General features: G+C 47.1%; 4 protein-coding genes across 8 annotated transcripts; 3 read left to right on the forward strand and 1 right to left on the reverse strand.

The window, feature by feature from the left end:
• Nucleotides 1-29,283: 29,283 nt before the first annotated feature.
• Nucleotides 29,284-47,184, forward strand: CYP4A5 (cytochrome P450, family 4, subfamily A, polypeptide 5). Of its 3 annotated transcripts, NM_001170977.1 has the most exon segments (12): nt 29,302-29,517; nt 32,567-32,708; nt 34,057-34,101; nt 34,526-34,653; nt 35,477-35,604; nt 36,002-36,156; nt 36,966-37,072; nt 37,165-37,355; nt 37,461-37,594; nt 38,468-38,532; nt 38,669-38,745; nt 46,203-47,182. In NM_001170977.1, coding segments are annotated over 12 exon segments (1,536 nt in total). In that variant the 5' UTR covers nt 29,302-29,322; the 3' UTR covers nt 46,372-47,182.
• Nucleotides 47,185-50,266: 3,082 nt separating this feature from the next.
• Nucleotides 50,267-93,944, forward strand: LOC100341018 (cytochrome P450 4A5-like). The gene is given in 14 exon segments (XM_089299400.1): nt 50,267-50,291; nt 69,851-69,916; nt 81,750-81,907; nt 84,673-84,808; nt 85,500-85,544; nt 86,023-86,150; nt 87,341-87,468; nt 87,860-88,014; nt 88,416-88,522; nt 88,620-88,810; nt 88,915-89,048; nt 89,389-89,453; nt 89,568-89,644; nt 93,440-93,944. Coding segments are annotated over 14 exon segments (1,584 nt in total). The 3' UTR covers nt 93,609-93,944.
• Nucleotides 93,945-101,975: 8,031 nt separating this feature from the next.
• On the forward strand, nt 101,976-120,590 carry CYP4A6 (cytochrome P450 4A6). Of its 3 annotated transcripts, none has more exons than XM_070076709.2 (13): nt 101,976-102,203; nt 104,745-104,886; nt 105,544-105,588; nt 106,061-106,188; nt 107,148-107,272; nt 114,512-114,666; nt 115,068-115,174; nt 115,272-115,462; nt 115,567-115,700; nt 116,938-117,002; nt 117,148-117,224; nt 119,537-119,710; nt 120,071-120,590. In XM_070076709.2, the coding sequence occupies exons 1-12, from the start codon at nt 102,009-102,011 to the stop codon at nt 119,703-119,705; spliced, it is 1,533 nt and encodes a 510-aa protein (XP_069932810.1). In that variant the 5' UTR covers nt 101,976-102,008; the 3' UTR covers nt 119,706-119,710; nt 120,071-120,590.
• A 2,478-nt stretch (nt 120,591-123,068) lies between these two features.
• On the reverse strand, nt 123,069-142,752 carry CYP4B1 (cytochrome P450 family 4 subfamily B member 1). Its single transcript, NM_001082103.1, is given in 12 exon segments — nt 123,069-123,733; nt 124,091-124,173; nt 124,272-124,336; nt 125,077-125,210; nt 127,069-127,259; nt 128,031-128,137; nt 128,260-128,411; nt 128,657-128,781; nt 129,446-129,573; nt 130,957-131,001; nt 131,126-131,267; nt 142,555-142,752. Coding segments are annotated over 12 exon segments (1,521 nt in total). The 5' UTR covers nt 142,720-142,752; the 3' UTR covers nt 123,069-123,549.
• Nucleotides 142,753-143,193: the final 441 nt, after the last annotated feature.

Below are 143,193 nucleotides of genomic sequence, written 5' to 3' on the forward strand. Positions count from 1 at the left end.
TGCTTTTTCTTGTTATACTATGACTCTAGATTAAGTGGACTGTCTGTTTTTGATGGAGCCTTAGAGGCTTGCGATGGGTGTGGCCTGAGAGCTCTGTTTGGTGTGCCAAAGGTGACACTCCCAGGTTAGGCGTGATAGATCTCTCTCTCTCGCTCTCTTTCTTTTTTTGATTCAAAAGGGAAGTAATTCCGCACAGCTGAACGAAGTTGGAGGTAGTTAGCAGGCAAATGATATACCCACAGGAGCCAGAGATCGGAAGCTCTTTCCCAAGGACCACACAGGGAATCTGTTCTGCCCTCAGAGTGGGCTCAGATTCTCCTTCAGTCTCCCACTGTGCCAAAGTTACGGAATTGTAGCGTCTCTGGAGAGTACTCACGTGAATTCCGTGAGTTCTCTCCCCCACCGTCTCTTTTTTTCACAGTCTCAGTTCAGTAGCACCACAAATTTACTAGGTCCTAATCTCCTGTTAATTCGCCCCGCCCAGAGTCAGGTTTTTCTGCTAGGCTCAGGGCTGGTGCAGACCTCAGGTCACTCTGCTTATGACGTATGTCCAAGATGGCGCCTGCTCTTTGTCTTGCTCGTCTTTGAGAGGTGAGCAGAGAGAGAGAAACCCATGTCTGTATCTCTCTCTCTCTCTCTTCTAGTTAGCCTGGTGAACTTTTCCCCCTGGGGTCGTTCCTTCTAGTCTCCTCTTTCCGCTTGCCTGCCGGTGTCTCGGTCTATTGAGGTTCGGCTCACCTCGTGTTCCAGCGCTGGTGTGTTGAGTCTGCCGCTGGTGTCCCAAACTGTGGGCTCCCACGCTCTCCACACAGGTCCACTGTGAATCACTCGTTCCGGAAGAGTTTCTTCTGCTGTTTCTTCCCCTACTCTTCCTTGAACCTGCAGTATCTCCACTTTTATTAAACTGTCTCTCCCCGGACTATCAGTGTGCTCCCTTCCTATTCCGCCATCTTGCCTCCTTTCCCCTTTTCTAATTCTTTTAATCAATGCTTTTCTGTGTTTGGTAATGAACCTAGGTAGTAAGATTCGTATGTGTCTTAGGGGAAGATGCCTTCCATGTAGGGGTTGGGCAATACATCCACAGGAAGCTCTACCCCTGGTCAGGGTGCCCACTTCAGGGAAAAGGAACCACCTGACAGGCATAAGATAGGGGTGTGTGTGTTTGTGTGTGTGCGCACGCGCGCATGTCACTCCAGCCATGCAGCCACACTGGCTGAAGACAAAGGTGGGTGAAAGGGTAAACAGGTGTTTTAACCAAGCCCAAGCTGGCAGGTTTGACAAGTAGGCCAGATTCTTTAAAGGGGGACTAATAAAGGTCCAGGTGAGATTAAATAGCTAAGCACTGTCAGGTCAAATACAGATCAAAAAGGGGAGGTTCAGCCAGATGAGAAAGTCAAAGTTAGGCGCTGGCACAGGCAACTACTCCTGCCAGTTTAACCCACTTGTGAGTGCCAGGTCACACACACACGCACACCCGTGACCTACAGGATCAAGGGACTCAGGGAGAGATGACAGAGGTCAAAGTCAGGTGCAGGTGAGGGTAATCCTCCTGTAGGTTTGGCCTCCCCCAGTTGTGAACACCTGCATGTCACACACTCACAAGCCAGGGGTTCAAGGGGCATTTTGACCCAGACAAAGGAAGAGGAAGGGAACGGAGGGACGCCATCCTCTCTTCCCTCTCATTCTGGAAAAGGCCTCCCAAAATATTTGAGGCACTGGGAAAAGCTGAGTAACGCATCTTAGGTGTGGAGCCTGGGGATTCCTTAGGCCCTCAGACCTTGAAGGGTCAAAATGCTTTCAAATGCCAGTTGGAAAACAGCTAGCTCAAAGACAGCCTAGCTGCAAGCAGGAGAGAAAGACCAGCCCTGGGTGAGGGCGGCCAAAGCTAATCTTGAGAAACACAAGAGGCACTGCGTCAGAGAACCCCTGGCTGGGGTCCCCCGTGATATCTCTCAGGCCAGGACAGCAGCGTCCCTCCACCCAGGACCTCTGGCAGGAGTCTCCCTGGTAATGACCACCCTTCCCCACCTCTAAACATTTGAGTGTAACTTAACAGTCCAAATTAAACGTGGTGCCCTGAACTCTCCCGGAGGCCTGCTTCTACAGTCTTGTGGCGTGTACTTTTGCTCTGTGGCCCTGGCAGGAGGCTCTGAGCTGAGTCTGTCTTAGACTCTAAGCTGAGTTCTTTCTGATGGCCCACTTCCACTCTCCTCGTGACGTGTACTTTGCTTGCTATAGCAAATCTTTGTCATCTATACTTGCTATCTAAGACCATCTTGGGGAGAACTTCAAAATTCCTGATGAGTTTGTCCTTTCCTATGATTATTCTGTTTTGTCCATGACCTCACAGAAGGTACAGGTTAGACAGTTAAGTGTTGTAGGGTTGAGTACCACTGCTAGAAGTGTCCTGTGACAGGGTTACCTGGCTGTGGCCTAGAGGACACCTAGCTTCTACAAGGCACAAGAAAAATCATGTTCTGTGTGGGTTTATGTTGTCACTTGTGGCCATCAACTGTCACCATTGGGGTACACATTGTTTGTCCTCCAAGCTTCTCTTTGATGGCACCTCTGGAAACAGCAAACCAGAGCAAAGGGAAACTGAAGTCCTTTGCCTAGGATGACTCCCTAACAAGACTGGAAGGCCCTCGTGCTTGGAGCACCCAGTACCTGTCTCCCGGGATGGGTTGGGGGACTTATTTCTTTACGTCTCTCTCCTTCTGCTCCTAGACCCTCCTTTGCTACCAAGGTTGAAAGCCATTTCCTTCTCTCTGCTGATTGCCCTGTTTGCAACAATCTTGGGTGGTCAGAATTATTCTGGACAAAAAAATTTTTAAGTAGTAACTCTGCTTCTCTAATATCAATTTCTTAAGTTATCTATATATAATTGCTAAGTATAAATTGGGAAAAAGTAATCACTTAGATCTTAAATTTTATATTAAAAAAGGACTATTTGGATCTGCTAACAAATAGTCAATAAATAAACTAAAATACACCTTCTTTTAGAATGCAACTGTCCACTGTTTCAGGCTTGCTAACTCTGAGAGTTTTCTAGGTCTGAGATTATTATATAGCTCTGTTCATTATATTCTTGTTGGCTTTGCTATATATTTTCCTTTTTGAGCTTTGTGTATATTGCCTGTCGAGTTCTAGGTACAACTCCCAGTGGGATAATGTGGCCTGACTTTTTGAGATAAACAGTAAACTCCAGGTATAATCAACCTAATACTCACTTCTTCTAAAACATCTTTGTTGCTCAAATGTGGCTGAAAGGGTTTCTGATGCTGATCCTGGTTGTCAGTCCCCCCAACCCCCACAACATGGAACCAGGTAAGACCAAACAGCTAAGACAAAGGCTAAATGGCAACATGGAACAAACAGAACTACCTATGGAATGACTGACCAATTGTGCTTTCCTGGAAAAGATGACAACGAGGGGAATATGAGAATTAAGATGAAGTCACGGATGTCAACCCTAAACAGAATTAAAGCTGAGAGATTATGGAGGAAGGGTTCTTACGCATTGTCTGGTAACCATCATCGTAAAACAGTTCTCTAATGTATTCTAAATGTCTTTGTAACTGCTCAAGAGCAAACTTGGCTGGGGCCCCTGAGTGACTGGCTAATAAAACAGCTCTAAGCATTTTAGATCCAAGAGGATCTCCAGAATTTCTGGCAGTTTCATAATGGGTAATGAAATGGTCCTAGACGATCTCTTTGCCTCAGAAAGGGGCACTTGTGCTGTTCTGCATGATCACTTTAACAGGCGTGCGTGAATAGCAGGTGTGCATGCCTATCAATAACGCTGGACAAGTTAAAACTAGGATCAGTCCCATTTTAGAAGCCATGAACCTGATGAGGAAGGTCCAACAGAAGCTTCTACCAAGTCAGCCTGGAAGATAGGAATCTGGGTCATGGTCACTCCTATTCCCTTATCCTCCTTATTGTGTTCCTGATCCTACTCTTTGGCCCATGCATCCCAATTTGCCTTCCTATGCTCATCTACTCTCATTTAGAATCAAGCTTCAGATGAAGACACAAGCGAAGCCTCACCTGCAGACTTTTTCTACAGGAGACCCCTAGAAGGGAGGAGCTGTGACTGCTGTCCCTCAACACCATCCCTCCCCAGCTTAGAGCAGCCGAGCAGTTGTTGCCCCTTTCCTAACAGCAGTCAGGGTCACCTCTTCAGAGGGGAGATTGATAGAGACAGGAGACACACAGGTTCTTAATGCAGGTAGGCAGAGAGGGATGTGGGGCCCCAAGGAAGACTAGTGCAATTGCTGGAATCACTGGGTGAGGCCACATCAGCCAAAGGCCTGGATTCTGTGGACCTGTTTGAGCTATCAGGGTCTCTATGCAAAATCAGTTACTCCAGCTCTGACTTCTGAGTGGCTCACGAGGGTGCTTCAGTTTCACCTCATTAGCATATCTAAGCAAAGATGGTGATTCTGCCAGCTGTTCCCTGAGTGGCTCGTAGGTTTCACCTTGTTAGCGTATATAGCCACCAAGCAGGGATCTTTCCCATTGCAAACATAAAAACCCCTAGACATGACCTCTTCTTTAGTCATCCCTTTGGGGACCCCTTCTGGTGCTACCAGGAGCTTTCTCTTTCTCTTTATCACTTAAAAGGTAAAAATATATATAGACCAAAAATGAAAAGTTAGAAAAAAGATACACCGTACAAATGGAAATCAAAGATGATTTGGAATAGCTATACTCACATGGGATAAAACAGACATTAAAACAAAAACTTAAAAATGAGACAAAGAAGTACATTATATATTGATAAGAGGACTGATTCAGGAAGAACTCCTAACTCTCACAAATACATATTCATCCAACACATGATCATCCAAAAATATAGAGTTAATATTATTAGACTTACAGGGAGACATCAACTCCAATGCAACAATAGCAGGTGACCTCAACATCCTACTGTCATCAATGGATTGTCCAGACAGAAAATCAAGCAATACACATCAGGGTTGAACCATCAGCAAATGGACCTACAGACTTTTACAGAACCATTCCTCCAACAGCTACAGCACACACAAACTTCTTATTAGCATATGGAACATTTTATAGGCTAGACTACATATTGGTCCACAGGTCAAGTCTTAGTAAGTTTTTAAAACTTGAAATCATACCATGTATCTTCTCAGGTCTTAAAGGAATAAAATTAGAAATTAACAACGAGAACAATAGAGAACTTACAGGTACGTGGAAACTGAACAATGTGCTCCTGCATGACTAATGGATCACTGAATAAATTAAAAATGAAATAAAATTTTTTGAGACAAATGAAAATGAAAGCACAATACATCACAATCTGTGATAACCAGCAAAAGTAATAGTAAGAGGAAAATTTATAGCAATAAACACAGACATTAAAGAAAAGAAATATTTCAGATAAACAATTTAACAGTTCATCTCAAGGACTTAGAAAAGCAAGAACAGTTAACCAAATTTCATTGCACATTAATGATGTATATCAGTTCACAAAAAATGTTCATTGTAGATTTTATGTTCAATGCCAATAAGTCTGTAATTTTACAGCCTGTCCAGTTTTGGGAGGATTATGATGTAAAGTTTTCATTTTCTGTAGAAATATAGGTGCAATAATGATCAAAGTTTTGATGTTCTGAGTCTCCATCTTAGGAGATTATCTTATGTTTAATACTTTTTTTTTTTTGACAGGCAGAGTGGACAGTGAGAGAGAGAGACAGAGAGAAAGGTCTTCCTTTGCCGTTGGTTCACCCTCCAATGGCCGCCGCGGCAGGCGCGCTGTGGCTGGCGCACCACGCCGATCCGAAGGCAGGAGCCAGGTACTCCTCCTGGTCTCCCATGGGGTGCAGGGCCCAAGCACTTGGGCCATCCTCCACTGCCCTCCCGGTCCACAGCAGAGAGCTGGCCTGGAAGAGGGGCAACCAGGACAGAATCCGGCGCCCCGACCGGGACTAGAACCCCGTGTGCCGGCGCCGCAAGGCGGAGGATTAGCCTAGTGAGCTGCGGCGCTGGCCCTATATCTTCTTACAATTTGTAAGTTTGATTTTTAAGATTTCCTTTTTCCCACTTGGAAGAATGTCAGGAATTTAATAATCTGTTTAATTTAGGCATATCTCTGCTACCACATAGTATTATGTCACCATAATGAACAGTTGGTATTTAGATAGATAACCAGTTTTCAGATACATTTTTGGATTTTCTGTAAAGCCAAATAAATATGAAAACTAAAAAAAAAAGAAAAGAAAAAAGAACAGCAAGAACAAACCGAACCCAAAATTAGTAGGAGGCAAGAAATAAAAATAGTTATAGCAGAAGTAAACTAAATTGAAGCTAAAGATGCAAAAACATAAACAGATGAAAAGGGTATTTTTGAAAAAGATTAGGCTGACTTTTAGCCAGGCTAACAAAGAAGAAAGAGAAAGAACCCAAATAAATTAAATTAGAGATGAAAAGGGAGTCATGACCACTGATACCACAGAAATACAATGGAACATGAGAAACTAGACATTCACATGCTAACAAATTGGAAAACCTCAAAGAAACGGATAAATTCCTGGATGCACACAACTCACCGGGATTAAACCAAGAAGAAATAGAAAATCAAACAGGACCATCACCAGCAGAGGCTCTGTCGCATTCCTGGGCATGGAGGGCACAGCGGTGTTTCTCTCTGCCTCACCATCTCGGTCCCATGAGTGCTTGGCTGCTGATGCAAACTGACTTTCCGACAGAGACAGAGGGGATGGGAGACCAGTGGGAGACGACTTGAGACAAAGTGCCAGCTGACAATCACCAAGACATGGTGTCAGCCTGTTGTGGGGAACGGGTGCCCAGCTGCAAGTTTAACAAGAGAGGAATTCACAGCAGAGACATGAAGTGCAAAAATGGGGGCAGGATTTATTTAAAGAGATGAAAGAGATAGCACTTGCTCAGACGTGAATGTAGGCAAGCTGTGAGAGAATTACACACACCCGGTGCAGTAGCCCTCTTTATTGAGTAGGGGGTGCACCTTAACTGAATATACAAATGGGGTGCAGTTGGGTTAGGGTACAGTGTGCAGGATGATCTCTGGAAAAGTTTTATGGCATCTCTACGTGGAGCTCAACATTGTCACGTTCATTGCAGGGTCTTCCCTCTGGGTGGAGGAGGCTCAGGTGCATCATGGGAAAACGGGCATGCTGAATTGGCATGGAAGGGGGTGGAGTTTTTTTTGGCGATGCAGGTCTAGGCATAGAGACTGCTGGAAACCTCGCAGTTCCTTTGCCCCTCACTAACTCCATGCCAACCCCAAACCAGCCCCACAGTCTGAGTCACAGCTGCCTTGGGGGCTGCCATCTTTGGACTTCTTGTGATGGTGCAGCAGCTTGTAGATGGTGCCTTTCCCATAGAAGGGATTATTCACAGGAGGCAGCACCAGGCTCTTCAGGTCTCCAGTGGCATGGATATGGGATTGGGAATTTCTGAGGGGGAGGATGTGGAAGACTTGGGTGGAGCAGGCTACTGACCTGGAGCAGGAGAGGGCTCAGGGTAGCGATGGCCTCACACAGTGAGGACAGATAACCATCGTTTCTTATCGCCTTTTTCACTTTTTTAAAACCTATTTATTTGCATGCATTTCATAAATACCACTTTAGACCCTTTATTATGAGAAGCTATGTTTAATTTTGTTTCACTTCATAGTCTTAATTCACTACAATTCATCTGCTAGTGAGGAATCCCAAACAGGGTATCTCGAAATACCCCAGGGAACAATAGGCCTTATGGAGGGAATGGAGAAAGGGATATTCTTGTGCAAATTGCCAAGATCAAGGTTGAGTTGCTTGTGTAAACCTTAACAAAAGTGACTGAATAGTAAACCAAGCTGGGGCGTTCTGAAGAGTGCTTCCTCACAAAGGCTGGCTGCCATCACGGAAGACTTCGCAGCGGAAAGCCTTGCACCAAGGCTACTGCAATCTGACCCAAACGATACCCCTGCAAGAACACCTGCCCGCCAACCGTGTGTCTACCCCTGAACTGCTGCCACCCTGGCTATTCATTCCTTGAGGCCAAGGATTACTGTTCAAAGTACAGCATGCAATCCTCCTCTCGCCTTGGAAACTACCCGCTTCCCTCTGTCTCTTTGAATGTGATCATAGATTACCTTGGCATGTGTGTTCTCATTCCAATGCTTGGTTCTTCCCAAATAAATACCATTACGTTTCTGGAAAATATTTCTGGCTGTGATTTAGATTGACATTTCTGGTGTGTGCAAGTGGGATCTGAAGCGAGATGAGTTCAGGGAGGCGTGGAGGACTCCTGAAACCCGATGGGTGCTGACCTGGAGCCTTTTGCACTCTGTTCCCGCGGTTCTGCCCTGAGTCTTCTCTCAAGTCAGGCACCACTGTTTCTTAGAGAGCCTCAGCTGACTTTATTTGGAGAAGGCGCCTTTAGTAAAAGCCCTTGCATCCCTTGGGCAGACTGCAAAAGACTGCCTGCAGTGCCTTTCTGGTGTAGGGACGCTGTCCTTGGTAGTACTCAGATTTCCACAGGACCGAAACTCCCTGAGCATGCTCCTCTCCTCCGGGAAATTTTCCTTTGGTTTTCATGCCACCTTTAGTATTTTGTTGGATCTGCAAGCCTAATTTGTAACTTTTGTGAGCATCTATTTTGGTTTCATTTGGGTTTATTTACAAGCATCCACAAACGATTTGCCTCTTTAGAATTCTTCTCTCACTAGTTGTTTTTGAAAAATCTTCTTAAAGTAAATTGAAACTTTGTAATTGGTGGGCAACAGACAGACAATTCATGCACCAGGAAAGTTGCCACCATCTATGAGGGACTCAAATCTCCAAGGGGGACGTCTCATGTAAGAAGATTATCTGCTCGTGGGTAGGCAGGCGTATTGGGCACCTGCCACGCACGAGACAATTTCTGTGCACCTAGGGAAGCACTGACCACGGATTAAACAAAGTAGGGCAAAGTCCATCTGCTCCAAAAGAGAGAGAGAGAGAGAGAGAGAGAGAGAGACAGAGACAGAGAGAGAGAGAATCCTGTGCCAGGTACACCTGTCAAAATAAAACTCCCTGTGCAAACCCTTAAAAATCCCTGATTGGCTTACAGAATGTTCTCTGCACTTGCTCGAGAGATTGACAGGAAAGAGTGGGAGACCCAAATTCTCAAAAATTCAAAGACTATCCCCCCTCAGGGACTCCTGCTGGACACATTATGGTTCAATCTCATGCACGTTCTACATTTTTATTAAAGGGAAAAGATAATTCCCAAACTGCAATTACAGGGTTAAATGTACAGACTGTTTAGCTCTCTGGCTATCTTGCTTTCACTTTTATTCTTCTGTCTGTTTTGAATCTGTTGACCTTTTGGCTTGTATTAAAATGAAAACAAACTGAAATGAGAACAGGAAAAAGTCTGTTTAAAAGTAGGAAATAGGAAATCAAAGAACTTTCAAATTATTGGTTTTGAATGTTATAGCAGTTCCATGGCAACCTAGATAGCTAATACTCATACCTTTTGGAAATGAAAATTTAGGTTTGCCTGACAAACAATGCCTTAAGGTGATGAAACAGTTGAAATAGTAAGAATCTGAAAGGCAAGAACTCAATAAATATTTACAAAATCTCATGCTTCAAATCAAACAGCTCTGCTTTATTTTTAATCCACCACTGGGCACTGGTCAAAATCTGAGCTCAGTGCTCAAATATCTCTCTGACATAAAAATTACTTTGACACAATAAGCTGAGAAGAAAAAAACAAAGATTAAATAACATTTTAGAAACAGTTTATAAAACTATTTCCCACCTATGTTGATTAAACAAGCAAACAGACTGACAAATAAGAAGAACATTTTTGGGGCTGACTCTGTGGCACAGTGGATTAAAGCCTTGGCCTGCAGGGCCAGCATCCCTATGGGTGCTGGTTCAAGTCCTGGCTGCTCCACTTCCAATCCAGCTCCCAGCTAAAGTGCCGGGAAAGCAGCAGAGGATGGCCCAAGTGCTTGAGCGGCTTCAGATCAGCTCAGCTCTGGATGTTGGGGCCATCTGGGGAGTGAACCAGTAGATGGAAAACACCTTTCTCTCTCTGTCTCTCTCTCTGTCTCTACCTATCTCTGTCTTTTTTTTTTTTTAATGACAGCTTATGAGTTTAGGATTTCTTTCTTTTTCTTTTTAAAATATTTATTTATTTATTTATTTGAAAGTCAAAATTAAAGAGAGGAGAGCCAGAGAGAGAGAGAGAGAGAGAAGTCTTCCATCTACTGGTTCACTCCCCAATTGGCTGCAACAGCTGGAGCTATGCCAATCTGAAGCCAGGAGCCAGGAGCTTCTTCTAGGTCTCCCATGTGGGTGCAGGGGCCCAAGGACTTGGGCCGTCTTCTACTGCTTTCCCAGGCCATAGCAGAGAGCTGGATTGGAAGTGGAGCAGCCAGGACTCCATATGGGGTGCCGGCACTGCAGGCAGCGGCTTTACCTGCTACGCCACAGTGCCGACCCCAACTCTATCTTTCAAATAGATAAAATAATTTTTTTTAAAAAAAGAAAGGAACATTTTGGTTATTAAAGTCAAAGTTGTTTGGAGTTTTATTATTTCAGCAAATTCTACTTAAAATGTAAGCATTTAAGAATTAAACCCTAAACCCATTTATGACTAAAAGATGGGGAAGAAGAGGGGGTGGTAACAGAAACTTTTTAAAATCAAACTCTATGGAAACTGCCATACCCAGAAGTTTGCTTCATAGCTGCCATAAGACTAGCTATCAGGGTGAATAAAAATTGCAGAATTCGGTCATGCAGATAGATAGGTGAAAATAACTCATCTCATTTTGTCACAAACACAATTTGGATTCACCTGATTTTTTACAAACCAGTGAGTGCATAGCACTATATTTCTCTGCCTTGTGAGTAAAACACACATTGAAAGCACTAATATCTTTCTTGGTAAGTAATTGAAACATCAAACACTCAATATAAATTCAATTTATCCAGGCTGCTGGCCTCCCACCTTACTTACTGACTTCATCCTTTCTCTGAAAAGGGGCCAGAAAGGTCAGGCCTGACTCGTCATGACCGGGTGGGTAGCTGAGCTGGGGATGCCCTAGACAGGGTGGTCTGTGGGTCGCTGGCAGCAGGAGACGGAGAGAGCTCGCGGTGGCCATGCTCAGAGAGCACAGGACGATGACAGCTCAGCACCGCTTTTATCCCTCGCCGTGGGGGAAAAGAGGGAGCCAAATCATATGCAAAAAGCTCAGCATCTCGGACCTGGCTCTGGGGGACATGGAGCCCTGGCGTGGACCAAAGACCTGGATGGGAGAAGGGCAACTGTGTATCCACATGTGAAAGAATGATGCTGACCCTTGCTTACAGGATTTGCACACACAGAGCAATGGAGCATGGAGCAGAGATGGGGCTCCGAGGTGGCTCAGCTCCGCCACGGAGAAGGACCAGAACAACAAAGCAAGGACTGTTTCCGAGAGAGCGACTGAGGGAAAGCTTCCGAAAGGAAGAGATCGGAACTGGCAACAGCACAGAGACCGGGACAGCCGGCAGAGGGGACGTTCCTCCCCTGGCTCCCCAGCTTGGGGAGGGCGGCTCCACCCTGCAGGGAGAGATAAATGCATCTTCACTGCAGACCAGCAGCCCTAACTACACAATCCTGCAGTCGTCGCTGGCTTAAACCCAGAGTGGAAAGCTGACCACGGTCCAGGGGACCATTTTACCTCCCCCCCCCCCAAAAAAAAGCCCACATAGTTCTTCCCTTCAAGTCCCAGATGTGAGCTGCTCCAGCACAGCACAGCAGCTACCTGATTCTGTTCATCCTCCGGGCACGTAGACCGCCACGGGCACCTGCAGAAGCCCCCAGAGCCAGGGTACTTCACTGGGGGAGGGCAGACCCCTCTGCATTTTGGAGCTACAGGATTGCTATGCCCAATCCCCAGAGACACGTTAATGCCCTGGGGAGACTAAAGACGCTCCCCTCTACTTCTTGGATCTCAGCACCAGGTGCAACCAACACACAGCCCCAGAGGGACAGGAGGCCAGCCCTCGGCATCTCAATCCTCAGACCTCTGGGTGGCCAGGGCACAAACCCCTGTGTCACCCTCTCATACCCTGTGGGGCCTCAGGGGGTCTCCTCTGTGTCTTGTAGCTCTAGGACTGTGGCTGTTGGGGCTACAGTCCCTGGAGTAACCCACAGTCACCAGCAGGACCCGGGGAAGGCTCCATATGTGTTCCTCACTCCAGGCCTGTGGCTGCCAAGGAACTGTCTCCAGCATCACCTGCACTCATCCTGCGGGACCTGAGCTGGATGCCAGCTCCAGGACTATGACTGCTGGTGAGTCACTGAGCTCACTCCTGCGGACCCTGGGGACGAATCTACCTGTATTCCACTACTCCAGGCCTGCGAATGCAAGTCCACAAGCTTCAAAATAGCCTACATTTGTCACATTGGATCAGGGTAAGACACCCACCAGGTCCAGCAGTGCTGGGACTTGACTCTTGGTGCTGTATTCACCAAGGCACCCCAAGGGACCTGGAGAAGAACCTGCATCCTATGCTCCAGACCATGCCTGCTAGTGCACAGAGCCCAACAAACTGTGCCTCACTCATGGAACATGGATAAGGTATTCTCCACATCCCTCAGTTCTGGAACTGTGGTTGTTGATGCTACAAGTCCTGGTATCACCCACGCCCATGCTGCAGGACCTGGGGGAGATCCAAGCTACATTCCACAGTCCCATGGCCACAGCTATTGGTGCCACCAGGCCCAGAATCACGCAAGCTTGCTGGAGGGATGTGAGGATGGTCTGCTCTGCATCCTACAACACCAAGAACGTAGCCACTGCCTTCACAAACCCCACTGGGATTGGCATTCCACTATGTGGGCCCAAAGATGCATGAATTTGGAAGTTCAGATCCACTACATAGTCATATCACTACCTCTGTGAACTCCTGCAGATTGGATGATGGTGGCTCTCATAGACACCGTGGACATTGATTACAGCTGAAGAAATCACATGGAGGTTACACATTTGTGCTCAGCTAGAACCAAAGCCAAAGCAACTACCAACTGACATCCACACCCATCTAAAAGATTTCTATACGTATATAATTACAAAAAATGAACTTTGGAAACATAGAAAACCTGAATAAACCAATAACAAGTAATGAGATAAAGTCAGTAATTAAAGGTCTCTAATGCCTAAAAAGCCCAATACCAGATGAATTTACAGCTGAATTTTACCAAATTTTTAAAGAATAACCACTCAAACCACTTCAAAACATGTAAAGGGATGGGAGTCTTCTTAATACATTCCACAGGGCCACCAATTACCCTGACACTGAAACCAGATAAGGACACAACAACAACAAACTACAGACCCATGTCTCTAGACTTTTTGCCTACAGACAAGTGGAAAAATTCTCAGCAAAACACTAGCAAATAGAATCTAACAGTACATAAAGAAGATTATACAGCAAGGTCAAGAGGGATTTCCCAGGATGCAAGGATGGTTCAGCATACACAAACCACTAACATGATGTATCACATCAAGGAAATTAAGGACAAAAACCATATGATCATCTCAATAGATGCAGAAAGAGCATTTGATAAACTGAACACCTCTTCAGATTTAAAAAAAAAAAAAGAAACTTCAACAAAGAAATGGCCATAAATAGAAAAAAGGCTGTACATTACCAACACATAGCCAACATCACACTGAATGGGGAAAAGTTGAAAAAGTGTTTCCTCTAGGATCTAGAACAAGACAAAGACATCAAATTTCACCCCTCTTATTCAGCAGAGTACTGGAAGTCTTAACAAGAGCAGTCAGCCAAGAGAAAGAAAAGAATTCCAAATTGTAAATCAAGAGCTCAAATTATCCAGTTTGCAGACAGCATGATTTTATATAACAGAAACACCTAAAACTCCACCAAAAAACCATTTAATTGATACATGATTTAGAAAAGTTGCAGGATACAAAAAAATTACAATAACGAGTAGCACTTTTTATACCAATAATTAACTTGTTGAAAAAGAAATGAAGAAAGCAATTCCAACTACAATAGCCACAATAGAAAGTAAATATAGGAGCTGGCTCTGTGGTGTAGCAGGTAAGGCTGCTGCCTGCAGTGCTGGCATCCCATATGGACACCGGTTCGAGACTCAGCTGCTCCACTTCCTATCCATCTGTCTGCTGTGGTCTTGGAAAGCAATAGAAGATGGCCCAAGTCCTTGGGTCCCTTTACCCACATGGGAGACCCAGAAGCAGCTCCTGGCTCCGGCCTTCAGATGGGTGCAGCTTGAGACTTTGTGGCCATCTGGAAATGAACCAGTGGATAGAAGACCAACCTCCCTCTCTCTCTCTCTCTCCCTCTCTGTTTCCACTTCTCTGTAACTCTGTCTTTCAAATAAATAAATAAATCTTTAAAAAAAAAAGAACGTACATATATAGGAATAAACTTAATCATGAAACTGAAAGATTTCCACAATAAAGACTACAAAACAGTGATGAAAGAAGTTAAAAAGATATACAAAAATAGAAAAATATACCATGTTCATGGATTACATAAATGAATATTGCTAGAATGTCCATAGTACTGTAAGAAATTAGTTAATTCAATGCAATTCTCATGAAAGTATCAATGACATTCTATATAGAAATACAGAAATATAGAAAAATTTAAATTCATATGGCACCACAAAAGATGCCCAAAACCCCAAAAAATATTTAGTAGAAAGAACAAAGTTGAAAGCCTCACAACATTCTCAAAGCATACTACAAAGCTGTATCATCCAAATTATCATGGGTCTGGTATAAGAGACATTAGAATAGAATAAAGAATCTAGAAATAACCCCATGGGCTAACACCATGGCATAGCAGGCAAAGCCACTTCCTGCAGTGCTGGCATCTCATATAGCCACTGGTTCAAGTCCCAGCAGCTCCACTTCTGATCCAGCTCTCTGTGGCCTGGGAAACAGTAGAAGATGGCCCAAGTCTTTGAGCCCCTGCACCCATGTGGGAGACCTAGAAGAAGCTCCTGGCTCCTGGTTCAGATCTGCCCAGCTTTGGCTGTTGCAGCCATTTGGGAAATGAACCAGTGGATGGAAGACCCCACCCCGCCTCTGCTTCTATAACTCTGCCTTTCAAATAACTAAATGAATAAATAAATCTTAAAAAAAATAACCCCACACATCTACATTCCATTGAAGGAGAAAGGACAATTTCTTTAATCAATGGTACTGAAAAAATTGGATATCCACATATAGGAGAATGAAACTAAACCCCTACGATTTAAAATTTACAAAAATCAACTCAAAATGTTTTAAATATCTGAAGCTATGAGGAGAAATACAAGGGAGATATTTCAAGATTTTAGGGTAGGTGATGGTATTTTTAGATGAGCTCTAAAACACAGGCAACAAAAGCAAAAATAGACAAGTAGGATTGTAGCAAATTAAGTGGTTTCTGTTCATCCAAAGATATAATCAACAGAATAATGAAACAATTTCAGAGTAGCATAAAATAGTAGGAAGCTATCCATTCAACAAGGAATTAGTATCTAGAATTTATAGAGAACTTAAAACTCAATAGCAGAAAACAAAACAAATAATAAAGTGAACTGAATAGGCATTGCTCAAAAGTAAATAAATTATCAATTAGTGTATGAAATAATACTCAATACCACTGATTTATCATCGAGACAATGCAAATCAGAACCCCGGTGAGATATTGTCTCACCCGAGTTAGAAAGGCTTTCATCAAACAGACAAAGGATGCAGGGACAACATTACTCTTACACACTATTGATTAGTACTGCCATTATGCAAAACAGGATGAAAATGGTTTTAGAACTACCAGAAAATAGCTGGCTCTTTCACTGCTTAACACATCACCAAAGACAATGTAATCACAGTATTGAAAAGATGCATGCAATCCCATGTTGTTGCAGCACTGTTCACAATAGCTCCAATAAGGAATCAGCCAAGGTGTCTATCAACAGATCAACAGATAAAGACAATATGGTACTCCAAGACAATAGGACATTAGTCAGCCATTTAAAAAATGAAATGCTGCTCTCTGTGGCAGAATAGATCCAGCTGGAGGACATTGTGTTAAGTGAAATAATACAGGCACAGAAAGACGAACAGTACATGTTCTCATACCACTGATACATGGTGGCTGAAAAGTTCACTTCCCAGAAGAAAGCAGAAGAGTGATCACCCAAGGCTGGGAAAGGTAAGCATTGTGGGCTAGAGGGAGGTCAGATAACAGGTACCAAAATAACAATAGATAAGAAGTGCTAGCATTCCACAGCACAGTGGAATGACTATCCCGGTTTACTATACATGCTTTTAAAGAACTAGAAAAGAGGAGTTACCAAAGAAGTAATATGTGTTTAAGAGGATGGAGATACTAATTGTCCTGATTTGATCATTATACCTTATATATGATTTTCTAATTATCACACTACACCCATAATTATGTACATTATCAAAACCTTTTTCCTTTTTTTAATCTGAAAGGCAAAGTAAGAGAGGGAGAGAGGGAGATGGAAAGGGAGAGAGATAAAGAGAATGAGAGAGAGAGAGAGAATCTTCCATTCACAAGTTCTAAATGCCCACAATAGCCAGGGTTGGGCCAGGTCAAAGCCACACGAGTAGCAGAGACCCAAGCACGTTGGCCACCATTTGTTGCCTCCCAGGGTGCGCATTAGCATAAAGGCGGATGGGAAATGGAGCAGCAGGCAACCCAGGCAGCAACTTACTGCTGTGTCACAAGCCCACTACCCACCACCCCTGCCCCCAATTTTTAAAAATTGTTTTATACAATCATTATGAGAGAAAACATGCAAAGGTCTTTTGTTTTGTGTCCTGAACATAGCAGGTGCTAACTAAATGTTAGCTGTTACCACTTGATGAGCACAAGTTTAAAGAACCACTCAGAGTCTGCACTACAAAGAGTCCCAAACAGGATCCCAAGCCTCCAGAGTCCTTTCCTCCAGTGTCTCTCATGTCATGTGTGAAAAGTAAGTGCTTGGCCAAGCAGGGAAAGAGGACCAAGAGTCCATGGTGAGGGGGTTGGGGGGAGGACATAGAGGTGGAAAGTAAGTACAGATTTTGGGAAAAGTTGAGTGGAATAGGTGTAAACAGCTGCAGCCCCCCTCTTCCCATAGGATGAGGGACAGGTCAGCTGTCACAGGCAGGGCAAAGGAGTATGGTGTTGAGGAGCAGATTATGAATGGAGAAAGTTAGGTGGAAACCCATGCCTCTCTGGAAGAGCTGGAATCCGAGGGATTCTCCCTGAAATACTTTTGTGATTTAGAGTCTGGATTCTAGGCCTTGGATGCAACCTCAGGGAAAAGAATCACTGAAAATGGGAGTGAGGGATTGAAGATGAAACACCCCCAATTTATCAAAACATGTTTTCCCTTAAACTGATAACTCTGACCATGTATTTTCTTTTGTTAAAATTTTAGCACAATAAAATGGAAATACATAAAAATTGTACATATTATAGGATACTATGAGGTATTTTGATATCTGTACACATTGTTTAATGTCCAGAGAATTCTATCTATCTTCTCAAGCATTTCCTTACGGTGAAAACATGCAGATTCCACCTCCCAGGCTTTATGGAGAAATACACATATGTTAGCATTATCCACAGTGACCACACAGTGCACCAGAACTACTGAACTCCTCACTCCTAAGAGTAACTTAATCAACCTTTCCCCACCTCTCTGTCCCCTGTTCCTTCCCCAGACTCTAGTAACTACTGTTAGACTTCTAACTTCTACGAATTCACTTTTTTAAATGTTCTACATGTGAGCGAGATTATGTCATCCTTATCTTCCTGTGTTTAACTTATTTCACTTAACACAACAACCTCCAGTCCTGTCCATGTCCTTGCAAATGACAAGAACTCGTGTTTTCCAAGGTTGAGTAGTATTGCATTGCATTCGCGTACCAAACTTACTTTATCTCTTTGTAAGTGGATGGGCACTTAGGTTGTTTCCATCTCTTGTGTGCGTGAATAGTGCTTTAATAGACATGGGAGTGCACATGGCTCTCTGAGAGACGGGTTTCATTTCCCTTGGATATATACCCACAAATGGAACTGCTGGGTCATATGGTAGTTCTGTTTTTGGTTTTTTGAGGAGCATCCATGCTGTTCTCCACAATGACTATGTTTACAATCCTATGGTAAGTTGCAAGGGTCCCCTTTTCTCCACTTTCTGATCAACAGGTATTATCTTTTGTCTTTTTAAAAACAGCCAGTCTAACTAGAGTGAGATAATATCTCATTGTAGTTTTGCCTTGCATTTCCCTGATAATTGGCAGTGTTGATCAGTTTTCCATGTATCTATTGGCCACCTGTATGACCTTCTTGAGAAATGTCTTCTTGGATCTACTGTCCTTTTTTTTTTTTTAAAATTGGATTGTCCACTTTGCTGTTGAGTTGTTGGGGTGCTTTAAATATCTTGGATATTAACTCCATGTCAGATATATAACTTGCAAATATTTTCTCCTCTTCCTAAAGTTGTCTCTCCACTCTATTGATTGTTTCCTTTACGATGCAACTCTTTAATTTGATAGAATGAAATTTGTCAGGGTTTGCCTCTCTTGGAGCCCCCCTCCAGGCTGCTTTTGGCAGGAGGTCTCTGACTTAAATAAATCTTGCTTTTCTCTCTGACTGGTCCATGTGGAAATTCTTCTTTCATGTGAGACAAAGAACTGAGGTGACCTTTCTCTGACGCCAATTCACTCGTAACATTTTGGTGCCTTGACTCAGATTCAACTCCAACATGACTCCCATCCGGTTTGAATTTGACTCCTGCCGGCATGGGATCACCCCGCTGGACGGGTGAGCACGTGGACTGCTCTCACTTGTTTTCCAGGGAGCTTCACTCTCCTCCCTAGTAACTCTCACTTTCTCAAGAACACCAGGTCCCTGTCAGCCAGTTAAAAGCAGTTAGCATGGCTGCTGGCCTGAACACTGAGGGACTAGGTTCTGATTAGGCCTGGGCAATCCCCTGGAGCCGAGACTGTTCTAATCTCTCTCCAGTGTGGATCAGCCCTTTGCGAGGGACAGGGAGAGGCCCTGAGGTGACTGAAGAATTCTGGCTGGGGCACTCCCTCATGTGTTCTGAAGCTCTTGGCCAGACTCCAGCCCCCGACAAGCCCGTGTGGGCATTAGACTGTGAAGCACCTCCACCCTCTTAAGTAGATTGGCCCTTTGTGAGGGACTGGGAGAAGGCCGTGAGGGTGGAGGCACCTCACAGTCTTGGAGTAACTTTGAAATTCAGGCCAGGGCCACTCTCTGGTGTTCTTCAAAGACTCCTTGACTGGACACCAGACTCCGATAGCCCATTAGGGTGTTGAGCCGAAATCTGCATTCTGTTCTTTCCTCGCCAATCCATTTGAGGTGAGACTGGACACAGTTTGGAGCAAGGGCATGGGCTCCAGACTCCATGCCTCAGCAAATCCTTTCTTTATGCCAAATCGTGACGAGATCTCTCTCTCGCTCTCTACTTGTCATGCTGGATGTTCCAAATGTTCTCCTTATCTCGCCAGATCTCAAATCCTACAAACTCAAATTGCTGGTCCCATTAGCCATAATTTCCTAGATATCTCACTAGTTCTGGGACAGAGTCTAGGCATCCCTTTCACAGACAGGCAGCCTTGCCTTTCCATCCATATTCCTGTTAAGGGGAGGTCCCCATGTGACTGAACTTGTGTGGACAGATCCTCCATCACGTTCTCTTGTACCCCCTTCTCTCGTCTCCCACTTTGGGCCACCTCTTTCGGGTCCTGCCTATGCCATGCACACCTCAGAAGAATCTTACTGGAGAGGGTTTATTTACCCACTGTGCTTCTTTACCACTTCACCTGCCTAGTCACCACTAAGTGGGAGCCAGGACAACCTCTTGTCAAACCCTAGCTTGGAATACCTTCATTTGCTAAGGCTCTTGCCATGCAGGCTCATTGTCAAATCCAGGTCCATTAACTCAAGATTAAAGAGAGGTAGAACAATTATGTTTCTTAATATAGGGGAGCAAAGTGACTGTATTTACCAGGCAGAGGCCCAGTTCCAGCACAACCACCAGTAAAGTGAATGATTATTCCTTGCACTTACTATTCTGATGAGTATATAGCCACGTCACAGGCATGGAAAGCTGAGTGAGCATGGGTAATATGTGCCAATCCCACCCTTACCTTCTTACTCCCTTCCCTGTGGGTTTTCAGTGGGTGTCTGGATACCACAGGCATCAAGAGAGTGTTGAGAGAAATTTCAAATTCGGAGAAATAAGAACTGAGGGACATTTCTGGTTTTATCCTCTCATTCCAGCCAGGAGGCAAACCATCCATGTAGGCATTCCCTTGGAACACATCCATAGATTTTGAGATTCCTTTGACTCCTGAACTTACAGAAAAATGCCTCATCTTTTTCTGCACCACCACCTGGCCTGGGTACAAGCTAGAGGATGGAGAAGTTAACCTAAGTGAGTTGAGGAAAGTGCCAGCTCTCTACTCTGTTTTTGAATTCTGTCTCCTCCTAAATGGCCTCTCGCCTCTTATTCCCTTGCATGTGCTCCAATATGCACTGCATTCTTTTCTGGAGTCTGCAACAGGGTCCTTGCGTCTGTTCTTTAGTGGGCTGCCAGGGCCCTTCAGTTATCCGTGCTTTGTTAAGGGGTTTAATCCCTGGTGGAGGAGAGTTTCGTCAGGTGACCATTGCCCCCATTGCTGTAACTTTGCCCACGGGTTCCTAGGCAAGGATCCATACCCAATAACCTCCAGCTGTTGAACATATATGGATTAATCCATATGACGTAGCCTTGGACTTCTTGAGACACCTTTTGAACTGACTCTTTATCCCTGAGGCTGGTTTGACTGACAGCCCCAGTTAGACACTCCCTGTATTGGCTTTTGGTCTGGGTTTAAGATTATGCTCCCTTTGCACGGCCTCCAGTTTTTCCTCCCTGTAGCCTGCCTCTTCCCAGCTCTTACAGGAGTCTCCTTCTAGGTCCTTGCCCCTGACCCTTAAGTTTAACAATCCCCAAAGACCTATGGGACCGCCCCCCACATATGTCACATAATTTACTTCCCTTTGCACTTGGACCCCACAAAGGGAGCCCTCCCAAGACAACATTACCCTAGGAGATGTCTCCCCCAAGCTACGTGGAATTATGATCAAGATGACTGATCCTTCAAACCAGCAGGCTCGCTGGGTTATCTCTCTCTCCATAATTCCCTCATTCTGTCGCCTCTCAGAGTCTCCTCCTTAGGAACCTCTCTCCATCCAGAGGGTGCCCAGCTGCTCTGACTGATGCTCTCCCCCATGAAGGCTCACAGAGTGGTGAACAACTCAGCAGAGTTCTCATCCGTGGCACACCAGCCCCTGGCCCCCAGTCACTCTTGGGACTTGTAGCTGCTTGAAAACGTGCTTGTTTCAGAGGTAGTCCCAAGTAGCTGACTGTTGACTAGGCATCATTGGCCTAAGGTGTTTTCTTGGGTAAAACAAGCAAACAAAAAACTAGACTCAAATCCTATTTAAAATATAAAGAGATGTCTGCGGTAAATAGTAATCACACGCATGAAATTTTGGTTTAGTTCTAACTGGATGTTAGTTTTAAAAGAATTTCTCTCTTGAATCTAAGATCACCACCTTGAAAAAAAAATTCTTGCTTTGTAACTTGCCAGACTTGCTTTGTGACTTGGTTTAACAGATCCAGATGAAATAGCAACGTAAACAGCAGTCACCTCTTGTCATACACCTTAAGTTGCTTTTTGCAGTTTCTAGTTTATATAACTGATTTCCAGCTAGAATTTTGTAAAAAGGGAATAGAATTCCATATAAATGTAATTTTGACCTTAATTCAGCATCTTAAGTCATCTAGGTGTAATTGCTAAATGTAGATTGGGTAAAGGTAAATGAGACAAATGTGTCTAAATGTAAACTTTGGCACTGTTAGCACCTTATATTCTATGGAAAAACTATCTGGGTTTGTTAACAAACATGTTTTTATGAACTGCTTGAAAGTAACTAACATTGGAATTCAATGTGTTATCTTATTTAGAAATGTTGTCTCAATTTGGAGATTTGGAGATTTTTTTAAAGGGTTATTTCAAAATGTAAATCCCTGAAATCAACAGAAATATTTGGAAACAGTCTATCTAATTTTGAAATCTGTTTTAAAGCTGTGGCATCTTTTTTAATAGTTTATTATTTTTTTTTTAATTTGGTGACTCTCAGCTTTCTAACCAGCTCCAGTAAGCTCTCTTCTCTTCCCTATTTCTGACTCTGTTGAAATTGTTCCAAGTTATGGAATGATTCCATGTGCTAACTCTTATAGTTAAGGTTTTATTTCCAATTTTTGGGATTACCAAAGAGACACTTTACTGTTCTCTACTGTCTGTTAAATTCTGTTTGTTTAAGAAAAGCCGAAGTTTCAAAGAATTATGGTTTGTTTAAATATATCCTTATTCTAAAGCATTTGGGTGATCACTTTATAGCAATGATCAAATGTGGTCTAAATGATGGCACAATGTTAAGGGATCCTATTTCTACCAGATATTGTAAGTCTTCTTGGCACCTCTGACAGGAATTTAAAAAAAAATCAAAGTTCCAAATTATTTGGGCTTTGATATTTCCAGTTGGGCCCTTGGAAATGTCAAAGTATATATCTTTCATCTTGTGGAGACACCAACTAATTAGGCTATTTGGAATGCATTAAAGGTACTGTCAAGATTTGAAGTGGTTGTGGCACAGCAGGTTAATGCCCTAGCCTGAAGCACAAGTATCCCATATGGGTGCCGGTTTGAGATCTGGCTGCTCCACTTCCCATCTAGCTCTCTGCTATGGCCTGGGAAAGCAATACAAGATGGCCCAAGTCCTTGGGCCCCTGCACCTGCGTGGGAGACCCCGAGGAAGCTCCTGGCTCCTGGCTCCGGATCGGTGCAGCTCCGGCCATTGTGGCCAATTGGGGAGTGAACCATCGGAGGGAAGACCTCTCTCTCTCTCTCTCTCTCTCTCTCTGCCTCTCCTCTATCTGTGTAACTCTGAATTTCAAAGAAAGAAAGAAAGAAAGAAAGAAAGAGATATGAAGTGGTGCTAAATGTTAAGGCATGATAATGTAAAATGCCACTGATACAAATGTCCAAAAGTTGCAAAAGCCTAATGATCTTGTTGCGTTGTTATCAGACATGATGGTTATCTTAATGAAAAAGGCCCAGAGGCCTAAAAGGGATAAGTATTTTATAAAATCTCACCAGTTCTTTCAAAAATACTGCATGCAGTAAGCAAATGCCTCTTGTTGGTTAATGAGTTTGTAATTTTAAACATGGTTACTTAAAGTCTTTTGTCATCCACAGTTTTGTATTCTCCTCCAAACACTAAAAATCAAATTTACTGCTCATCAAAATTAAAACAATGTTGGTTCTGTGTTTAAATGTGTCCTCTTTTAGATTCCAAAAGACTTCATTTTCACTGACTTCTATTGCATTCAGTTCTTTGGGACAGTTCTGTAAACACATAAAGCCAATAACGAACTACAGGTTCCAAGCGAGAACCAGTATGATTAATTTAGGTTACTGAGAGCAGGAAGTAAATCTAAATGATTGATGGTAATTTTTTAAAGAGCAGTTCAAGTTTTTAAGTAGGTATTAATGAAACTGCTTTATTGTTCTATCCTGTAATGTAATGTGCTATACATGTGTACGTATTGTATGTCTAGATGGGAAAATTTATTAAGAGCTCTATTTTAATTGGCTTATAGATAAAAGATTGGTCATAAATCTCAACTGCTAAATTAACCCAAAATACTTTTTTTGGTTCACATAACCTAAGTAAATCTCTGTATCAAATGTTTTAAATTTGTTGGTAGAAAGAAACTAAAAATGTTTCATTGACATGTTTGTGCTTGAGTTTACTGGTCAAACAAGTCACACTTGTGTTAAATATTTAGTAACTATTACCAACTACGTGTACTCTTAAAATTTATAGAAGGCACTGAGCCATTTGGTAAATATTTTCATAAGTTGCTATTTGACAGTTAAAATTGCTAAGTTGATAGCAAATTATTGACAGTAAGCCATCTGGGAAGGCTAACTTGTTCCCTCATTTCTCCTCTATTCTCTTTAAGATGGAAAATTGCAGGCCGGCACTGTGGCATAGTGGGTAAAGCCACTGCCTGCAGTGCCAGCATCCCATATGGGGGCCGGTTTGAGTCCTGGCTGCTCTGCTTCCAATCCAGTTCTCTTCTATGGTATGGAAAAACAGTAGAGGATGGCCCAAGTCCTTTTGGCCCTGTGTGGAAGACCCAGAAGAAGCTCCTGGCTCCTGGCTTCAGATGGGCACAGATCCAGCTCTTACAGCCAATTGGAAAGTGAACCAGCAGATGGAAGACCTCTCTCTCTCTCTCTGCCTCTCCTTCTCTCTCTGTGTAACTCTTTCAAATAAATAAATCTTTAAAAAAAATTTTTTAAAAATGGGAAACTGATTATTAGGTCCTCTCTCTGTCTCTGCCTCTCTTTATCTCTCTGTAACTCCTACTTTCAAGTAAATAAATAAAAAGAAAAGGATTAAAAAGGATGAAGAAAACCCCTGAGACATATGGGATATAATGAAATAAATATTTCTATTATAGGGATATCTGAAGAAGAAAAGAAAAAATGCATTGAGAACCTACTGAATTAAATAGCAGTTGAAAGCTTCCTGGCCTTGAAATAGATGTGGACATACAGATGCAGGAATCTGCAAGGGCCCTGACAAGACTCAACCAGGAAAGACCTTCTCCAAGGCATGTTATAGACCAATTGTCAACACCTAAGGACGATGAGAGGATCCTAAAGACAGGCAGAGAAAAAGTCAAATTATGTAGGAAGTAAAACCCATTAGGCTAATAACAGATTTCTCAGCAGAAACCCTATAGGCCAGAAGAAAGCGGAATTGTGTAGTCAATGTCTTGTTAGAATAAACTTCCAACTAGGAATATTATATCCAGCAAAGTTATCCTTTAAAAATCAAGGAAAATAAAGTATTTCTCAGGAAAAAGAAAAACTGGGAGAACTCATTGTCATTAAGCAAGCCTTATTTGAAACCCTTAAGATAGTCTTACATTAGAACTAACCATTGTGGGGGCTGGCGCCACGGTGCAGTAGATTAATCCTCCACCTGCAATGCTGGCATCCCATATGGGTGCCGGTTCTGGTCCTGGCTACTTCCCTTCCAAACTAGCTCTGTGCTGTGGCCTGGGAAAGCAGTAGAAGATGATCCAAGTCCTTGGGCCCCTACACCCATACAGGAGACTAGGAAGAGGCACCTGGCTCCTGGCTTTGGATCGGCGCAGCTCTGGCTGTTGTGGCCATTTGGAGAGTGAACCAATGGAAGGAAGACCTTTCTCTCTGTCTCTCTCCCTCTTACTGTCTGTAACTCTACCTCTCAAATAAATAAACAAAATATTTTTTTTTAAAAAAGAACTAACCATTGTGAAAATGCATGGCAGTAAAAAACTCACCAACAGAGAGATATACAAAGAATAAAGAGAAGAGAATCCAATCTTAACATGACAAAAAGCTACCAAAACACACATTATTTACACAACAGAAACAGAAAAAAAAGGAGGATATATAAAACACTCAATAAGCAACCAAGAAAACGACAGGAGTTAGTTCTTTCTGTAAATATTAACCTTTAATGTGAATGTACTAGATTTCCAAAAGATAAAGTTGGATGAATGGATTTAAAAAAAAAAAAGACCTAGTGATATCTAGTGATATGCTTCCTATGAGAATCTCACTTCACGAGTAAAAATACGTATAAACAGAAAGTGGAGGGTTGGAAAGTTATAGCACACAAATGGAGACCAAAAAGTTGATGAAGTAGCTTTGATCACATCAGATAGAACAGACTTTAATTGCATTTTTATTGCAGTTACGTCTTTCTTTCCTGTTATCTTACAGTGTTCACGTGTGGTTAAGTGATCTCTATACTCGTGCACTCTACTTGCCTATTGTTTCTGTAAGTTTGTTATATAAGGCTACTGCGGGGCTTATGTAAAACTTGTTTGGATTAGAGCAAGCTATTTGAAATGAAAGTAACAACATTGGTGATAAAGATAGGGAAACAAGCAAAAAATGAGAGATACTAATAAAGAACTCCACACTTGTATACTTCAATCCTCTCCATATTTTAACTTTTGATGTTCCAACTTAATTCTTTCTATATCATCTATCTTTTTATATTTTAATGAAGTTATTACTAGTTTTAAAGATTTATTCATTTATTTAAAATGCTGAGTTAGCAAGACTGCCTGAGTTAGAACGCTGGCTGCACTTCTCACCTACGGAGCCACCCTGGACAAGCAGCTGCCCTCTCCGTGCCTCAGAGAGCCCAGGTAGGGTAGAGTTTTTGTGAAAGAATGTAAAATTCTATCTTGTCTTCCCCGGACACGGTCGGAGCCCCCTGAGTGTCAGCAAGTATGGGGTTATGAGCCCAGCTGTAGAGAAGAATTATAGACTCAGAGAAGGGGAGAGTCTCCATGGGGATTCAAGGCCAGATTCTCGGGCTCCAGAGCCCTTCCCTTGCCTCCACTTCCTGCCGCAGGTGAAGGATGGCAGGCAAACGCTAGTGGAGCCAAGGGGCGAAAGTTAGTCTCGGAGTCCACAGCTGGGGGCGGAGGGAGGGCGCAGGGGTGGGAAGTAAACACAGAACTAGACCAGAGGTCAGTGAGATGCTGTGTAAATAGTTGCGTGTCTTTCTCCCTTGGGTTTGGAAAGGGCCTACAATTTAAGGGAAAAAGAAATCTATGCCCAAACAGAGTGTAACAAAACAGGTGCCAAGAGGTGTGACCAAGAGTTGGAGCTGCTGCCTGGGAGGAATGTAGACAGGTGCAAGGGCAGGTCAGGAAGAACACGTGTTTCTGTGGGAGCTGCAGCCAGCAAGGCCACCTGAATTCTCTTCTGCCCTTTCCCCTCTGAATTCCAGGCACTGGATTTGGCCTGGGGTGAACAGTCATTGAAAAAGTCAGGGTGTGTGGTATCGAAACATGCACATACACACTGGAATATTACTCAGCCTTAAAAAGGAGTGAGATGCTATCATTTACATCAAGATAGTTGCAATTGGAGGACATCATGGTGAGCCAAGCAAGCCAGAGACAGAAGGACAAATTTTGCATGTTCTCCCTTATATGTGGGAACTAAAATTTAAACAAATCAAATCGTAAGATGTCAGTTTCATTCATATATATATATATATATATATATATATATATTTGTATTCTAACTTAACCACCACATATCAGAGAAAATATATGATTTTTGTCATTTTGGAACTATTTGCTTATAGCTCTTATCTATATTCCTGTGGGACAGTGGTCTTTCTACTTTTACTTATTGAACATTATGGTTGGTGATGAATTAAGTCTGTGATTATAAAGTAAATTGAAATTATGTTATTGCAAAAATTAAAGGATAAAGGAAAGAAAGAAAGGAAAGAGGGGGAATTGAGGGAGAGAGGGGAGATTAAGGGAGGGAGGGAAGTGCTGGTATCTTCTTAGTATTGTGTCTACAAAGCACATGAGATCTATTCTATTTATATTAATACAATTTTTTTAAAAAAACAAGAAACAGAAACAGAATGAGAAAGAAATGTCTGTGTAGATCAGTTTTGCTGAAACACAATGTTCTCCCCACCTTGTTTGAATCTTTGTCGGGTGTCGTTAGGAGGGAGGCACCGCATGGCTCTGACGGTCTGCGGCCGTGCGGCCGGGACTGCATCGCCGTCAAGTTGGCGCCTTTTCATTTCACTGCTGTTTATGGCCCTTGCCTGCGCTCCTGCTAAACTGTGCTCTTTTGTTTGGTTGTTGAACTCCTTAGTTAGTGCAGCATTAAGCCTTTGACGATCATGTAAATTGAAAATATGCTATCTCAGAGATAAAAAATGATGCCAGTGTGCGGAACTTGCAAGTTGACACATCCTATTCGTCTGCTCTTTCAGACTCTCCAGGGCCGAGTTGAGTCCTGAGCCTCTACCTGGTACTGTCCCCTTGTGGACTCCCGTACTTGTTTTGTTTTAATATTCTTCTTTGCTGGCTGGACATTTTATGCCTTCAATACAGCATTTTCATATCGGGGTCATCAAAATTTCATGGGAAATTGTGTATGAAGAAAAAAGTAGGGGCGGGCATGGCGGCACAGTGCGCTAAGCCGCTGTCTGGCTGCCTGCATCCCATAGCAGAGCACTACTCCGTGCTGCAACCCAGCTCCTTACTAGCGCACCTGAGAGGCAGTGCACACTGGCCCCAACACGTGGGTTCCTGCCACCCATGTGGGAGACTCAGATAGAGTTCCTGGATCCCGGCTTCGAGCAGGGGCACCAGCAGGTAGACAACCTCTCTCTGTGTCTCCCCATTTCTCTGCCCTCTGCCTTTCAAATAAATAAATGAACATTTGTTGTAAAATGAAAAAAAGAAAATATATGCAATGGATTTCAAAAATTTTTGCAACAAAATAAACTTGTGTGTGAATTCTACTTTCCCCCAGCTTTTTGAAGCCCCTCAGTATGTTGTTGCCCTGATTTATTGACTGCTTTTACCCATGAGACTGTGAGGGCAACAAGTGCTTATTGAAGGAATGAATGACTGTAGGAGTGGACAGTTCTATCGGGCTCTGTCGACCTATTAACCGACGTCATGAAAGCAGACACTGAGCCTCAGAGAGGGCAAGTTTCTGGCTGCACAGGCAGTGAGGTTGACCTGGGCCTGCAACCTCCTGAGCTCATGTCCAGTGATCCACCCACTGGCACGGTCACCTGGGTACTAATGGGTTGTGTACTGGCTAAGCCCTGGGGAGGGCTCCAGGGCAGCCAGGTAGGCAGCGTTCGAGCCCCACAGAGAATGATTTGGATCCACCTCAGGTGTCTTCCTCTGAACACATCTCCTCTTTTCTCTGTTCTCAGGGTCTCATCACTGAAGTCAGGGACTCCTGTGACCTTGGTAAGCTAGACTGTGGATTCCCAGAAGTTGTGGTACTAGCACACTGCCTGGCACACAGTAGGTGTTCATTGCATAGTTCTAAGCAATATGGACAGGGGAAAGTGGGTGTGTGCATGGCCGTTGTCACCACCCATTACTAAAGCTTTACTTTCACTGTTGCTCAAGATGGATCCTTTAGGGTTAAACCACTCTGAAAGAGGAGATCCAAACTCTGCCCTCAGCCCTACCCGCCCCTCAAGTGGGTGGGACAAACCTCCCAGGACTTAAGCAAAGTTCCTCACGGGAGTGAGTGACAGAGAAGGTCAGTCACAGGTCCAGAGCCGCTGCACCATGAGCGTGTCTGCACTGAGCCCCACCCGGCTCCCGGGCAGCCTCTCCGGGCTCCTCCAAGTGGCGGCCCTGCTGGGCCTGCTCCTGCTGCTGCTCAAGGCAGCTCAGCTCTACCTGCGCCGCCAGTGGCTGCTCAGAGCCCTCCAGCAGTTCCCGTGCCCGCCCTTCCACTGGCTCCTGGGGCACAGCCGAGAGGTAGGAAGGAGCGGGACAGGGACCGGGAGGCAGGGGTGGCCGGGGCTCTCAGAACCCAGTTATCAGGGTCCCAGGACACAGGCGCACACGCCACGAGGGGACGCTCAGACTGCCTCTCATCCCTGGCCTCGTCCTAGCAATGGGGACCTCCCAGTCTCGCCGGCATCCTGTCCTGCTGTGACCCAGGCCTGTCACACACTCCCTCCTCCTACACACCTGTCCTCCATTTTGGCAGCCCTGCACTTGAAGAGCAAGGACTTTTTCTGAGTCCCCAACACCCCCCACCCCACTGAGCCTCTCCACATCCGCGCCCAGCAGCTGCAGCTGTTCTCAAAGAATTAGGCTTCTAGAAGTTTCCCTCTCCCTGTCACTCAGTGCCATCCTCTGTGCCCGGCCCTGAACACTCACAGGGACAGAGACATCAGTTGATGGAATCGTTCCTCTGTGGGGTCACACTGTGTGGAGGGCATGGGGGTCTCAGAAGGAGAGGACACAGGAAGAGCTCACTGCCAGGTGGGTGGCTCGTGTCAGCTGTAGAGAAACAAAGAGCTCAATTTGCCTGAGCTCTGGAATTTTCCAGAATGGGAATTCATGAAGGGGACAGTGTGCTCTGTCTTCCAGGCCAGGAGTATCGAATCACACATTAAACAGGGCCTGTCCCCGCCCAGCTCTCCTGCAGCACCCTTTGAACTGTGAGCTTCTTGCACATGTGCCTCTCTATGCCCAATGCCCAGCACACAGTCAGGCACAGGGGCTCAACTCAGGTGTATGGAGTGACCGGAAAGAGGAAGGGGGCAAGTCAAGGGATTGGGAAGGCCAGCACATCCCCACCCCGGCCCTGCCACCTGTGGACAGGGAACACAGAAGCAGGCATGGGGACAGACGGTGAGGGTCACACAGGGTGGGAGAGACTGTGTAGAAAACAAGTTTAAGGCAGGCGCTGTGGCTCGCTTGGCTAATCCTCTGCCTGCAGTGCCACACCCTGGGTTCTAGTCCCGATTGGGGCGCCAGATTCTGTCCCGGTTGCTCCTCTTCCAGGCCAGCTCTCTGCTGTGGCCAGGGAGTGCAGTGGAGGATGGCCCAAGTGCTTGGGCCCTGCACCCCATGGGAGACCAGGAGAAGTACCTGGCTCCTGCCATCGGATCAGCGCGGTGCGCCGGCCACAGCGCACTGGCCGCAGCGGCCATTGTGGGATGAACCAACGGAAAAAGGAAGACCTTTCTCTCTGTCTCTCTCTCTTCACTGTCCACTCTGCCTGTCAAAAAAAAAAAACAACACACGTTTAGGAGGTGGCCAGTGCAGAGATGACATCTCTCGGTTCATAGAGAAGGCCGAAGGAACATCAGCAGAGTGGAGCCCCAGACAGTAAGTGAAATCACATCACAGCCCCGCACAGAGGATCCTCAGCCCCTCTCCCTCTCATCCCCTCTTCCTGTCCTCTTCCGCATTAACTTCTCCACTATCCTCCCTGCCTGTCTGTGCATTCCAGCCTCTGGGTCTCTGCTTACCTTGGGCTCTTGGCCTGGAGGAACCTTGTCCCTCGATTCTCTTGCCTAGGCCCAGCCCCAAGCCGCCTTCCCCAGGCAGTCCTTCTGGCTCTCCTAGGAATGGAAGCGGTAGCTCCTGTTCCTGTGACTGGTCCTTCTCACAGGAAACAGCAGTGCTAACCTAACTCGGGCCTTTTCCTCAGTGTTCTGGGAGGCTCATCTGACTCATCTTGGTCACCCAAGAGCTCCTTAGTAAATGGTGACACAATCAGTGAATGAGCACTTCTGAGTCAGGTCCCCCTCCAAAGCTTCCCAGGTGCTTGGGCTTCCTTCCATCTCAATCGCAATGTCTTCTACTGCGTGGCCTCCCAAGCTTCCTGCCTGCCCGACTGGACTGCAAGCCCCATGCTCTATCCTGACCCAGTGCTTGGCACACAGTAGGTGCTTGGGAAGCACGACCCAGAGCAGGGCCAGCTTGCTCAGGGCTGGCGACAATGGTTGCCAGAGATGTGGGCACAGATTGGCTACAGCAGGCAGTTGCTTTGAGTTCTGCAGAAGCAGCTGAACTGAAAAGAGCTGACTACACAGAATATCTCTAGGAGCAATGTGTGTGAGGATTCCAGATGGGGTAAAGCTAAGCTGAGTGTTGAAAGCTTGGTGGTGGCGGGGGGTGGGGTGGGGTGGGGGGGGTGAGGGCGTGGCTCCACGGCAGAGAGGAGGGGCAGTCCAGGCTGAGGGAGGAACCTGTGCAGAGGCATGGCTGTGGAGTCAGGAGAACAGCAGTAGCCTGAGGGATGAAACAAATGGATCACGTGGAACTGCCAGCAAGGAGGAGGAAAGACCAGAGGTGCCAGAAAGCAATAGGCTTGTGTTCCACATTGAGGAATTTCGAAAGATGACACTAGACTGTGGGGAGCTTACAAGATTCTTTTCAATGAAAAATGAAACTGAGAGTAGGAAACCCAAAATCTCAAAATCATAGAGCATACTATTTTGATAGTTATGCACCCAAACTTCCTGCTATAAATCCATGGATATTCAGCATGTAGAATAACATGCACACTGTTTCTACTTATTCTTTTTTTTTTCTCTCAGCCAAAGACATCCCAAATACTATTTCATCTTAATAAATATGTGCGTGTATGCAATAATAATATTGAAACTACCAGAACCAGCATGATAAAATAAACCTAATGGATAAATTTAGAAATTTTAACATCATCTATTTTGCTTTCTATATGAACTGAGTTAACTGCCTCCCAAATCACAACAAGTTGTCATAGCTGTTATCCGTTGAAATAGTTGTACTAGTGTTTTCCCAGAATTTTTTTGGCAACACTCAGGCAGCACTGAAGGAAGGCTCATAGCTCTGTCCAACAGCGGGGACAGAATCTGGCCTTAGGTCAAGTTCTGGGGGGCCAATTCATCAGAAACAGCTCCAAAACCCTCACTTCTGCTGACAGATCCAGACTGCCTCCCATGGTCATCCCACCCATCACTCTCATTAAAAAGAATAGAACTAAATGAAGATTTGCATCAATTTGTCCTTCCCTTGGGTACAGTTCCAGATGAACCAGGAGCTTCAACAGATTCTGAAATGGGTAGAGAAGTTCCCAAGAGCCTGTCCTCACTGGATAGGGGGCAACAAAGTCCGAGTCCAGCTCTACGACCCGGACTACATGAAGGTGATCCTGGGGAGATCAGGTGAGAGAAATACTCCTATTACACCTGGAGCAGCCCTTCACTCTTGAGTATGTGCCTTAGGGAATGGAAAATTCCAGAAGATAGTGGCAATGAAGGAGAAATTGTGAACCCTCCACCAGCTCTCCAATAAGCTCATGATCCAGCCTAAGGACGAGATATTTAATTACATTTCAATGTTGAAAACAACTATGTGGGGCTGAATTTATTTTTTTTAAAGATTTTTTTTTTTTGAAAGACAGAGTTACAGAGAGAGGTAGAGACACACAGAGAGAAGTCTTCCATCCACTGATTCACTCCCCAGATGGCCGCAATGGCTGGAGCTGTGTTATCCGAAGCCAGGATCCAGGAGTTTCTTCCAGGTCTCCCAAGCAGGTGCAGGGGCCCAAGGACTTGGGCCATCTTCCACAGCTTTCCCAGGCCACAGCAGAGAGCTGGATTGGAAGAGGACAGCTGGGACTAGAACCAGCGCCCATATGGGATGCCAGTGCTTTAGGCCAGGGCTTTAACCCACTGCAATACAGCGCCAGCCCTGGGGCTGAATTTCTTATCCCCACACCCCTCTTTTATTGTTCTTTGTTGTTTTTTTTTTTTTTTTTTTTTTTTTTTTTTTTTTTTTTGACAGGCAGAGTGGACAGTGAGAGAGAGAGACAGAAAGGTCTTCCTTTTGCCGTTGGTTCACCCTCCAATGGCCGCCGCGGCCGGCGCACCGCGCTGATCCGATGGCAGGAGCCAGGAGCCAGGTGCTTATCCTGGTCTCCCATGGGGTGCAGGGCCCAAGCACCTGGGCCATCCTCCACTGCACTCCCTGGCCACAGCAGAGGGCTGGCCTGGAAGAGGGGCAACCGGGACAGAATCCGGCACCCCGACCGGGACTAGAACCCGGTGTGCCGGTGTCGCAGGCGGAGGATTAGCCTAGTGAGCCGCGGCGCCGGCCTGTTCTTTGTTTTGCAAATAGATTGAGGTGATCTTTTATGTAAATTGCCCTAGTTCTCAAAATTAATTTCATATCCACACTGCCTTGAGTTTGGAACTTCCAACTGTTGGCTGCCCTGGCAGGCTTTGTTGTCTTATTCTTTGGGACAGAAGACAAAGCCCGAGTTTCCCGCAAACTTATCCTGCTGGTCCTGTGGGTGCTTGCTGCTGGTGCCCTGAGTCTGCCTTCTTGAGCACAATGGATTATCAGGACAAGATAGAAAGGGATGGGAGGCAAATGGGGAGTGAGTGGAACCAACTCCTAAATGCCAATCATCAGAATTGGTGGCAGCCCATGGTCTGAACCACAGCTACTTAGAGGGCTGCTCTATTTGCTTGTGGCCAGTTTCCTATAAAGCCCTTACTTATCTTTCAGATCCAAAGTCTCGTGGTTCCTACACATTTGTGGCTCCCTGGATTGGTACGTACATCTAAACCGGGACTGCATGCACTTGCCAATTAGCTTTGCCAAAGAGCTATCTCTTTGGCTCAAGAAAAAATCATTAAGTCTCATTTTTCTTCTTCTAGACAGATACCTGCCCCTTGCTAACCTTGATGGGAGCCCCCATGAGGCTCAGCTCATTCCACAGCACTTCTCAGTTCTCTCGAGACGTTCTCAGCCCAACATGTATGACCCTCACCTGACACAGCTCTGGTCAATCTTTCATTCACATATATCAGCCCCGCAGGGAAATTCATATTCGTGTAATGCCCTGTGCCTTTCCTGCCACTTTTCAGGATATCTCACCATCTGGGTTTTCCTCACCTGTTCCTCCCAAATTATCCTGAAAGGTCTCTAAGATCTAGTCTCCTAACACACATCCACACACCCATCTCTTATCCAGGGTACGGTCTGCTCCTGCTGAACGGGCAGCCATGGTTCCAGCACCGGCGCATGCTCACCCCAGCCTTCCACTACGACATCCTGAAGCCCTACGTGGGGCTCATGGTGGACTCCGTCCAAATCATGCTGGTGAGCCCATCTCTCCCTCTTACCTCCAACACTCACTCCCAGCAACTCCCCTCCCAAGAACTGGTGTCCCTCACGGACAGCCATCAGACACAGAGGAAACTCTCTTAGACCATTACTGTGAGAAGATGGTCCCCCAAAGTGGGTGGGGCAGTGAGGACAAGGCATAGACACACAGATCCCTCTCTTCCCACTTCCAAGTCTTCAGCACAGACGACTGGAGGAACAGTCATTCCCACTGCACAGCCGGGCAGTCTGTTGCTGTCTGAGTTGGGGAACAGCAGTGTCAGTGGTAGGGGAAAACCCCAGGATGTCACTGCACAGGCTCTGGCTTGGGACCCAGGTCATCCAAGCGCATTTGAAGTGAAATAGACACCAGATCTACATTTATGAGTCCTACCTGCCATACCGTCTCCTCTCATCAGAACTCTGGTTTCTCACCCAGCTGTGCCCAGCAAATGTTTGATGGATGAAAGGGATTGAAATCTCTGATCTTCGCCCATTAGGATTCCCTGAGGCTTTCTTCTCTCTTGGCAAATGCAATTGTCCCCAAACACTGAGTCCTACCAGTGCCTCACGACTAGCTAAGTATCAGAACATCAACATCACTCTACTTCCTGTCACCTTAAGGAAAAACATCTCACAAACCAAAGTCATAACAGAATCTCAGAATTCGTGTAGAACATTAGGAGCATTTACGTTTACCTTTGACTGAAAAGTTTGTAAGAAAAATATCACTCCTCTCTGGAGACGCAGGAACAGAGCCCAGCTTACCATGAGCAGAATTCATGGGACAATCAAGAAGCTCAATGCCCTTCGCCCACAGGACAAATGGGAGCAGCTGGTCAGCCAGGACTCCTCCCTGGAGGTCTTCCAAGACATCTCCCTGATGACCCTGGACACCATCATGAAGTGCGCCTTCAGCTACCAGGGCAGCGTCCAGCTGGACAGCAGGTCCGTGATGACCTCCACCAGCAGGGTCCTTGTGCTCACCATCAGTGTGCCCACACCTGCCAGCCAGCTGGGGGTGGGAGGGACTTGCATGCTCACCTCCACAAAAGGCAAGACGCTGACCTAGCGCACACCAAGCTCTAACTGCAGACCAGATTGCCCCTGCTTCAACCGCGGATCCCTGAATCCCCACCCCCAACACCCCCAGCCAGCACAGGTGAAAGCCTGCCTCTCCTGCCATCCTACAGAGGCCCCAGGGTCACAAGGACTGCAAACAGGAGTGGTGTGTGTCTCCACGCTGCCTGTCCCCAGTGTGGGGAGGAATCTCCTCCCAGAGCCCCACTCTGCCTGCAGATCAGAGGCCCCTCCACTCTGACCTCGTCCACGTCCTCTCCCTCAGGAATTCCCAGTCCTACATCCAGGCTGTTGGGGACCTGAACAACTTGGTGTTTGCCCGGGTGAGGAACATCTTTCACCAGAGCGACTTCCTGTACAGGCTGAGCCCTGAAGGCCGCTTGTCCCACCGTGCCTGCCAGCTCGCCCACGAGCACACAGGTGCTGCCTCCTCCTCCTCCTGTGTCCCCTCCTTGAGCGAGCACTGCATAAAGGAGCCAATCCCGACTCCCCAGGCAGAGGCAGGCCCCCTGACTCCCCGTAGGAGCTGGGAACTTCCTCGGTTCAGGGGTTGGGATCTGAGATGCTGGGGTGCCAGGTGCTTGGCAGGGCTTCCTGGGTCATCACATTGGTGATGGATGGATGAGGCCCCAACCCAGCAACATCCAGCTGTGGCTCCTGGCCTGTGCTAACACAGGGAGGCCTGCCCGGCCCCACAGGAGGCTGGAGGGAGGATGCTGGGGCAAAGTGAGTCAGACGACCTCTGGAGACACATCCTTTATCCAAGTGTCTGGGACAGAGTCTCACCTCCATTACAAATGCAGCTTCCTGTTAGTGCAACCGAGAGACAGCAAATGATGGCCCAAGTACATGGATCCCTGCCATGCACGTGGGAGACCCAGATGGAGTTCCTAGCTCCGGGCTTCAGCCTGGCCCAATCACAGTTGTTACAGGCATCTGGGGAGTAAAGCAGCAGAAGGAAGATCTCTCTCGTCTCTCTCTCTCTCTCTCTCACTCACATGTACAAGTGCACACAACAAACACACACACACACACACCCTCACTCGCTTTCTCTGTTACTCTTTCAAATAAAGAAAGAGAAAATGCTGCTGCCTGCCCATGTGTCACACAGTCACTCGTCTCCACACCCACACTGACCTCTCAGGGGACTGGCATTGGGGCGGGTAGGAGGGGGGCTTTTGGGAATGATGTAGCTCTCAGCTGCTCCGGTACCCACTGCTCTGGGACAGACCGAGTGATCCAGCAGAGAAAGGCTCAGCTGCAGCAGGAGGGGGAGCTGGAGAAGGTCAGGAGGAAGAGGCGCTTGGACTTCCTGGACGTCCTCCTCTTTGCCAAGGTCAGTGTGTGCAGGGCAGGCCCGAGCTTGGCCTGGAAGCACAGAGCCAGGGACAGAACCCGTGCCCTCTCTCCCACTGTGGCCTCCCCCAGATGGAGAACGGGAGCAGCCTGTCCGACCAGGACCTCCGCGCCGAGGTGGACACGTTCATGTTCGAGGGCCACGACACCACGGCCAGCGGCATCTCCTGGATCTTCTATGCCCTGGCCACGCACCCCGAGCATCAGCACCGGTGCCGCGAGGAGATCCAGGGCCTCCTGGGGGACGGAGTCTCCATCACCTGGTGAGTGAGAGCCCAGGGGGCGGTGGGGGAGGGCCCTGCCTGTCTGGGAGGGGAAGCCCTGGGGGGCCCAGCCCTGCCTCCTCCTCTGCCTGGGCTTTGTTTCAGGGAGCACCTGGACCAGATGCCCTACACCACCATGTGCATCAAGGAGGCGATGAGACTCTACCCACCAGTGCCAGCTATTAGTAGAGACCTTAGCTCACCTGTCACCTTCCCTGATGGACGCTCCCTCCCCAAGGGTATGACCTTCCCACCCTCACTCACCTAAGCACTCATTGGGGACACAGGAAGATTGGAATACAGCCATGCATCCTCATTCCTGAATCTCTGCTTCTCCTTTCCTTGTCATCGTAATCGACGCTTACTTGGTAATTTGGATGACGTGCAGGAAGTGCTTGACATGGAGCTTAAACTCATCGAAATCTCACTGTATAGGTGCGCCTCTGACAGTATTGTGGGCTTGTAGCGTGAACAGGAGATGTGGAGGCCTGTAGAGAAAATCTGCTCAGGGAGCGAGAGAAGTGTTTTTTCCTAATGGTCCTGGTGTATAAAGGAGATCAGGGGACCCTATGTCAGCTTCACTTTTGGTTCAGTCTGTGAGGAGCCCTCTGGTTGATAACAGAGCCGCTGATGACCAGAGCTTGGTCCAGCTGCTGTAGAAAGCCCCTGTTGGCATACCTGCCATTGGTTCTGACCCCAGCCCCGGCACATCTTAGGTGCTTCATCCTTGGCAAGGCATGCATTTTTGTGAGACCGAGCTACCTCTACAAAATAGCATGAGCAGTTGTCTTCTTAAGGGATGCTTGTGAATACTGAGTTAATGTATGTTGTCCAACAGCTCAGGGAAAGTATTTGATCAGTGTCAGTTTTCACTTTAGTGACTTCCAACAGTGAGCTTCCTATTGTTTCTTGCTTCTCATTCCTGGGTTCACGGTTTCTGCTCCTCATCTGTGCTCAGTTGCTTTGTCAAGCCCACCCCACCCATCTGTTAGAGGATTAGCTTGTACAAAGTGAGGATTTGTGGCACCCACATCTTTAGCGCATGCAGGAGCCCTGCTGGCCGAGGGAGTGGGATCTTACCCCCTTGTCTCTGTCTGCTACCTGCCCTACAGGTTTCACAGTCACACTCTCCATTTATGGCCTTCACCACAACCCGAATGTGTGGCCAAACCCAGAGGTACGAGGGCCCCTGGGAGGGCAGGGGGTGGTCTCTCAGGGGCATCTCCTCTGGCTCCCACTTCCTGTCCCCTTGTGGGTCACAAGCAGCAACTTAACACCCCCCCAACCCGTCCTGGCCCTGGTGCTCTCCACAGGTGTTCGACCCTTCCCGCTTCGCACCGGGTTCTGCTCGCCACAGCCACGCTTTCCTGCCCTTCTCAGGGGGAGCACGGTGAGCATCCCATGTTTGGTCGTGGGGAGGGGAAGGGGGGAGAGTTCTGGGCACATCTCCAATGTTTGTGCCCTCCTATGTTCTTTTTTTTTTTTTTTTTTTTTTTTTTTTTTTTTTTTTTGACAGGTAGAGTTACAGACAGTGAGAGAGAGAGAGAGACAGAGAGAAAGGTCTTCCTTCTGTTGGTTCACCCCTCAAATGGCCACTACGGCCAGCGCTGCACCAATCCAAAGCAAGGAGCCAGGTGCTTCCTCCTGGTCTCCTATGCGGTTGCAGGGGCCCAAGCACTTGGGCCATCCTCCACTGCCTTCCTAGGCCGCAGCAGAGAGCTGGCCTGGAAGAGGAGCAGCTGGGACTAGAACCGGCACCCATATGGGATGCCGGCGCCGCAGGTGGAAGATTAACCAAGTGAGCCATGGCACCGGCCCCCTCTCCTGTGTTCTTATGTAGGATCTTCAGACCTGGCCCATTTTGTTAGTGTCTGTGAGAAGGAAGCCTTATATGGGTGTTTGTGTACAAGAGAGAGGTGGCATTTCATAGCCTAGCACGGAGATGTTGACACATTGCCCTTCCCTGCGGCCATCCAAAATTCAGCGTCACTAGGCTTCCAGAGTTCAGTACATTCTGGGGATGTCCTCACTGTGGGAGCGAGACTTAGATAGTCTCGGGTATACTAAACATTAGTTGTTACACTTCTCAATTTCCAGGATTTATAAGGGGTGGATTTATTCCCTTCCACACATTCTCGATTCAGCCCACTGCCCTTTCTACTTAACTTGTTAATCCTCCAGTGGCTGAACCAAAGGATTGATTTACAAGTGTTTGTTGTCCAGTATCTTTGCGTGCCCTAAGTTTCAGTCCCATACTTGCAAGTTTACTGTATTCCTTTGTAGAAAGGGTCCCACCAATGTGTCAGTCTGGTATGTTTTGTGTTCTATTCTGAGACAAGTTTCACTGCATGTTAATATTCAAATATCTATGCCTACTTCCCTGCTTGGCAGAAATCTGTATTGTGGAGTGGGATCTCTGTACCACTCTCCCATTCCACTTAGTCTAACATGGACAAAAATGGGGGCAGTAGAATGCTCAGAAAACACTGGTGCGTAAAATATGAAACACGCTTGAAATTGCTGATGATCTGGTAGCACACTCTGAATTGACTGCTCCAAACGCCCACAAGGACTGAGGGAATCCTCCAGTGAGATATGATTGCCATAAACTGCAGAAGGACTTAGTAGAAACCAGATTTTTCTGAGTCCATAATTCTGAGATTTCTTTAAACAGTAACTCAGCTTGCATTGAGCAGGCTGTGAGCAAATTGCTTGTTCAAAATTATTTCTTCAGAATTTGATTTATTTCAAGGTTGAGAACCTCCCCATAAGAATTGTCTGCAAATGGTGCTGTAGTCAATAGAGGACAGTGGTGTGTTAGGTACTGCAATTTCTAGTGCAGAGCTGATACCATCAGAATACATTGTTCATTTTTTCCCTTTTTCTTTATTTTTAAAATTTAATTTGAGATACAATGTGATAATTCAATACATGTTTTCAATGTGTGATGATTAAATCAAATTAGCTAGCATTTCCATCGGATAAAACATTTTAACATTTTTATCAACATATAATAATAAATACTGATGTAGCAATAAATACATATATTATGCACTGTTAAAATTAGACTAACATTTCCATTTCCTTATTAGTATTCTATGTTTGCACTCCATTCCTCTATTTATTTAAAAGCTATCTAGGAAGTGGCTGTAAGCTGTAGTGAACACTAGAATTTATTTTTCTGTTTTTGTACCATTATCCAATCTCCCTCTGTCCCCTTCAGACGACCTTTTCCAACCTCTAGTAATCACTATTCTACACTAGTTGGTTTTAGCTTTCTCATATGAGACAGAACATGGGGGTGTTTGTCTTTCTGTGCCTGACTCACTTCCCTTGACATGATGGACAAGATCTTGGCCCATCCATTGGCTACAAACAATAGAATATCCTATTTCTTATGCCTGAATAGTATCCCACTGTGTATATATACAACACACCTTTTGTACATTTAAACTTTGATGGATAATTGATTTCACATCTTAAGTAGTTTGCAGTAATGCAACAATAAACATGGGCCTGCAAGTATCTCTTTGAATCTTTGATTTCACTTCCTTTGGAGATATGTATACACAAAAGGGATAGCTACATCATAAGGTAGCTCTATTTTCAGTTTTCTGAGGAACCTCCATACTGCTGTCCCTATTGGCTCTACTAGTCTACATTCCCACCAGCAATATAAATGAGCTCCTTTTCCTCCACATCCACACCAGCATTTGCTATTTTTTGTCTTTTTGATACTAGCCATTTTGACTGCAGTGAAATAATATACATTGTGCCTTCAATTTTTATTTTCCTACCAATTCAAGATATTGAGCATTTTTTTTTTCATTTATTCCTTGGCCATTTGAATTTCTTCTTTTGAGAACAGCCTATTCATATCATTTGTTCACTTAATTGGATTACTTGCTTTTCTCATTTTTTGTTTATTTCTTTAATGTTTTCTGGATATTGATCCTTTGTCAGATAAATAGTTTCCAAAAATCCTTTCTCATCTATAGGTTGTCTGTTCACTTCATTGTTTTCTTGGTTGGGCACAATCTTCCTTGTTTGATCTAATCACATTCATCTATTTTTGCTTTTGTTCCCTATGCTTTTCAGGTCCTATTCAAAAAACTCATTGCCTGTGTCAATGTCTGGAAATGTTTCTGCTGTGTTTCTTCTGGTAGTTTCATAGTTTCATGTCTTACAATCTAGGACTTTGATCCACTTTGAGTTGATATTTTTTAATTTTTAAAAATATATTTGTTTTTTAAATTTTCACAGACTACACCAATTTTACATATTTTGGGGGTATTATGTGATGTTTTGTTACATGTATGCATTGTGTAATGTCCAATTAACATATATTTACCTTTTCAAATATTTAACATCTCTTTATAGTAAAAACATTCAAAATCCTATCTCCTAGTTTTTAGTAGAGAAATATGTAGTACACTAACATTATCTGTAGATACTCTATGATACAAGAGAACCCCAAAGCATCTTACAGCTGCCTAGCTATACCGAGTGCCCATAAGTCAACCTTTCTCCATCTTCTCTCCCCAGTTTTCTTCTCCAGTTGCTGGTAATCATTATATTTTAAATTCTATAAGATCGCCTATTTTTTAGGCTCCACGGATGATTGAGATCATGAATATTTGTTTCTCTGTACTTGACTTTTTTGGCTTGACATAATGACCTCAACTTCCATCCATGTTGCTGGAAATGACAAGATTTCACTCTTTTATGGTTGTGTAATATCTCATTATGCATATGTATCACATTTTGTTCATTCATCACTGGATGGACACTTCAGCTGTTTCCATTTATTGGCTATTGTGAATAGTGCTGCAGTAAGCATCAAAGTGCACCTATCTCTCAAACAGATAAATTTGTGAATATATGCCTTGGAGTGGGATTGCTGGATCATAGGGCAGTTTTATTTTTAGTTTACTGAGGAACAGCCATCTATTTTCCACAATGGCTGTACTTAAAATATTCCTACCAACAGTGTGCGAATGTTCGCTTTTCTCCACATCCTCACCAACGCTGGTTATCTTTTGCCTTGCTGATACTAATCAATCTTAGTAGAATGAGGTGCCATCTCATTGCAGCTTTGAATGGTCTTTCCCTGATGATTAGTGTTGCTGAGCATCTTCTCATGTACCTGTTGGTCATTAGTGTGTTTTGTTTTGCAAAATGTATGTTTAGATCAATTGCTTATTTTTAAATTAGATTATTTGAGTTTTTTGCCTTTGAGTTGTTTGAGCTCCTCATATATTCTGTATATTAACACCTTGCCAAATGTGTAGCTTGCCAATATTTTCTCCCATTCTGTAGCCTGTCTCTTCAATCTTTTGGCTGTTTCCTTTGCTGTGCAGAAATTCCATTTGTCTATTTTTGCTTTTATATCCTGTGATTTGGGGATCTGATCTAGAAATTCTTGTCTGTTCAAATGTTCTGAGGCATTTTCCCTATGTTTTCTTCCAGAAGTTTCAATGTTTCAGGTCTCACATTTGGTACTTTAATCCATTTGGTTAACATGACAAGAGATAGAGAACTAGTCTCCTTCTTCTGCATGTGGGTATCCAATTTTTCCAGCATCATTTATTTAAAAAACTACCCTTTTCCCAAATATATGTTATCATATTTGTTAAAGAAGACTTGCCTATAGATATATGAGCTTGTTTCTAAGGCCTCTATTCTGTTCCCTTGATCTGTGGATATGTTTTTATACCAATACTCTGCTAGTTTAGTTATGTAGCTTTGTAATATATTTTAAAATCAGGTGATGTAATGCATCCTGCTTTGTTCTTTTTGTTCTTGATTGCTTTGGCTATTCAGGGTCTTTTGTGCTGTTTCCATAGTTCTGTGAAAAATGAAATTGGATTTTGGATAGGGGTTGAGTGGTATGCACATTTTAGTGATATTGATTCCTATCCATGAACATGGGCTGTCTTTCCATTTCTTTGTATCCTCTTCAATTTGTTTCATTGTGATTCACAATCTTCATTGCAGGGATCTTTTACCTCTTTTGTTGAATTTATTATTGGATATTTAATTTTATTTTTTGTAGATATTTGAAATGGGATTTTTTTCTTAATTTCTTTTACAGATGATTTACCACTGGTGTATAACAACACCACTAATTTTTTCCATTGACTTTTTATCTTGCAATTTTGCTAACTTTGACTATTAGTTCTGGTAGACTTTTAGTTGGGTCTTTAAGATTTTCTATATGTAAGATCATGTCATCTGCAAAGAATGACATTTTGATTTACTCCTTTCCAATTAGGATGCCTTTTTTTTTTTTCTCATCTAATTGCTCTGGCTAGGATATCCAACACTATGTTGAATAAAAATGGTGAAAGTGACTATCCTTGTCCTGTTCCAGATCTTAAAGAGAACACCTTCAGGTTTTTTTTTTTTTTTGGCATTCAACATGATGTTAGCTATTATTGTTAGTATGTTAGCATTTTAGATGTTTTTCTTAAATATGGCCTTCAGTATGTTGAGATATGTTCCTTCTGTGCCTCATTTGGTCAGATTTTTTATCATGAAGCTATGTTGAATTTTATCAAATAGCTTTTCTGTGTCTATTGAGATGATCATATGAATTTTTGTCTTTCTTTCTGTCAACCTATTGTATCACATTTATTAATTTGCATATGTTGAACCATCCTTGCATCATTGGGTTGAACCCCTTTTGTTCCTGGAAAGTAGTCTTTTTAATGTGCTATTGGATTCAATTTGCTAGTATTTTATTGAGTTTTTTTGCATCTATGTTCATCAAGGATATTTTCCTGTAGCTTTCTTTCTTTGTTGTATCTTTATCTGGTTTTGGTATCAAGGTAATGCTGGTCTCAAAAAACGAATTTGGAAATATTCCTTCCTCTTCTATTTTTTGATTATTTTAAAATGATTGGGGTTAATTCTTTAAATGTTGGTAGAATTCAAGAGTGGAACCATATGGTCCTGGGCTTTCCTTTGATGGAAAGATTTTTAATTGCTGATTCAATCTCACTACTCATTATTGGTCTATTTAGGTATTCTTTTTCCTTATAATTCAATCTTTGTAAGGTATATATGTCTGAAAGCATGTCTATATTTTCAGGGTATTGAATTTGCTGCCATATAGTTATTCATAGTAATCTAACAATGCATTTTATTATGTGATATGTTATAATTTCTTCATTTCCATTATTTGTATTTGAATCTTAACCCTTTTTTGCTTGGTTAGCCTATCTAAGGTTTAATCAATTTCATGTATATTTTCAGTAAACAAGCTCTTTTTGTGCAGTGATACTTATATTGTCTTTTTTAGTTTCTATGTTGATTATTTGTGCTCTGCATTTTATTGTGTCTTTCCTTGTCAAATTTGGGTTTGATTTGCTCGTGTTTTTCTAGTTCTTTAAAGTGAAGTGATAGTTGTTTATTTGGGATTTTCTGAGTTTTTTTGTGGGCACTTATTGCTATAAACTTCCCTGTTAGTAGAGCTTTTGCTATATCCCATAGGTTTTGATAAGTTATGTTTCCATCTTCATTCATCTCAAGAAATTTTAAAATTTCTTTCTTAATTTCCTCCTTGGCTTATTTGCTGTTGTCGTTCTTCTCTGTGGAGGAGGAAGTGGACACTGGGAATGACTATTTAGCCATTTGGGAAAATCTCATTTTTTTGTAAATTCAATGAACTTCATTAAAGTGTAAAAGTATTTAGTGAGCCTATCTAAGCCTGGAATTAATAGAATACAGACAAAAAATACTGTCAATGCCTATAAAAAGATCAAAGTAAAAAATCTATTGTACAGAAACAGATACCAACTCACCAGGCAGATGCCAATCCTTGCTTCCTTCTCTCACACACTCATTCCTTTCTTGAGATGCTTCATGGAATCATCCATGTTCTTTGCACTGACCTGGACAAAGCACAAATGATGCCTTAGGAGACCATGATGGAGAGGGACAACTAGCAGAGGGATGGGGCCAGCAGGTCATTGGCCTGAGCCCTGAGGAAGTGGCAGAGAGAGGAGGAGGAGGGATAGCATTCTGACAACAGAAAGTGAGCCAGAGAGAGAAGGTGGACAGGTAAGAGGTGGGTGAGCAACAGCCCACAGAGAGTTTGATGCACTTGAGGCATGTGGATGCTGTCTCGCCTGCTTGGGAAACGTTGGAGGATCTGAGCTGGTTAGGGATTTAGTGCAGGGGGGAGAGAGAGATGGACATTAGAGAATTCCATTGAGGAGGCTGAGGCAAGGCAAGAAAGGGGCACTACTGGAGTAGAATTAGAAGGCAAGGATACTGTTGGACTTAGGAGGAGATGGAGAGGCAGAAGCCTGGACCACTGAGTGGCCAATGGGGCTTTGGCTGGAGGGTCCCCGACCTCTTTACCCTCCAGGAGCTTCTCCATGGCAGTCTGGTTCCCTCTAAGTAACTCAGTTCTTGTGGCTCCCTGGAGGGTGACCCCCTGATACCATGGCCTACCCTTGCATGTGCCCTGAGTGGTGACCTCCGCAGTGGGGTGATGTGTGTCGAGGGAGTGAACTAATAGTGATGAACTCTTTGAAATATTTCTGTGATTAGAAGCTGTCCCTTAGAGCACCAGCTCTGTCCTAAAAGGAATTTCCTGCTACTGAGAGGAGAAACGACATCGGGGCAAGCCCTGGAAAGTAGTAGGCTTTATCCAGGTCAGGACAGTGTGACAGATGCTTGGGGAAGAGGTGTGGGGGAGGAGAGAAGTCAGGCTGGACCACGTGAAGGGGGGCCTCTGAATGATCAGACCTGCCCTGGGGCTTGGGGACCAATGTCTTCCCAGCTCAGAGGAAGGGGGCCTAAGGCTGCTTCTCATTTCACTGTCCCTTCCTGTCCCAGGAACTGCATTGGGAAGCAATTTGCCATGAACGAGCTGAAGGTGGCTGTGGCCCTGACCCTGCTGCGCTTCGAGCTGCTGCCGGATCCCACCAGGATCCCCAAGCCTACAGCACGACTTGTGCTGAAGTCCAACAATGGGATCCACCTGCGTCTGAGGAAGCTCCACTAACCCTGCTGGGGACACGGATGAGAACTGGGAGCCTCCTGACTGAATGCCCATCTTCCTGCCCCATTTTCCTGGGCTTTGCATATCTGACCGCATCCTGCTTTCCATATGCCCACCTGAGCTTCTTCCACCTGAGTCTGCACAGCCTCCTATCCTCCAGGTTGATCCTCCAAGTTGCCAACGTGCTTGCCAGCCTACCTGCCTGTATCCCTGAATGTCCACATAACCTCAATCACTGCCCACCCCTCAGCTTACTTTTCCTTCACCTGTTTCTCCCTTGTTCCTGCTTGTATCTTCCTGGTTGTCTTTTCTACCACTGCTATCATCAATTATCACAACACCATTGGCTCTCAGTGACGTAAATTTAGTCTCCTGTGGTTTTGAAGATCATAAATCTGGAATGAGTTTTGCTGGTTCACAGCTAGTGTGTTGAAAAGACTCCATGCCTCCAGGGCTCTGGGTGAGACTTTTCTTAAATTTTCCTTTATCCAGAGCTGCATTCTTTGCATCCCATGGCTTCTGAATCTTCCTTCTTATTCAAATACAGCAGCATCTTCAAATCTCTCTACTTCTGTCTTTGTACTAGCTTCTCCATTCTAAGGATGCTGGTAATTACATTATGCATCTCCTAGGACAAGGACTTAGACATCACTGGAAGACATTTTTTTCTGCCCAGCACCATCCCTTCCTCACTGCCATGTGACATATCCAGCAATATCTTCCCTCCATGGCGCATGTCTTTATTGCCGGCATTCACACTAACCTCTCTGTGTATTCTCTTCCCTGGAATAAAATCCCCAAGTTGTTTGTAACACACATCTTCTCCTGGGTAGAGATAGAAGGAAGAGAAGGGGGATGAAGAGTGTAAACAGATGAGGTCACAAGTGGCTTCTGAGGAAGGAGAGAGAGGTGATGACTGCCCTGTGGTGCCAGGACCCCATCCAGACCTGACGTGACCTAGCTGCCTCCATGTAACTTCATACATGGGACCCCTGGTGCCCAGCAGCCTACACTGATCCTGAGGCTCCCATTGGAGCTGAGTTTAGGCCAAAGGCTTCCCTCCAGGAGATCAGAGAAAGATGCTCACCTGTCAGGGATAGAACTATATTAGCCAGTCTTTGTGCTACAGTGAAATACTTAATACAACTTATGGAGGAAAGGAAGCTTTATTTGGTTCAAAGATTTTTGGAGGCTGAAAGTCCAAAAAGTATGCTGCAAGCTTTGCAACAGGTGCCTGGCAGGGAGTGGAGAACATGTGATTACATGGCAAGCCAAGAGACAGAAAGAGAGGCTGGGCCCAAACTCAGGCTTTTATTACAACTCCCTAGAGAGGGCTCCCTTCCTAGCACAAACCCCAGATGGCCCAAGGACCTCTCACTAGCCCCACCTCCTTAAGCTTCCACCGTGTCCCAATAGCATCACCATGAAACAAATCGTTAAGACATGGGCCTTTAGGGGACATTTATCATTCAAACTATAGCAGAGACCATACCTGCATTCTCTTCTTTGGTTATATTTTTTAAATTTTTTTTTTTTGACAGGCAGAGTGGACAGTGAGAGAGAGAGAGACAGAGAGAAAGGTCTTCCTTTGCCGTTGGTTCACCCTCCAATGGCCGCCGCGGCCGGCGCACCGCACCGATCCGATGGCAGGAGCCAGGAGCCAGGTGCTTATCCTGGTCTCCCATGGGGTGCAGGGCCCAAGCACCTGGGCCATCCTCCACTGCACTCCCGGGCCACAGCAGAGGGCTGGCCTGGAAGAGGGGCAACCGGGACAGAATCCGGCGCCCCGACCGGGACTAGAACCCGGTGTGCCGGCGCCGCTAGGCGGAGGATTAGCCTAGTGAGCCGCGGCGCCGGCCCTTTGGTTATATTTTTTAAAGATTCATTTATTTGAAAGTCAGAGTCACACACAGAGAGAAGGAGAGGTAGAGACAGAGAGAGAGAGGTCTTCCATCTACTGGTTCACTCCTCAGATGGCCGCAACGGCCGGAGTTGCGCTGATCCTAAGCCAGGAGCCAGGAGCTTCTTCTGGGTCTCCCATGCAGGTGCAGGGGCCCAAGGACTTGGGCCATCCTCCACTGCCCTCCCAGGCCAAAGCAGAGAGCTGGATCAGAAATGGAGCAGCCAGGATTCAAACCAGTGCCCATATGGGATGCCGTCACTGCAGGCAACAGCCTTATCTGTTACACCACAGTGCTGGCCCCTGGTTATATTTTTCTAATAAGAGACTCTTCAGAATAGGACTATACCTGTGGCCCTCATGAGTTGACAAAAAAGGCCTCATAGATCTGGCCTGACAGGAAGGCCGTTGGGACCCAATCCATTGCAGCCCCAATGAGACAGAAGTGTGCCAGCCTGGCTGTGTGACAGCCACCTGTCAGCCTCCCTCTAACATAAGGCCTGTAAGCTCTCAGGAGACTCACAGAGAGGACAGCTGTCCAACAGGCGCTGAGAGGGGGTCCAGATGGGCCAATGTATCGGACCCTAACAACACTTCCTCCAAAGGAACGTTTATTGGAATCTCTTCTCTCTCCAGCTGGCCAACCTGAAGTGCAGTGAGGGTTTTCAGCCCTGCACATATTCAAGGATTGCCCAGGGGCTAAGCTCAGGTCCTCGATCCAGCTTCCGATGCCCTGTACCAGTAGTGGTTTCCCTTCCTCTGTCAGCCTCTCCCAACCCAGAACCTGTACTTTTTTGCTGGATTTAAACACAGGTTCTCCTGCCCCCATCCATAGCCCAGGGCCATGGATGCCATACACAGACTCCACTGGCAACCTCTATCTGCAGTGGGACTCTACCTTCTACTTCCCTGGAGAGATTTCTCCCCAAGTCAGTAGCTATAGCCGGGACCTCTGTCCCAAGCCCCTGGTTTCCCAGGTCATTGGACTAGCCCATCCTTGCTCTGTAAATGGCAGGGAAAGGGCAGGCTGGACACTTCATACTTAGCAAGAGGATTGGGCCAGGAGATGAACTGGAAACATCCTGGACCAGATGTTCAACTGGCAGCACATGATGCAGAAGGACTTGTGCTGGCCAGGCTCAGACAGTGCAAGATAATGGGAACTCACTGGCATCACTGCCCTAAGGGCAGTGGGTGAAAACAGGGAACTGAACCACAATAAATAGATATCTTGGCATCTATGCACCAGAAAGGTAACTGACCAAAGACAGTCTTTCTGCTGACAAGAGAGACTGGGAAAGTGTGCAATATGAGAGAAAAGTTGACATATATATGTAAAATATTGATCTTGGGTCCTTAACTACACCATATATATAACATAACCAAGAATGGACCAAAGATTTGGAAGACCACAAATGACCAAAATGATTGCAGATTAAATGAAGACATGTAAAATATCCCTATCCACACAGCAAAAATGCAAGAACCATGTGCAAAAATGACAAAAGGCTTCAATACACTTTTTCTCAAAGGAGATATATAAATGGTGAGTAAGTAGCACACAAAAAGATGTCAACATCATTAATTATTAAGGAAATGTGAATAAAACAATGAGATACCACTTCATTTCATTTAGAATAGCTTTAATTATTTTATAGTTGAAAATAACTAATACTTGACAGTGCAGAATAACAGAACTCTAGCATTATGTGTGAATATAAATTAGTATTGCTAATTTGGAAACTAGTTGGTTCCTCAAAATGATAAAAATTTGATTACTTTATGATGCAGCCATTTTATTCCTAGGTATTTCCCCAGAGGAGTTAAGAGTAGAACTTAAGGAGATACTTGTGAGCCAGTTCACTATGATATCATTCACAATACACATAAGGTAAAAGAATCTGGGTGTGCTTCAAAAGAGGGGGTACACGAAATGTGGAAAACACATGCAACAGAATATTATTCAGTCACATAAGGAACGATGCATTCCACACCATCATGGACCTTGAAAACAAGATCCCAAGTGAGTAAAGCCAGTCACAAAAGGACCTGTATTGTGCGATTCCACCCTGATTTAGAATAGAGAAATTCATTGGAGCAGAAATTAGATTAGAGATTATCAGGGCCTAGGGGAACAGAGAATGTAAATTCACTGCACCAGCTATACCTGCGACTTCACTCCGCCTCAGAGAGGGACATACCCACTGACAGAAATCTCACAAATCCCCTACAGCCACAGCCTCAGTCGGCACCGATTACAGCCCAAGCAGCTACACAGGCTCTTACCGTGCTCACCTTGAAGCAAAGCCAATGTAGCCAACTCAAGCAACACACTCGGACACAGGACAGACAAAAAAAGTTTTAGCGCTGATGCCACCCTGTAAAAGTGGGAGAAGTGACTGACCATCCATATGCACAAATATCAATATAAAGACACTTTTGAGGGGCTGGCTTTGTGGGGTAGTGGGTTAAGCTGCCACCTTAGGCATCAGCATCCCATATGGCTACTGTGTTGAGTCCCAGCTACTCCACTCCTTGGGAAAGCAGCAGCAGAAGACCCAAGTGCTTGGGCCCATGCAACTGTGTGGGAGCCCAGGAAGAGGATCCTGGCTCCTGGCTTCAGTCTGATCCATGTCCTGCCACTGTGGCTGTTTGAACAGTGAACCCTTGGCTAGAAGATCTCTATCCATGGGTCTCTCCCTCTCTCTTTCTATAACAGGGCCTTTCAAATAAATAAAAATAAATCTTTTTTAAAATAAATAAATAATAAAGACACTTTTGAAAAATCAAAGTAAAGCAACACCTCCAAAGACACATATAATTTTTTAGCAACAGATCCCAGAGAAAAGGAAACCAAAATAATTGCCTGAAAATAAATTCTAAATAATGATTTTTTAAGAAATTCAAGGAAATGCAAGAGAACACAGAGAATTCAGAGAAACTAGAAAGAACAATGCATTGAGTGGTAAACATAATATAATTGTGTCAACAGATGCAGAGAAAGCATTTTGATCAAAGAAAATATCTTTTCATAATAATCTCCTTAAAAAATTAGGTTTAGAAGGAATGTACCTTAACACAATAAAGTCTGTATATGACAAGCCCACAGCCAGCATCATGTTGAATGGGGAAAAGCTGGAAGCATTTCCACTAAGATCTGGAACCAGATGAAGATGTCCACTCTCACCACTTTTGTTCACTGTCGCTCTGGAAGTTTCAGTTAGAGCCATTAGACAAGAAAAAGAAATTAAATGGATACAAATTGGAAATAAGGAAATCAAAATATCCCTGTATGCAGATGGCATGGTTCTTTATATAAGGGAAGCAAAGGATTCCACCACGAGACTATAACAACTGATAAGATAATTCAGCAAAGTTGCAGGATATAAAAATATAAAATCAATGCACAAAAATTAACAGCATTCTTATGCACCAAGAATGATCAGTTTGAGAAAGAACTTATAGGAACAATATCATTCAAGATAGCTACCAAAAAGCTAAGTAACTTAGGATAAATCTAACCAAGTGCATGAAAGATATCTACAATGAAAATTTAAAAAACAATAATAAAAAAATAGAAGACATAAAAATGGAAAAATCCATTCTGTAGGATAGACCACATGTCATGCCACAAAGCCAGTGTCAGCAAATTTTAAAAAAATCAAAATGTTATCAAGTATCTTCTCTGGCCACAATGGCATAGAAGTAGAATCAAAGTGAAGAGAATCAAAGAATCAAAGGGAGAAAGGTTCTCCCATTTATTTGAGAATGACAGGGCCTTACGGCAGCAGCACATATGTCATAGTAAACTATGGCTGGATTCAAGGAGGCCGAGGCAAGAGGAAGTTTTTAAAAGCACAGGGGGAAGATTTATGTAAATTCCTCAACTGCAGAGTACATTTGTCTTGGCACCCCAGGTTGGAGCTGGCACCAGCTCATTGGTCGAGTTGTATTGGCAGTGCCTGGGCAATTGTTCTCTCTAGATTATCTTAGCCTGATTATTGCAGTCCTAAGGAATGTTAACCACAAAATATGCTACAGAAATTGGAGCCTATGTGCCAGCCACGCAAAACACAGCATACATTGGAAGAAGAAGACAACTTTCTTTGCAGAAGTACTTAGCTTGGAAAGGCAGGTGTGAGGCTTTGCCCTTAACTACTTCTCAGCCAGGATTTGTCTGATCTGGTAAGAATGATGTCGTCTTGGTATCCTCGCTTTTCCCTCTTACCCCTTTTTGGCAAGGTCGTTCTCCAAAAGCAGCACTGATGCGGTAATTACTAGTCAGGTGTTAGGTTTCCTGCTCATGGCTCACACTGGCAGAACGAGATTGACACCTGGGAGCCAATGCCAACTGCCCTTTAGTTGCACTTGAGTAGCAAGAAAGCCACCGAGAGTAACCCTCCATCTGCCTGGGTTTTCACTCTGAGCTTGGTCTGTAGACGTTGGCTACCATCTCAGAGCCCAGGGTCAGCATTATGTTGTTGGGAGTTGTATTTCTGCAGATTTGTGTTAGATACCAGGTACAAAGTTGATGAAGCAAAATGTGAAACAAACCCAACAAGAACATACCGAATGCAGTTTTTTAATGACTGTGACCCACATGCCTCGGTGGGTCATGGCTTGTCCTCCCGAGGGCTATCCAGGTGCAGCACGCAGTGGCTATGGAACGTGGCATTGTAACTGCACCGTGATCCTGACAAGTGAGCCAGGCAGGCGTGAGCAAAGCCACAGTTGAGAGGGGTGTGCCATGGAGTCTGTTCTGACATCAAGTTTTCTTCCTGGGTTGTAGCTCAGCTATCTCAGGTTATGGCATCAGGTAGTTTTGGCAGTCTTTCCATGTGGCTCCCACATCTGGCAAAAGGCTTATTTGTCCCTTGAAATTGACATCAGGCCGGTACCTTGGCTCAATAGGCTAATCCTCCGCCTGCGACACCGGCACACCAGGTTCTAGTCCCGGTCAGGGCACCGGATTCTGTCCCGGTTGCCCCTCTTCCAGGCCAGCTCTCTGCTGTGGCCTGGGAGTGCAGTGGAGTATGGCCCAAGTGCTTGGGCCCTACACCCCATGGGAAACCAGGAGAAGCACCTGGATCCTGCCTTTGGACCAGCGCGGTGTGCCAGCCGCGGCAGCCATTGGAGGGTGAACCAACGGCAAAAGGAAAACCTTTCTCTCTGTCTCTCTCTCTCTCTCATTGTCCACTCTGCCTGTCAAAAAATAAAATAAAAAAAAAAAGAAATTGACATCAACTTCTACAGCATCAGGGTAGAGGGCTCTAAGAATAGAATGTTTTTCTTTCTTAGTTGGAAAGTTATAGCCAGATGCTAGGGAAAACCAGAAGTATATTAAGTCCAGTCCAGTCCACAGGTAGATAATAAAAAACTAAAGAGCAATGAACAGTTATACTCCAATAACAGGCCTACTTTAGCTGTTTCTAGAAACACAGCTTTTTTTTAACAATCGTACCAATTTCACCAAAGATAACTAAAGAAACATCACTTTGTGGGGCTGGCGTTGTGGCTTAGAAGGTTAAGCCTCTGCCTGCAGCACCAGCATCCCCATATGGGCACCAGTTTGAGTCCCAGCTGCTCCAGTGCTGATCCAGCTTCCTGCTAATGTGCTTGGGAAAGCAGTGGAAGATGGCCTGAGTTCTTGGACCCCTGCACCCACGTGGGAGACAGGGAAGAAGCTGCTGCCTCCTGGGCCATGGCAGCCATTTGGGGAGTGAACCAACAGATGGAAGACCTCTCTCTATCTCCCCACTTCTTTCTCTGTATCTGCCTTCCAAATACATAAATAAATCTTTTTTAAAAAAAAGATCACTTTGCTTACAAAATGAGTTTAGTTTTACTCAGTTTGGCTAAATTATTTACATAGATGCAACAAGAAAAGCGATTTGCCAAATAGCACTGTCAAATTCAGAAATATCTGGATGCTAGAAAAGCAGACCGAGGCTGACTTCCGCTTTCTCCTGTAAGAACCTCACCTCCGCAGGTCTCTGGGAGTGCTGAGAAGTGACAGTTTCTACTCACTCATGTAAGGCCGGGGAACCTTAAAGTCAGGCACTTACGTACCTTTTGAAAAACAACATCCAGTCAATGTTTCCAACTGCACAAAGAAAATAGATTATTGAACCAATGCAAGCAGCCACAGTTTGCATAAAAAACCCAAAACTTTCATGAAGAGTTTCTGAATTATGGAAAATTCAGCTAGGAAGAAAAAAGTCAATGCTTTCATCTTTTTACAAATTTATTTATATAAAATCACTATAAACTATACACAGCTTAAGAAAGAAGTTTCCTTAAATTTGGAAGAAAATTTTCAATAAAGAATCAACAATGGGCTGGCGCCGTGGCTCAACAGGCTAATCCTCCAGCTAGCAGTGCAGGCACACTGGGTTCTAGTCCCGGTCGGGGCGCCAGATTCTGTCCTGGTTGCCCCTCTTCCAGGCCAGCTCTCTGCTGTGGCCAGGGAGTGCAGTGGAGGATGGCCCAAGTGCTTGGGCCCTGCACCCCATGGGAGACCAGGAGAAGCACCTGGCTCCTGCCTTCGGATCGGCGCGGTGCGCCGGCCGCAGCGCACCAGCCGTGGCGGCCATTGGAGGGTGAACCAACGGCAAAAGGAAGACCTTTCTCTCTGTCTCTCTCTCTCACTATCCACTCTGCCTGTCAAAAAAAAAAAAATCAACAATGTTTTAAATAACAAATATAAATTCCATAAATTCTTCCAGCTCATTCAGTCTAACATAAGTAATTCTTGTTCCATTTGCTCCTTGTTAGCAGTTTCATGGTCCTATCAGTTTTGTCATTGAGATTTTAGAAATTTTTATTGGGTTCATTGATCTTAAAGTTACCAGAAACTCTTTTGAATGGTTCTAGAATCTTTTGCTCGAGCTGATTGCAGATGCCTTTAGAGTAGAATCACAACGAAAGACTCAGAGTGGCTGTGGTGCAGACACCACAGAGACAGCTTAACAACTGACAAGGAAATTCGGTTATTTTAATTGCATATAGCCTTTAAAATAACAAGCATGGTTGGGACCAATAGGCTTTCACTGAGTGTTCAGAACATTTGCATCAGTAATATATCCATCATCTTCATGTTTAACAATGCTTCCTCTACAACCTAATATGCTTAATATTCTTAGTTAGTTTATATGTCTCTACAAGATGAAAAAATGCAAACTTTGAGGTTGCTCCACAGCCAAACCAGAGAATTCCAAAGTGAACTCTAGTTCAAAAGGACTTATTTTAGAACTTTGATCTCAAGGATGCCTGCCAAAGATGTCAAAAGTGTTTAAATATTTGATCAAAATAGGATCAAAGATCATCATGAAATAGCCATTCATTTAATCAGAATGATAATTAAAATACTTTGAAAGCAAGCAGATATAGAAATATTAACTCAAGCCTCAGTGCTATTAAGCAATCAAAAGTGTGACAAAACAACATGAAGTAGAAATGATCTTGATAAGACACAAGATAATTACGTTTCTAGAATAGTTACTAAGAAGTAAACAAAATCTCCTACAGTATGATTCCCTCTCCTATGGGAAGTCCATTTAGATAACCTAAAAGTAGTAAGCCTGATGAAATTATACTGGAGTTTCCTTAGACACTATAATATGATGTATACTATATTATAGAAAAAAAAAAAACAAAAAAGGAAACTTAGTACCTTGGGCAAGGGAATACATTAGTTTTATAAACAGTAAAATTTAAGGAAGCAAATTTCAGAATTAGAAATCTCAACTTCTTGCAAATTTTCACTAAGAGTAGACCAGCACTCCCAGGAAAACCTTGTTGCTTCACCATAGCAGACTATATTCTGACTTTATATCCGTGTATTCATATTCATCAAATTTTTAGAAAAACATAAATAATTTTTTCAGTTATGATCTACTTGACCACACACAATTTTCTCTAGTAATATTTGTCCTTTAAAAGCCTTCTGTAGGCACTGTATGAAGACTTCTTCATTTATATTGTACCAGCAAACTTAAAGCCAGCTTATTTTCCAAAGATTTGTTTATGTCATAGGAACTAAAAGGCATATGGGGTCATTGCTCTATGCTTTTCACAGGTTTACGTGTATTTCCTTATGAGTGCCCTTTTACCTCTAGGCCAATTAAGAGTAGAGCTCTTAGAGTAGGTTCCATGTCTTAGAGTAGGTTCCATGGGAAAACTGGATATCCACATGCAGAAGAATGAATCTACATCATATCCCTCACCATGTGCAAAATTCAATTTAAAATGTAACAAAAGCCAATTTTGGATGTTAAGACCCAAAATTATGAAACCACTAGAAGAAAACAGGGGAAACACTTTAAGACATCAGGACAGGCAGTCATATTTTAGAACAAACAATGAAAGAAAAAAACAGGCAAATCAGATTTATATTAAACTAATAAGCCTCTGCACAGCAAAGAAAACCATTAGCAAGGGATTCATACCTGGGATGCACAAATTTCTTCCAAAAGTGCATGGAAAAGGAATATTATTAAAAAGCTAGGCATGAATTTCAAAATTGTTTTGCACCAAAATACACTTATCTTTTAATTCCATTTTTTCAAAACCTTTTTAAAAGTATCCTCATATAAGGAAATGAAAAAAAAAAAAAAACAACTCAACAGCAAAAATAAAACCTTCCCATTAAAAGTGAACTAATGGGGCTGGCGCCGCGGCTCAATAGGCTAACCCTCCGCCTAGTGGTGCCGGCACACTGGGTTCTAGTCCCAGTCGGGGCGTCGGATTCTGTCCCGGTTGCCTCTCTTCCAGGCCAGCTCTCTTCTGTGGCCCAGGATTGCAGTGAAGGATGGCCCAAGTCCTTGGGCCTTGCACCCTATGGGAGACCAGGAGAAGCACCTGGCTCCCGCCTTCGGATCAGCGCGGTGCACTGGCCGCGGCAGCCATTGGAGGGTGAACCAACGGCAAAAGGAAGACCTTTCTCTCTGTCTCTCTCTCTCTCACTGTCCACTCTGCCTGAAAAAAAAAAATGAACTAATGAACTGAATAGATATTTCTCAAAAGAACACATACAAACGGCCAAAAAGTACATCCAAAAATGCTTGACATCATTAATTATCAATGGAATATAAATCAAACCCACAATCAGATAGCATCTCATCCCAGTTGGAACAGTTGTAATCAAAAAAGGCAAAAATAAATAAATAAATAAAAGAACAAGTGTTAGTGAAAGTGGAGAGAAAGGGGAACTCTTGCACACTGTTGATAGAAACAAATTATAAAACCTATTATGTGAAAACAATATTGCAAAACCTCAAAAAACTGAAGTTATAACTACCATATGATTGACAATCCTATTACTGAGTGAATATGCAAAGGAAGTGAAATCAGCATAGGAAAGTGATACCTGCACCCCGTGGTTACTGCAGCACCATTTACAATAGCTGATCCATGGAATCCACCAATGTGTCCATCAACACGTGATTATGGAAAATGTAGCATATATACACAATAGGATATTATGAAGCCGTGAAAAGTGAAATCCCATCATTTGCAGCAATATGGTCAGAACTGGAGGACATTGTGTGAAGTGAAACGAGCCAGACACAGAAAGACAAATACTGCACAACACCACTCCTATATGGAAGTTTAAAAAATGTTTTGTAGAAGTATAGAGGAAAACAGCAGTCTCTAGAGGCTAGCAGAGCAGGGCAGAGTGGGGACAGAGGGGGATCAGACAGTGGGATGGAAATACAGTTGGCAGGAAGGATGAATTCCCATGCTCGATAGTTTACGATAATTTATCACATGTTTTACAATGTGTTAGAGAAGACTTTCAGTCCTTTTAGTCTAAGGTTCACAAACAAATAAATAATAAATATTAAAGGAGGTATAAATGCTAATTACCCTGATTTGATCTCTATACAATGTATACGTATTTCAAATTAAATACATAACTATCATGTGTTGAATTATAATTAAAAAAATCATTATGTAGGATTGTTACAAAAGCACAAAAAGTTCTTTGATTGATGCCCTAAACATGGTGCTTGCAAAGAGTTAGCTATTAACATCATGAGTCCAATTCAAACTTGGGATTCAGACCAGGAAAAAGTCACAACCAGGGTTCAATTCAAGCTAGAATCTCTGACTCCAACGTTCTTTCCACTATTGCTTCTCATGCAGTAGGTCAAAAGCAGGTTTTAGCCAAGTAAGGCAGGAGTCAAGGTCCAAGAGTCTCTGGGGAGGAGGAGAGGATGGAATGACAGAAGGCAACCTCAGAACTGGGGGAAAGTTGACTGGAATAAAGTGAAATAGGTGCATGTACCTCTGCCTTTGGTTTCTTGAAAGGCCTGGAATTTAGGGGGAAAAAGAACTCTAGCCCCAAAGATTATATAATGAATCATGTCTCCACTCAGGGCCAAGCAGAAGTGTATTGGGGAAAAATAGCTTAGGTGGATGGGGAACAGGTCAGCAGGAAACTCGTGGCCCCTGGAAGACCTGGAGTCCAAGGGACTACTCCTGAAGAGTATTTTGGGTTACATTGCCTGAATTCTGGCATTACATTTTACCTTGGGAAGAATACTCATGGAGATGGTGTGAGGAATCCTCATTCTTTGCTGTTTTGTGTGTGATCTCTATGACTTTTTTGGTGCCTCACCGTCTATCTGGCATATTCTACCTGGTGAACTCCTAGTCATACTTCAAGATCTCATCTGTCTTGATTAGTGTGCTCCACCTCTGGGTGGAAATTTCATGTCTCCAGGATAGTTTTATCACATCTTAGTGAACTTCCTTTCCCTACTAGAATGTGAGATCAATAAATACTTGTTGAATGAATTTATTGAAAGACTGAGCAGAAAAGTAATTTAGAATTTAGGAGAGGAATTACTATCTCACCTCACAAAGGAAGAAGCAGAGGTTCTGATAGAATAAGTTCCTGGTTACACACTGGATTTGAGGCTGATCGAGGCCTTCAGTCTCCCAAGCTTGAGTCTGGAACTCCATCCACCAGCACCATCAACTCTGTCATATGCAGTTAGTGGACTGGGATGAGTTCCAGGAAACATTTCGAGGAAAGCCAGGGTTGGTGGTCTTGCAGTCCAAAAGAGAAACATATGACTCACCCCAAACTCTCAATGACTGTTTGCCTCCAAATACATCACTTTACTTCTCTGTAGTTAGTTTCTCATCACTGAAGCTGGGGAAATAGTACACCAGCCACACCTACTGAGCACTTAGTAAACCAGCCTGTGAATTCCTTGAAGTTGAGATTGGTGTTTGTTTTTCTTAAAACTGTGCCCCACCACCTAATATACTGCCTGGTACATAGCAGGTGATCATTAAATATTTGTGAGTGGAATACGCACTGTTTTGCTGTATGTTAAACTGCCACTTATGATGCTTGTATCCCATATTGGAGCCCTGGTCCAAGTCCCAGCTGCTCTACTTCCAATCTAGCTCCCTACTAATGTGCCTGAGAAAGCAGTAGAAGATGGCACAAGTACTTGGGCCAACGCCACCCCTGTGGAAGAACTGGATGGAGTTCCAGGCTCCTGACTTCAGCCTGGGCCAACCCCAACCGCTGAGGGATTTGGAGAATGAATGAACAGATGGAAGATTTCTTTCTCTCTCTCACTCCCTCACTCTGCATTTGAAATAAATAAATCTTTTTTAAAAATAAATATTTGTGAGTAATGTGGATAGGAGAAAGTGTGTGTGTGCATATCCATTACTATTGCCAGCTCATAAAATTTTCTTCCATTGTTACCCAAGGTGGATCCTCCAGGTTAATCAACTCTGGGTGCTGAGAGTCCAAGTATGTCCTCACCCTTCATCCCCTGACATAAACTGGGGCAAAAGGTCTCAAGCTAGTCATGGGAGCTCACTGCCATTACCACCCCAAGTGTAGTGACTGAAAAAAGGGAGCTGAGTCATGTAAGTAAAAGGCCAGTGTCTCAGTCCTGGTGGAGTGATAAAGGTGGAGACCTGACATTGACTAAAGACACAGAGAAAATGAGGAGGAAAACTGGATATCCACATGTAAAACAATGATGCTGGACTATAATCTACAAAGATTAGTAAATAGGCAATAATCAATGACAGGTTAACTCTTTACAGAAGGTCCCATTATCTGTTCTTTAGGTTGACTAACCTGACCATCTCTACAGAACCATTAAATTGATCTCCAGAACTTGACCCAGTGCAATGGGTCATATTAATGCATCAGTCTGGAATGGCTAAGAAAGAAAGACAAGTTAAATTGCCCCTTTTGCTTTTTATTTATTTTATGTATTTTTATTTATATAAATGGAAGAAATTTCATGTTTTTCATATACGCAGTTTTAAGAGCAAAATGATACTTCCTATCATACTGCCTCTCCCTTTTTCACTCCTAATCTCCCGCCTCCTTCTTATTTTTCTTTTAATTTTTACAATAGCATAATTGCAACTTTCTTTATAATCACAAACTGAACCCTCCACTATAAAAAGAAATCAACCTCTAGGAGGTAGAAAAACCACAGATCCTCAAGAGTATAGACAAGGGCTATAAACAATAATCAAATCTCAAAATGTCAATTTCACTCATATACATTACATTTTTTGTACTCTGTATTAGTTATGATAAATCATGAAAAACATGATATTTGTCTTTTGGGACTGGCTTATTTCACTAAGTGAATGGTCTCCAGTGGCATCCATTTCATTCTTTTTTGTGAATGAATGTATTCCTACCTGTATATATACCACAATTTCTTTACTTAATCATCAGTTGATGGACACCTGGGTTGATTCCATATCTTTTTTTTTAGTTTTAGTAGTTTTTATAATTTTAAGAGCATTTTCTGTGTAAATATTATTGGCGATTGTGAATTGAAGGCATTTTATTCCTTCTTTTGAATTTAAGATTCCTTTATTTCCTTGTCTTGTATGATTGCACTGGCTAGATCTCCAAACAAAAAGAAGTTGAAAGAAGTAACAAGATCAGACATTGTGGCCTTGTTATTGACCTTATCTAGTCTGCCATTAGGCATAGGTTCTTCGTAGATGCCTTTTATAACTATGACTAGTTGATTGAGAAATTGTTATTAGCAAGGTATAGCAGATGCCAAATGTTCTTTCTGCATCTGTTTAAATGATATGACTTTTCTTTTAGTCTATTAAAATGGGCAGTTCCATTTATAGATGTCTTTGATGTATTTGCTCAAAATTTTTTTAAACTTTTATTTAGTAAATATAAATTTCCAAAGTACAGTTTATGGATTACAATGGCTCCCCCCCCCATAATTTTCCTCCCACTCGCACCCCTCCCATCTCCCACTCCCTCTCCCATTCCATTCACATCAAGATACATTTTCAATTATCTTTATATACAGAAGATCGATTTAGTATATATTAAGTAAAGATTTCATCAGTTTGCACCCACACAGAAACACAAAGTGTAGAATACTGTTTCAGTACTAGTTATAGCATTACTTCACATTGGACAACACATTAAGGACAGATCCCACATGAGAAGTAAGTACACAGTGACTCCCGTTGTTGACTTAACAATTTGACACTCTTGTTTATGGCGTCAGTAATCTCCCTAGGCTCTAGTCATGAGTTGCCAAGGCTATGGAAGCCTTTTGAGTTCGCTGACTTCAATCTTATTCTGACAGGGTCATAGTCAAAGTGGAAGTTCTCTCCTCCCTTCAGAGAAAGGTACCTCCTTCTTTGAGGGCCCCATTCTTTCCACTGGGATCTCACTCACAGAGATCTTTCATTTAGGTATTCTTTTTTTTTCCCAGAGTGTCTTGGCTTTCCATGCTTAAAATACTTTCATGGGCTCTTCAGCCAGATCCGAATGCTTTAAGGGCTGATTCTGAGGCCAGAGTGCTATTTAGGACATCTGCCATTCTATGAGTCTGCTGTGTATCCCGCTTCCCATGTTGGATCATTCTCTCCCTTTTTGATTCTATCAGTTAGTATTAGCAGACACTAGTCTTGTTTGTGTGATCCCCTTTGACTCTTAGACCTATCAGTGTGATCAATTGTGAACTGAAATTGAACACTTGGACTAGTGAGATGGCATTGGTACGTGCCACCTTGATGGGATTGTATTGGAATCCCCTGGCACATTTCTAACTCCACCATTCGGGGCAAGTCTGATTGAGCATGTCCCAAATTGTACATCTCCTCCCTCTCTTATTCCCACTCTTACCTTTAACAGGGATCACTTTTCAGTTAAAATTTAAACACCTAAGAATAATTGTGTGTTAATTACAGAGTTCAACCAATAGTACTAGAACAAAAAAAAATACTAAAAGGGATAAAGTATTACATTGTACATCAACAGTGAGGACAAGGGCTGATCAAGTCACTGTTCCTCATAGTGTCCATTTCACTTCAACAGGTTTCCCCTTTGGTGCTCAGTTAGTTGTCGATGATCAGAGAGAACATATGATATTTGTCCCTTTGGGACTGGCTTAATTCACTCAGCATAATGTTTTCCAGATTCCTCCATCTTGTTGCAAATGACCGGGTTTAGTTGTTTTTGACTGCTGTATAGTATCCTATAGAGTATATGTCCCATAATTTCTTTATCCAGTCTACTGTTGATGGGCATTTGGGTTGGTTCCAGGTCTTAGCTATTGTGAATTGAGCTGCAATAAACATTAATGTGCAGACAGCTTGTTTCTTTGCCAATTTTACTTCCTTTGGGTAAATTCCAAGGAGTGGTATGGCTGGGTTGTATGGTAGAGTTATATTCAGGTTTCTGAGGAATCTCCAGACTAACTTTCACAGTGGCTTAACCAGTTTGCATTCCCACCAACAGTGGGTTAGTGTCCCTTTTTCCCCACATCCTCTCCAGCATCTATTGTTGGTAGATTTCTGAATGTGAGCCATTCTCACCAGGGTGAGGTAAAACCTCATTGTGGTTTTGATTTGCATTTCCCTGATTGCTAGTGATCTTGAACATTTTTTCATGTGCCTGTTGGCCATTTGGATTTCCTCTTTTGAAAAATGTCTATTGAGGTCCTTGGCCCATCTCTTAAATGGGTTGTTTGGATGTTGCGGAGTTTCTTGATCTCTTTGTAGATTGTGGTTATTAACCCTTTATCTGTTGCATAGTTTGCAAATATTTTTTCCCGTTCTGTCGGTTGCCTCTTCACTTTCCTGACTGTTTCTTTTGAAGTACAGAAACTTCTCAATTTGATGTAATCCCAAATGTTAATTTTGTCTTTGACTGCCTGTGCTTCTGGGTCTTTTCCAAGAAGTCTTTGCCTGTACCTATATCTTGGAGGGTTTCTCCAATGTTCTCTAATAATTTGATGGTGTCGGGTCATAGATTTAGATCTTTAATCCATGTTGAGTGAATTTTTGTGTAAGGTGAAAGGTAGGGGTCTTGCTTCATGATTCTGCACGTGGAAATCCAATTTTCCCAGCACCATTTATTGAATAGACTGTCCTTGCTCCAGGAAATGGTTTTAGATCCGTGATCAAATATAAGTTGGATGTAGATGTTTGGGTTTATTTCTGGTATTTCTATTCTGTTCCATTGGTCTATCCATCTGTTTCTGTACCAGTACCATAATGTTTTGATAACAACTGCCCTGTAGTATGTCCTGAAATCTGATATTGTGATGCCTCCAGCTTTGTTTTTGTTGTACAAGATTGCTTTAGCTATTGGAGGTCTCCTGTGCCTCCATATGAATTTCAGCATCCTTTTTTCCAGATCTGAGAAGAATATCTTTGGTATTTTGATTGGTATCACATTGAATCCATAAATTGCTTTTGGGAGAATGGACATTTTGATGATATTGATTCTTCCAATCCATGAGCATGGAAGATTTTTCGATTTTTTGGTATCCTCTTCTATTTCTTTCTTTAAGATCTTGTAATTTTCATCGTAGAGATCTTTAAAGTCCTTGGTTAAGTTTATTCCAAGGTATTTGATTGTTTTTGTAGCTATTGTGAATGGGATTGATCTTAGAAGTTCTTCCTCGGCCGTGGCATTGCCTGTGTATACAAAGCCTGTTGGTTTTTGTGCATTGATTTTATATCCTGCTACTTTGCCAAACTCTTCTATGAGTCCCAATAGTCTCTTAGTAGGGTTCTTTGGATCCCATAAATAAAGTATCATATCGTCTACAAAGAGGGATAGTTTGACTTCCTCCTTCCCAATTTGTATCCCTTTAATTTCTTTTTCTTGCCTAATAGCTCTGGCTAAAACTTCCAGAACTATATTGAATAGCAGTGGTGAGAGTGGGCATCCCAGTGTGGTACTAGATCTCAGTGGAAATGCTTCCGACTTTTCCCCATTCAATAGGATGCTAACTGTGGGTTTTTCATAAATTGCTTTGATTGTATTGAGGAATGTTCCTTCCATACCCAGTTTGCTTAGAGCTTTCATCATGAAAGGGTGTTGTATTTTATCAAATGCTTTCTCTGCATCTATTGAGATAATCATATGGTTTTTCTTCTGCAGTTTGTTTATGTGGTATATCACATTGATTGTTTTCCGAACATTGAACCATCCCTGCATACCAGGGATAAATCCCACTTGGTCTGGGTGGATGATCTTTCTGATGTGTTGTTGCATTCTATTGGCAAGAATTTTATTGAGGATTTTTGCATCTATGTTCATCAGGGATATTGGTCTGTAATTCTCTTTCTCTGCTACATCTTTTTCAGGTTTAGGAATTAAGGGGATGCTGGCTTCATAGAAAGAACTTGGGAGGATTCCTTCTTTTTGGATTGTTCTGAATAGTTTGAGAAGAATTGGAGTTAGTTCTTCTTTAAATGTCTGGTAGAATTCAGCAGTGAATCCATCTGTTCCTGGACTTTTCTTTGTTGGGAGGGCCTTTATTACTGTTTCAATTTCTGTCTCAGTTATGGGTCTGTTTAAGTTTTCTATGCCTTTGTGGTTCAATTTAGGTAGGTTGCATGTGTCCAGGAATCTATCCATTTCTGATAGATTTCCCTTTTGCTGGCATACAATTCTTTGTAGTAATTTCTGATGATTCTTTTTATTTCTGTGGTGTCTGTTGTTACATTCCCTTTTGCATCTCTGATTTTATTGATTTGGGTCTTTTCTTTTTTTAGTTAGTTGTGCCAATGGGGTGTCAATTTTGCTTATTTTTTCAAAAAACCAGCTCTTTGCTTGGCTGATTTTTTGTAATGTTTTTTTTGGATTCAATCCTGTTGATTTCTTCTCTGAGTTTAATTATTTCTCTTCTCCTGTTAGATTTGGGTCTGGTTTGCTGCAGATTTTCTAGATTCTTGAGATGAATTGAAAGCTCATTTATTTGGTGCCTTTCCAATTTCTTGATGTAGGCATATATTGCTATAAACTTTCCTCTCAACACTGCTTTTGCTGTATCTCATAAGTTTTGATATGTTGTGCTGTTATCCTCATTTACTTCCAGAAAATTTTTGACTTCTCTTTTGATTTCTTCTATGACCCAGTGTTCATTCAGGAGCATGTTGTTCAGTTTCCATGTGTATGCAAATGCTCTAGGGATTCCTGAGTTGCTAATTTCCAACTTCATTCCATTGTGGTCTGAGAAGATGCATGGTATGATTTCAATTTTTTTGAATTTGCTGAGACTTGCTTTATGGCCTAGTATGTGGTCAATCCTAGAGAAGATTTCATGTACTGCTGAGAAGAATATAAATTCTTTATGTGTAGGATGAAAATTTCTGTAGATATCTGTTAGATCCATTTGGGCTATAGTGTCAATTAAATCTACTGTTTCCTTGTTGATCTTCTGTCCTGTTGATCTGTCTGTTTCTGAAAGTGGAGTATTGAAGTCCCCCAATACTATTGTATTGGAGTTTAAGTCTCCCTTTAAGTCTCTTAACATATCTTTTAAATAAACCGGTGCCCTGTAATTAGGTGCATATACGTTTATAATAGTTACATCTTCCTGTTGAATTGATCCCTTAATCATTATATAGTACCCCTCTTTGTCTCTCTTAACAGTTTTTGTGCTAAAGTTTATTTGGTCTGATATTTAAAATGGCTACGCACGCTCTTTTTTCATTTCTGTTGGCATGGAATATCTTTTTCCAGCCTTTCACTTTCAGTTTGCATGCATCTTTGTTGGAAAGATGTGTTTCTTGTAAGCAGCAAATAGATGGGTTTTGCTTTTTAATCCATTCAGCCAGTCTGTTCCTTCTAACTAGAGAGTTGAGGCCATTTACATTCAATGTGACTATTGATAAGTAGTGACTTTGCCCTGCCATTTGGCAAAGATATTTTCTAATACATGCTTTGAACTGCCTGTGATCTTTTACTGGGAGGTTTTCTCCCTTTACCTTCTTTCATACTGATGGCCCTGTTTCTGTGTTTCTGTGTGTAACATATCTTTAAGCATCTTTTGCAGGACTGGACAAGTGTTGACAAATTCTTTCAATTTCTGTTTGCTATGAAAGGTCTTTATTTCACCTTCATTCACAAATGAGAGCTTTGCAGGATATAATATTCTGGGCTGGCAGTTTTTCTCTCTTAATACCTGGGCTATATCTCGCCATTCCCTTCTAGCTTGTAGGGTTTCTGATGAGAAGTCTGCTGTGAGTCCAATTGGAGATCCTCTGAGAGTAATCTGACATTTCTCTCTTGCACATTTTAGAATCTTTTCTTTATGTTTCACTGTGGTGAGTTTGATTACAACTTGTCGTGGTGAGGATCTCTTTTGGTCAGGTTTACTAGGGATTCTATGAGCTTCCTGTACTTGGATGTCTCTGTCCTTCTCCAAACCTGGGAAGTTCTCTGCAAGTATCTCACTAAAAAGGCCTTCTAATCCCTTCTCTCTCTCCATGCCTTCAGGAACTCCTAGAACCTGAATGTTGGGTTTTTTAATAGTATCCTGTAGATTCCCAACAATATTTTTTTAGATTTCTAATTTCCTCTTCTTTTCTTTGGCTTGACTGTATACATTCCTGTGCTCTGTCTTCTAAATCTGATATTCTCTCTTCTGTTTCACTGACTCTGTTTTTAAGGCTCTCTAATGTGTTTGTCATTTGCTTATTGAGTTCTTCATTTCATTTTTTTTTTTTGACAGGCAGAGTGGACAGTGAGAGAGAGAGACAGAGAGAAAGGTCTTCCTTTGCCGTTGGTTCACCCTTCAATGGCCACCACGGCCAGCGGCCAGTGCCCTGTGGCCGGCGCACCACGCTGATCCGAAGGCAGGAGCCAGGTGCTTCTCCTGATCTCCCATAGGGTGCAGGGCCCAAGCACTTGGGCCATCCTCCACTCCACTCCTGGGCCACAGTAGAGAGCTGGCTTGGAAGAGGGGCAACCGGGACAGAATCTGGTGCCCCGACAGGGACTAGAACCCGGTGTGCCGGTGCCGCAAGGCGGAGGATTAGCCTACTGAGCCGCGGCACCAGCCGAGTTCTTCATTTCATTTTGGTTTCTCTTCACTATCACACATTCCTGTTCTACTAGTTTCTGCGTTTCATTTTGATTCCTCCTTAAGATTTCATTTTCTTGAAGGAGATTTTCTATCCTGTCCAGTAAGGATTTCCATAGCTCAAGCAATTGTTTTTGAAAACTTCTAATTGTTTTTATCATAAATTTTTTGAAATCAGTATCTTGCATTTATTCCATCTCATCATCTTCATAATCTTGGCTTGGGGTGTCTTGTTCTTTTGGGGGTGTCATAATGTCTTCCTTGTTCTTGATTCCTCGGTTTCTGCGTTTATTGCTTGGCTTGTGGAGATATTCTTTGGATTCTTCTTCCCTCGCTCTGGTGTTTTTTCTTATTATACTATGAGTGTATTAAGTGGACTGTCTGCTTTTGATCGAGCCTTAGAGGCTTGAGATGTGTGTGGCCTTAGAGCTTTGTTTGGTTCCTCAGGGTTAAGGGTGTGCCAAAGGTGACACTCCCAGGTTAGGTGTGGTAAATCTCTCTTTCTTTCTTTCTTTTTTTGATTCAAAAGGGAAGTAATTCTGCACAGCTGAGCAGAATTGGAGGTAGTTAGCAGGCGAATGATATACCCACAGGAGCCAGAGTTCGGAAGCTCTTTCCCAAGGACCACACAGGGAATCTGTTCTGCCCTCAGTGTGGGCTCAAATTCTCCTGCAGTCTCCCACTGGGTTGCCAAGGTTACCAAATTGTAGCATCTCTGGAGAGTACTCACATGAATTCCGTGAATTCTCTCACCCACCATCTCTTTTTTCACAGTCTCAGTTCATTAGCACCACACATTCACTAGGTCCTAATCTCCTGTTATTTCACCACCCCCCACCCCAAGTCAGGTTTTTCTGCTTGGCTGAGGGCGAGTGCAGCCCTCAATTCCATATCTTAGCTATTGTGAATTTAGCTTATATAAACATAAGGGTACAGATAACTCTTTCATAGCTGATTTCATTTACTTTGTGTAACTTGCCAGAGGTGGAATTGCTAGATCTTATGGTAGACCTAGTTTCAGATTTCTGAGGAATATCCATCTGTCTTCCACATGAGTTTACACTCCCATCAACAGTGTATTAAGGTAACTTTTTCTCCCACATCCTCACCAGTATTTATTATTTTTTTATTTTTGAATGATAGCCATTTTAACTGGGGTGAAGTGAAACTTCACTGTAGTTTTTATTCACATTTCCCTGATTGCTGGTTATCATGAAAATCTTTTCATGTGTCTGTTGGTAATTTATATTTAATCCTTTGAAAAATGCCTGTTCATATCCTTAGTCCATTTCTTAAGTAGATTGCTTATTTTGTTACTGTTGTTGAGTTTTTTGAGCTCCTTATTTATCCTAGATATTAATTCTTTGTCAAATGTATAATTTGCAAATATTTTCTCTGTGACTTTGTTGAATGTTTCCTTTGCCATGAAGAAGCTTCTTAGCTTGATGTAATCCCATTTGTCTATTTTTGCTTTGATTGTCTGTGTTTCTGGGGTCTTTTTCAAGAAGTCTTTGCCTATGCCAATGTCTTGCAGTCTTTTCCCTATGTTATCCTCTAGAAATTTGGAGGCTTCAGGTCTTAGACTTAGATGCCTGATCCATTGTGAGTTCATTTTGGTATAGAATATAAGGTAGGAGTCTTATTTCATACTTCTCCATGCAGAAATCCAATTATCCCAACAACATTTGTTGAAGAGATTGTCCTTTCTCCAGAGAGTCATTTTATCTCATTTGTTAAAGATTAACTGATAGTAGATGTGTGGATTAATTTCAGGGATTTTTATTCTGTTCTATCTGTCAACTCATCTATTCCTGTGTCAGTACCAGCCTCTTTAATTATAACTTCCCTGTAATAGCTCTTGAAATTAGGTATTGTGATATCTCCAGCTTTATTTTTATTGTTTGGGATTGCTTACGGTGAGTACATAATGTGCACATTATGAGCGCGTTATGAAGAAATCAGCATACAGAGAAGGAACAAGTCTCATTCGGGATTAAAAGCCAGGCTCTGACTCCAAAGCTCTTTCTGCTACTGTCCCTTGTGCTGGAGGTAGAAACCAGGTGCTGAGCCAAGTAAGGCAAAAATCAATGTCCAGGAGAACCCAGAGTTGGGGGACAGGGGGTGGGTGGATGTAGGGATGCAAAGTAAATACAGAAGTGGGGCAGAGTTGAGAGAAATAAGGTAAATATTTGCGTGTGTCTCTGTCCTTGATTTTTGACAGGATCCAAGGCTAAGAGGAGAAAGAAATCTGCCCCCATTGTCGGCATCATAAAACACTTTCTGAGAGGTAAGGTAAGGAGTAGGCTGTTTGGAAAATAGGTTTAGACAGGTAAAAGATAAGGTTGGCACGACACTCATGGCCCCCAGGGAGCTGATAACCAAGGAATTCTTCCTGAATTATCTTGCACGTTGTAACTGCTGAATTCTGGATATTGGATTTGACCTTGGGATACAGATCATTTCAAAAGTCAGGCTTGGGCACATCCTTTGTCTCACCCTTGTCCCACATTGGAGTGCCTGGGTTCAGAGCCCAGTTTCACTGCGGACTCCGGATTCCTGCTGTTGTACCTGAGCAAGTGCAGAGGAGCACCACACACTGAACATTTGATGTTCCTTTATTGCTGGCAGTGGAGAGTGGGCTCTTGTCCTAAAGAACTCTCAACCTCGAAGCCCAAAGCAAAGGGTTTGTAAAGGCAAAAACCATAGGCCGGCGCCGCGGCTCACTAGGCTAATCCTCCGCCTAGCGGCGCCGGCACACCGGGTTCTAGTCCCGGTCGGGGCGCCGGATTCTGTCCCGGTTGCCCCTCTTCCAGGCCAGCTCTCTGCTGTGGCCCGGGAGTGCAGTGGAGGATGGCCCAGGTGCTTGGGCCCTGCACCCCATGGGAGACCAGGAAAAGCACCTGGCTCCTGGCTCCTGCCATTGGATCAGCGTGGTGCACCGGCCGCAGCGTGCTGGCCACGGCGGCCATTGGAGGGTGAACCAACGGCAAAGGAGGACCTTTCTCTCTGTCTCTCTCTCTCACTGTCCACTCTGCCTGTCAAAAATAAATAAATAAATAAATTAAAAAAAAACATAAAAATGGGAGGAGGAATACATGGTTGCTAGGATCAGGGGGAATACATGGTTACTGGAGGTCAAGCTAACGTAAAGCCCATGTGAAAATAATATCAATTATAATCTTAACAATACCAATTACAATGTTAACAATTTAAATTATAATCTTGACATGAATCCAGTTATTGACCTAAATCATATGTAGCAGAAAAATTATAATTAACCCAGATCAGACTATCTGACTTGCCCCAATTGGTAGAGTTGGAAACATACCAGGGGATTCCAATTCAATCCCATCAAGGTGGCATGTGCCAATGCCATCTCACTACTCCAAGTGATCAATTTCAGTTCACAATTGATCATAATGAAAGGACTAAGAGTCAAAGGGAGCACATAAACAAGTCTAGTATCTGCTAACACCAACCGATAGAATAAATAAAGGGGAGAGTGATCCAACATGGGAAGTGAGATACTCAGCAGACTCATAGAATGGCGGATGTCCTAAATAGCACTCTGGCCTCAGAATCAGCCCTAAAGGCACTCGGATCTGGCTGAAAAGCCCATGAGAGTATTTCAAGCATGGAAAGCCAAGACACTCTGGCAAAAAGATCTCTGTGAGTGAGATCCCAGTGGAAAGAACAGGTCTTCAAAGAGGGAGGTGCCTTTCTCTGAAGGGAGGAGAGAACCTCCACTTTGACTATGACCGTGTCTAAACAAGATAAGAGTCGGAGAACTCAAGGGGCTTCCATAGCCTTGGAAACTCATAACTGGTGCATAGGGAGATTACTGATGCCATAAACAGGAGTGTCAATTGGTAAAGTCAACAACAGGAGTCACTGTGCACTTACTCCTCATGTAGGATCTCGGTCCTTAACGTGCTGTACACTGAGGCTTAATGCTATAACGAGTACTCAAACAGTATATTTCACTTTGTGTTTCTATGGGGGTGCAAACGACTGAAATCTTTACTTAATGTACACTAAACTGATCTTCTGTAAAAAAAAAAAAAAAAAAAAAAAAAAGAAATTTTCAATTCCCAACTTGACTCTCACTGGGATTAAACATGACAATAGGTCTGATCTGATTTCATCATCATTTTAAAAAAATCATCTATTATTTTTCACTTTATGTTTCTGTGTGGGAGCAAACTGTTGAAATACTTACTTAAGGTATACTAAGCTGATCTTCTGTAGATAAAGATAATCGAAAATGAATCTTGATGTGAATGGAAGGGGAGAGGGAGTGGGAAAGGGGAGGGTTGTTGGTGGGAGGGACGGTATGGGGGGGGAAGCCATTGTAACCCATGAGTCGTACTTTGGAAATTTATATTCATTAAATAAAAGATAAAAAAAAAAAAAGAAAATCAGAGTTACACAGAGAGAAGGAGAGGTGGGGGGGGGGGGTCTTCCATCCCCAATTGACTGCAATGGCAGGAGCGGGGCCAATCCAAAACCAGGAGCCAGGAGCTTCTTCTAGGTCTCCCACATGGGTGCAGGAGCCCAAGGGCTTGGTCCATCTTCTACTGTTTTCCCAGGCCACAGCAGAGAGCTGGATCAGAAGTGGAGCAGCCGGGACTTGAATCAGCCCCCAGTGGGATGTCAGCACTGCAGGCAGTGGCTTTACCCGCTAAGCCCCAGCCCCAGACCCAGCCCCAGCCCTAGCCCCAGCCTGTTTTTAAGCTTGAGTGATCATGCTAGGGGGTTTCTATGCACTGCCAAGTGTGAATCAGTTTGCCAAGTGTGATGTAGTGGACTGCTGTTGTCTGAGCACTTTAGGTCAGCGTTTCAGACTAAGTCTCATGGTGTGTGTTTGTGGGGGGTGATTTCTCAAGATGGAGTCTCAAGTGCTCTAAAATGGAGTTCCTACTGTCATGGTGTTACTTCACTGCTAATGCAGACCCTGGGAGGCAATAGTGACAACGCAAATGCTTGGATTGATGCCACCCATGTGGGAGACTTGGATTGCACTCCCAGCTTCAGCACCAGTCCTGCTCCAGCCACTGCTGGCACTTAGGAGTGAACCAACTGATAGATCTCACCTTCTGTGTCTCTCTCTATTGCCCTCCCTCTCTGTCGCTCTGATTTTCAAATAAATAAATATTTTTAATTTTAATAAAATAAATAAAAACTCAGCATGAGGGACATGAAGATGAACATGCCCCATCCTTTGCTCTGTGGCAGGATCACCATGACCTTTTTCATTCCTGACACATGACCTTGCATTGGTCACTACTGTGAGCTCCTACACATCCTTCAAGTCCCCATTCTCTCTGTTTAAAACAATTTCTTCCCTGCTTGGACAATTCATTTCCCAAATATAGCATTAACATATTTTCTCATGCTGATTTCATGTACTGTCTTTGTCCACTACACTGTAAGGTCAACAAATATTTGCAGAATGAATGAATGACTGAAACATGAGCAATTCTCTGAAGTACTGGGGAAATGGATCACTAATGCACCTGACACAAGAAGAAACTGAGGCTCAGAGAGGCTCCATAACCTTCCTTTCAGGAAGATGACAACAACAAATAAATGAGCTTTTGAAGTGTCCAAAGTTAAATAACTTGCCTAATGAAATAAAAACTTCATCAACAGCTAACCTTCATCTTACACGTAATACTAAAGAAGAAAATATCTAAGCTCTTTAGAGAGTAAAGCACATAAACTATGTTAAAATAAAAATGTTGAGGATGGAGCCAAGATGGCATCATAGGGAGGGAGCTTACTGATAGTCCGGGAGAGACAGATTAATAAAAGTGGAGATAGTGAAGTCTCAGGGAAGAATTAGGGGAAAACAGGAGAGGAAACTTCCATAATTAGAGGAACACAGTGGATCTATGTGGAAGGCACGGGCACCCACAGCTCAGGACCCCAGCTGCCAAGAGTCTCCACACCAGTCCTGGAAAAAGAGGTGAGACAAAACCACAGTAGCCTGAGACACTGGTGGAAAAGTGTCCAGAAGAGCCTAGAGGGAATAAGGCTTGAAGCCCTGTGGGGAAAAGTACACCAGCCTAACTAGAGGAGAGAAAAAATAAAAGAGATGATATAGACATGATTCTCTCTCTTGAATCACCTTACGAAAGCTTACAAGCTGATAGAGTGTGTACCATTTTGGACATAAGCAACAGATGTGCCAGCTCAGGGCTGTACCGGGCAATCAGCCAAACAGAAAAACCTGACTCTGGTGGGGAGTAATAACAGGAGACTAAGACCAAGTGAATGTGTGGAGCTTATGAACTGGGACTGTGAGAAAAAAAAAACTGAGGGTGTGTGGGAGAACTCACAGTGTGGCTGAGATGTGAGTAGTCTCAGTGGGAGACGCCACAGCTCGGGCAGCCCTGGCTACCCAGTAGAGAGACATTGCAGGGGAATCTGAGCCTACACTGAGGACTGAACAGATCCTTTGTGTGGTCCTTGAGACAGAGCAGACAAATATAATACCCACTGGGGCTAGCACTCAGGCACTGATCACTATCGAGGAGAACAGCTCAGCTAAGTGGAATTACTTCCATTCTGATTAAGAGAGAGAGAGAGAGATTGATTTACCATGCCAGACCTGGGTGTGTCACCTTAGGCACACCCTTACCCCTGAAGAACTGAACAGAGCTTTCTGGACACACCCACCACAAGCCTCTAGAGAGTCACTGAAAGCAGACAGCCCAATTACAAATGCCAAACAGCAAACTCAATAACTGAGAAAACAAGAACAAGGAAGACAACATGATCCTCCCAAAAGAACATGACACATTAATACAAGATAATTAAGATGATGAGATACAAGAAATGCAAGAAATGGATTTCAAAATTTTAAGATAAGAATATTTAGAAGTAACCAAAAACAAATGCATGAACTACTGAAATCCATGCAGGACAGGACAGAAAATCTCTCCCATGAAAATGAAATCTTAAGGGGGAATCAAAATGAAATGAGGAATTTAATAGAACATGAAATTGAGATATTGAAGAGAAATCAAAATGAAATGAAGAATTCAATGGAATAAATAAAAAAAAACACACTTGAGAGCCTTAAAAACAGAATCAATGAGGCAGAAGAGAGAATATCAGATTTAGAAGACAGAACAGGAAAGTATATAGTAAAGTCAAAGAAAAGAAGAGGAAATTAGAAATCTAAAAAATATTGTTGGGAATCTACAGGATACTATTAAAAAAACCAACATTCGATTCTAGGAGTTCCTGAAGGCACGGAGAGAGAGAGAGAGAGAAAGGATTAGAAGGCCTTTATTCATGTGTCTGTTGGCCATTTGGATTTCTTCTTTTGAAAAATGTCTATTGAGATCTTTGGCCCTTCTCTTAAGTAGGTTGTTTGTTTTGATGTTGTGAAGTTTCTTGATCTCTTTGTAGATTCTGATTATTAACCCTTTATCTGTTGCATAGTTTGCAAATATTTTTTCCCATTCTGTCGGTTGCCTCTTCACTTTCCTGACTGTTTCTTTTGAAGTACAGAAACTTCTCAATTTGATGTAATCCCAAATGTTAATTTTGTCTTTGACTGCCTGTGCTTCTAGGGTCTTTTCCAAGAAGTCTTTGCCTATACCTATATCTTGGAGGGTTTCTCCAATGTTCTCTAATAATTTGATGGTGTCAGGTCATAGATTTAGATCTTTAATCCATGTTGAGTGGATGTTTGTGTAAGGTGAAAGGTAGGGGTCTTGCTTCATGATTCTGCATGTGGAAATCCAATTTTCCCAGCACCATTTATTGAATAGACTGTCCTTACTCCAGGGATTGGTTTTGGATCCTTGATCAAATATGAGTTGGCTGTAGATGTTTGGGTTTATTTCTGGTGTTTCTATTCTGTTCCATTGGTCTATCCATCTGTTTCTGTACCAGTACCATGCTGTTTTGATAACAACTGCCCTGCAGTATGTCCTGAAATCTGGTATTGAGATGCCTCCAGCTTTGTTTTTGTTGTATAAGATTGCTTTAGCTATTGGAGGTCTCCTGTGCCTCCATATGAATTTCAGCATCCTTTTTTCCAGATCTGAGAAGAATATCTTTGGTATTTTGATTGGTATTGCATTGAATGCAAAATTGCTTTTGGGAGAATGGACATTTTGATGATATTGATTCTTCCAATCCATGAGCATGGAAGATTTTTCGATTTTTTGGTATCCTCTTCTATTTCTTTCTTTAAGATCTTGTAATTTTCATCGTAGAGATCTTTAAAGTCCTTGGTTAAGTTTATTCCAAGGTATTTGATTGTTTTTGTAGCTATTGTGAATGGGATTGATCTTAGAAGTTCTTCCTCGGCCGTGGCATTGCCTGTGTATACAAAGCCTGTTGGTTTTTGTGCATTGATTTTATATCCTGCTACTTTGCCAAACTCTTCTATGAGTCCCAATAGTCTCTTAGTAGGGTTCTTTGGATCCCATAAATAAAGTATCATATCGTCTACAAAAAGGGATAGTTTGACTTCCTCCTTCCCAATTTGTATCCCTTTAATTTCTTTTTCTTGCCTAATAGCTCTGGCTAAAACTTCCAGAACTATATTGAATAGCAGTGGTGAGAGTGGGCATCCCAGTGTGGTACTAGATCTCAGTGGAAATGCTTCCGACTTTTCCCCATTCAATAGGATGCTAACTGTGGGTTTTTCATAAATTGCTTTGATTGTATTGAGGAATGTTCCTTCCATACCCAGTTTGCTTAGAGCTTTCATCATGAAAGGGTGTTGTATTTTATCAAATGCTTTCTCTGCATCTATTGAGATAATCATATGGTTTTTCTTCTGCAGTTTGTTTATGTGGTATATCACATTGATTGTTTTCCGAACATTGAACCATCCCTGCATACCAGGGATAAATCCCACTTGGTCTGGGTGGATGATCTTTCTGATGTGTTGTTGCATTCTATTGGCAAGAATTTTATTGAGGATTTTTGCATCTATGTTCATCAGGAATATTGGTCTGTAATTCTCTGCTACATCTTTTTCAGGTTTAGGAATTAAGGGGATGCTGGCTTCATAGAAAGAACTTGGGAGGATTCCTTCTTTTTGGATTGTTCTGAATAGTTTGAGAAGAATTGGAGTTAGTTCTTCTTTAAATGTCTGGTAGAATTCAGCAGTGAATCCATCTGTTCCTGGACTTTTCTTTGTTGGGAGGGCCTTTATTACTGTTTCAATTTCTGTCTCAGTTATGGGTCTGTTTAAGTTTTCTATGCCTTTGTGGTTCAATTTAGGTAGGTTGCATGTGTCCAGGAATCTATCCATTTCTGATAGGTTTCCCTGTTTGCTGGCATACAATTCTTTGTAGTAATTTCTGATGATTCTTTTTATTTCTGTGGTGTCTGTTGTTACATTCCCTTTTGCATCTCTGATTTTATTGATTTGGGTCTTTTCTCTTCTTTTTTTAGTTAGTTGTGCCAATGGGGTGTCAATTTTGCTTATTTTTTCAAAAAACCAGCTCTTTGCTTGGCTGATTTTTTGTAATGTTTTTTTTGGATTCAATCCTGTTGATTTCTTCTCTGAGTTTAATTATTTCTCTTCTCCTGTTAGATTTGGGTCTGGTTTGCTGCAGATTTTCTAGATTCTTGAGATGAATTGAAAGCTCATTTATTTGGTGCCTTTCCAATTTCTTGATGTAGGCATATATTGCTATAAACTTTCCTCTCAACACTGCTTTTGCTGTATCTCATAAGTTTTGATATGTTGTGCTGTTATCCTCATTTACTTCCAGAAAATTTTTGACTTCTCTTTTGATTTCTTCTATGACCCAGTGTTCATTCAGGAGCATGTTGTTCAGTTTCCATGTGTATGCAAATGCTCTAGGGATTCCTGAGTTGCTAATTTCCAACTTCATTCCATTGTGGTCTGAGAAGATGCATGGTATGATTTCAATTTTTTTGAATTTGCTGAGACTTGCTTTATGGCCTAGTATGTGGTCAATCCTAGAGAAGGTTCCATGTACTGCTGAGAAGAATATAAATTCTTTATGTGTAGGATGAAAATTTCTGGAGATATTTGTTAGATCCATTTGGGCTATAGTGTCAATTAAATCTGCTGTTTCCTTGCTGATCTTCTGTCCTGTTGATCTGTCTATTTCTGAAAGTGGAGTATTGAAGTCCCCCAATACTATTGTATTGGAGTTTAAGTCTCCCTTTAAGTCTCTTAACATATCTTTTAAATAAACCGGTGCCCTGTAATTAGGTGCATATACGTTTATAATAGTTACATCTTCCTGTTGAATTGATCCCTTAATCATTATATAGTACCCCTCTTTGTCTCTCTTAACAGTTTTTGTGCTAAAGTTTATTTGGTCTGATATTTAAAATGGCTACGCACGCTCTTTTTTCATTTCTGTTGGCATGGAATATCTTTTTCCAGCCTTTCACTTTCAGTTTGCATGCATCTTTGTTGGAAAGATGTGTTTCTTGTAAGCAGCAAATAGATGGGTTTTGCTTTTTAATCCATTCAGCCAGTCTGTTCCTTCTAACTAGAGAGTTGAGGCCATTTACATTCAATGTGACTATTGATAAGTAGTGACTTTGCCCTGCCATTTGGCAAAGATATTTTCTAATACATGCTTTGAACTGCCTGTGATCTTTTACTGGGAGGTTTTCTCCCTTTACCTTCTTTCATACTGATGGCCCTGTTTCTGTGTTTCTGTGTGTAACATATCTTTAAGCATCTTTTGCAGGACTGGACAAGTGTTGACAAATTCTTTCAATTTCTGTTTGCTATGAAAGGTCTTTATTTCACCTTCATTCACAAATGAGAGCTTTGCAGGATATAATATTCTGGGCTGGCAGTTTTTCTCTCTTAATACCTGGGCTATATCTCGCCATTCCCTTCTAGCTTGTAGGGTTTCTGATGAGAAGTCTGCTGTGAGTCCAATTGGAGATCCTCTGAGAGTAATCTGACATTTCTCTCTTGCACATTTTAGAATCTTTTCTTTATGTTTCACTGTGGTGAGTTTGATTACAACTTGTCGTGGTGAGGATCTCTTTTGGTCAGGTTTACTAGGGATTCTATGAGCTTCCTGTACTTGGATGTCTCTGTCCTTCTCCAAACCTGGGAAGTTCTCTGCAAGTATCTCACTAAAAAGGCCTTCTAATCCCTTCTCTCTCTCCATGCCTTCAGGAACTCCTAGAACCTGAATGTTGGGTTTTTTAATAGTATCCTGTAGATTCCCAACAATATTTTTTTAGATTTCTAATTTCCTCTTCTTTTCTTTGGCTTGACTGTATACATTCCTGTGCTCTGTCTTCTAAATCTGATATTCTCTCGTCTATCTCCCTGATTCTGTTTTTAAGACTCTCAAATGTGTTTGTCATTTGTTCTATTGAATTCTTCATTTCATTTTGATTTCTCTTCAATATCTCAATTTCATGTTCTATTAAATTCCTCATTTCATTTTGATTCCCCCTTAAGATTTCATTTTCATGGGAGAGATTTTCTGTCCTGTCCTGTATGGATTTCTGTAGTTCATGTATTTATTTTTGGTAACTTCTAAATGTTCTTATCATAATTTTTTGAAATCCATATCTTGTATTTCTTCTATTTCATCATCTTCATAATCTTGTATTGGAGTGTCATGTTCATTTGGGAGCATCATGTTGTCTTCCTTGTTCTTGTTTCCTCAGTTTCTGCATTTGTTGTTTGGCATTGTGGAGAAATTCCTTGGTTTATTATTCTTTTTTTCTCGCTATGGTGGCTTTTCTCATTATACTAAGACTCTAGATTAAGAGGACTGTCTGCTTTTGGTGAATCTCTAGAGGCTTGTGATGGGTGTGGCCAGAAAGCTCTGTTTAGTTCTTCAGGGTTAAGGGTGTGCCAAAGGTGACACACCCAGGTTTGGCATGATAAATCTTCTCTCTCTCTCTCTTTTTTTATTCAGAAAGGAAGTAATTCCACTCAGCTAAGCTCTTCTCCTTGATGGCAATCTGTGCCTGAGCGCTAGCCCCATTGGGTATAATATTTGTCTGTTCTGTCCCAAGGACCACACAAAGGATCTGTGCAGTCCTAAGTGTAAGTTCAGATTCCCCTGCAATGTCTCCCCTCAGGTTGCCAAGGTGTGGCGTTTCCCAGTGAGATCACGTCTCAGCCACACCATGAATTCTCCCATGCACCCTCAGTGTTGTTGTTGTTGTTGTTTTCCACAGTCCCGGTTCATAAGCTCCACACATTCACTAGATCTTAATCTCCTGTTATTTCTCCCCACCAGAGTCAAGTTTTTCTGTTTGGCTGAGGGTGGGCACAGCCCCAAGCTGATGCAGCTGTTACATATGTCCAAAATGGCACCTGCTCTATTGTCTTTCCTGCCTCTTTAAGGTGAGTGGAGTGGAGAGAGAGAATCATGTCCGTATCGGTCCCTTTTATTTTTTTTCTTTCCTCTATTTAGGCTGGTGTACTTTCCCCCACAGGGCTTCAAGCCTTGCTCCCTCTATGTTCTTCCTGCTGCTTTTCCACCAGTGTCTCCTGCTACTGCAGCTTCTCCTCACCTCCCTTTCCAGTGCTAGTGTATAGACTTAGTGGCTGGGGTCCCAAGCCATGGGTGCCTGTGCCCTCCACATAGGTCCACCATGTCCAACTAATTCTGGAAGTGTTTCCTCTGCAGTTTTTTCCCTAACTCTTCCCTGAAACTACAGTATCTCCACTTTTATTAAACTATCTTTTCCTGGACTATCAGTGCACTCCCTCCCTATTCCGCCATCTTGGAGCTCCAACCTGGTTGAACTCTTTAACACACAATTATTCTTAGGTGTTTAAATTTAACTGAAAAGTGATCCCTGTTAAATATAAGAGTGGAAATAAGAGAAGGAAAAGATGCACAGTTTGGCACAGGCTCACTCGGACTTACCCTTAATGGTAGAGCTATAAATGTGCCAGGGAATTCCAAATCAATCCAATAAAAGTGGCATGCATGTACCAATGCCATCTTACTATTCAAAATGGGCAGTTTCAGTTCATAATTGATCATAATGATAGGATTAAGTGTCAAAGGGATCACATAAACAAGACTAGTGTCTGCTACTACTGATTGAATTAAAAAGGAGAGTACAATGCAACATGGGAAGTGGGATACACAGCAGACTCATAGAATGGCAGATGCCCTAAACAGCACTCTGGCCTCAGAATCAGCCCTTAAGGCATTCGGATCTGGCTAAAAAGCCCATGAGAGTTTCTCAGGCATGGAAAGGCAAGACACCCTGGCAAAAAAAAAAAAATGACCTAAATGAAATCTCTGTGAGTGAGATCCCAGCAGAAAGAACGGGCCATCCAAGAAGGAGGTACCTTTCTCTGAAGGGAAGAGAGAACTTCCACTTTGATTATGGCCTTCTCTAAATAAGGTCAAAGTTTGGGAACTCAAGAGGCTTCCATAGCCTTCGCAGCTCATGACAAGAGCCTCGGGTGATTACTGATGTCATAAATAAAAGTGTCAGTTGTTAAATCAACAACAGGAGTCTCTATATACTTGCTCCCCATGAGAATCTCTGTCCTTAATGTGTTGTACTATGCAAATTAATGGTAAAACTACTACTCCAATAGTATTTTATACTTTGTGTATCTGTGTGGATGCAAACTGTTGAAATCTTTACTTAGTATATACCAGCTTGATCTTCTGTATATAAAGATAATTGAAAATGAATCTTGATGAAGAATGGATGGGACAGTGAGTGGGAAATGGGATGGTTGCAGGTGGGAGGGAGGTTATGGGGGGAAAAGCCGCTATAATCCAAAAGTTGTACTTTCTAAATTTATATTTATTAAATAAAAGTTTTTAAAAATAAAATAAAATAAAAATGTTTCCACTTTCTCAAAAAAAAAAAAAGAAGAAGAAGTTGTGAGTAACATGAAGAGGGGAAAGTGAGTATATTCCTGGCCATTACCACTATCTGCATTTATCTCCCCATTTCTCCAGGCGGATCATTCAGGGTTGACCAACTCTGAGAGCGGAAGTCAAGCTCTTCCCTCTGTCACCCTGCCCCCAGATGGGCGGTACAATTCTGGACATAGGAAAGAGTCATCAACAGGGTTCAGTGACAAGTAGGGTCAACCACAGGTCCAGAGCCGCTGCACCATGAGCGTGTCTGCGCTGAGCTCCCAGGCAGCCTCTCCGGGCTCCTCCAAGTGGCGGCCCTGCTGGGCCTGCTCCTGCTGCTGCTCAAGGCAGCTCAGCTCTACCTGCACCGCCAGTGGCTGCTCAGAGCCCTCCAGCAGTTCCCGTGCCCACCCTCCCACTGGCTCCTGGGGCACAGCAGAGAGGTAGGAAGGAGTGGGACAGGGACCGGGAGGCAGGGGTGGCTGGGCTCTCAGAGTCTGCTCAGCGGGGGTCCACAGGGCACAGGCTGTTGTGTGATGAGCACGCAGGCTGTGAGGAACACAGAGCTCACCTCTTGGGTCTGGGTTCATCCCAGCGACAGGGAGCTCACTCCCTCACAGGAAGTCCACCCTGCTATGACGCAGCCATCATGCATGACTTCCTCATTTGGTCCTGGCAGCCCTGGACATGGAGGGCATGACTGCTCCTGCCTGAGTCTCCCTCCTCCAGGCTGAGCACCCCCTGCAGCCCTAGCTGTTCTCAAAACAGGCTTCTAGAATCTTCTTTACCCCAGTCACTCAACACCATTCTCTGTGTGTGATCTGTTGATTGTCTGGAGACAGACATCAGTCTGAAGGAATCCTGCTCTGTGGGGGTCATGGGGTGCAGCGATGATAGATGGGAGTCTCAGAAGGAGCCAGGACACAGGGAGGGCTCACTCTGCTGCGGTGAAAAGTGGTGTCACCGCACACCCTGGACTGTGAGCTCCTTGGAGCTGAGTGCACCATCCCCTCCCTGCACCCCAGTGCCCAGCACTGAAGCGCTCAGCACCGGCGTCTGGACAGACGGAGGAAGGAAGGAAAGAAGCAGCTGGAGGGACAGGGTCACCCCCGCACTGGCCGCCCCGGGGTGGGGATGCGGACCCAGGTGAGGAGCCTTGCAGAGAGAGGTCATCCAGGGTTGGTGCATGGGGCAGATGTTGGCAGACGGGAGTTTGCAGGCACTGAGGCCTCTTGCTTCTCTTGTTACCGGCAGAAGGGGCCAAATATGGAGACCAGAAACATCCAACCTCCCCTCCATAACCCTGTCCTCTTCTGTCCCACTGCCCTGTTCTACACCACATTATTCATTAACACCCCTACCTGTCCATGCATTTTTACCTCTGGGCCTCTGCTCACCCTGTGCTCTTGGCTTGGAATAACCTTGCCTCCCAGTGTCCAACCTGCCAATGCCCAGCCCCAAGCCACGTCCTGGAAGAAGTTTCCCGGGTCTTTCAGGAATGGAGGGGCGACTCCTTCCTATGCACTGTCCTCCTCATGGGACAGCGCAGTGACAACTTGATTCAGGTGTTTCCCTGCAGCGTCCTAGCTGGGAGCTCCTTCTGGGTGGGATCATCTGACTCACGTTTGTAACCATGGAGACTCAATGAGTGAATGAGCACGCGACGAGGAAGGGCTTTCTAGTGTCCGGGTCTGAGTCAGCCCCCTCTCCAGGGCTTCCCCGATGCTTGGACTTCCTTCCATCCCAATAGTAATGTCCTGTGCTGTGGCCTCCCAAGCTTCCTGTCTGTCCGACGAGGCTGTGAGCTCTAGACAGCTGAGGATCCATGACCACACCTCCATCCAGTGCCTGACCCTGTGCTTGGCACCGAAGTGCTTGGTGATGAAGGAACCTGTTCCACGACAGGGCCAGTTTCCTCAGGGCTGGTGGCAATGGTGTCAGAAAGCTGTGTGGGGCTGGATACTTCCACGGCAAGCTGATGTCAGTTCCATAGAAGCAGCAGAAATGAAGAACTGAAATTCCTGCACGGATTCCAGATGCGCTGGGTGTGGAAAGCTGAGGGGGAGGCCCTCGCTCAGCAGGGGAGAGGAGGAACAGCTGGGCGGATAGAAGTGTGTGTGCACAGGCCAGCGAGTGTGCAGGTGCAGCCATGGCGGGGCAGCAGCAGACCAGCAGAAGCCTCAGGGCTGGAACAGATGGGTCACACAGCCGTGGGCACGAGAGAGGAAGGACGAGAGTCGAAACCAGAAAGCCAAGGACTTTGTGATCCACATCTAAGACTTTCGCAAAATGACTCCAGGCTGTGGGGAACTCACAAAAGATTCTTTTTGATGGGAAGTGAAAATGAGAATACAAAACCCAAATCTCAAAATCATTATTTATACATCCAGATGTTGTGCAAGAAATCTGTATATATTTAACATGTGGAATGACATTAAATGTGTAATCTCTATTTAATCTTTTTACATGTAGCCATATATTTCATCTTAATAAATATGTGTATGTTTGCAGGAATAATGTGGAAACTATAACAACCAGTATGGTGATATAAAATTGGTGTATAAACTTAACATTTTAATATAATCTATTTTATTCTATGAGTAAACTGAATTATGTTACACAGCTGCCTACCAGGAGACATAGTTGTTCTGTAATTGTCCATGGAAACCGTTGCACTGAGAGTTTCCAAGGTTCTGCACAACGTGGGCACAGTGCCTGACTTAAGCTTGCAGGTGATGTGGAGGGCGAGCCCATAGCTCTGCTCAAGAGGGAGGCCACATATGGCCTTGGGCCAAGTTCTGGTGAGACAGCAAGGCCCTGGATGAGGCAGTTAGGCCTTTGGAGCAGGGGTTAAGACCCCATTGGGGCTGCCCAAATCCTATACCAGAGTGCCTAAATTGGGTACTGGTTCAGCTCCTGACTCCAGCTCTCTGCTGCTCTGCGCCATAGAAAGCTCCAGTTGTCAGGTCTTTCCCTACAAGCTATGCAGGAAAACTGGATTGAGTTGATGGCACCTGGTCTGGCCAGTCCCAAATAAGCTAAATAAAGCAAGAATATAAATCCCAGTCCTCCCAGGTCATAAAAACTTCCAAGTTCTGACTTCTACTGGTAGAACCAGAGATGTTTTCCTGTGGTTGTCTTCCACTCCAAGGCCTAGAGTTAAAGAAAACTTTTCATTGTTTTGTCTTTCACTTGGGAACAGTTCCAGAAGAACCAGGAGCTGCCACAGATTCTGAAATGGCTAGAGAAATTTCCCAGTGCCTTCCCACAGTGGCTGTGGGGGAGCAACGTCTGAGTTCAGCTCTACGACCCGGACTACATGAAGGTGATGCTGGGCAGATCAGGTGAGGATGAAACCTCACTCCAGCTAAAGGGGCCCTTCTCACTGCAAAGTGCTAATCTGAACACCAATATCTGCCCCTTCCACCAACCATGCACCAAACTCACGACCCAACTTAACGCCAATGCACTGACTCAGTTTACAAAAACCATGATTATTTGCTCAGTGTCTCATGTCCTTTTTGTTGCTGTTGTTTTTAAAAGCAAATTGAGATGACCTGTCATGTAAATTGTCCCAGTTTTGAAAAAAACTTTTGTATCCATACCAACTTGAGTTTGGAACTTCTAGTGTTGGCTTTCCTGAGTCTTGAGGTGGCCAACCCATGATCTATTTGTAGAAAAAAACCCACAAGATTTGTCTTATTCTTTGGCATGGAGGATATAGCCTGTGCTCTTGCTAACTCACCATTCCAGTCCAGTGGGTGTTTGACTGCTGCTGCCTTGAGTCTACCTGCCCAAGCCAAATTGACTTTGAAGACAAAATTGGTCTACAACCATACCACCCTGAACACACCCAACCTCAACTGAAGACAAAATTGAAAGAGGGGAGGGAAGCAAGTAGAAAGTGGTCTGGGACCAACTCCCAACTCACAGCCAACAGAAGTGATGGCAGCCCCTGGTCGGATGTCAGCTACCATGGGAGCTGCTTCATTTGGTCATAGCTATTTTCCTGTAAAGCCCTTGCTTACCTTTCAGACCCAAAGGCTCGCAGTGTCTACGAGTTCTTGGCCCCCTGGATTGGTATGTATGCCTAATGCAGGACAACAGTCCCTTCCCCAGCTAGGGTAGCAGGAGCTCTCACTGCCTCACGGAGAGCAAGGTGCCAGCCGCCACTCTCACGAGCTACGCCCTGATGCCAGCCTCATTTGTCATCTGCCAAGCAGACCCTCAGCCCTTCCTCAGGCTGGTGCGAGCCCCCTGGGACTCAGCACCTGCCACAGCACTGCTCAGTTGTCGCCAGACATTCCCAGCTGGACATTAACTAAGTCCCTCCTAGATCTGCGCCAGCTCTTTGCAGTCTTTATGCCATGCTCACGTACGGCCAGGAGGGAAATTCCTCCTTGTGCAGAGCATCGTGCCTTCCCTGCCTTTTGTCCAAGACATTCCACTTTCTTCTGAGTTTTTGCTCCCTGTACACTGCTCAGTTCTTTCCAGATTATCCTCGGTGGTTTCTCACATCTAGTATACTACATGTGCACACATACCCGTCTCTGGCCAGGGTACGGTTTGCTCCTGCTGGACGGGCAGACGTGGTTCCAGCATCGGCGCATGCTCACCCCAGCCTTCCACTACGACATCCTGAAGCCCTACGTGGGGCTCATGGCGGACTCCGTCCAAATCATGCTGGTGAGTCCGTCTCTCTCTCTCTCTCTCACTCTCTCTCTCTCTCTCTCTCACACACACACACAAACACACAACCTTCACCTACTCACAGGCTCCACTATCAAACACAAGTGGTGCACAGACAGCCATCACCCTCAGCCCCATGGAATAGCACTCTTAGACCATTAATATGAGAGCAGGGTTCCCCAAAGCAGAGCAAAGACATGATATTGTACTCACTCATTGCTTATTGTACCAAGAGGACCATCTGGGACACAGGACCCTAGCTTCCTCTTTCCAAGTCTTCAACACGGAGGACTAGAGGCATGGTCAATCCTTCGTGACAGCAGGATAGTCTACCGTTGGCTGGCCTGCACAGTGGAAGCTTTACTGGTAGGGCAGATGCTCCGGGATGTCACTCGGCCAGGCTCTGGCCAGGGACCCAAGGCTACTGCATAGATTTGGGAACCCATGAAATGAATGCACAGTAGGTCCACACCCTGCCATACGAACACTCCAATCAGAACTCTGATGTCTGACTCAACCGTGCTCAGCAAACATCTTATGAAAGACAATGAATTGAAGTGCCTTTATATCCCCATTAAAAGTGCTACTATATGTCCCATGAGTTTCTTTTGCCTTGACACAACTGTCCCTTAGCAATGGAACTGCCAGGGTCTTGGACTGGCTCAGGTATCAAACACTGAAGAGTTACTCTACTTCTTATCATTAAAGAAAAAAGTTTCTCATAAATCAAAGATTGTAACAGAATTCCAAACTTCAAAATTTAATGTAAACTAATGTAATGTGATGTAATGTAAATTCGGAGGGGCTGGCGCTGTGGCTTACTTGGTTAATCCTCTGCCTGCGGCGCCGGCATCCCATGTGGGCACCGGGTTCTAGTCCCAGTTGGTCTTCTTCTGGTCCAGCTTTCTGCATTGGCCCGAGAAGGCAGTGGAGGATGGCCCAAGTGCTTGGACCCCTGCACCCACATGGGAGACCAAGAGGAGGCACCTGGCTCCTGGCTTCAGATCGGCGTAGTTCTGGCCATAGTGGCCATTTGGGGGGTGAACCAAAGGAAGGATGACCTTTCTCTAAGTCTCTCTCTCTCACTGTCTAACTCTATCTGTCAAATAAAAAAAAAAAAAAAGAGCCTCGGCTCCCTGGCCCAGACCTTGGGTGGGAATCAAGAACAAGGCTCACTCTCCCTACAGGACAAATGGGAGCAGCTGGTCAGCCAGGACTCCTCCCTGGAGGTCTTCCAACACGTCTCCCTGATGACCCTGGACACCATCATGAAGTGCGCCTTCAGCTACCAGGGCAGCGTCCAGCTGGACAGCAGGTCCGTGATGACCTCCACCAGCAGGGTCCTTGTGCTCACCATCAGTGTGCCCGCACCTCCCGGCCAGCCGGGGGTGGGAGGGACTAGCATGCTCACCTCCACAAAAGGCAAGACGCTGACCTAGCCCACACCAAGCTCTAACTGCAGACCAGATTCCCCCTACCTCCACCGCAGATCCCTGATGCCCCCCCTGCCCCGCCCAGCACAGGTGGGAGCCTGGCTCTCCTGCCATCCTACAGAGGCCCCAGGGGCACAAGGACTGCAAACAGGAGTGGTGTGTGTCTCCACGCTGCCTGTCCCCAGTGTGGGGAGGAATCTCCTCCCAGAGCCCCACTCTGCCTGCAGATCAGAGGCCCCTCCACTCTGACCTCATCCACGTCCTCTCCCTCAGGAATTTCCAGTCCTACATCCAGGCTGTTGGGGACCTGAACAACTTGGTGTTTGCCCGGGTGAGGAACGTCTTTCACCAGAGTGACTTCCTGTACAGGCTGAGCCCTGAAGGCCGCTTGTCCCACCGTGCCTGCCAGCTCGCCCACGAGCACACAGGTGCTGCCTCCTCCTCCTGTGTCCCCCTCCTTAACCAGCGCAGCCCAAAGGAGCTGACATCAACTCATAAGGCAGAGCCAGGCACATGCTCCACCTGCAGGAGCTGGGACACACACGCTGGGTACCTCCCTGGTGCAGGGGTCAGGAGCTGAGATGCTGGGGTGCCAGGTGCTGGCAGGGGTTCCCATCACACGGGCGATGACTGAATGAGACTCCAGCCCAGCAGCAATCAGCTGAGGCTCCTGGGCTGTGCAATTGCAGGGAGGCCTGCCCTGCATCCCAGGATGCTGGCTCCCACCCCGACCCACACACCCACTCCCACGCTCACCCTGACCTCCAGGGCACCCGGGTTGGGGCAGGTGGGGCTCTCAGCTGCTCCGGTACCCACTGCTCTGGCACAGACCGAGTGATCCAGCAGAGGAAGGCTCAGCTGCAGCAGGAGGGGGAGCTGGAGAAGGTCAGGAGGAAGAGGTGCTTGGACTTCCTGGACGTCCTCCTCTTTGCCAAGGTCAGTGTGTGCAGGGCAGGCCCGAGCTTGGCCTGGAAGCACAGAGCCAGGGACAGAGCAGAGCCCGCGCCCTCTCTCCCACTGTGGCCTCCCCCAGATGGAGAACGGGAGCAGCCTGTCCGACCAGGACCTCCGCGCCGAGGTGGACACGTTCATGTTCGAGGGCCACGACACCACGGCCAGCAGCATCTCCTGGATCTTCTATGCCCTGGCCACGCACCCCGAGCATCAGCACCGGTGCCGCGAGGAGATCCAGGGCCTCCTGGGGGACGGAGCCTCCATCACCTGGTGAGTGAGAGCCCAGGGGGCGGTGGGGGAGGGCCCTGCCTGTCTGGGAGGGGAAGCCCTGGGGGTCCAGCCCTGCCTCCTCCTCTGCCTGGGCTTTGTTTCAGGGAGCACCTGGACCAGATGCCCTACACCACCATGTGCATCAAGGAGGCGCTGAGACTCTACCCACCGGTGCCAGGTGTTGGTAGAGACCTCAGCAAGCCTGTCACCTTCCCTGATGGACGCTCCCTCCCCAAGGGTACGAACTGCCCACCCTCACTCATCTAAGCACTCACTGGGAGACAAGAAGATTGGAAATTCAGTCGTGCGTCCTCGGTTCTGAATCTCTCTGCTTCTTCCTTTCCTTGTCATCATAAATGATGCATACTTGGTAATTGGATGATGTGCAGGAAATGCTTTGCACAGAGCTTAAACACAGAAAAATCTCAATAAATACAGGTGCGCCTCTGACAGTATCCATGGGTTTGTAGCATGAACATTCTCGCTCTCTGAGATGTGGAGGCCTGTAGAGGAAATCTACTCAGGGTTCAGGGCCCCACCCCACTGGTCTCTTCTCTTGCTCTCCTCCTGCCCCACAGGCATCACGGTCATGCTCTCCATCTATGGCCTGCATCACAACCCGAAGGTGTGGCCAAACCCAGAGGTAGGAGGGCGCTGGGAGGAGGGCATGGACTGATCCTTCAGACCAACTCCTCCCCCTGCTGCCACTGTGTTCCCTGGGCCCTCAGGGATCGCCCTTGACCTCTGCTCCCTGCAGGTGTTTGACCCTTCCCGCTTCGCACCGGGTTCTGCTCACCACAGCCACGCTTTCCTGCCCTTCTCAGGAGGATCCAGGTGAGCGTCCCGTGTGCGCTGATGGAGTCGGGGGACAATGGGGAGTCTCAGGGCTCATCCCCAGTGTCTGTGACCCCCTGCATTCCCACGTGGGATCTTCAGACCTGCCCTCCTGTGTTGGCGTTGCTGGGAGGGAGGCCTTGTGTGGGTGTCTCTGCGAGCCATGTAAGGGGGTTTCAGAGCAGTGTCGGGGGTGCTCCAAACTTCAGGGTGTCCTGGAGGTCTGCTCGCTGTGGGGGTGTGGCCCTTCTGTGTACATTACACTTCCTGGGTTGCGCTTTCCAATGTCTCCTTTTCCCACACACTCTCTAGCCAGCCCACGGACCTTTCTGCTTAGTCACTAACCCTTCCAACACCAAACCAAAGGCCCAGATGGCTTGGTTTGCTGCCAGCATCCTCGGGTGCCCTGACTGGCCACAGACTTGAAGGTCGCGGTGGCCTTTGTAGAAAGGGTCCCACTTGGGGCTGTCACCTGACACATTTTCTAGTCTTTCCCAACAGAAGGTTCGCTGTATATTTATGTTAAATATCTGTGTCTATATTCCCCGTTCACGAAACTCTGTACTTGGAGATCACTAAACCATGGTCCATATTCCACACGTTCTACATAAAGATGCACACAATGACTACTTGTAAAGGAAAGCCCACTACTGGGTATATGATATGGCACTGCTACAATTCCTAAGCTTTCTTTTGTTGACTTCAAGTTTCAGTCCATCCTTGTTGGAAAAAAATACATGACATTTAAATTATGTTGAGTTTGTAGAGACTTACTTTGTATCCTAATATATGGTCTCTTCTTTTAGACCTAAGAATATTTGGTTTATAAAATTGAGTGTTCCACAGTTAGAAGCATATGCATTTACAACCATTGCAGCTTCTTCTTGAGTTGATCTCTTGATCATGATATAGTGACCTTCCATGTCTTTTTTTACAGTGGTGTGGGTCCCTACAAGGACCTGCTGGTGCAGGGAGAGGGCCAAGGTCACAAGATGGCCAGCTGGCAGGCCCAGCGCAAACAGAGCCCAGCTGTGGCAAACATTGCCTCAGATGACAGTGAGGAGAGGTGGGGGGGGCATAGGCCCCAAGTCCGGGGAGACCAGCCCCTCATATCCAGGGTCCTGGGGACAGGTTGTGCCCTGCTTTTATGTCCCATTTGTGCCTCATGCTGCATGGGCTGGTATGAGGGTCCACAGCTGAAATGCTGGATCTGGACAGGTTCGAAGGCTGCAGTCTTTGTGACTGTTGGGATCAAAAGTCTGTTGGGGGCCAGCACCGTGGCTCACTAGGCTAATCCTCCGCCTGTGGCACCGGCACCCCGGGTTTTAGTCCCATTTGGGGCGCCGGATCCTAGTCCCAGTTGCTCCTCTTCCAGTCCAGCTCTCTGCTGTGGCCTGGGAAGGCAGCGGAGGATGGCCCAAGTGCTTGGACCCTGCACCCGCATGGGAGACCGGGAGGAAGCACCCAGGTCCTGGCTTTGGATCGGCACAGCACTGGCTGTAGCAGCCATTTGGGGGGTAAACCAACGGAAGGAAGACCTTTCTCTCTGTCTCTCTCTCACTGTCTATAACTCTACCTGTCTAATAAAAAAAAAAAAGTCTGTGGGGTCCCAAGGATGGGCTCCTAGGATACTAGAGATTCCCACAGTGGCTCCTTTCTCAAGGTAGAACCACACTCCACTGCATGGCTTCTGGGGGTTGGGAGAAAGACACAGTGAGTCCCTTCTCTGACACAAAGCTACCATGCTTGCTCCAGGTACCTCTCTAACTGGGCTCCGAGCCTCTGGCAAGTGTGGACCAGCCTTACAGCCAGGCCCACCGGTGTACGGCACCCGTGGAGATGGGTTCCACTGAGGCTCCCCTGTATGCCAGTTCTTCAGTGAAGATGCCTCCTGGCCATGGGGCTGGCCTTAGGCTCGCTGTGGTCTTCAGTCTCAGCTCTCCACGTCCTGTAGCTTTCCTTATCTTCTTTGCTGAGTTCTAGAGTTTTTCCTCGGGCATTCATTTAAAATACAACCATTTGTTTGTTGTTTTGGTTCTTCTCTGGGGAGGACATGAATGTCTAGCACCACTGTCAGCCATCATGAAATAAATCATTTCATTTTTAAAATTTAATCAACTTCACTCAAAAATCAAAGCATCCTGTGCTCTTGTCTCTGTGTGCCATGCACTCCTTAGAATTGAGGGAACACAAAGATGAAAAGTGTCATCCATGTCTCCAAGAGTTCACAATTAAGGTAAAAAGGGTACAGAAAAACCCTATTCACAAGACAGACATCAGTCCTTTCTTTATTCCTTCACAAACTCATTCCCTGTTTCAGTAGTTTATGGAATGCTGCATGCCCCTGGCACCGTCCTAGGCTCTGGACTGCACCCCTGAACACAATCACTAATTGTCGCTCCCCCTCTTCGTGGAGGAATGACACAGGACCCTGCGCTGTTCTTTTGTCTGCTCGGCCCTTCCCGGGTTTGCTGCTGGTTCTTCCCAGGTTGGCTGCCGATCCTTCCACCTCCGTGGAAGGGCGGTGCCCCCTGCCACTTTCCCCACTTCCGCGGGGGAGTGGCACACCGCCGGCCAGCTCTCTTGGGGGCTGCTCAGATGTTATCCGGATGTTCCCCTTAGATGTTCCTGGTGCATGTTGTCTCTCTCCTCCTTTATAGTCCTCTTCCACCAATCCCAACTCTGCTACCCACACACCGAGTACGCTGCTCTCCTCCAATCAGGAGCAGGTCCTGCAGTTTATTGATTGAACTGGAGGCAGCTGCATAGAAGCTGTTTACTCCTCTCCCAGTGCCATATTGTGGGAGAGCAGATGCATAGAATAAGTCTTAATTCCAGTAACTTAGTCTAGTCCAAGTTGCTCCCCACACTAATGCTGCCTTGAGAACCCAGCAAGGAGAGGGATGGCTGGCAAGGAGATATGGGACAGGAGGTTGTTGGCCTGAACCTGAAGGGAGAGAGGGCTTTCTCAGCAACTTCAGTGACATGAGCTGAGTTAGTGGAGCTGGACAAGTAAGTGATAGGTGAGCAGCAGCCCTAGAGAGCTTGTTGCATCTAAGCATTTGCACCTTATCCCACTGGTGTGGAGAGCAGGGAAGGGTCTGAGCCAGGACTTAGTTTCAGTGTGGAAGACAGGGAGGCAGGGAGATCAACAGGAGCCCAGGGAGGACATTGAGGGATGGCAAGGAGAAACCAGGAGACAGATGCTGGTAGACGTAGCAGTGAGGGTGCACCAAGAGCCTGAACACTGAGCTGGAAGCAGTTGGGACTGCATTGGGAGGGGCCCCTGACCCACCCCCTGTCTGGGAGCTTCCCCAATGATGCTCTAACTCCCTCTGAGGAACTCAGTTCTTGAGGATCCCTAGCCAGCGAGTGTATGTGAATGTGACCCATCTCTCCCGTGTGGTCCGGACCAGTGACCTCCCATGGGGAACCAGCCCCTGTGTGTGAAGGGAGGGAACTCACTAATTATTAACTCTTCAAACTATTTGTGTGATTAGGCTCTTTCCCTTAGAATGCTGGCCCTGTCTTACAAGAGATTTAATGCCCTCTGAAGGCTAAAGCAGGATCAGAGCCAGCCTTTGGGAGGATGGTAGGCTTGTCAAGTCAGGAGAATGTGACCCAACCATGGCAAACAGAGGTGTGTGTAACCTGTGAGGAAAGGGGTTGGGGCTGATCCGTAAGAAGGAGGACCTTCAGAGGGCCAGCTCTGAGCTGGGGTTTAGAGACCAATGCCTGCCAGCCCAGAATGAAACCTGAGCTCTCTTCTCATTTCACTGTCCCTGCCTGGCCCAGGAACTGCATCGGGAAGCAATTTGCCATGAATGAGCTGAAGGTGGCCGTGGCCCTGACCCTGCTGCGCTTCGAGCTGCTGCCGGATCCCAAAAAGGTGCCCGTCCCCACAGCACGGGTTGTACTGAAGTCCATCAACGGGATCCACCTTCATCTAAGGAAGCTCCACTAACCCTGGTGGAGACAAGAAGAGACTCTGGGGGCCTCCTGCCTCGCAGCCTGTCTTCCTGTCACCTGTTCCTGTCCCCTGCCTGATGGTCCACTTCCTACTTTTTATCTGTCCACCTGTCCTTCATCCACCTGCCTTCCTTTCTGCCTCCGCCGTCTGTCTGCCCAACTTTCCTCCTGACTGCCAACTTGCTGATGTGGCTATGTGCCTCATGTCTGTCTGCATCTCTGTCCACCTAATCTCTGATCACTGCCTGCCCTTCTCCCTGTCTGCCCCTCTGCCTGCCTTTTGCCTTTTTGTTGCTTGCATTTCCCTGTATTGCTGCCATGATCAAATTATCACAACCTTACTTGCCTGAAGTAACAAATTTCTTCTCATGCAGTTTTGAAGATCAGAAATCTGAAATGGGTTTCACTGGGACAAAGCCAGAGTATTGGGGGGTCCTCACTACTTTTCATAACCTAAAGCTGCATACTTTGCATCCCAAGGCTTATGGATGATTCCTCCCTATGTTATAAGGACCTTTGTTATTATACTGTGTCTACTCGGATAATACAGAATATACTCAGTGCTCCAAGGATTAGGACTTGGATATCATTGGGATGCACTTGTCAGCAGAGCTCAGTCCCTTCCTGCCTGTCATGCAATCTGCCCATCTAAATATCTCCTGCATAGAGCCTGAATATATTATTGTCATTCACACAAGGCTTTCCAACTTCCCTCTTCCTCGGGTAGAGATGGAAAGAAAGGAAGGAGTCACAGGAGTGGAAGGAAGGTGAAGTGACTTCTGCCCCGTAGTGCCCCATGCTGAGTCATGGCCTGGCGTGACTCATCCCCCTCAATGGAGACTCATGCATGTGATCCTGATGCCCCTTATACTGTCCACCTCTTGAGGCTCCTGTAGTAGTTGAGTTAGACAAGGGAATCTTCTCTAAGGATTCAAACAGGGAAGCTCACACTTGTCAGTGAATGAGATTATTGGTTTACAGTATCACAGTGAAATATCTGACACAGCAAAGTAGATACTTATTTGTTGACAGTTTTGGAGGCTGAAAGTCCAAAGGTTATGATGCAGGCTTTTGCAGAAGTCCCTTGCAGGGCTCAACCAGTGGGATCCCATGGTTTGCAGGAAGCAGAGAGAGTGGTTGGGCCCAAACTTGGGCTTTCATGCAACCCTCTTGAGAGAACTGCTTCTGAGGGCATTCCCCCAATGACCTAGGATGTCCCATTAGGCCCTACCTCCTATAATTTCCATCACTTCACAATATCACCACCCTGGGGACCAAACCTTTATCATGTGGGCCTTTGGGATACACTTACCATTCAAACCAGAGACCATGCCTATTTTCTATTCAGTGGTTAGTTTTTCTGATTAGAAATTTTTCAGAATAGGACTGAACGTGAAGCCATCTTGAGTTCACCAGAGAGGGCTGATCTGCTATGAGCACTAACTGGACCCAGCTTATCATGGCCCCATGATACCTGAGAATAGGGCCCCAGCCTGACAATGTCAGCCTCTCTAATGTCTAAGGACCTACAGACTCTGCAAAAGACTCACAGAATGGACACCCACCTAGCAAAGGTGGGAGTGCAGATGATCTGGCTGGTGGTAGAAGATCTCAGATCCCAAGCAACTCTCCCCCCTACCCCGAGGACAGCCTCTTGCCAGTCACCTCCCACCCTGAGGGATGAGGGCACCATCAACCCTGCCTGCACTTGGTGATTGCCTGGGAGGTAGCTTTGGGTCCTGTACTCAACATCCAAGCACCTATGTATTCCTACCATATTTCTAGTGGTATTTTCTGTGTCCCTGGTGACTTCTCCGAATCCAAGCTCTATCTGTTTCTGGTTCTGAACACAGGTGTCCCCTGGCCCCCACTACTCTTAGCCCAGGGCTCTGAGTGCCTTGGACCTTACTGAGGCCCTTTGATTGAAGCAGCACTTCCCTTCCTGCTTCCCTGAAGTGGTATCTTACAAAGTTGTTGCCTGATGACAGAACTGACTTCCCCAGGCTGGTGCAGTGGCATAGTAGGTTAAACCTCCACCTGCGGTGCTGGCATCTCATATGGGCATCAGTTCATGTTCTAGCTGCTCCTCTTCTGATCCAGCTCTCTGCTATGGCCTGGGCAAGCAGTAGAGAATGACCCAAGCACTTAGGCCCCTGCACCCATGTGGGAGACCCAGAAGAAGCTTCTGGCTCTCTGCTACAGATCAGCTTAGCTAGGGCTGTTGTGGCCATTTGGGGAGTGAACCAGTGGATGGAAGGCCTCTCTGTCTCTCCCTCTCTCTGTCTGTAACTCTACCACTCAAATAAATAAATGAAATCTTCAAAAAAAAAAAAAAAAAGAACTGACTTCCTTCCCAGTGCCCTGATCAACCAAGACCCTGATCCAGTTCAGCCTTGCTCTGAAAGGCGTAGGCTGGACCACCCATGCTTAACAATGGGGTATGAGCAGCAGTCAAGTGGGAATGTCCTAGACAGTATGTTTGGGAGATTCCCTGGTGTCAGATGGTACAGTAGGGCCAGGCTGGCCATGTTCAGAGAGCATCAGAACAATGGGCAATCAAAGCCGTCACTAACCATAGTGTGGTAGGTGGGAAAAATGACCTGAATCACATAGCAATTGTCATGTTTCTGACCCAGAAAGATGAGAGATGTGGAGACCTGACACTGGTCAAGGACATGGGGAAGGTTGACATCAAGAAGGAAAACTGGGTATCTACATGTGAAAGATTGACCTTGGCTTCTTATTTATACCATAAACACAAAGCAGCAAAAATTGGATCAAAAAGTTGAAAGACAGCCCATAGAATAGCACAAAATAATTGCATATTAAATGAAAATACATAACATACTCCTGTACTCAAGAAAAAATGCAACAACTCTATGCAAAAAAAAAATGTACAAAGGACTTCAACAAACACTTCTGCAAAGAAGATATGTGAACGGCCATGGAGTAACGTATGAAAAGATACTCCACATAATTAGTCATTAGAAAAATGTAAATAAAAACCACAATGAGATACCACTTCTCATTCTTTGGGATGGTTTTAATTATTTTTAGTGGAAAACAACAGATGTTGAACAGAATATGGAGAAATTAGAACTCTCTTATATTAGGGGCAAGTATAAATTGGTACAGCCAATCTGGAGAAGTTTGTTGCTCAAAAAATAAAAACTGTAATTACTATGTGATACAGCAGTTTTCCTCTTAGGAAGACAAAGAAGAGGGTCAGCATTGTGGTGTAGTGAGTAAAGCCACTGCCTGCCATGCTGACATTCCATGTGGGCACCAGTTCATGCCCCAGTTGCTCCAATTCAGATCCAGCTCTATGCTAATTACCTAGGACAAGCATCAGAGGATGATATGGGCCCTTGCTACCCATGTGGGAAACCTGGATGAAGCTTCTGGCTCCTGGATTGGCCCAGTTCTGGCCATTGTGGCCATCTAGGGAGTGAACCAGCAGACAGAAGATCTATCTCTATCTCTATCCCTAACTCTATCTCTATCTCTATCTCTATCTGTCTATTTATCTATCATTCTCTCCCTGTCTCTCTTCCTCTGTAACTTTTTCAAATAAGTAAATAAATCTTTTTTCAAAAAGACAGAAAGAGAGAGAAGTCATGTTGAAATAAGCAGGAAGGAGAGTTGCCTGTTTCATTCCTCCCTCAATTCCAAGCAGCAAAACCTAGAGAGAGACACCTCCCACTTGAAGGAAGGACAGGGTATCAAACCAGTTCTTGAACTTGGATCTCAATGCCAGGTCCACTGCAGTAGAACTCAGAGTCAAACAGCCCCTGGCCTAGGAGTATATTTAACCAAAGAGGCTATAAATCATTAATAAAGCAATCTTAACAGGACACAAAGAAATGGAAGACTTTCCATGTTCACAGATGTACAGCAATTTACAGATCCAATATAATCCCTACCAAAAGTCCAATGGTATTTTGCACAGGACTATAAAAAAACACAACTAAAACTTGTGTGGAACCTCAAAAGACCCGAGATAACCAAAACAATATTGAGCACAAAGAATAAAGCTGACTTAAACTACTTGACTTTAAAATGTGTTAGTAAAGTACAATAATTAAAACACCACAGTATGGTGCTGGCGCTGTGGTGCAGTGGGTTAACACCCTGGCCTGAAGCGCCAGCATCCCATATGGGTGCTGGTTCTAGACCCAGCTGCTCTTCTTCTGATCCAGCTCTCTGCTATGCCCTGGGAAAGCAGTAGAAGATGGCCCAAGTCCTTGGACCCTTGCACCCACATGGGAGACCCGGAAGAAGCTCCTGGTGCAGCTCTAGCCATTGCGGCCAGTTGGAGAGTGAACCATCAGATGGAAGACCTCTCTTTCTCTCTCTGCCTCTCCTCTCTCTGTGTAACTCTGACTTTCAAATAAATAAATAAATCTGAAAAAAACATAGTATTAGCATAAAATAGAACCATAGATCAATAGAAGAGAGAATAGAGACTCTAGAATTAAACTCATGCATATAAAGCCAACTTATCTTTGACAAACATGATAAGAACATGTACTGGGGAAAAGGGTAGTATTTTTAATAAATGATACTGGAAAATTAGATATTCATATGCAGAAAAATGAAATACATCCCTGTCTCTGTCTCACACCATGTACAAAAATCAACTCAAAATGGATTAAAGACTTAAATGTAAAACCTGAAACTTTGACACTACTAGGAGAAAACATAATGGCAATTGGTTGGAATGAACAAGGATTTTTTAGAACAGACCCCAAAAGCACAGGAAATTAAAGCACAAGTAGACTAATGGGATTTCATCAAACTAAAGAGCATCTGCAGAGCAAAGGGAGAGATCAATAGTGAAGATACAACTTAAAAATAGGAGAAAATATTTGCATCCTATACATCCAACAAGGGGTTAATAACCAGAATACATAAGGAACACAGACAGCTCAAATAAATAATAATAATCCAAGCTTAAAAATTGACAGTAGATCTAATCAGATGTTCTTTAAAGGAAGATATGCAAATGACCAATAAGCACATGATAAAAATGCTCAACATCACTAATCATCACGGAGATGCAAATTAAACCTACAACAAGGTATCACCTCACTGCAATTAAACTATCATCGAGAAGACCGAAGACAGTAAGCATTAGCAAGAATGTAGAGAAAATGGAACCCTTGCAAACTGTTGGTAGGGATGTAAACTAAAATAGACACTGTAGTTTCCTCAAAAAAAAAAAAAAACTAAAAAAAAAAAAATACTAAAATTGCTGTGTGGTCCAGCAAGCCCACTGATGGATGCATATCCAAGAGACACAGAGCCGTCTGCAGAAGACACATCTGCACTCCCATGCTCGCTGCAGCACCATCCACAACAGCCAGCAAACAGAAACAACCTAAGAGTCCACCGACTGGTGAATGGACAAAGAAAATGTCGTACATACATATAGTGGTCCACCCCTCAACCCCAAAAAGAGGCACGATGTCTTATTCACAGCAACATGGATGGAGCTAGAATCCATTATGCCAAGTGAAATAAGCCATGCACAGAAGGAGAGGTGTCACATAATCTCACTGATGAGTGGAGCACTTTTAAAAAGTGGTCCCAGTCAGAGTTGGTGAACTCAGGAGGCTTCCATAGCCTTGGTAGCTCATGACAAGAACCTCGGGTGATTACTGACACCATAAATAAGAGTGTCAATTGTTAAATCAACAACAGGAGTCACTGTGCACTTACTCCCCATGTGGGATCTCTGCCCTTAATGTGCTGTACTATCTGAATTAACAGCATAACTAGTACTCAAATAGTGCTTTATACTTTGTGTGTCTGTGTGGGTATAAACTGTTGAAATCTTTACTTTATATATACTAAATTGATCGTTTGTGTATAAAGATAATTGAAAATGAATCTTGATGTGAATGGGATGAGTGGTAGATGGGATGGTTGTGGGTGGGCAGGAGGTTATGGAGGAAAAAGCTTCTATAATCCAAAAGTTGTACTTTAGAAATTTATATTTATAAAATAAAAGTTTTTTAAAAAAAGTGATCCCAGGGCCAGTGCAGCAGATTGGCTGCCACCTGCAACTCCAACATCCATATGGGTGCTGGCTCAAATCCCAGCTGCTCCACTTATGGCCCAGCTCCCTGTTAATGCACCTGGGAAAGCAGCAGAGGATGGCCCAAGTGCCATCAGTCTGAGGAGGCGAGATTGCAGACAGAAGACTGTGTTAGAGACAAGTTCACTGTAGAAGGAGCTGTCTTCATGCAGGGGCCACTCAGGACGGCTGCAGGCAGAGGAAAAGTTCCAGATCTGCCCCTCTCTCCAGTGGGGAAATGCAGCATTCTTTTTCTTTGGCTTGGTTCAAAAAATACTGTTCTCTCCCAGAGGAATTCTATCTAAGCTGGTAGCTGTTTTTAGGGTATGGATGAGTTCCAGGCATTAGCTAGTAAGATATAGGAATAATATGTTTGCTTTGTTTTTTAATCAGATGACAAAAATATAAAATAGATTGCGAAATGATTGCTCATGAGACATCAGAGAAGCACTTCTCTTGGAGATGTAAGCTACTGTGCACTGCTGCAGTTCCTGGGAAGCTGTTCCTTTGGGGCAGTACACGGAAGCCAAATAAATACCTAACCAGAGATGCTTTCTGCTTGGAATAGCATGCACTACCTATGATGTCTACACTGAGTAATAAGTGCATTTTGGAGTTCAGGAAAGGGTTGTAATAAAATGTTCTTTAACTTTGAGTAAACATTTGCACATAATATGGAGATGGGGAGGTGACTGTGTGCGTGGCCATCACCGCTATCAGCTGACAGTTTTCCTCTGCCTACTTTCGAAGGAGGCTCCTTTACAGGGAATCAACTCTAATGCTGAGACTCATGCTCTGGCCTCACCTGTTACCCAGCCCACAAGGGAAGAGGCTGGGTGCGGGCTGGACACTCCATGCTCTGGGGCTGTCGGGGCAGGAGTTTGAGCTGAAAATGTCCTGGCAGGGTGCTCAACAGGGCCCCTGGCATCTGCTTGGGCAGAATGGCTCATGCTGGCTGTGTTCAGAGAGGACAGAACCATGGCTCTCACCATCATTACAACCCTGAGCGCTGTGGGTGAAAACAGGGAGCTGAACCTAGTCCCAGAGGGATGGGAGAAGTGGAGACGTGACCCTGACCAAAGACACGCGGAGGTGGGCAAACAGGGGGAAAGTGAATCCCCACACATCCAGGAGTAATCCTGCACCTCACTCACACCTAAACACAAGGATGGGGCGCTTCACCCTGGAGCGAGCAGGATAGCCTGACAGATCTGCCCGCTCCTTGGAAATGCAGAGTAAAACACAGCAATTGTGCAAGGGCTCCTAAGAGTTGGGGGGCTGCCACATGGACATACAAACATTTCAGTAAGGTTGCTGTGAGAGAAAACACATAAAGTTCTTTGCTCAGAACACAGTAAATACTCAACGTTAGCTGACAGCACAGCAGGGGCCCAGTGATCACAAAGAGCTCAGAAACTGGACAAGGAAAAAAGACTCAACAACCAACATTCCAAACAGCAAACCGCACTCCCTGGCTTCAAAGTTCTTTCTGCTCCTTGTTCTTTTCACCTTGTGCTGTAGGTGCACAACAGGTTCTGAGACAAGTAGGACAAAGGCCAGGGTCCAAGAGTCCCTGGTCATGGAGAGAGGCTGGAGAGCGAGATGGAACGCAAACACTGAACTAGGGCAAAGTTGAGGGCAGTGGGGTGGAAATGCTTGTCTGCCCATCTCCCTGAGGTTTTCCACAGCGCCCAGAATTAGGGGACAAAAAAGGAGCTGTGGCACCTCGGGGGTTATACTGAATCACCTTTAAGGAGGAAAGGCGAGGAAAAGGGTGTTGGTCACATTTCTGAGGCTGTTGGAGGGAGGCAGTTTGCGAATCCAATAAAAAATGGTGCCAATCCCACCTTGAACTGGCAATGACTGCTTTCCTCCGAAAACCATCGCTTCACCTCCCTGTCCTCAACGTCTGATGGATGAAGTCAAGGCAGTAATAAATGCAGCCACACTTATTGAAGTTCAAATAAACTAGCCTGCGAATTCCCTGAAGTTGGGGCTCATATCTGTTCTTGCTAATGTGCCGCCCAACACTGAGCATACTGCCTGGCACATAGTAGGTGCTCATTAAATGTTTGGGAATAACATGGAGATGGGCAGGTGTCCACAAACATTGTCACTGCCAGCTGATAAAGCTTTTCTGGCTTTCTTCCCCAGGGTGTTGTGAACTTCTTCCCAGGGTTAATGATCTCTGCTCTGTGAGGTTGACTTCTGTCCCCACCCTTCGCTCTCCCCATAGGTGGGCGGGGCAACGCTCCTAAAACTTGGGCAAGGGTCAGTGACAGGGAGGGACAGTCACAGGTCCAGAGCCGCTGCACCATGAGCGTGTCTGCACTGAACCCCACCCGGCTCCCGGGCAGCCTCTCCGGGCTCCTCCAAGTGGCGGGCCTGCTGGGCCTGCTCCTGCTGCTGCTCAAGGCAGCTCAGCTCTACCTGCACCGCCAGTGGCTGCTCAGAGCCCTCCAGCAGTTCCCGTGCCCACCCTTCCACTGGCTCCTGGGGCACAGCCGAGAGGTAGGAAGGAGCCGGACAGGGACCGGGAGGCAGGGGCGGCCAGGGCTCTCAGAACCCGGAGAGCAGGGTCCCAGGACACAGGAGCACAGGGCCACAAGGGGACGCTCAGATTCCCTCTCATCCTCATCCTCATCCTTTTTTTTTTTTTTTTTTTTTTTGCAGATAGACTTTTTTTTTTTTTTCAGGTTCAGTCTTTTTTTTTTTAACTTTTATTTAATGAATATAAATTTCCAAAGTACAGCTCATGGACTACAATGGCTTCCCCCCCACAACGTCTCTCCCACCCGCAACCCTCCCCTCTCCCACTCCCTCTTCCCTTCCACTCACATCAAGATTCATTTTCGATTCTCTTTATCTACAGAAGATCAGTTTAGCATACATTAAGTAAAGATTTCAACAGTTTGCTCCCACACAGAAACATAAAGTGAAAAATAATAGATGATTTTTTAAATGATGATGAAATCAGATCAGACCTATTGTCATGTTTAATCCCAGTGAGAGTCAAGTTGGGAATTGATAATTTCTTCTTATTTTTTTTTACAGAAGATCAGTTTAGTATACATTAAGTAAAGCTTTCAACAGTTTGCACCCCCATAGAAACACAAAGTGAAATATACTGTTTGAGTACTCGTTATAGCATTAAGTCTCAAGGTACAGCACATTAAAGACAGAGATCCTACATGAGGAGTAAGTGCACAGTGACTCCTGTTGTTGACTTTACAAATTGACACTCTTGTTTATGGCCTCAGTAATCTCCCCATGCTCCAGTCATGAGTTTCCAAGGCTATGGAAGCCCCTTGAGTTCTCTGACTCTTATCTTGTTTAGACAAGGTCATAGTCAAAGTGGAGGTTCTCTCCTCCCTTCAGAGAAAGGTACCTCCTTCTTTGAAGACCCGTTCTTTCCACTGGGATCTCACTCACAGAGATCTTTCATTTAGGTTTTTTTTTTTTCCAGAGTGTCTTGGCTTTCCATGCCTAAAATACTCTCATGGGCTTTTCAGCCAGATCGGAATGTCTTTAGGGCTGATTCTGAGGCCAGAATGCTGTTTAGGACATCCACCATTCTATGGGTCTGCTGAGTATCTCGCTTCCCATGTTGGATCACTCTCCCCTTTATTTATTCTATCGGTTAGTGTTAGCAGGTACTAGACTTGTTTATGTGCTCCCTTTGACTCTTAGTCCTTTCATTATGATCAATTATGAACTGAAATTGATCACTTGGACTAGTGAGACGGCATTGGTACATGCCACCTTGATGGGATTGAATTGGAGTCCCCTGGTATGTTTCTAACTCTACCATTTGGGGCAAGTCAGCCTGAGCATGTCCCAAATTGTACATCTCTTCCCTCTCTTATTCCCACTCTTATGCTTAACAGGGATCACATTTCAGTTAAATTTCAACACTTAAGAATCCTCATCCTTAGTAATGGGGAGCTCCCAGTCTCACTGGCATCCTGTCCTGCTGTGACCCAGCCCTGTCACACACTCCCTCCTCCTGCACACCTGCCCTCCATCCTGGCAGCCCTGCCCTTGGAGGGCTAGACAGTTCCTATTTGAGTCTCTCCAACTCCAGGTTGAGCACCTCCAGAAGCCTCAACTGCTTTCATAGAACCAAGCTTCTAGAGGCTTCCTTGTCCCAGTCACTCAGTCACCCTCTCTGCCTGGGCCTGGGCTTGCCTGGGAATGACATGAGCCATTGATGGAATCCTTGTTCTGTGGGATTCAGTGTGTGGAGACGACAGGCAGGAATCTCCTAAGGAATCAGGACATGGGGAACAGCTCTCTCTGCTGGACAGGGCGGGGAGTGGTGTAATGTCAGGTGTAGGGGACCAGCTGGCTTGGTTGGCCCAAGACTGAGGGAATTTCCAGAATGTGTGATTTCAGGGTCAAGGGCACACAGAGGGAGGTGGCCTACATGATGTCCTCCAGGTGATTGGTACTGACTTGGAGTTGCACGTTAAACAGTCTGTCGCCCTCCCGTTATTCTTCCCGCACCCCCTGGAGAATAAGATCCTGGGAGAACACTTTTTCCCTCCCTATTACCCCATGGCCCAGCACAGAGCCTGGCACAGGGATACTCAGGCCAGGTGTGTGGAGTGACAGAGAAAGGAGGGAAAGTAACAGCTCAAGGGTTGGAAAGCCACAGAGCCACCCCTGCATTGTCAGCACTGGAGGTGCAGAGGCTTAAGACAAAGTAAAAAGGGGAACTTACCAAAAGCATATGCATTGGTCTCATCTGACTGTAGCTGGAGGATATGGAGCTGGTACCAACAGCTGAGGCTCTGATACCCATAAGCCCTCGAAGTCACACAGCTCCATCCAAGAGGGGGGAGAGTCCTAGAGCAAGATCTTAGAGCAAGGCCTGGGGGAGGCCAAAGGACTGGCTTCCAGCCCAGATAAGCTGTCAGAAACAGCTCCAAATCACTACTTAGACCTTTTAAGGCCAGAACTATCTCCCTTTGGTTGTCCTACAGTTCATTCCACTCCAAGAACTAGAACTAAATGATGACTTTTAATGATTTCTCTTTCTTTTGGTGACAGTTCCAAAATGGCCATGAGTTACAAGTGATGCTGAAATGGGTGGAGAAATTCCCAAGTGCTTGTCCTCGCTGGCTATGGGGGAGCAGAGCCCACCTCCTGATCTATGACCCTGACTACATGAAGGTGATTCTGGGGAGATCAGGTAAGCGTGAAACCTCATCCCAGTTGGAGCAGCCCTGCCCTGTTGGGCTTCTGCCCCTGTGGCTCTGAAGTTCCAGAGAGACAGTGGCATTTTAGACATCAATGCCTAAACACCCGACCAACCATGCTCCCAACACCCATGCCATAAAGTGAACCAGCATGTTTACTTAGTACTGGATTTATCAAACAGCTGCACAGGACTACATTTCATTTTCTTTTTTCTTCTTTTGCCCCCTTTCTTTACTCAAAACTGAGATAATCTGTTATGTTATGCAATTGCCCCAGACCTGGAAAAAAGAACTTAATATTCATACTGACTTGAATTGGGAACCTCAGATTCTTACTGATGGCTAAGCTACCCTAAGATAGAAAAACTGCAAACTTGGGCATGGAGGACAAAGTTATACATTTCTCACCAACTCATCCTCCTGGTCCTGTGGGTACTTGGATGCTGGTACCCTGAGTCTACCTTCCTGAGCACAATGGACTTTCTGGACAAGATGGAAGGGGGTGAGAGGCAAGCAGGAGGTTTCATGGGACCAACTGCCAACTGAAAGTCATCAGGAATTGATGACAGCCCACGGTGTGAATCAGTTACCACAGGGGTCTGCCTCATTTGGTGCCTCATTGCCAACACTTGTCCTTACTTGTCTTTCAGACCCAAAAGCTCAAGGTTCCTACAGATTCCTGGCTCCCTGGATTGGTATGTACGACTAAATTAGGACTGAACCCACTTCCCAGTTAAGCTTACCAGCAGTTATCACTTTGGCTCACTGAGATAAGTGAGTGGTGGCCTCCACTGTCACCACCCCATCCCTCAATCAAACCTGATTTGTCTTCTAACCAGACCCTCATTGCTTCCTAAAGCTGGCATGAGCCCTCTTGAAGATCAGCTCCTCCTGGCATTTCTTGTTCTCCAAACATGCTCAGCCTGGCTCTGACTTAACTTCCGCTCCTCAACTCTTTTCCCCCTTTATCTCACAGTCATTATAACCTTGCATGTTCCAGTGCAGTTGGAAATTCACAATCCTAAAATGCACCAATTTTTTTGCCTTTGTCCTTGATGGACCTTCTTCTTTCTCCCCCAAGTCTCTCTCTGTACCCCCAAATTGTCCCAGGTCATCCTTTTGATCCTGTCACCCACACACACACATGCACACTCATCTCTGGCCCAGGGTATGGTTTGCTCCTGCTGAATGGGCAGACGTGGTTCCAGCACCGGCGCATGCTCACCCCAGCCTTCCACTACGACATCCTGAAGCCCTACGTGGGGCTCATGGCGGACTCCGTCCAAATCATGCTGGTGAGTCCGTCTGTCTGTCACCTCCACACACCCACTCCCAGCACGCAGTCACAGACTCCGCTGTCAAACTCATGTGCCCCACAGTCATCAGACACAGCCACACAAAGTAGCACTCAGGCCATTGATAGGAAAGCAGGGTTCCCTAAAGGTGCACGACTCAGAAAACGTCCAAGCATCAAGATGACGCCACACTTTGCTCATCATCCCGGAAGATAGGGCCATGGTGGACACAGGCTGCTGGCCTCCCACTTCCAAATTTTTTGCACGGAGAACTGGAGGAATCATTAGTCTCACAAGATAGCAAGTTGACCTGCTCCTGGCTGACCTGGCTAACAGCAGCTTCAGTGGCAGGGTGGACATCCCATTACATCCCTCAAAGAGGCTCTGACCTAGGGCCCACGGCTTCCGCGTGGGTGTGAGCCAGCCACAGAGCCAAGTGGCCACCAGGGCTCCATTCTCAGAGCCACACCTGCCACACCATCAGTCCCTCCCATCAGAACTCTGACTCCTCATTCAGTTGTGCTCAGCAAACCCCTGATGAACACAAAGGAAGCGAAGTGCTGTCCCCTGTTGAGATGTCCACGGTGGCCCATTGGGCTGTCTGTGCTCTTTGGATCTAACTAGTCCCACAGCTCTAACTCAACTTTCAGAATGCTGAAGAGTCAGGCCTCTTGCTCCTTATCCCCCAAATAAATACATTTGTCAACATCGGAAAAATCAAAACTGGATCTCAAAATTTTAAATTTAATCTTATGCTAGACTATGTTTAATTTTATAATAAAATTGGTGAAAACAGAAGTTTCATTTTACAAATATTTGCTTTACAGACAATTTGTTACATTACATCTGCTCTGTGTGAGGGTTTCTAAACAAAACACCTGGGGATTCAGGGAAAGAACCGCAGCTCCCTGGCCCAGGCCTTGGGTGGGAATCAAGGCCAAGGCTCAGCCTCCCCACAGGACAAATGGGAGCAGCTGGTCAGCCAGGACTCCTCCCTGGAGGTCTTCCAAGACATCTCCCTGATGACCCTGGACACCATCATGAAGTGTGCCTTCAGCCACCAGGGCAGCGTCCAGTTGGACAGGTTAGTGATAATCCTTTTGTGTGTTTGCTTTTAGAAAGCTCTTATTTAATGAATACAAATTTCACAGGTACAGCTTTTGGAATATAGCGGTTCTTCACCCCATACCCACCCTCTCACCCCCACTCCTGTCCCACCTCTATCTACTTCCTCTCCCATCCCATTCTTCATTAAGTTTCATTTTAATTAACTTTATATACAGAAGACCAACTCTATACTAAGTAAAGATTTTCACAATTTGTACCCCCCCACACACACACACAAAGTATAAAGTACTGATTGAGAGCAAGTTTTACAGTTATTTCTCATAGTACAACTCATTAAGAACAGAGGTCCTACATGGAAAGTAAGTGCACAGTGACTCCTGTTGTTGATTTAACAATTGACACTCTTATTTATGATGTCTCTGATCACATAAGCTGCCAAGGCTATGGAAGCCTTTTGAGTCCACAAACTCCTTCAGTATTTAGACAGGGCCATAAGCAAAGTGGAAGTTCTCTCCTCCCTTCACAGAAAGGTACCTACTTCTTCGATGGTCCCTTCTTTCCACTGGGGTCTCACTCACAGAAATCATTCATGTAGATCACTTTTTTTTTTTTTGCCACAGTGTCTTGGCTTTCCATGCCTGAAATGCTCTCATGGGCTTTTCAGCCAGATCAGAATGCCTTAAGGGCTGATTCTGAGGTCAGAGTGCTGTTTAAGGCATTTGTCATTCTATGAATCTACTATGTGGACTGCTTCCCATGTTGGAATATTCTCTCCTGTTTAATTCTATTTATTGTTATTACCAGACACTTGGTCTTATTTATTTGATCCCTTTGACACTTAATCCTATCTACATGATCAATTACACACTTAATATGATCACTTTAACAAGTAAGATGGCATTAGTACCACACAGCTTAATGGGATTTGGAGTCCCATGGCAAGTTTTTAGCTTTATCCTTGGGGGTAAGTCCATGGGAATGTGTGCCAAACTATATAGCTCCTCCCTCTCTTATTTTTACTCCTATTTTTTAAAGATTTATTTATTTATTTGAAAGAGCTACACAGAGAGAGATGAGGCAGAGAGAGAGAGAGAGAGAGAGAGAGAGAGAGAGGTTCTCCATCCGCTGGTTCACTTCCAGATGACCACAATAACCAGAGCTGCACCAATCCAAAGCCAGGAGCCAGGAGCCTCTTCTGGGTCTCCCACGTGGGTGCAGGGGCCCAAGGACCTGGGCCATCCTCTACTGCTTTCCCAGGCCACAGCAGAGAGCTGGATTGGAAGTGGAGTAGCCAGGCTTCAAACTGGCACTCATATGGGATGCCAGCACTGCAGACCAGGGCTTTAACCCACTGTGCCACAGCACAGGCCTCTCCACTCCTATTTTTTACTAGGATCTATTTTTTTTTTTGATAGGCAGAGTGGACAGTGAGAGAGAGAGAGACAGAGAGAAAGGTCTTCCTTTTTGCCATTGGTTCACCCTCCAATGGCCGCCGCGGCCGGCGCGCTGCTGCCGGCGCACCGCGCTGATCCGAAGGCAGGAGCCAGGTGCTTCTCCTGGTCTCCCATGCGGGTGCAGGGCCCAAGCACTTGGGCCATCCTCCACTGCACTCCCGGGCCACAGCAGAGAGCTGGCCTGGAAGAGGGGCAACTGGGACAGAATCCGGCGCCCCGACCAGGACTAGAACCCGGTGTGCCGGCGCTGCAAGGCGGAGGATTAGCCTAGTGAGCCGCAGCGATGGCTAGGATCTATTTTCAATTGGATTTATATACCTATAAATAATTTTGTGTTGTAAAGAATTCTACAAATTATATTAAATAGAAAAAGAAAATAATAAAAAATAATAAAATAAACTGTTCCTCAACACTTAAGACAAGGGCTGTTCAAGTCATTGCTTCTCATACTGTCAACTTCACTTCTACAGGTTTCCTTTTTAGAAGCCTGTAGTTGTCACAGATCCTGTTAGTCACAGAATCTGTTGTCACAGATTCCTGTTAGTTGTCACAAATCAGGGAGAACATATGGTATTTGTCCCTATGGGACTGGCTTATTTCACTGAATATGATGTTTTCCAGATTCATCCATTTTGTTGCAAATGATAGGACTTTGTTTTTGTTTTTTTTTTTACCACTGTATAGTATTTCAGAGTATATATCCCATAGTTTCTTTATCCAGTCTTCCATTGACGGGCATTTATGTTGATTTCATGTCTTAGCTATTATTAATTGAGTTGCAATAAACATAGAGGTGCAAATAATTCTTTTATTTGCTGATTTTATTTTCCTTTGGTAAATTCCAAGGAGTGGGATGGCTGGGTCATATGGTAGGACTATATTCAGATTTCTGAGGAATCTCCAAACTGACTTCCATAATGGCTTTACCAGTTAGCATTCCCACCAACAGTGGTGTAGGATACCTTTTTTCCCACATCCTCTCCAGATTTGTTGTTTGTTGATTTCTCTATAAAAGCCATTCTAAATGGGGTGAGGTGAAACTTCACTGTGGTTTTGATGGCTAGTGATCCTGAACATTTTTTCATGTGTCTGTTGGCCATTTGGATTTCCTCTTTCGAAAAATGCCTTTTTAAGTCTTTGGCCCATCTCTTAACTGGGTTGTTTGTTTTGTTGTTGTGGAGTTTCTTGATCTCTTTGTAGATTCTGGTTGTTAATCTTTTATCAGTTGCATAGTTTTCAAATAATTTCTCCTATTCTGTTGGTTGCCTCTTCACTTTCCTGACTGTTTCTTTTGCATTACAGAAACTTCTCAATTTGGAGTAATCCCATTTGTTAATTTTGGCTTTGGCTGCCTGTGCCTCTGGGGTCTTTTCCAAGAACTCTTCACCTGTGCCTGTATCTTGCCAGTTTTCCCCAATGTTTTCTAATAATCTGATGGTATCAGGTCATAGATTTAGATCTTTAATCCAGGTTGAGTGGATTTTTGTGTAAAGTTTAAGGTAGGGGTCTTGCTTCATACTTCTGCATATGAAAATCCAAATTTTCCCAGCACCATTTGTTGAATGGTGCTCCAGGGATTGGTATTAGCTCCTTGATCAAATATAAATTGGTTGTAGATGTTCAGATTGATTTTTGGTGTTTCTATTCTGTTCCATTGAGCTATCCATCTATTTTTGTACCAGTACCAGGCTGTTTTGATTATAACTGCCTTGTAGTAAGTCTTGAAATCTGATATTGTTTTGCTTCTGGCCTTGTTTTTGTTGTATAAGATTGCTTTAGCTATTCGAGGTCTTCTGTGCCCTGAAGGTCTCCAGGATTTTTGCATCTATGAACATCAGGGAAATTGTAATTCTCTTTCTCTGCTACATCTTTTTCAGGTTTAGGAATAATTGTGATGCTGGCTTCATAGAAAGAATTGTGAAGATTCCCTCTCTTTCAATTGTTTTGAATAACTTGAGAAGAATTGGAGTTAGTTCTTCTTTAAATGTCTGGTAGATTCATCAGTGAACCCATCTGGTCCTAGGCTTTTCTTTGTTGGGAGGGCCTTTATTACTGATTCAATTTCTGTCTTGGTGATTAGTCTGTTTAGGTTTTCTATGTCTTCATGGATCAATTTAGGTGGGTTTTATGTGTCCAGGAATCTCTCCATTTCTTCTAGGCTTCCCAGTTTGCTTGCATACAACTCTTTGTAGTAATTTCTGATGATTTTCTTATTTCTGTGATGTCTATTGTTATATTTCATTTTTAATCTCTAATTTTATTTATTTGAGTCTTCTCTCTCCTTTTTTTGGTTAATTGGGCCAATGGTGTGTCAAATTTTTTTGTTTTCAAAAAACCAGCTCTTCATTTTGCTAATCTTTTGTATTATTTTTGTTTTTTATTCAATTTTGTTGATTTATTCTCTAGTTTTAATTATTTTTTTTCTCCTACTAGTTTGGGGTTTGGTTTGCTGTTTTTATAGATCCTTGAGATACACTGATAGCTCATTTATTTAGTGCCTTTCCAATTTCTTGATGTAGGCACCTATTGCAATAAACTTTCCTCTTAACATTGCTTTTGCTGTATCTCATAATTTTTGATATCTTGTGTTGTCATCTTCATTTGTTTCCAGAAATTTTTGATCTCTCTTTTGATTTCTTCTGACCCACTATTCATTCAGGAGCATGTTGTTCAGTCTTCATGTGTTTGCATATGCTCTAGAGATTCCTGAGTTGCTGATTTCCAGCTTCATTCCACTGTGGTCAGAAAAGATGCATGGTATGATTTTGATTTTTTTTAATTTGCTGAGACTTACTTTATGGCCTAGTATGTGGTGAATCCTAGAGAAAGTTTCCTGCATTGCTGAGAAGAATGTGGATTCTGCAACTCTAGGATGAAAAGTTCTCTAGATATCTATTAGGTCCATTTGGTCTATAGTGTCGATTAACTCCGCTGTTTCCTTGTTGATTTTCTGTCTGGTTGATCTGTTCATTGCTGAAAGTGCAGTATTGAAGTCCCCCATTACTATTGTATTGGAGTCTAAATCTCCCTTTAAATTCCTTAACATTTCTTTTAAATAGCCATGTGCCCTGTAATTAGGTGCATATAGATGTATAATAGTTACATCTTCCTGTTGAATTTATCCCTTAACCATTATATAGTGACCTTCTTTGTCTCTTTTAACAGTTTTGTGTTAAAGTCTATTTTGTCTGATAATAGGATGGCTGCATCAGCTCTTTTTTGGTTTGTTGGTATGGAATATCTTTTTCCATTCTTTTGCTTTCAGTCTGCATGCATCTTTATTGCTGGGATGTGTTTATTGTAGGAAGCAGATAGATTTTTTTTTTAATACATTCAGCCAATCTGTGTCTTTTAACTGAGGAGTTGAGGCCATTTACATTCAAGGTGACTATTGATGAGTAATGACTTTGCCCTGCCATTTTTCCAAAAATATTCCTATTTTTTTACTTTTAATTTCCTTTTAACTTTTACTGAGAGATTTTCTTCCCTTACCTTCTTTCATAGTGATGACCATGTTTCTCCATTTCTATGTGCAACACATCCTTAAGCATCTTTTGTAGGGCTTGGATGGGTGGTGACAAATTCTTTCAATTTCTATTTGTTATGGAAGGTCTTTATTTCACTCATAAATGAGAGCTTTGCAGAGTATAATATTCTGGGATGACAGTTTTTTTCTCTTAAGACTTGGACTATATCTTGCCATTCTCTCTTAGCCTATAGGGTTTCTGATGAGAAATTCACTGTGAGTCTAAGTAGAGGTCCTCTTAAAGTAATCTGGCATTTCTCTCGTGCACATTTTAGAATCTTCTCTTTATATTTTACTGTGGAGAGTTTGATTACAATGTATACAATGTATCATGGTGAGGATTTTTCTGATCATGTCTATTAGGAGTTCTATGTACTTCCTATACTTGGATGTCCCTTTCTTTCTCCAAACTAAGGAAGTTTTCTGTTATTATTTCACTAAAAAAGTCTTCTAATCCTTTCTCACTTTCCAAGCCTTCAGGAACTCCTAGAACTCATATATTGGGTCTTTGTATAGTATCCTGTAGATTCCCAATAATGTTTTTTTAATTTTCTAATTTCCTCTTCTTGTCTTTGGTTTGACTGTGTAATTTCCTGTGCTTTGTCTTCTAAGTCTGATATTCTTTCTTCTGTTTCACCGATTCTGTTGTTAATGCTCTCCACTGCAATTTTTATTTGTTCTATTGAATTCTTCATTTCCAAGATTTCATTTTGGTTTCTCCTTAAGATCTCAATTTCATGGGAGAAATTTTCTTTATGTCCTGTACAGATTTCAGTATTTTGCACATTTGCTTCTGATTACTTCTATGTAACCTTATGATCAATTTTTTGAATACCATTTCTTGCATTTCTTCCATCTCATCATCTTCACAACCTAGTATTGAAGTTTCAAGTTCTTTTGGGGGTGTCATGTAGTCTTGCTTATTCTTGTTTCTTCAATTGGGGCATTTGTTGTTTGGCATTTCTCTTTTTTTATCAGAAGGGAAATTTATTCTGCTCAGCTAAGCTCCTCTCCTCAAAGGAGACCAGTGCTTGAGTGCTAGCCCCAGTGGGTATATTATTCATCCACTCGCTTGGTTGCTGGGCACAGACAGGAGTTGGCGCAGCTGTTATGTATGTCCAAAATGGTGCCTGCTCTATTGGCTTCTTACAGGATGCCATTGTAGAGTGATCAGGGAGAGAGAACCGTGTCTTCCCAGTCTTTTTTTTTTTTTTCTCATGTAGTTTGGTACATTTTCCCCCACTGGGCTCCAAACTGCCTTCCCTCTAGGCTCTTCCTGCAGCTTTTTTACCAGTGGTTTGGGTTGCTGCAGTCTGGTCTCACCTCACTTTCCAATACTGGTGTGTAGGCTCTCAGCTGCTGGAGTCCCAAGCCATGGGCACCCACACCTTGCACATAGGTCCCCCATGTCGCTCTTATTTCAGTAGAGTTTCCTCCACCGTTTTCTCCCAAACTCTTCCCTGAGACAACACTAGTTCCACTTTTTATTTTATTTTATTTATTTGAGAGGTAGAGTTACAGAAAGAGAAAGGGAAAGACAGAGAGAAAGGTCTTCCTTCCATTGAATCACTCCCCAAATGGCCACAATGGCCGGAGCTGTGCCAGTCCAAAGCCAGGAGCCAGGAGTTTCTTCCAGGTCTCACACACAGGTGCAGGGGCCCAAGGATTTGGGCCATCTTCTACTGCTTTCCCAGGCCACAGCAGAGAGCTGGATCAGAAGTGGAGCAGCTGGCATTAGAACCAGCATCCATATGGGATGCTGGCACTTCAGGCCAGGGTTTAACCCGCTGTGCTACAGCACCAGCACCCAACACTTTTTTAAAACTGTCTTCTCCTGGGCTAGAGGAGTAAGCTCCCCCCTTACTCTGCCACCTTGGAACCGCCAAGTGATAATTCTTCACCTGCAGGGTCCTTGTGCTCACCATCAGTGTGCCAGCACCTCCCAGCCAGCTGGGGGTGGGAGGGACTAGCATGCTCACCTCCACAAAAGGCAAGACACTGACCTAGCCCACACCAAGCTCTAACTGCAGACCAGATTCCCCCTACCTCCACCGCAGATCCCTGATGCCCCACCCCGCCCCACCCAGCACAGGTGGGAGCCTGGCTCTCCTGCCATCCTACAGAGGCCCCAGGGTCACAAGGACTGCAAACAGAAGTGGTGTGTGTCTCCATGCTGCCTGTCCCCAGTGTGGGGAGGAATCTCCTCCCAGAGCCCCACTCTGCCTGCAGATCAGAGGCCCCTCCACTCTGACCTCGTCCACGTCCTCTCCCTCAGGAATTCCCAGTCCTACATCCAGGCTGTTGGGGACCTGAACAACCTGTTCTTTTCCCGAGTGAGGAACGTCTTTCATCAGAGTGACACCATCTACAGGCTGAGCCCTGAAGGCCGCTTGTCCCACCGTGCCTGCCAGCTCGCCCACGAGCACACAGGTGCTGCCTCCTCCTCCTGTGTCCCCTCCTTGAGCGAGCACTGCATAAAGGAGCTGACATCAACTCATAAGGCAGAGCCGGGCCCATGCTCCCCCTGCAGGAGCTGGGACACACACGCTGGGTACCTCCCTGGTGCAGGGGTCAGGAGCTGAGATGCTGGGGTGCCAGGTGCTGGCAGGGGTTCCCATCACACGGGCGATGACTGAATGAGGCCCCAGCCCAGCAGCAATCAGCTGAGGCTCCTGGGCTGTGCAATTGCAGGGAGGCCTGCCCTGCATCCCAGGATGCTGGCTCCCACCCCGACCCACACACCCACTCCCACGCTCACCCTGACCTCCAGGGCACCCGGGTTGGGGCAGGTGGGGCTCTCAGCTGCTCCGGTACCCACTGCTCTGGCACAGACCGAGTGATCCAGCAGAGGAAGGCTCAGCTGCAGCAGGAGGGGGAGCTGGAGAAGGTCAGGAGGAAGAGGCGCTTGGACTTCCTGGACGTCCTCCTCTTTGCCAAGGTCAGTGTGTGCAGGGCAGGCCCGAGCTTGGCCTGGAAGCACAGAGCCAGGGACAGAGCAGAGCCCGTGCCCTCTCTCCCGCTGTGGCCTCCCCCAGATGGAGAACGGGAGCAGCCTGTCCGACCAGGACCTCCGCGCCGAGGTGGACACGTTCATGTTCGAGGGCCACGACACCACGGCCAGCGGCATCTCCTGGATCTTCTATGCCCTGGCCACGCACCCCGAGCATCAGCACCGGTGCCGCGAGGAGATCCAGGGCCTCCTGGGGGACGGAGCCTCCATCACCTGGTGAGTGAGAGCCCAAGGGGTGAGGCAGGGGGCCCTGCCTGTCTGGGAGGGGAAGGCCTGGGGGGCCCAGCCCTTCCCCCTCTTCTGCCTGGGCTTTGTTTCAGGGAGCACCTGGACCAGATGCCCTACACCACCATGTGCATCAAGGAGGCGATGAGACTCTACCCACCAGTGCCAGGTGTCGGCAGACAGCTCAGCTCACCTGTCACCTTCCCTGATGGACGCTCCCTCCCCAAGGGTACGAACTGCCCACCCTCACCTAAGCGCTCCCAAGGACACATGGAGGATCCGACGTCCCTGGGAGCTCCTGCAGCTCCAAGCCTCTCTGGTCTCCTTGGGCTCACCAAGAAAGGAGTGCTTCCTTTGTGTGGTTCGGATAAAATATGTGAAATGTTTGGCACAGCTGGGCTGCAGCAAACTCTCCACAATCATTCCTTCTTTTTCTTACTCTAAGTGCATTTTCCAGTGTGAGACATTCGCCTGATCACCTGTAAGTTTCCTTCCAATTTTGATATTCCAGATGGGACCTAAGTTTGTGTCCCTCTCCAGTTAAAAACCTTCCTGCTCTAGCATCTTACAAGGCCTCAACTGATTCTAACTGGTAGCACTGAGCGTCTTTGGTTCTAATATTCCACACTGCAGTTCCATTCTCCAGCATTACAGGGTTCAGCACTGATCCTGCCCATCAACCGTCTTCTTTGTCTCATGTACTTTTTTTTAACATCTTCCATATTTGATACAATGTGTGGCTAGTTCTTTGCAAGCAAATGTAAAGAACTGTGTGTTTAGATGGGTAAATGCACTGAGATCCTATCTGTGGAAGCTTTTCCACGTGTGTGTTCTCATCCGTCACCTCTGGATGTGGCCCTGGGACTTGGGCCCTGGTATTCACCTTCCCTGGGATGTGGATGACTGTGAATGCCATGAGACAGTACAGAGGCAGATGAGGCCAGAGCAGATGAGGATGACCAAGGAACCTGTGCCGTGAGTCAGATACAGTGCAGGCTCTGAGGACTGATGGCAGAGAGCAGAGGATGGCTACCCCTGCCACGGTAGGAAGCCACTGGCACACCTCTCAGGGGTCTGAATGCCAGCCCTGCCACACCCTAGCTGGGTGGCAGACCTGATCTCTCTGAACCCCGGTTACCTGCTCTGGAAAGTGGGGATGGATGAGGACCTCCTTCGGAAGGCCGTTGTGAGGACTGATGAGTTTATGTAGTTTCACTTGAGCTGCTCCAGAAAGTAAGGGCCGATTCCTTCCTGCTTCTCTCTCTTGGATTCTTAGTTATCTGCTTCTCATGGAAGCTCAGGTCCCTTGCCAAGCCCAGCCTGCTGCTCTCACATGAGCGCCCTGCTCAAAGTGATGGTTTGTGGCACCTGGGCCTGTTGCTCATGCATGACCCCTGCTGGCTCAGGACACGTGCCCCAGCCCATGGGTGGGATCAGCCTTTTCTCTGTCTCTTCCTGCCCCAAAGGTGTCATAGTCACGCTCTCCATCTACGCCCTTCACCACAACCCGAAGGTGTGGCCAAACCCAGAGGTACGAGGGTCCCGGAAGGAGGGCAGGGGATGAGCCCCGGAACCCACACCTCCTCATTTGACTCCCATCTCTATGGGCTCTGTCCCCTCCCGGGTTGGAGGCAGAGCCTTGACCCCACCCGTCCTGGCCCTGGTGCTCTCCTCAGGTGTTTGACCCTTCCCGCTTCGCACCGGGTTCTGCTCGCCACAGCCACGCTTTCCTGCCCTTCTCAGGAGGACCACGGTGAGTGTCCCGTGTGCGCTGACAGAGTCGGGGGATGATGGGGAGTCTCAGGGCTCACCCCCAGCGCCTGTGACCCCCCTGTGTTCCCACGTGGGATCTTCAGACCTGCCCTCTTATGTTGGCATTGCTGGGAGAGAGGTCTTGTGTGGGTGTCTCTGTGAGCCACATAAGGGGGTGTAAGAGCAGTGTCGGGGGTGCCCCAAAGTTCAGGGTGTCCTGGAGGTCTGCTCACTGTGGGGGTGTGGCTCTTCTGTGTACATTACACTTCCCGGGTTGCACTTTCCAATGTCTCCTTTTCCCACACACTCTCAAGCCAGCCCACAGATCTTTCTGCTTAGTCACTAACCCTTCCATCACCAAACCAAAGGACCAAATGGCCTGGTTTGCTGCCCGGCATCCTCGGGGGCCCTGGCCACAGAATTTGAAGGTCGCGGTGGCCTTTGTAGAAAGGGTCCCACCAGGGTGCGTCCTGTCTACCTCGGCACTCTGTCGCAGAACTATTCTGACTACATGTGGATGTCTGCCTTCCTTTACCACGTTCCCAGATCCCAAAACTTGACAGGTGAAATGAGATTATATACTTTGACATTGCACCAAGTCCTTTGTTGGAAAAAATTAAAATGAGGACAAAGGACTGCCTATTCTGTAAAGGACACGGAGCCCCTGAAAGGTGCCTGATGAGTAACTTTAAAACCCACTTGAAGTAGCAGTTGAGCTGGACAGTCGCCCTCCAGTTACTCCCGTGAAAATCCGAAAGGCTGCAGGAGCCATCCAGTGGAATATTACCATGAGTCTTGTGGAGGGTTAGTTGAAACATTTTTCTGATTCCATGCATCTGTGAATTCTTCCAATGGTGAGTCCACCCTCAGAGAACAGGCTTTTGCAGACTGTACCTCCAGGAGCTGGCTGTTGGGGGCATGGTTAATCCTGGGGTGAGAACTCTGTCTAAACACCTGCAAACCATTTGCTGCCTTCACAGGGAGTTCAGTTCCTAGGTAGGAACTAACGTTGCCTTTCCTTGTATTCCATTCTGATTTATTTTTTTCAATCCAATTGAATCGAACTTTTCAAATCAAATGAAGTTAATGCACTTAATTCAAATATAGAAGTGGCTACTAAGCCTGTTTCTCTGTGCCAAGTCCTCTGCCGGAACTGAGAAGTACAGAGATGAGAAATACTGGCTCTCCCTCTAACAGGTCACAGTCAAGGAGAGAAGTGTGCTCTGCAGAGAAAAATACCTCTGCTCCAAATGGACATGATTCCTTCCTTCCTTCTTTCACTCCTCCAGCCACTTCCTGAGAAGCTTCTGGAATGTTCTGTGTTCTCCCATTGTCCTAGGCATGCCTAGAGCATGAGGGGTTTCTGAACCCCTAATATTGCCTTGGGAGACTGAATAAAACCCTAATCATGCCTTGGGAGACTGGGAGGGAGTCAGATGGCTAGCAGAGCGGGGAGCTGTAGCAAGCCATTGGCCTGAGCCTTGAAGAAGTCAGACAGAGATGGAGGGTGGGGGGGTTGCACCTGCTTGGCGACTTCAGCAACATGAGCTGAGTCAGGAAGTAGGGCTGGACTGGGAGAGGTGGGTGAGCAGCAGCCCACAGAGGGCTCGAAGCAGATGAAGCATTTGAACCCAGTCCCGTGGGCTTGGGGGGGGGGGGTCTGAGCTGGGTGGGGGCTTCAGTGTGGAGGGAGAGGAGCAAGGCGACCAGAAAAGTTGGGGGAGGAGACTGAGGCGTGACAAGGAGGGACATTGCTGGCGCTATTAGGAAACAACAGATGCTGATAAGCTGAGAAGCAGGAGCCTGGAGCCAAGAGGGAGGCAGACCTGACCAGTCCCGACCAGGAGCTTCCCAGTGGACCCTCTGAGTCCCTCTGAGGAGCTCAGTCCCTGGGGCCCTGTACTGGGTGAGTGCCTGGAAGTGCGGTCCAGCCTGTCTTGGCGGTCCTGACCAGTGGACTCCACACCGGGGAGCCCAACGCTGTGTGCCTGTGCCGACACTGAACTAGCAGAGACTGACGACTTAGATCATTCATGTGGATGACCCTCTCCCATACGGGGCTGGCCCTGGCCTCCAAGTCACTTCCTGTCTTCTGAGAGCAGCAGCGAGGGCAGGACTAGCCCTGGTAGAGCAGTAGGCTTTGTCAAGGTCAGGAGAGTGTGACCAATGATTGAGGTAGAGGTAAGGGGAGGGGTTGGGCAGACTCGGAGCAGCCAGCCCTGGGCTGGAGTTCAGGGACCAATGGCTGGCTGCCCAGCTCAGAGGGAGGGGGCCTGAAGCCGCTTCTCCTTGCACTGTCCCTGCCTGGCCCAGGAACTGCATCGGGAAGCAATTTGCCATGAATGAGCTGAAGGTGGCCGTGGCCCTGACCCTGCTGCGCTTCGAGCTGCTGCCAGATCCCAAAAGAGTCCCGGACCAAAAACCACGTCTTGTGCTGAAGTCCAGCAACGGGATCCACCTGCGTCTGAGGAAGCTCCGCTAACCCTGGTGGGGACAAGAGCAGGCTCTGGGGGCCTTCTGCCAGGCGTCCTGGCTTCCTGTCACCTGCCCATGCCCCCTGCCTGTCTGCCCACATCCTGCTTTCTATCCACCAGCACTTCTTCCACCTGTCTGCCTTGCTGCCTCTTGGCCTCCAGGCTGTCTGTCCTCTCGCACCTTCCTCTGGGCCACTGACCTGTCTGTCTACTGTCCGCTTCCTGCCAGCATCTCTGACCGTGCACCTAACGCTGGTCACTGGCAGCCCTCTGCCTGCCTCCCTTCCGCTGGTCCTTTCCCTCTGCTGCCGTCCGTGGATGCAGTTCCGACAGCTGCTGCACTATCTCGGCTGTGATGGTTCTCCTCTTGCAGTCCTGGCGGTCGGAGTCTGAAACACCTGTCACTGCTGGGAGTAAAGCAAGCTGCCAGCTGGGCCAGGCTCCCTCTGCGGTTCTAGGAGCGAATCCCCGCCTCGGCTCTTCAGATCTGTGTTCCTGGCACCCTGCAGAACTGGCCCCTCTCTCCTCCTTAAAGCCAGCAGCATCTTTCTCTCTCTCTCTCTCTCTCTCTCTCTCTCTCTGTCCACATCTCCCCTCTCACAAACTCTTGTGATTACATCAAAGCCACTCAGCTAACCTAGGCGAGTTTCCCTGGCCATCTTTCACTTAATCACATCTCTCCAAATTCCCTTTTGCAAGATGGGGTCACACACTCAAGGATTCCATAGGTTCCATGTGTCCATCTTCCAGAGCTATTGGTCATTGTAACCCAGTCCTGACTGTCACCCCATCTTGTCTCTAAATCTCTCCTGCACAGTGCCGTCTACACAATTGTCATCCACGCTGGCCTCTCTGCCTTCCCTCCCTTCTGGAATAAAGTTGACAAGCTTGTATGCAGAGTCTGCCTTCCCCTGGGAGATGGAAGGAGAAGAGGAGAAACACGTGTCAAGTCCCCTCTGGGGAAGGAGACAGCTGACGTCTGCCCTGTGGTGCCGGGACCCCAGGCCAGCCTGATGCAGTCCATCCCGCTTCATGCAGACTCATACATCTGACCTCTGATGCTCCCCTCTGCCCAGCCCCTGGGACTCCCATGACAGTGGAGTTTAGACAAAGGGCTCTTCTCCAGAGAAGTGAGAAGAAAATCCATCCTGGCTGTGTCACGAGCCACCTGTCAGCCTCCCTCACACATAGGGCCTGCAGGCTGCTCAGGAAACTCACCGAAGGGTGGCAAGGGCTGGGAGGAGCCCAGGGGACAAGGTCTGGTCAACCCAAGCAGCCCCTTCCCCCATAGGACAACCTTGGGGCAGTCCCCTGCACCCAGGATGGCCACCAAGGGTTGAGGGACGTCAGCAGCTCTGCCCACACTCGGTCAGTGCCTGCGTGCTGGGCCCTATTCCTAGCTCTGCCCCCCATGTACTCCCACCAGTTTCCTTGGACTGGTGTCCCTGCTCCTGTCAGCCTGTCTTAACCCAGCCCGTGTGTCTCTTGCTGTTCTGAACACAGGTCCCCCATTGTGCCCCCAACCACTCCCACTCTAGGGCCCCAGATGCCAACCACAGACCTTCCTGGGGACCCTGAACCTGCACTGTGGCCCTGTTTTCTCCCCAGGATGGAGCGTGCAGCGGGATCTCTCTCCCGGGTCCCTGGCCTCCCAGGCTGGCTCAGCCTCACTCTGAGAAGGGCAGGAAGGGCACTTGTCTGGGAGACTGGGGGAGGAGCATGAGCTGGGAGCATCATGGACAGGCTGTTCTGCAGTGGGAGCTCAGCGTGCTGGGGACCACCAGGGGCAGGTGCTCTGACTGCAGGATTCCACGGGGAGCCAGGAGATGTCCTAGAAGTGGGCAGTGGGCAAGTCGCAGCGGGGCTCACGCTCATATACACAACCCTGACACCCACATGACACCCACTCCCGTGCAGCCATGCCTCTCATAAATGACGCAGGCCACGCCCACCCCCAGGATCAGAAGAGGCAGCCAGGTGTGTTTGCAGAGCTTGAAGGACGAAGCAGAATCCGTCTGTGTGCCCACCAGGGCCCAATCTCTCTCCTTCCTTCCCGCAAGAGGTGCCCCCCTCCTCTCTGGCCCCTGAGTGCTCCGCTCTTTCTCCCGCCAGCACGCACCTTCAGAGAGGCCGTCAGCTCCAGGGAGGGAGCCTCGCTCTAGCCGCTCCCAGCTGAGTGTCTCAGGCTTCCCTTCCTTGCTTCTGAGACAGGATGACAGCCTCCTCCCAGCCAGCCTCAGGCCTCCTCAAGACCCAAAGAGGCGAGGGAAGTGGAGGCAGGTAGACGGGGTGCCACCCAGGTGCACCAGGCAGCTGTGACCTGAGGCTCAGTGCGCAGGTGATGGCTGTGGGGGCCTCACCCTGGCTGGTGCACAGAACAAAGGGTTCAAGGCAGGCCGCTCAGACGTGCGGGCTGCCAGGGACCTCCGCAACCCTGCCTCAGGAGGGGAAGGAGTCTTGGTCTTGGTGGGGCTTTGCAGGGATGAGCAGGTGGCCCATGACAGACAGGCCGTGGCCCTCTACTGAGAGGGGAAGGATCAATAATAGCAGGAGGGATTCATCTCCCGGTGGCAGCGCCCTGGGGCACCATAGCCCCATCGCCAGCGTCCAGAGCCGGAATTCCTCTCATATGCCCCTCCCCCAGGGCTCCAGCATCCTGCCTTCAACACATGTCGAAGTCCTGGATTGGAAACCTCTAGAGGCCTTAGACCCTGAACCCAAGAGGACTGCTGGCAGTGACAGGCCTCCAGTTCAGGGCTGGTGCTGTGGTGCAGTGGGTTAGCCTCTGCCTGTGGCGCTGGCATCCCATATGGGTGCCAGTTCAAGTCCCATCTACTCTACTTCTGATCCAGCTCTCTGCTAATGGCCTGGGAAAGCAGTGGAAGATGTCATAAGTGCTTGGACCCCTGTACCCATGTGGGGGATCTGGAAGAAGCTCCTGGCTTCAGATCGGCCCAGCCCCAGTCATTGCAGTCATTTGAGGAGCGAACCAGAGGATGGAAGACCTCTCTCCCTGTCTTTGCCTCTCTCTGTCTGTAACTCTGCCTCTCAGATAAATAAATAAATCTTTAAAAAAAAAAAAAGACCTCCAGTCCATCATCTCACCCAGCCCCAGGCCCTCCCCCAAAAGTCTGCACCTTCCTACCTCACCCACGCCTCAGGGCGCTTGCTTCCTTTGGGGAGCAACCCCTCCGCCACCCCCATGCCTCTGAGCCACCTCCCCCAGACAAGGTCAGAATGCCCAGGGCACCGTGTTACTGTGAGACCCAGACGCTGACAATGGCAGGACTGCCACAGAGACCCAGCTCAGGAAGGCAGAGGCGCCCTGGGGGAACACACTCCATGCTCCCTGGCTTCCGTAGGGGCCATGAGTGAGTTCTGTTTATTCAGCATCGTGTACAGTCTGGGCCTAAGCAAATCTTCCTTATGTCTGTTGTGTTCCAAACACCCACACCCACACACAGATAAAGCCGATCAAGTGCAGGGTGGCCCCCAAGCTGTCCCCAGTCCTGCGGGCCCTGCTCCTGACCTTAAATCCTGAGGCAGAGCCTCCACTGTGCGCACACCAAGACACAGAGGCTGGACTGTAAGTTTCTGGTACATTTTAGAAAGACTGTCCATTATGGAAAGTAAGAGAGAATTCTGAAGCAAGTAGGTGCTCACCAAATGTTTGCATGCACAGCAGGCACCTGTCGACACATGCGTTTCCATGACACTGGCCTGGAGGTGACTGTGTCTGTGCCTACTCCCCTCCCAGGCTACAAGATCCCGAAGGCAGGGAACCCCCAACGAGACAGCGACGCTCAGGAGAGGCCGCAGCCTGGGCGGCCGGGGACCCCGCTCTCAGCAGAGCTACTTCTCAGCCTTGGGGCCCAGAGGCTTCAAGTAGAGGTGGATGCCATTCTTGGAGCGCAGGACCAGCTGGGGCAGCTTGATGGGCAGCCGCAGGGGGTCCACGGAGAACTCAAAGCGGAGCAGGCACAGGGCTGTGACCACCTTCATCTCGTTCATGGCGAACTGCTGCCCGATGCAGTTCCTGCGGGAGCAGCAAAGTGAGCAGATGCAGTGCCCTCAGCGCATAAGGGACGCACGCGTAAGTGGCTGAGACACTGATCGACCTGGGCTTGAAAAAACACACCTTGGGAGCATGGTGAGGGTCCCAGACTGAGTGGACTCACACCGGGCGTTCCTGGCCTGGGAGTCTCTCTTGGAATGACTCACCCGTCCCACCCACCTCCCAGGGACAGGGGCATGACAATGGCAAGAGGGCCCCCGGGGCTTATCTTACGTGAAGATCACCGCGGACTCAGTAGGAGCCCCTTCAGCACCAAGTCCCCATAACGACGCCCACCCGATCCTGCGCTCAGAGGCTGCAGCTGCAGGGTCTCCCTACCTGGGCCCGGCAGAGAAGGGAATGAAGGCATAGGGGTGGCGTCCAGACGAGTTCTCCGGGGAAAAGCGCAGGGGGTCAAAGACCTAAGGGACAGGCCTTGTTTAAACACCCACCAAATCCTGGCAGAGCAGGAGCCCCCGCATCCCACTCTATCTGACCTCCAGGCCCAGGGACCGGGTACCTCAGGGTCAGGCCACACGTCGCTGTTCCTATGGAGGGCGTAGATATGCAGGGAGATCAGGCTGCCTGTGGACAGAGCAGAAGCCCAGTGGCCAGGTGATCCATGGAGGCCAAGAACCTGTTATGTCCCTTTAATGAGGCATTAGCCCCTGCCCGACCACTGTCAGGGAGAGAGCCTGACCACACTCGATTTGTCCAAGTACTTCGATCATCACACCCAGTTTGTGCGGCCCAGCGCTGAGCACGCCCCTGCTACAGGCATTTGCGGGATGAAGAGAACAAGAAGGAACACAGCCACGGGGCCGTGAGGCAGGACAGGCAGCGACTGCCGGGATCTTGCTGTGTTCAGTGAACCCACTCCTGGGACGGTATTAACCGCGACATCATGCCATGGATAGCAACAGCTCCCATTCACTGGGTGCGGTCAGTGCGTCAGGTACAGGTCGAAACGCTGTACAGAGCCAGCACACGGGGTCACACGGCACCATCGCCCATGCTAGCTGTGTTCCCTGATGTCTGGGGTCTACCTGGGCAAGTGGAGTGGTTCAGGACCATCCTGGAGAACCTTCTCTCTAACCCTGAAAACCGCCTTGCCTGCTCTTCTCACCCCCGCTTTACAGAAGAGGAAATGGGGACTCAGAAGTACAGGAGTTTGCCCCAGTGTTGTGAACTGGGATTTGGAGTGCAGCTCTCCAAACACACATCTGAGCTCTCGCTTCTTGGTGCAGATTTGGGCACTGGCACAGAGGGCGCCAGAGAGGCGTCCAGAGGCCTCCAGGCCTACCTCCCAACCCACCCCATCCCACCTGCAGGCAGGGAGCGGCCGTCCACAAAGCTGACAGGCTTGCTGAGCTGGCGGTACACCTGGGGCACGGGCGGGTAGAGGCGGAAGCACTCCTTCATGCACATGGTCAGGTAGGTCATCTTGGCCAAGTCCTCCCTGTCAGCAACAGAAGCAGGACACGCTGGGAACAGGGAGCAGGGGGACCCCAGGAGGAGGCGGGTCCTGCCCCAGCTTCACTACCTCCCCGCTCACCTCCACCACACACCCTACAGTAAGAGGGGCCATGGGGCCTCCACACAACCAGGCCGCACCAGATACAGGTGGCCACTTCCCCATCCCCTCATCCCCTTCACTGCCATGAGGGAAAGGTGGACGGCCCTAGAGATGTATGTGCACCTTGTTATCACAGGCAAGGACACTTGGCAGGACCCCAGGGAACCCCACTAGGGACAGCTTTGTGGGTTCAGTTTGGTTTTCTCCGTAAAGACTCTGTAAAAGGTGTTTTGCACAGCAGGAATCATTGGACTCACATGGGGTCTGAGCTCTGTGCTGGCCAAAGGCAACACACACACATGCACACACACGCACGCACACACTGGAATGGAAAGGATGGGCAAGAGCTGGTACATGTGGTTGAATGAATGTTGCTTTATTGTTCAATGCATCAACAGTGCCAAGCTCAGGGAAAATTTTAAGTGTGTGTGCGTGCATGTGTGTGCATGTGTGTATGCGTGTGTGCGTGCATGTGTGTGCATGTGTGTGTTGCCTTTGGCCAGCACAGAGCTCAGACCCCATATGAGTCCAATGGTCATGATCACTGCTGTGTAAGACCTTTTACAGAGCCTTAAATTCCAGGTCTTCCCCTGCACAGTTCTGAATGTTCATTTGTGTTTTAATGCTTCATGTAACTAGTGTCCTCCAGGTTCCTTCAAGTTCGAGGTAGAAAGGAGTGGCAGAGCTAAATGTTTGCCTCCCTGCCTCAGCCTGGGTTCACACTGTTGCCCATCCCGGGCTGCCCGGCTCTTTCTCTGCCTGAGCTCCGACCCTTCTTGCAAAGCCGGTTCCAGCCCCGCTTGTTCTTATTCTTCTGTCTCAGCATCCAGGCCGCCCAATCTCCCTCCTTCTGGTATCTCTCTGTGGCTTTGTGGCTGTGTGAGTGTGGGCAGCAACCCTGTTCTTCCCATACTTCCTCCCCGCACCAGGCACCTGAACAGATACCCTAGGAGGTTTCCAACATCTGGCCAATAAAAATGAGTAACGAACGGAGATGTCATCCTTCCAGCCCCAGACCTGGAACTGTGGGTCAGTCTGCCTACAACTGAACCTAAACTTCCCCCATCAACAGCATTTTCTATGGCCCTGCAATGTGCCAAGCCCGGTGCCAGAGGCAGCTTGGAGCCCAGAAGGAAAGGCGAGGTGCCTGGCAGAATACAAGGCCTGGGCAGGGCAGGTCGTAGGGAGAAGAGGCTGTGAGCCATGAGGCTACAAAGAGAAGGCAGACTCAACTGGGGTCACGCTCAGGACTTCAGGTGCTGCGCCAAGAAGCAGACGGGAACATCTTGAGAGTTTGCGAGTGACGGAGTTTGGGAAACAGTCCCTCCTTCTCCAGCAGGAGCGGCGTAGAAGCCGGCCTGCGCCCTGCCACCCACGGACCAGCTCTCCTGGCTCCATGTGGCCCCCATTTCCCCTCTCTCTCTCCCAGCCCTCCCTGGTCTATCCAGAAACCAGACGCTTAGTCTGTCTCTGCCACCAGGGGGAGCATCAGGGCATGAAACCCTAGCCTCGTGTAGCCAAGCTCCGCTATGCCACACATCTGAAAATGCTCCATTTGGGGGAAAGACCCAGAGGTACACCCATGCTCAGCAGCCCCCCAAAAAAGCTACAGCCCTGGAGGGGCTAGGACAGCTGCTGCCAACCTCAACTGGCTTCCAAGGTGGCTCTGGGTCACCCTCCGATGGCCCGAGGTGAGCACGGCCCGTGCCTGGGCTGGGCAGCACCATGCAGCCTCACTCACCACTGGAAGGAGTCCTGGTCTCCCAGGATCTCACGGACCTCCTCCCTACAGCGCTGCTGGTGCTCAGGGTACAAGGCCATGCAGTAGAGGAACCAGGAGATGCCGCTGGTGGTGGTGTCATGACCTTCGAACATGAACGTGTCCACTTCAGCGCGGAGGTCTGTGTCCGACAGCTGGACTCCACTTTCACCCTGGGGTGGGGAAGGCACAGCAGGACAGCTCGTAACATTTGGGGTGGGCCCCCAGGAGAATTTGCAACCGTAGTTGTCAAATGAAGGTTCGAGAGGGGGGAGAAGCTCCTGCTCGGCTGGGCGTCAGGACTCTGCCCCAGATTCCCCTCTCTCCCCCCTTCCCCTCCTCCTACTTTCTCTCTCCCTCCCCCTTCTTTCTCTCTCTCTTCTGAAAGCCCAGGCAGGATGCCTGCTACTCCACAAAGCTCTTCTCAGTCCCTCTGATCTGGTGCCTATGACTCTACCCATCTCCAAATGTTAGCTCTGCTCAGTTGGCACACAGAATGCCATGTGGCAAAGAAAGGCGTCCATCTTTTCCTGCATGCACCTGCTAGCCCCCTCCCCCACCAGACTCTAAGGATCTGGAAGGCAGGGCCAGGTCTTTCCCATCTCTGCATCCTAGCACAGGAACTAACCCAGGGTGTTTGTGGAGTGGACAAATAAATGATGAGATAAATGAATGAAGTCTACGCTTCTCCCACGCAATTATCTGCAGGCCACTATTATGGAACCTAATGTGTCCCAACTATGTAATGTGTCCCAACCACCCATACACATGCTGCACCTGCCCACTGCTGAACGCTCCCTGATGTGTGTCACGAACAGGAGGTAGGTGGGGACTGAGGAAAACACGCTTAACAGCCCTACTGGCTGTGCAATGAACCGCGTCCTAGGAGGATGGCCGCGAGAGCCCTCAGGAGCCACTGGCAGGCAGAGGGCCATCACACTCACGCGGACATCCAAGAGAATGTCCAGGAAGTCCAGATGTCTCCGGTTCTGGATCTTCTCCCGCTCCTTCTCATCCTGCAGGGCTGCCTTCCGCTGTCTGATGACCCTGTCTGGACCCAGAACGCAGGGCATCACTGCCTAGGAACCCGGGCCCTACCGCAGGAGGGAGCACAGAGGGGCTGGGGGGAGGAACCCGGGCTCCCGAGAGGTGGGCACTGCGGGAAAGGCCCACCGGTGTGGTCGTGGGCCGCCCGGCAGGCCCGCAGGAAGCGGCGGCCGTGCGGAGTGAGCCAGTAGATGAAGTCGTTGTGGTACTGGAAGGAGTCGATGCGTTGCTGCATCAGCAGCGTGAGCTCGCTGACTGCCACGTAGTAGCTGCTGTCCCTGCAGGGCCCGGGGAGGCAGGGGGCGTGGCTCAGAGCCAGAGCAGCTCCCTTTCAGCCCCAACCACAGCGCCCCTGCCCTTCCTCTTGAGCCTGCCCATGGAAGCCAGCAGTGGCTGCCTGCCTCTGTGAGCGAGACCTGGCTCCCCACAAGCCCGGCCTCCGCACCCCCTCTCAGACCAGGGCCGACCCTCCCCTCTGAGCCAGCCCTGGGGGAGAGCGCGTGACCCCAGAGGTGCTGCTGACCTGTGATTCAGGCCACTGTCTCCTTTGCCAAACGTACACTTCATGAGCGTGTCGAGCGCCATGTGGCCCACGTCAGAGAAGATGTCGAAGCTCTTACCCTCACAGGCCTTTTTCTCCCATTTTTCCTACAGCCAGAGACAGGTGGCCAAGAGGGGGCGCGCTACACCGGATGCCCTACCTGCCCTCCAGCACCCTCCGTCACCAGGCCCTGCCCTGCCCTCTGTCCTGTTGTGCTGTCGGGGCTGGGAAGCCTCTGGGCCTCAGGCAGATGTTGCCCGTCGCATGGATGCTTTCTCTCTCTTCTCTCGGGGCCGTCGAGAGGTGGTGAGCTCCCCAGCACAGGTTGTGTGTAAGTCAGGTTTGCAGTAATACTAAGGAAGCGTTTCCTGCAGGGGCCCAGATTGGCCCAGGTAGTCCCTGGGGATTCCCCAACACCAGGACGCCAAGCCAGATGGGCATCGCGCCTGGAGCTGAGTTGCACAGCCATGGTGTTTCAGGCCGCAGTGTCAGGCAGAGGAGGAGGGGTACCCCATAGAGTACAAGACTTTCCCACCCCACCCAAAGACAGGCAGCCCACCCCTCCTCCAAGTCACTGCTGCAGGAGCCTCACAAAGGACTCCCTGGTCTGACAAGAGAGGGCCAGGCTCCCTGTGGAGACAGGGGCCAGGCTGCCCGGCCGGGTCCTCAGGGCCCGCAGCACATGTCGGCAGAGCCAGGCATTGTCGCTGCCATTGCAGACAGAATGGGGAGCCAGGGCAGAGGTGGGGAGGGCCAGCGCAGGGAGCTCACCAGCATGATGCGTGTGGAGTCGGCAAAGATGGCCACGTAGGGCTTCAGCACGTCGTAATGGAAGCCAGGCGTGAGCAGCTTGCGGTGCTGGAACCATTTGGGCCCATCCAGAACCAGCAGGCCTTTGCCTAGGGAAGGGGAGGGAATGGAGGACAAGGTGGAGGGCTGGCCGAGCAGCCCTGCCCCGTGCCCGGCGGCCTGGAGGAAGCCCACCCAGCCCTGTCCCTATGCGCCAGAGCCTCCAGGACCAGGCCACCAGGAGCTCCCTAGGACCGGGTGGCTGCATTTCTCCTTCTCAGCTGCGCCCAGGAATCTGGCTCAGATGCTACTGGGGGCAGACAATGGTGCTGCAGCTCCCTGGGGACAGGCATGCGGGATGGAAGCCAGCTGCTGTCACCAGAGCCTCAGGGGAACGGCCTGCTCTGCTCAGTGTGCGCCTGGTGGCCTCGGTGGCCTCGGGCAGGACCCTGTCCCCCAGTCACCACACATACCTAGCAACAGAAACGCCTTCCCAGCTTCAAAATGGCCCCTTGGTCTCCCCCAGCCCCTTCTGTCTCTTTCCATTCTATCCGCCCTTAGATCAGGGAAGAGAGAGTCGGAATCATCCAAGTCCACAAAAATGTTTCCCTGCGTTTCTGGGTGTCATCTGGGGGATGTTTTCTTACTCTTGGCTCTGCCTTTTCCCAGACACCAGGGAGATACTGAGGCCTCCAGGCGATCAGGAGTTAAATGAGAAGTGGGGGTGAGGGAGCTTTGGAGAAGCGCACGGTCTCGCGCAAGAATACTCAATGGCTCCCACCTACCGTCAACATGCACCACACTCCTCGTCCTGACGGCCAAGGGTGGCCAGTCCTCCCCAACCAGCTTCATCTCCCAGACACCTTCCAGCCCAGAAGGCGCCCCCAGCCTCTGGAGACACCAGCCACGGTGCTCCCACCACACCTTCCCCAGGCCCTTGCCCTGGATGGCACCTGCCATTAGACTCTCCTGGAGGATCAACTCTGGTGCCACTTCCTCCGGGAAGCCATTCTTCCCACTCACACATTCTCCAGGTCCTTGTCCTGTCTGTCTGAGGAAAACGACAGGCCCAGCAGGAGAAGGAGGCTGGAACCCACTTTCCCAGCCAGCTGGGAGCCCTCCTGCCCTTCCACCTGATCAGAATGGAAGCCAATTTGAAAAGCCCAGGACCCATTCAGAAAGGTCATCCTTAAGGTTCCACCCCTCTGGAATCATCCTTGTGTGGAAATCTGTACCAGCCAGGGTTTCACCAGAGCAATAGGGCCAGAGGAACAGGTTCTTCTCCAGGGAACAGGACAGCTCGGCGAGAGAAGGTGCCTGGAATCCACCTCCCCTGCCCTCCAGGAGTTCCCCTGCCTCCCGAGGAGCCACTGAGAGGAAGCCAGGCACGTGGGGGCCAGGAGGGCCAGGTAATGGGATTATCCACTCAGAGTGGACCGCCCAGCATCGTGGATTGGGACGGCAAGGGGCAGGTCAGGCCGGGGCTCACTCACCAATCCACTGGAGGAAGAAGTCATACACATCCGGGGCTTTAGGGTCTGTTGGCGGAGAACATTGGGTCAAGCTTGGACAGGGAATTCCCACAGGAGGTCTGTGGATCAGAAGAGTGGGGACAGGGGCCCAGGCCTCCTCCCCGACCCTCCGCTCCCCTGAGCCCCTCACCCCCACGGCTGTACACAGCTTTGGCGTAGTCGGGCTCATAGATGTTCAGGAAGCCAATGAACTGTCCAACCCAGAGAGGGTGGGCGTAGGGGAACTGCTGGGTCCAGGTCACCACCTTGTCCAGGCTCCCTGTCTTCTGGATCTGAAAGGGTGATGGAAAACCAGGGCCACCCAGGAACCCGGTGTCACCAGCCAGGCCCCAAGCCCCTGGGCTTCCCTCCCTCCACCTGCACCCTCCTCTCCTAAACACCCCGGGGCAGTGCCTCCCACATGCCACTGTGCTAAGTCCAAGCCACCCTCCTCTCAGGCCTGGGTTAGCTCAACAACCCCTAAGTGGCCAATCTGCCTTCCGCCTGGCACCTGCCGCCAGCCCTCTACCTGTGCTGCAGCCAGGCAGAGCTTCCTTCTTGTTGTGAAAGCTTTTTTTCTTTTTTTAAGATTTATTTTATTTATTTGAAAGGCAGAGTTACAGAGAGAGAGGGAAAATGAGAGAAAGAAAGAGAGAGTTCTTCCATCCGCTGGTTTTCTCCCCAAATGACCACAATGACTGGGGCTGGGCCAGGCTGAAGCCAGGAGCCAGGAGCTTCTGCCAGCTCTCCTACATGGATGCAGGGGCCCAAGGACTTGGGCCATCTTCTGCTGCTATCCCAGGCACATTAGCAGGGAGCTGGATTGGAAGTGGAGCAGCCAGGACTTGAACCAGCACCCATATGGGATGCCAGCCTTGCAGGCCGGCAGCTTAATCCAAAACACCACAGCACTTGCCCCATTATAAAGTCAATCTTTGTTATGCAACAGAAAAATCACCTCAAAGGGGAATGAGACTGGCACAGGGTTAACCTTTCATTTGATGGTGAAGACAGATAGTAAACAAGCAAGCTGAGTATGACAACCACAGACACGGGTGAGTGCTGAGCAGGAACTAAACACAGGGCCACAGGAAGGCCACAGGAAGGGCACCTGCTTGGATAGGGTCATCCAGGAAGGCTTCCTGTTGGAGGGGACATTGGCGGTGAAACTCTGAAAATGTTGAAGATCTGGCCACATGAAATGCAAAGGAAGAGCATTCTGGGTGGAGGAAATAGCAAGTGCCAATGCCCTGAGGTGAGACAGTGCCTGGTGCCTTCAAGGAGCTGCCCTGTTGGGGGAGTCACCTGAGACGAGGGCGGGGAGAGTGCCTGGAGGGCCGGGTGTGGGAGGCAGGGTTCCTGCTGCAATCACCCAGAGGTGTGTTACAGAAATGGAGCTCTCCAATCACCACTTTCACGCGGGCAGCCTGCTTGCATTTGCCAAGCCTCGTCCTCCTTCCCCTCTAGTGCATTTAACTGCCACTCAATGTCATTAACACTGAGCGTTCCAGCCCAGGAGCCTGGAGCAGGGCTGAGCTCCGCAGTCTGTGAGCAGGTGCCGGGGAGGCTCCTGTGCAGGAAGTGCTTGTGCCAAGCCCCTCCCATCCTTGCCTCCTTGAATCCTCATGAAACTTCCTGAGGTCCTGTTCTAGGGAGGGGGAGGGAGGTTACCTGCTAAGGACCACACAGCGCAGGAGAGGAGCTGGGATGTGAACCCGGGAAGGCGACGCCACGCCACAATCTCTGCAGCCTGACAGAACCCAGCCCGGTGGTTTGATTTTTAACTTTTTGTTCCAGAAGGGTTCTATATTTCAACACAAAAGCTGTGGGGTTGTGCAGAGTTCCCATGGACCCCAGGCTTTGCGCCCCCGGTTGGCAGCGTCTCCTGTGAGCGCCTTGGTCACAGTCTAGAACCACGCTTCTCCTGCGTCTCCTGCGTCTTAAATGCAGCTCCCTCCGTCCTTCCCTCCCTGCCCAGCCCCTGGTGGTCGATATCCTGGGCTCGTGTGGAGCGGTTGTGAGGCTCCCACGCACGAGGGAGACAGGTGCACTTGTCCTGCGTCTGACGTGCATCACTACGCAGGATGTCCTCTAGTTCTGTCCATTTTGCTGAGAAGGACAGGACTCCATTCTTTGTGTGGCTGACCAGCATTCCATTGCCTATCTATCGCACGCTCTCTTTACACATTCATCCCACGACCGACTCCTTAGTTGATTCTTTCTCCTGGCTATGGTGAACAGGGCTGCAGAACCCTGGTGGAGTGGGAATCTCTTGGATGCAATGATCTCCCATCTTTTGGGTGTACACCCAGTGGTGGGCTTGGTGGGCCATTTGGAAGTTCTGGGCACTCTCTTTGCCTGCTACAACTTCCTCCCACTCCCAAATGCCCCCAGTCTGAGTGAGACACCATGCTCTGAACGTTCCCTGGAACGCTCCCACCATGAGCAGAAAGTAGGGCAGGGAACCTGACCTTGGCTAACACGCTCCACCCCTATTCTCCTGGAAACCTACCTACAGGCTGCTAAACGCGACCCCTGCTCAGTAGACGACGTGTTAACTGGAAAGCAGAGTGAATCGGGACTAAGCATCTGATGGGGGCCTTGCCGTGTGTGTCGCCCTTGCAGAAGCCCTGGACTCCCAGTGGCCACAAGGATCTTGTGGAGCACGAGGACTCTGAAACAAGGTGGCCCTGCATGGCCCATGTGGCTCACTCGCTCTCGCTCTCTCTCGCGCGTGCGCGCGCGCGCATGCGCGCGCACGGCACCTGGCCACCCCCTGAGAAGAAGCTGGCTCCCTGGCAGCCGTGTGGCTGTGGTGAGGAGCCCCTGTGGCTGCCTTGCGGGCTCCCGGCCTGCTACCCCTTCCTCCAAGCAGACTCCAAGGCTCGCTGTGCCTCTGGAAGTCTTGGGAGCCGGCATTCGAAAACAAAGACGACCTGCAGGAGCGTGGTCTCGGCTCTGCGCCTTTGCTCATAGCGCCCTTCCTCCTCGCCCTCCTTCCTCCCGAGAACACTGGGGCCGTCCTGCTGTTCATGACCCCGGAGCTGAGTGTCCTCCCCAGCACCTCCCTGATCCCGCTCTGCCGGCACTCTCTGCCCCCTCGGGGCCTCCCCACCTACAGCCTGCTTTGTGTAATAACACACCCATGATTTTTAACATGAACAATATCAACACGCATTCAGCACTGGCTGTGCGTCAGGCACGGTGCTAAGCACGCGACGTCCATTCTTGCATGTAATCCTCTAAAAGTTCCGAAAGAGAGGTGCCAGGCCATTCCATGTCACAGATGTGGAAGTGAAGTCCGGTCACACGGTGGGCAGTGATGGAGCTGGGCTTCACACTCAGAGCCAGGACGCCTGCCCCCTCCCCCGGCTGTGAGCGAGCCGCATCCCACGGGACTCAGCACAGGACCTCCGGGACACAAGATGTACTCGATGCAGTGTGTGGAGAGTGAATGGAGTGAATCAGGAGATGAGAAGGAATGAAGATGCGAAAGGAGGAAAGAAAACACACAAACATCTGGCTAATCTGAACATGGGCCAAGACGTTCAGTCTCAGGAGGAACCAGCCCAAGGTCTTGCTCCATTTGGGGAAGTCAGAGAAGGGCTGTCACAGTACTTCCCGCGTGACAAACACATTACAGATTTCCATCTGCTCTCACCAGCTACCCCAGCCTGTCTTCTCCAGGCTACGAGTTGATTCACTTCCCGTTTCCACATTCAACCTCACGACACAGGGGATAGAAGGGGACAGACATGCACTGAGCTTCTATCAGGTGCCAGGTACCATCGGAGTGAATTCACAGATGTGCCCAACGTGAAATAATCGCCACTCCTGTTTACAGATGAGAAAGCTGGGGCTCAGAGAGGTGAACTCGTTTGCCCACTGCTTACAGGTTAAGACTGCTCCAGCTCAGCTTAGAGCCCCATGCTCTCTTCTGCACACTGAAGCCTTTCAAGGCTGCTGTGCTCAGTGGCATATATTGTGCACTGCACACTCCTAGGGAATGCCATTCCTGTTGCCATCCGGGTATGTTCTGGACCTGCTTTTCTTCTCTATAAATGTCTCTCTCTTGGCCCCACCCACTCAACTCATCCGTGTTGTGTCTTCCCGGAACAACCTTTAAAAATGACATAGGCACCTGATAATGTAGCCTGCACAAATCCTTGTCTGACCCAAGCCATTACCTGCCAAGGGCCCTGGATACTGAACCGGCTTTGGCCTCCAGGCACCCACCTAGGCCTTCTTCCCCTCCCAGGCCCTCTGTAGAGTCTGGTGCAATCTCTGCAGAAGTCCTATCCCTCACAGCCTCTGAACTCAGAATCCCAGACTCAACCCAAGGCGGGTTGTAAGAGGGTCATCTTCCTTGAGCATACAGTATCAGAAAGAGCTCCAAGTGAGAAAAGTCCTCCGCACCTGCAGATGAGAGGGAACTTTCTGGTGGCCCTGCCTCCCTCCCGGCTGCTCCCTTCTCTCTTATTTTTCTATATGCCCTCCTGGGCTTTCCTTGCCAACTCTCTGATTATGATGGCTACTTCCCTTCTCCCCAGAGCTTCCTAGTCCAGGGAGCCCCCTTGAACAGGGCAGGGAAAGGCATAAGGGACAGAATAGCCAGACTCAGAGGCTCTCTGGGTCGAGGGAGTTTGGGCTGATCTGGTTCGTCTGAGCCCGTTCCTCTCCCTACCAGTCACGCAAGTGCCCTCTGCAGCATCCCCTAACCTCATGCGCACTGTGGTCACAGCCAGCTTGCGCGCCCCCAGCCTTCTCTTATGTGCACTTGATTTCCCAGGAAACCTGGTGAGAGTGAGGCTGGTCCCAGCCCCTGGCCCCGCTCCCTCAGCTGCAGCCCCGAGCCATGCCCCCCTATTGCAGCTGCAGGCCCCCGGCACCCTCCCTCTGGGGGCCACATGGCTGCCTGCATAGCTCCTCTGGTCATACAACTGTATGCCTAGGCGCGTCCTTGAGCCCCGAGCTGAGACACGTGCAGGGCTAGGAGGTCCAGGCCAGCCTGTTTTTCTCTAGAAGGAAGGAAGCAGCGAAGCCGCCGGGGAGGTCACTCCCTGCTCCCAGCTCCCCAGCCCCTCCCCACTGCCTCGCATTCGCTCTCCTGTTGACCAACGAGGCATGAGCTAGGGCAGGGAATGGGAAGAGCAAGCGTGAATCGCCACTCAGCTCTGCTCCCCAAGAGTCTGAGGAAGCTTTGCTCCAAGAATGAGACCAGAAAGGGCTTTCAACGCCGCCTAGCCCAGCCGTGACCTCCGTGTATCCGGGAGAGGAGTCGCGTGAGGCCGGGCAGCCAGGAAGCCTGAGCGAGGCTCTTCCTGCTGTTTTGCCTGTCAGCAAGCCTGCTCTGGCCGGCCGCCAGCTGACTCCATGCCCAGTTGACCAGTGGCCAAAGCACAGGCTACCTGCCCAGCCAGTCTGCAGCTGCCGCAGCCCTCCTGGGAGCTGAATTGAGAACAAACACAAATCTGCTCACCCAATGGGATGGGGGGCTTAGGAAAACAAGCAGGGAGGGGAGAGGGCAGGGCTTTGCCTGTACCAGCAGGTCGGGCTCCCGGGAGGCAGGGCACGCTGCTGTCACCTTGCCGGTTCCCAGGGCTACCTGCGTGGCACCGGCTCTGAGCCCCAAGAGCCAAGACATCTCTCACAACAGAAACCTGACTGCTTTTCCAGACAGACCAACCTCTTTGGACTGTGTTCATCCTTAGTACTGGGCTGAAAGGTTTCCCTTTGAGTCTCCACTCTGCTTTCTAGAGCCACATGGGCTCCCAGTGCCGGAGAGGCCCCGCAGGGCTTGGAGGCTGGAGGTCCCTGGGACAGACATTCTTACCTGCCCTCGGGTACCCTAGCCTCAGCGGCCTCCCTACTGCACACACACACACACACGCACACATATACTTTTGTCAGGTCCCAGTGTGCACGTGAGCCCATGCCTGTGTTAAGCTTCCAAAGGAACTGAAGGGTTAGGGGTGCCTGCTCCCAAAAAAAAGCAACAACCGTAAGTAAGAAGAAATGGCCAGAAAAGTCAGTGAAAAGAAAAAAAAGGCTCAATGAAGGCAAACTCTTGAAAGATTCAACTCTGGGGTTGAGCAGAGCCGTGGAGAGGCTGGAGAGAGAGGCTCTAACGCACTGCAACAGAGACGTGATGCCCCCCCCCAACCACTCTGATGACAGACAGGTGACTGCATCCTTGGTCCCCCCTTCAGAGACAGATGGCACATGCTGTGTGACCCCAAAAGGTACAGAGAGAACCTCGAGGTCTATAGGAGCAAAGGGACTTGGGGTGTGAGCTGCATGGGCCATGCTGTGGTTCGACTGGGACGTGGCTGCAGAACTCATCGAGACTGTTAGCCCCAAAGTCAGAAATTGCTGGTGCTGAGACGGGGGAAACTGAATCAGGTTACAGTGTTTAAGGGGTGGTCCTGGGTTGCCAGGTCGCAGAGGGGTGCTTTTGAAGGGCGTTCCCAGGAGAGGGTTAGTTATAAAAGCGGAGCTGGGCCCAGCTTCTCTTCTTCCTGGCTGACCACGTGATCCTTCCTGTGCACACACTGTGCCCTGGCCATTCTCCAGCCTCATCTGGTGGCCAAACCAACGGGGCCATCCCATCTTGTACTGCGAACCTCCAACACGGGGAGCCAAAGTAAACCTCCCCCCTTCACAAGCAGCCTGCCTTAGGTGTGTAGTTATGGAGATGACCATGACTCTCGGCCACCATAAGTTGACTGGGAAGTGATGATGGGCCTTGTCCAAAGTCACACAGCTCCCGTCCTGTCCAGGCTCTGGATTCCACACCCTGCACCTTCTCCCAGGGGCTCTCACCTACTCTCCTGGATTCCTCTGCCATCTGTGGCTCCCTCCTGAGCAGCCTGCCCCTGCTTATCGCTCTCCCGAGGCCGGGAAACCCACTCAAGCCCTGGGCGTCCGCGTGGAACATCCTCCAGGCCCCTCGGGCCCACGTGCACTCCCGTGTGAGGAAGTGGCCCTGAGCAGCTCCAAGCCCAGGACCCGGGCTCCCGGGAGCACAGCGTGGCTGCAGGCCCTGAGCCTCGTCTTTCTGGGTCTCAGACTCCCAGGATTTAAAATCCAGATCTAGAAATGCATTCCTGCTGCTCACAATGCAATCCCGCGGCTCGAGGAGCCTCTCTGGCTGTCGGTGCTTTTCCAAATCCTGCCCAGACGGAGCTGTGTGGCCGCCTCAGTTTAGTGAAGCTCCAAGGCAGTCCTTGGCCCCCTCTTCCTAGTGCATGAGGGGCCCCTCGTGGACACCCTCTCATCTGACTGGGGGGAGGGCCTTGACACCCTCTTCCCATGTCCCCCACGCCAAGGCCCGGCTCACTCTGCCTTGCTTGGGGCTCACTCCCCAGTGCCTGCCTGCATCCTCCAGCCACTTATTCCATACCCAGAAGTCAGTGTGACTTTTCTCAAACACAAGTCTGACCTCACCGCTCCCTTGCTTCAGTCCTGTCAAGGGTTGCCCTGGGAATAAAGAAAGGCCTTCCGGTGTGGCTTCCTGGGATTTATGTGGCCAGACCCACTCACCTCCGCCTCATCCTCGCGCCCCTATCCACCTTCCCACCACTCCAAAAGTGGGAGCTCCCCAGGCAAGCGTGGCGGGGGGGCTCCAAGATAAAGCTGACTCCCCAAGCACAAGGCGGTCTTTCCAGGCTCTGGGCCTCGCCCAAGGAAATGCCTTTTCCTCTGCACGTCCACAGGCAGCTCCTTCCAGATTTTTCAGGATTGTCCTCAATATCACCTCCCTCAACCTTCCCTGCCTTCCAGGCTGATAGGGCCCCAAGGCCCGGGGATGTGTCACACACGCGCTGCCTTATCTGGCTCTCCGACAGACCTGCTTCAGTCCACGCACACCCCGTCTCTCAGTTCCTCATCTTCTGGTCTCAGCACAGGGCCAAAGCTGGGCAAAGAGGGACCTAAGACTTGGTGGGTTAGACAAAAGGAAGAGGGTGAAGGAGGTAAGTGGCTCAGGGTGTTTCGAAGAATCCCCTCCACCGTCATCTAACATCTGCCATCCATGTGCCCAGCAGTTGGCAAATGACCCCTGATGGCTTCTGACCCCTTTCTAAGGCAACAAGGTACAGAAGATGACCTCTGTGTTACCAGCAAGCAAACGAAGGCACAGAGAGTGGAGAAACTCACCCAGGAGGGCAGAGCAAAGGCCCACGATCAATGTTTGCTGAATTAATTGTGCATTACACAACACGCGGTCACGGGGAATGTTCCAGCAATGGGTGGGAACAGGGAAGAGAGGCGCCAGCAGTCTCAGCAGATCATCTTTCCTTGGCCTGGGAGCTGGTGTTCCCCACTCACACACACACTCACACTGACCCCACTTAGGGGTCCTAACTTGAGGCCAAAATCGAGCACCTCCTGTGTGCCACGTCCTCCATGGGCTCCAGGGGGGGATGAGGGGGTCTCTAGCAGAACAGGACACATTCTGAGACTTGTGTAGGAAGACAGTGGAAGCCACCAGGGCCTCCAAGCTGTAACTGGAGACCAAGAAGGGAGAAATTAATCCTGATGGACAGATCCTCCCCGCCCCCACGCCCTTCTCCAGCCAGTCTTCTTCCTTCCCGCTCCACTCCTGTCACCTCCAGGCGTAGGAGTCAAGTTTGTAGTTCCTTCTTATGGGCTGACCCTGTCCTAAAATTAAAATGCAGGAGTCTTGGGCTCAGCCATGACTCAAACCCTGAGCTCAAGCACGGTCTTAGGTGAACAGCTTGCACCCTCTGTGCCAATGTTTCCTCATCTTCACACTGGGGAAACGAATCCCCACCCCACCCTCCCCAGCTTCCAAGTTCAGGTGTGGAACCAACCAAGAGGTGCCAAGCGCCGGGGGAATGCGAAGGGGCACTTTCTGCAATGGTTCCCAGGAAACTTTGTAGTGCCCAGGAGCAGAGCAGCCCCCCGCCAGCCCCTGCCCACCTTCCCGATTGCTGTGGCAGAGCCAAGAAGCCAGGGCTCAGCTCTGACCCATGCCCTCCACGTGTTCTCCAGGGGAGGGGGCAGGGCAGCTGGCAGAGATTCGGGAGAGGAGAGCAGATCTGACTTGCAAGTAGAGAAGCAAAAGTCCCTGTTCTAGCGAGGTTCCCTGATGGAGGGCAAAGCCCACTTTGCTAGAGGCAGGCGGGAGTGGAGGAGTGGAGGGGGCCTGAGAGGAAAGGGCGGAGCATGCGGTTCCGTCCATCTCAGCTCTTGGCCATCTTCTCTTCTTCCCCGGTGGGGTCAGACTCAACCTCCCCATGACCCGCCTTCCTTCCTTGGCCAAGCTTCTCCCCAAGCCCCCGGTACCCTCACTGATCTTCACCCTCACCGCCTCTGTCTGGGCGCCCCTCCCCTGGCACTCACTGTTGGTTTATCCCCAGTGCCTCTTCTGTGCCAGGCTTTGCACTGGACCCTGAGGGCACAGAGATGAATCAGACCAGATCCCCATCCTCCAGGGCCCACCGGCCAGCAGAGAAGATGGCCAAGAGCTGAGATGAGAAGGACGGGGCTGACAGGGGATCCTGGGAAAGCAGCAGGCGAGGCTCCAGTGTCTGCGTTTCCCTAGACAGAGCAAGCTCCCTAAGAGCCTGGACAGGGTCTCGCTCCTCCCCACCCAGCCTGTCTCTTCTAGATGTCCCCAGGATGCACACAGGTCACTAGGAACAGGGCTGTCTGTAAAAGCCAGGAGGTCAAGGTCATTTACAGTGTCAATCAAGGAAAAGAGGCAATAGCACAGGCCTTGGAATGAGCAAGGCACATTCAGGAGGTAGGGAAAGGAACCTTGCCTCTCTCTGAGCCTGGATCTCCAGCCTCTATAGCTGCATTCCCAAACCTGGCTGCAGATCAAAACACTTGGGGAAGTTTTCAACTCACACTCCCGATACCAATCTGGCAGATTAGAACCTCCACAGCCTGCAGGTCCATAGGCTAATCCTCCACCTAGCGGCGCTGGCACACCGGGTTCTAGTCCCGGTCGGGGCGCTGGATTCTTTCCCAGTTGCCCCTCTTCCAGGCCAGCTCTCTGCTGTGGCCCGGGAAGGCAGTGGAGGATGGCCCAAGTGCTTGGGCCCTGCACCCCATGGGAGACCAGGAGAAGCACCTGGCTCCTGGCTTCGGATCAGCGCAGTGTGCTGGCCGCAGCACGCCAGCCACAGTGGCCATTGGAGGGTGAACCAACAGCAAAAGGAAGACCTTTTTCTCTGTCTCTCTCTTTCACTATCCACTCTGCCTGGAAAGAAAGAAAGAAAGAAAGAAAGAAAGAAAGAAAGAAAGAAAGAAAGAAAGGAAGGAAGGAAGGAAGGAAGGAAGGAAGGAAGGAAGGAAGGAAGGAAGGAAGGAAGGAAGGAAAGAAAGAAAGAAAGAAAGAAAGAAAGAAAGAAAGAAAGAAAGAAAGAAAGAAAGAAAGAAAGAAAGAAAGAAAGAAAGAAAGAGGCATCAGCCAGCGCTGCAGGTCAATAGGCTAATCCTCCACCTGCAGCACCAGCACACCAGGTTCTAGTCCTGGTCGGGGCACCAGTCCTGTCCCGGCTGCCCCTCTTCCAGTCCAGCTCTCTGCTGTGGCCCGGGACTGCAGTGGAGGATGGCCCAAGTTCTTGGGCCCTGCACCCACATGGGAGACCAGGAGAAGCACCTGGCTCCTGGCTTCGGATCAGCGTGGTGCGCTGGCCGCAGCGCGCCGGCCACAGTGGCCATTGGAGAGTGAACCAACGGCAAAGGAAGACCTTTCTCTCTGTCTCTTTCTCTCACTGTCCACTCTGCCTGTCAAAAAAAAGTATAAAAAAAAAAAGAAATGGGCATCTCTGGGGCCAGCGCTGTGGTGCCATGGGTTAAGCCACTGCCTGCGGTACTGACATCCTATATGAGTGCCAGGTTGAGTCCCGGCTGCTCCACTTCTGATCCAGCGGCCTGTTAATGCACCTGGGAAAGCGGCAGAAGGTGGCTCAAGTGCTTGGGCCCCTGCCACACATGTGGGAGACCAGGAAAAAGCTCCTGGCTCCTGACTCCTGGCCTCAGCCTGACCCAGCCCTGGCTGTCGCAGCCATTTGGGGAGTGAAACAACAGACGGAAAATCAATCTCTCTCTCTCTCTCTCTCTGCCTTTCCCTCTCTCTAACTCTGCCTTTCAAACAAAAATTTTTTAAGACAGGTAACATTTTAAAAATAAAGGAAGAAATGGACATCTCTGCACCACACAGAGCAGAGAGAACACTGCTGCTGAGCTCCAGACGCGACTGGCAGCTTCCATGAGGGGCTTGCGCGCCTCCCCTAGGCCATCACCGAGCTTTAGCAGAGCCTTGTCTGAACTTCGGGCCTCAGAGCAATGGGAAGGGGTCTGTGGCCTACTTGGGTCCCTGTGTTGAAGCCCCCGCCGTACCTCCCACCTTCTGAAGCCAGCTTAAGGCAGGACTGAGACAGACAGAGATCCTGGCAGCAAGGCCAGATGGGAACGGTGACCCCCAGGTCAGCACCACTGCCCAGGCTGAGGGTCTCCCTCCACAGCCCCCGGGGGACAAGCTGGATTCTTTGAAGGTGAGAAAGCCATTTCCTTTCTCCTCACCCCCTCACCCCAGCTGTGTACCTCGAGGGCGTGCCCAAACAGCCAGTGAGTGGGTGGCCCTGGGAAGCTGTCCATGGCCCGGGCCAACCTCTGCCTTCGAAGCAGCAGGCGGAGGAGCTTGAGGAAGCCTAGGATCAAGATCAGTCCGGAAGCCCACAGGCCCAGGCGGGAGAGGAAGCCGAGCATCGTGGCTGGAGCGGCAGCCGCCGAGACTCCAGCTTGTCTCCCGCTGTCCCTGGCTTCTCTTATACTCTGAACCCAGGCGCCCCGCCAGCTCCCACCCCTCGCCACGCCCTGCAGCCAGCAGCAGCCCAGCCCGGGCTGAGTGCCACAGGGAGGAGACAGCAACCCCAAAAATCACCGGCAACAGAGGTGAGAACTTGGCTGACTTTTCCCAAAACTCAGTTAAAAGCATGCTAGGCGTGGGCACCCCACCTTGATTCCTTGGGGGAGCCCGTAGGGGGCAGCTCTTGGTGTAATTTTCAGCATGATAGCCGCTGCCTTTCCCTACAGGCATTTTTTACACATTAACCCATTTAACCGGGACAACAGGAGATCATAGGTACTCATTCTGAATACCCATTTCTCGGATAATAAAATGGAGGTGCAACTTGCCCATGCTTTATCACAAGAAAGTTCCCACTGTCCCCTTCCATGTGG

This window comes from Oryctolagus cuniculus, chromosome 7, assembly GCF_051225735.1.
Source record: "Oryctolagus cuniculus isolate XC-2025 breed Fujian yellow rabbit chromosome 7, ASM5122573v1, whole genome shotgun sequence".
NCBI classification, from domain to species: Eukaryota; Metazoa; Chordata; class Mammalia; order Lagomorpha; family Leporidae; genus Oryctolagus; species Oryctolagus cuniculus.

Bases quoted from the DNA above. Each gene is read 5' to 3' on its own strand.
- CYP4A6 (XM_070076709.2), top strand. From the start codon at position 102,009: ATGAGCGTGTCTGCACTGAACCCCACCCGGCTCCCGGGCAGCCTCTCC. The intron at 105,589-106,060 runs GTATGTACGACT...TCTCTGGCCCAG, and splicing joins ATTCCTGGCTCCCTGGATTG to GGTATGGTTTGCTCCTGCTG. The intron at 117,225-119,536 runs GTGAGTGTCCCG...TGCCTGGCCCAG, and splicing joins CCCTTCTCAGGAGGACCACG to GAACTGCATCGGGAAGCAAT.
- CYP4A5 (XM_089336680.1), top strand. From the start codon at position 34,576: ATGCTCACCCCAGCCTTCCACTACGACATCCTGAAGCCCTACGTGGGG. The intron at 36,157-36,965 runs GTGCTGCCTCCT...GCTCTGGGACAG, and splicing joins GCTCGCCCACGAGCACACAG to ACCGAGTGATCCAGCAGAGA. The intron at 37,595-38,467 runs GTATGACCTTCC...CCTGCCCTACAG, and splicing joins TGGACGCTCCCTCCCCAAGG to GTTTCACAGTCACACTCTCC.